The sequence below is a fragment of the Cololabis saira genome, chromosome 5 (assembly GCF_033807715.1).
Source record: "Cololabis saira isolate AMF1-May2022 chromosome 5, fColSai1.1, whole genome shotgun sequence".
In the NCBI taxonomy this organism is placed as follows: domain Eukaryota; kingdom Metazoa; phylum Chordata; class Actinopteri; order Beloniformes; family Belonidae; genus Cololabis; species Cololabis saira.
In genome coordinates this window covers 36,762,107-36,906,285 of record NC_084591.1, presented here as the reverse complement: position 1 = coordinate 36,906,285, position 144,179 = coordinate 36,762,107, and the positions used below count along the sequence as shown (strand labels likewise).

Below are 144,179 nucleotides of genomic sequence, written 5' to 3'. Positions count from 1 at the left end.
GTATTGTTACAGTCTCGGGTTGCACAGGGATCTTCACAGGAAACTGTCCCCAGAATGCGGTGGTTTAAACTATCTGGCCCGGTGAAGCCCACACAAATCTCCCAGTTGTGGAATATTTGTTCTCACAATTTCAAAGCAGCCCCTTGAGCCCTATACTGCTGCACTATAATCATAACGAACAGGACAAATACAGGCCCTAAAAAGGTGCTGCCGATAAAACTTATTAAGCTCCCTTTTCATGTCCCCAAGGAAAGATCAATTGCACTGAGAGGCTTTCAATGTAAATATATTATCTCCCAATAGTGATATGAAATGTCACTCTGAAAAATGCTGCTCCGACACTTTATCAGTGGAAATGCGATCGGAGGCAATCCAACCCTGCGGCACTTTCTAAATGCTGCAGCAGCAGTCTGAATATCAATGTTTCAGTCTTGATGGGGGCAAAAGAAATGTGAGTCCTTCTCCGGCTTTAAATATTTTCATCCTTTCTTCATATATTGCTGCCCACACGTTTTATTCCGTTTCAAAGGAGTGCTGACAGATGGATTAATTGTTTTGTGTTTTATTGTTTTATGATGCAAAGTTCTTGCAATATTCTCCCTTAGTAATGCAAAGCTTAAAAATATTAGCAAAATGTAGACAGTACTTTTGTGAAGCTATGCTAACCACCTGAAGCAAATCTATCGGCGAATGCCCCTTGTTAGATAAAATCGCCTTTCCACACTTTAAACTTACCTAAAACCAAACAAGTATAACCCTCAACAAACAGCTGGTAAACTCCAGCTGTGAAGTGAAAAAAAATCTGGTCGCAAATTCACGTCATATTCAGATAATAAACTAATTCAAAATTCCTCCGATGTTCCACCACCTCCCATTCATCTTCCATGTGAGAATCTTGTAATTTGCTTTTATGGTGATATGCCAAATATGAATATATTTTGTCTCAGTCATGACATACATTTTAATCCCGTTATTTTCCTGTCCAGTTTAAATTCAAAGCCAGAGGCACATGTGGCATTACAGGAATGTTTATCAACACAGATTTAGATTATTTTTTTTTCAATTTAAAGTGAAATTACTGATAAATTGCTATCATGTCATTAAAAAAAAAAGAAATTACCTAAAAAAAATAGCTTAAAGGCTATCTTCACAGAACTCTGCATGTAAATGCAATGAAAAAATATTTTAAATCAATGGGAAAATAAACATGAATAAGATTAAAGAGCAAAAAAATTGAGCTGCTATAGTGCCATGGTGTTAGTGAATGATTTTTGAGGAATAGAAAAGTTTAATGCGACTTTATACCGGTGTTTGCTCCGTTGTAAAAATAGTGAAATAAAAGTCATGTGCTTCCAGATTCCAGAGTCCAAACCACTTCCAAACTACTGTAAATGGTTCTTTTTACAAGCCAGATCTTCGTTGTCGTCCCGTCCATGCAGCTGAATACGTGGAGCCGCCACCGGTCTACGTGGCGTGTAGAGATGCCGCTTCTGGAGATTTAAATGCAAGCACTGTTTAAAACAGTTTTATATAAACCTAATCTCGTTATAAATGAATACTATTGCCCTGTTTGCTCATGAAGGGTGGGCACCGGGATGATCTGTGAACGATTTAATTGGCTATCGTTAGCTGTGCTGCTACAATATGATTGGCTGATCCTTTGAAGGATAAAAAGTGGAAAATTCTGAAGAACCAATAGTTGAGGAACCCACAATTCACTCAAAAAAAAAAAGGAAACCGAGTTAGCGGATTTTGTTGCTGCTGCAGAGCGGATTGATAGATAGATAGATAGATTTATTTATTGTACCCTTGGGTAAATTTGGTTTACAGTGAGTGCTTCCTCATACAATCCAAAACCATACACTCAACAACACAGGACAAGATAAAGTGACGACAGTGCTTTGGCTAAAAGAACAAAGAACATAAAGGACGGCCCCAAGTTAAGAAGCAAGATAAGTTAAAACATCAGTAGATAAAAACACTAAAATATTCAAACCAAGCCAAAGGATTAAAAATGTGCCTTTTCATAAAAGCAAGATAAAGGAAAAAAATACAAGGCATTAATACAAGGTTATGTTGCAGTTTCTCTCACTTGTTAATAGCACTGATGGCTGCTGGTACAAAGCTGTTTTTGTAGCGTTTGGTTTTGCAAGCGGGTACCATGAATCTTTTAAAAGGAAGTGTGAAGACCTGGAAAATTGTGACGAAGCAAAAGCGGACCAGAAGAGGCGCAGGGTCTTGAGTGAAGTTGGCAGGAGGACGATCGACTAGATGTGCTCTTCACAAAAAATCTCAGCCAAATGGCACGGATTGTCTTTGCGTATTTGGTGATTGTCAGTGGTTAGCTGACACATTCAGGCAACTTCATTGCAATCTTCCAATCAGTTTAATCAATTTAAAATGCCACTTTGAAACTGACTACACTTAATTTCTGCTATAGTGTTTTTTTTAAAACTCTAACAGAAATGAAATGTAACTGAAAGCAACGAGTAAACAACAGCTAGTATAAGTCTAACACTCATAGGATATTTGAGTGAGGCGGGGTCTATCGGTCTGATGAGGACAGGTTGAATTACATCTATAGTTTGGGGGCAATTCAATAGGAAGCGGATCAATCTGAGGATTAATTGTTGCACCACATCCTGGGCAGCAGACACTTGATACAGCCGGAGGGAGACCGCTACAACTGACGGCTATTGTAGCCTAACCCCTCACATCCAGTCGAATACGTTTCATGTCTCATGATCATACAGACAGCGGAAACAGCCACGGTGAATATTATACAGACCATTAATGTCCTGCATTCTAGTGATTCAATGGAAAAACACAGAAGGCCACCTTTTATTGCCTTTGGTTGTGTAGCTTTTTTATGCCCTCATTGTGGTGAAGCAATCGGAAGCATATCAGGAAGGTGCAGCTCTGTACTTGTTTTACTGCGGGCAGGTTATTTGTTTATTTTAACTCTTTTTGAAAGACTTGCACTAGATATTGAATGCAAACAAGGTTAATGAGACGTTGTTGCCTCGGGAGGTTATTTCATCATAATAATCGTAACCCTGTGTCGCTCGCTTCACATCACACACGTTTCGAGAGCAGAAAATCAAGGTGACTCGCTACACAAATGAATATCATGAATCCCATAACAGTAATGTAAAGTTAATGGACAGAGGCAGTGATTTTCTTGGCCAACAATATTGAGGTTTTTTGGTTTATAGATGGCATTTTATGTGATGTGACTGGTTTCCTGAGATCGGCCTTTAAAGAACCCGAGGCAGAGTTCATGCACAGGAAAAAAAAAAGGCCAACTTGGCACTGTTTAGTCTTTTACTGAAAATCTGTTAGTGATATTATCGCCTGTATATTTTACTGAGAGACAGCGTCTTACATCTGTTTTTACACCTGCTTTCCTCTTCCTCATAAGATTGATGTGCTCTCAACTGGCATCTTTGCAGAAAATGTTAACTTGTTGCACATTTTTGTCACAGCTGAGATTCAGCATGCCCCCCCCCGACTTTCCTTACTCCCACCGGTACTCCCCCCCCATGGTCAAGTCTGTTTATGCATTTGCAACCGCAAGTCATTATTGCTGGTATGATCCAGGACGGAGCGGGACAGACTAGCAACGAGAACGATGTTGTGCCTAATCTCGCAGGTGTTCATTCTGCCGGTCAAAATTTCTGAAGTTTCTCTCTGCCAGTACTGTAAATACTCCACTTACATTAGTTTTACTTTGGATATTCGACAGATGACCATAATCTAATTTAGTGACCGTCAACAGGCTACCGACTGCTGAAACATTGCAGATTTTTCTTTTCTTATTAGCCTCCATTAAATCCAAACAAGTCACCAAGCTGAACTGCTGTAGTAATATAAATCACTAATAAATAAAATCAAATAAAAATGTAATATAAAAAATATCTTTATCTGCAGAAATATTTATTTGTAAATCCCACACCCAAGCCTTTGGATTTGTGAAAGGTTTAAAGCATCAAACTGCTGTAGAAACAAAGGGCAGACAGACAGAAACTCAGATCTGCAGGTAAGTCATATCAAAAGTAAGAAGTTTGCTTAAGAAGTAAAAACGTAATTAAAATATAAAGTTGAATTAATGGAAAAATCGGCCTATTCTAACAATGTTTCAAACATGGTTTATGGCTCCTGCTTTCCTTCAACATCGATGCTTTTGTGTTTTCCCTAATGTCAATGACAGATGAGCAGGCGCTGAGTCTAAACACAGAGTCTCAGACAAGAAGCAGAATGACAATGTTACGTTAACATTTTATGCACAACATTATATAAATAAAAGGAAAAAAACGACCCAAGAGTGGAACTAATACATTATTTCAAAACTGATAACACAAAAATGCAATTAAATGGCGAAGATTTCTAACTTCATACCATTATTCTCTCAAATCTTGGTTGACTGTCCTTCCATTTGATAATACAGACAAGACATAGGACAGTTTTTATCATAAATATTTTAAAATATGTCCAGCTTAATTATTTTGCGTCACTATGGTCCCAATGTATGCAGAACTCTCCATCGTGTCCTTTGACTTGCTGCAGTCCTCCAAACATACAGTGGGAAATGTGCCGTGCACTGCTCGGATAACTATGGAGGCAGTAAAGATGAAGACATACGAAGCGAATGTGGAAACTTGTTTCCAGTTTCCTGTGAAACTGAATGATGGATCACAGAGTTTCCTCTGAGTCCAGCTGGTCATAGTTCCATCTCAGCAGGAAATTCATGGTGCCGACCGCGCTACATTAAAGTTTCCGAAAATTTTGAGGCTCATGGTGGGAAAAGAATTGCATGAAAATGCTCGGCTGTGATATGACAGTGTTGTTGATGTATGCTACAATGCACTAGGGTGACCATAAACTAGTTTTCAAGCAGCTCCAGCTCCATTTGGCAGAACTGACTACAGCTGTACTTGTGTTTGTGTGTTTGTTTAGTTTGTTTTTCTTCCTCAGCTATAGGAAAAGATGTGTGGTAGTGGTTCAGTGAGCAGCGCCGGGGGAGATGAATTATCACAGCTGTGATAATATTCATATGTTGACTGCATGTATACAACCTTACTGTATATTGGTATACTTACTGTAAATAAGTTCGAGCAGTTAAAGATACTTGTATGTAAATATTTTTTTACTTGTATATAATATTGTATATAATATATAACATACATACTTGTATGTATATTATTCATATGTCATTTTTATGTGATTTATATATATATATGTATCAATACTGCCAGTAGCACAATAATCGTTCATGAGTTTGTGAGTTAGGATGTCTTCTTGTCTAAAGTTCTATTTAAAAACCAAAACAATCTAAGGTATAAAAAAAAAAAAAATGATTTTAGTTTATGTGAATCAAGTGGAGCTTTGCACTGGGATATGATTTATGATGGTAAAACATCAAAGTAAGACTGAATTTTGACTTGTAGAAAGTTGTTTTGGTGTTTCAGAGAGATGTGGTGAGTGGTCACCCTTACACCATTACGTTATCTTTGGAGTCTCAGCTTTCACATGGTGGCAGGATTTTTATTGCATGTGGCCGCTGGTCGCTATGGAGGACAAAACCAACATAATTAAAAATAAAAGCAGAAATATATATTTTTTGTTTTTCCTTTTCCTTATACATGCTATTCCTTGTTTTTACATTCCCTCGTCTCCTCCTTTTGCTTAACTTGTGCATTTCTCATCATGCAAATGAGGAAAGCTGCCCTTCTTGGTCCAGCTACACTACTATTGGTTTATAAACAGGAAGAAACAGGTTTGGGTCAAAATTAAGATTGTTGCACAACCAGCATTTGCATAATGAGGCAGAAATGCATAGGGTAAAATAAAAAGAAGAGACGAGGAAATGTAAAAAAAAAAAAAAAAAAAAAATCCATAGTTCTGCTTTTATTGTTAATTATGTCAATTTTGGTCATCCATAGGTTACTAGTTCTAGTTTTCCGTCACACCCTGCATTCTCCTCTTTTGTCGATGTGAATATTGACCTGCTCTTTTTTGTAATTGTGTTTTGTTTAGGTGGAAGTGGTCTTTATGGGATAAAGGCCAAGCTTTTTCCTGTCCGTCTGGTGTGTTGCGTGTCTATACTCTATCATGGTTTATCTCTGCATCATCTGTCCACGAGGCACTTGTTAGGGTCGGGTTAAAGGACCTGCACACAAATGCCGTGATAACATTGTTATAAAAACAAAAATAAGATGCTTAATCTCAATTCAACGTGAGGTAATGTCTTATATTTATTGTATTTTTACATCAATACATACAAGTTCGAAAATTATATTTTAGTAAAATTCACGTAACTTAATATGTGAGGCGATAGTGATGAAAAAATCTGAAATCTCATTCAATTATACTGTGTTTTCAAGGCGTAGGTGGATCCATCCATTATCCACCCATAACAAAGGGATTGCCTTCACTAATACAGCAGTCTTATCTAGAAGCGTTTGAGATTAAGATAAATGGGTCAATTCAAAAAGTAATTAGCTAACCTAAAGCCAGTGTGTTCCTTGAATATCTGTTCTTTATCACACTGTGCACCAAAGCTGAAACCGGTTCCCTTTTCCTTTGTTCCCTCTAAAATGATTCAGTTAAGAGAGAATAGATATGATTGATTTGCAATACTGACTCTTCTTTGTTCCCGACGTGGCTAAAACATCCATTCTGTGTAATAGCCGAACACAACAATGGGGGGAAATAAGAAATACAAGACACTCATTTGTAGCTATCTCAGTTACTTTATCACACAAAGGGTGGGGGACAAATAAAAGATGGTGAGTCAGTGAGTCCGACGGGAGCTTGGTGACTGTTCTGAAGCATCACGTTTATGTTCAACAGATAGCGTATTGTCTCTTTGAAGACTGGAGACAGATTTATTGCACAGGCGTATCAAAGCAGGCAGCCCCTCAGAGATAAATACCACCATGGGTTTTTCTTTTTCCTCTCTCAGAGATAAGCAGCCAGGCTGATGATCTTGCCTTCTATTTTAGATGGCTTGTTTTCTGCCCTGGAACGGACCTTGAATATTTCCAGTGCTTATCCCATCTAGAGATACTTCTACGTCCCTATTTCCTTTCAATCATGTAAATTGAGTTTGCTTCAGTGGGCACCATTAAGAAAAAAACTTATTCAGTTTATGCTAAAGGAATGCAAATTAAAGGTTAAGCTGAGATGCAGATAAATGTTAATAATGGGACCTAACAAGAGGAGACACTTACGGACAAAGGTTTGCATTCAGGAAATTACATTATCCTTTTGGGATTTTCCATCCTCTTCAGTATGTTTTATAACATTTGTGTGCAAGTCATTTCTGCTCAATTGCATGAAATATCAATACATTTTATTTAGTTGGCCCCTTTTCAAGCAAGAGCCGGTCCTTGTGCCAGTTGGGAATTCAACTTTAGAGCCATCAAGGAAAACATACCATCATGCAGGCGTCTGCTCCAGCGTTGTTTTGACCGTCTTCTTGTGTATTCAGAATTTCTGCAATACTGATTCATAAATGCTTATACAAAAGGAGTTTACAGACAGCAGCTGTTGATATTAAAACATCAAATGATTGTGCAAACATATTTGCCCGTCCTGTTTATAAAACACAGCTGTGATACTAAAACAGTGAATGATGGGAAAATGAGAGCAACAATGACCCCATGCGCTGACACCAACGCTTTGACTTCACGTGAATGATGAAGCTCAGGTCATTGCTCCTTGTTCTTCTCTCAGTCACAAAGTATTAATCAATCAGGTTAATGATTATCATCACCCATCTTAACCAAGCTATTGCAAGATACTATGTTTCTCAGCTTTGCTGTCAGTGGCACAGAGAGGCTATTTTTAAAATATGTAATAATAGTAATGTAGAATATTGTTACACGGGAAAAAAAGAAAAAAGAAACCTGTTACACTGAACATAATCACACTGGCAGCAAAGAAAACTGATTGGGCTACCGGAGGCCGTGAGCTGTTAGGGAGCCTTCTCCACTGAATCCAGAGCAAACCTAGAGCAAACCCAGAGCAGCTCCACGTGCTCTGGTTAGTCCAATCAAAGACAAGAGCGCCATATTATCTTTAAACTAAGAGTGATTGTGCCAACTTAACCATCATTTCTCAGCTCAGATGTCAAATTTACCAAAAGACGCGATGCACTAAGTATCTACACTGGTGATAGCTAACCAATAACAGCTTAGACTGTGATGCAACTGTTACTCAAAAAGCCAGACCCCTAATTATGCGTAAATTTGTAGCTTTAGATAATCTTACCTGATGCGGAACATAATCGCTAGCACAGGAGTCAATAGAAATTGACTCGCTTTTGGAACCAACCCCTTGTGGTCATTTGAAGAACTGTGAGTTTTGTATTCCTTTGTTGATGTCAGAGGGGAAGTGTAGCGTCCCGGCTAAGTGATGGTAGAACTGTATGAGCTACAAAGAAAAGAAAAATACAGTTACTATTTTTTGCTTAAATTGAATTATTATTAACTGATTTTAACAGAGTAACATTATTAAAACAACCAAGGCATTAGTTTAGCTCCGTTTTACTAAATTGCAGGCCAACACGACAAAACAAAAGCACCAAAGATAACGTCCGTTCAATATTTAGAAAACAACGATCCGACCTTAACATATGTTCAGAAACCAAACCAATAAACACAAAAACAACAATGAAATCACGTGTCAAATATTAAAGGTCATTTACAAGAAGAGAAGACATTGCCTCTAAACCAGCACTGGACACGGCAGCTATAATGTAAGGGTGTGTTGTACATATAGTGTAACTGATTGCAGAGCATTATTTATGTATTATCCTATAATGAAATGAGTCTGTGGTGTTTGTTCCTGGCTCTCAACACTCCAGTACAGTTTAATATGATGCCAGCCAACATTCTGTCTCATGCCACAGACTGTCATTCCCAGATTTCTGTTCCACTGTTGCAAGAAAATAGGGCCATGCTTTGGTTCACACCATTACACTTTCCCAGGGTTGCAGAAGGATGTTAGCAAGTAATTTGCATTTTAAAAAGCTTTATCTAGAGTAAACGCGAGTCTGTAAGGAGTCCTCAGTAGAATAATAAAACTTCTGTATCATTAGGGTTCACAGGGAAAGTCACAGATGAAAGCATGCAGTCTCAAGCTAACTCATGAGCCATATATATATATTTTTTTTTATGTCTGTCATCATTATTGGCCTTTGGGCTCATGAAGGCATTTCAATTTCACAATAGCAGTCTACCTTTGTGGCTATTTTCCCCTTTGAAAATGAAACGACTCTCCACTGAGTCTGAGTTTTGGGAATCAGAACACGTAGTAAATCTACAATACAACCCTTTGAAGCAAGTTATTATCTTTTTGCTGCAATGGATTGAAATTACCTGCATGTGCACTTCAAAGAACAATATTAACAGAATGATTTTGATTGTATCTGCTATTCATTGCTATATCCAGTGTCGCAGAGTTGCACTATGGTGTTGACCACCAGTTTCCTTCAAAAGCATGTGTTTTTTCACCAATGAAAAGTAATGCCTGCAGATGGAAGTCTGCACCTGCTTCAAGTGGCAGGAAAACAAACTGTTTTCCATCAGTTTGCTTTGCACCTTGTCTCACATATGCAGGGAATTTGAAACGAGAGCCGTACAGTTTCAAACATACATGGGTCTCGAGCTCTGCCTACATCTCGCTCTGCCTGCTGGAGCGCAGCTCCGCTGCAGCAGGCTGCGCTTCTGACTGCAGGACAAGCTCTTAAAAGTCCAGCATGGATCGCTGGGCACTTCAGAATAGATTAGATAAGGCTGCCTTTTTTGTTTATGCCGGCAGAGAAAACAGCGCTGATAAAACATGCTGCTGATGTTTTCGGTTCAGGCTGCTCACACCCAACAAACAGACAAACATAATTTGATCGCTCACCGAGATCCACTTGATACTACAGAGGGAAAGGTTATCTGATCTCTCAGGAAACCTGTGAGGGATTTTGCATATTTACACTTCACGCTCTCTGACAAATGACTCTCAGTGAGGCACAACAGTTCTTGTGTTAAAAAGGAAAACAAAAAAAAGCAGCAAATGTTTCTGGCTTGATTCATTTTCATTGATAGATTCAAAATTGACATTCATGACCACCACAGTGGAACTGAGACAAAATAACCAAGATGCTAGCTACGTGTAAACTTTCAGCTTTTATGTAAGATTTAAATATATGGCAATTGCAATCATTTTAATCAAAGTAGCTCCATATTGAGGGGCTCAAAAATATTTGGATGAAGTGACATATTAGTAAATGTAACCATATTTCTCCCTGGACATCCTGTATCGGGCCTTCAGTGCCACCAACAGCGTCTTCATAGGTCTGCCTAAAAAGTCAGTAAGAAAACTACAGGTGATCCAGAATGTTGCTGCCCGGGTTCTCACCAGGAGTCAGGAAGTGGACCACATGGCTCCAGTTCTGAGGTCCTTACACCGACTTTAAAATACTTCTGTTAGCTGATAAATCACAGAACGGTTTAGGACCAAAATACACTTGAGACTTGTTGTTGCCATGTCAACCATCCAGATCTTTCAGGTCTTCTGATTCAGATCTGCTCTGTGTCCCCGGAATCAGAACCAAACATGGAGAAGCAGCATTCAGCTTCTATGCTCCACAGATCTGGAAGAAACCTCCAGAAAACTGCAGGAATGATGAAACCCTCACTTTCTTCAAATCAAGTTTAAAAACTCATCAGTTTACAGCTGCCTTACACTGAATTATTTAAACCCCTCTGAATTTAAATTTAAACAATGTTACTTTCAGTACTAAACTCTAATTCTAGCTTAAGTCTAACTTTTCTTTACTATACGACTGCACTGTAACTCATAATTATTCTTTCTTGTTAATTTGAATGTTCTCATTATGTACAGCAGTGGTTCTCAAATGGGGGTACGCGTACCCCTGGGGGTACGTGAAAGCACTCCAGGGGGTATGTGAGATTTTAAAATATACATATATTTAAAAAGTAGCATCCATGCAAAAATTCTTTAAAAATAAATATTTCATAAATAACTGAGGAAAATATAAGTCTAAATTCATAAAATTAATTAAAATTCAGGAGTAAGCTATTCAACGTATTATCCTAAAACCCCAGAGTATCCCCCACACCAGGATGGTTCCACCTAACCTGTCAAATGCCACCTGGCTTCACCTGTCAATCACTTAGACCAACGATGGAGTCGTGGTTGAAGCGTAGCAGCAATATTTTTATGTTTAATAAATCAGTTACTGATGGCACAGTGCTCTGTTTTAGGTCTTTTTTTTACAACCAAAAGTGCTTTGCGCTGGTTAGGGGGTACTTGGCTGAAAAAATATTTCACAGGGGGTACATCACTGAAAAAAGGACCACTGATGTACAGCATTGAACTGCCTTGCTGCTGACTTGTGCTTCAACTGCTGTTTGTTTATGGACCTTTTTGCCCTCCGTTTTGTCTTCAGCAAGTGTGCGCTGCTCTGTTGGGTTGAGTCCAGGTGACTGATTTGGCCAAAAAGGCTGAATATGAGCAGAAAGTATAGTCACCTCAAATGAAACCCGCTACTTCTGTCAGCAACCACATCATCAATAACCACCTATGAGCCCATTCCGTTGGCAGTCATATACGATCATACCACAACGCTGCCTCCCCCATGTTTGGCACATGATCATGAGTTGGTTTTTTCCTTCTCCAAACTCTTTCTTCCCATAATTCTTATACAAATTAATATTGATTTCATCTGTCCATATGATTCCAAAGTATGAAAGGCTATGTATATATATATATATATATATATATATATATATATATATATGGTTAACAGCGGTTTTTCACCATGGTGTAAAACTCTTACCTTCTCCATTTTTTCTTCACTTAAGAAATAATTCTGTGATCATCCACCTTGATTATTTTCCGTGGTCTTCCAGGCCTTTTGATGTTCACCAATGATTTCTTTCTTTTTAAGAACTTGCCAAACTGCTGATTTGACGTCACCTAAGAGTGTTACTATCTCTCTTATGCACTTTTGCCAGTTGATGGACTCCTCCTCTGGTTTTGAGGTCTCATATTGGTAGCTCCATTCAAACAGCCATGTTACTAAACGTAGCAAGTAGGTTTTATAACCTAAATCTAACCAGGGAATCATGTTGCCTAAACCTAACCAGGCAGTTGCCAGTTTTGACGTCTAAACCTGAGCAGCAGTTTTGGAACCTGAATCCAACAAGCGAATGATGGTGTCTAAACTTAAGCAACTAGTAGTGTTGATATCTAAATCTAAATCTACTGTAAATCTAAATGAAATTTAGTCAGGAAACCATGTTGTCCCAAACCAAACCAATCATCTGACAACATAATTTAAAGCCTAAATCTAAATTGAAAATTATGTTTAGCTTTACAAATTGTATTACTTTACATCGTAAAAGGTTAAGCTGTTTCAGCCTGCTGCGCATTCAGATATTTCCTCCTTTAATTGCCTTATGAACTAAAATCAAGCCTGCAAGGCAACAGGGAAGCGACCTTGTGTGCGGATCAAGAGGTTAAACACATTATCACGGTTAAGCATTTCAAATGCTCTTTGGTATTAATAGGTCACAGCCAAATGGGCAAGAGTTACTGAAAATCTCTCTCTTTTTTCTCTCACAGTGAAGATATGAGGGTGGATGAGTGACATCTCACACTTGGACTTTGCACATAATCCTTCATATTATGCTCAGCCGGTCCCAGTTGGTCACTGGTCACAGCCGAGCACGAGTGGAGCTTATTAGCTTTCAATTAATTCAAATCCTATCAATTTGTCGGTTCATTTATGGATGCTCAATTAGTCCTCACTGTGAACATCGGCCACCAGGTTGCCATAGAAAGTCACTGGTTGCCATGGTGATTGCCGTTGAATTGTCAACGTCTTTGCAGGTGGAAGCATCTATAAACTGTGTTTATGTCAACGTGGCACAGGAAAAACATATTTTTATGTTAAATTACAAATTAAAAATTGAACACAGCACAGCTTATAACTTCTGGAACGCATTAAATACTCCACGCAATCATGCTTTGATGCAACACTGACAGAAAAACATCTAACGCTCTAACCATGCAGTGGGTGTGCTGAAATATGCACCCAAAGCCCATGAAGTATTCATGGAGCCCGTTTGCCTCTGTTAAATGTCTCACCAGACACACAGTATCACCCTCGATGCCTTTTCTGGGCCCCATCAATAATCTGAAATTTATACCGCCTAAAGTATCTTTAGGGCAATCTTTCTTTTTCAGAGGCAATGAGATTACACGTATCTCTATTGACTTGGTGTTATACAGTATGTAAGCGATCCACTTTAACAGGATTAGGGCATGTTGTACTGCATGACTCCAAATGTTTTAGCAGGTCTGTGTCCACAAAGTTTTAACATCTGAAACTTAAATCGCACACTAATTCTGCCCTCTCATGATTACCGGGGGCGTAACATACAGACAGAGCCAATCGAGTCATGCGGTTCATAATAATAATAATAATGAAGTCTTGGTGGAGTCATTTTATTACAACGCTGGCTCACTATCTCTGTTATCCTGTATTGCAGAAGAAAAATGCTAATCTGACTGTAAGAAGTAAGATATCACAGAGGGAAAAATAACAATGCATGCTGCTGTGTGGCGGCTCTTAAACCTATTTCATTTGGATGAAAGATAGCGCTGTTAAAACTAAACCAACAGTCTTATCGGTTTTCTATGAAATTCAGCAATGTGATGAAATATATTTACATGTGTGACTGGCTTTGCTGATTTGGAATTTGATTATGGTGGATGCCTGATTCATGAAATAATACACAGAGATTAAACTATTTCTATTTGAGGTTGTTATTATATATTAAAATAAAAACACCTCCAAATGTGTCTCTAACAGTTACTTTATAATAATTTGTGTTATCATTGTTAATTCATAAAAAAATAAAAATAAAAAAAATTATTTCTTGATTATCGAGTATAAAGGGTTAAATAGCTAATGATTCATGCAGAAATCATGAACTGTGACCCCTCTGGACAAATCAAAAATTAATTAAATAAAATGTAATTCAAATTCAAATTCAAATGCTCTTATTCCTCTCGTCATGCTCCCTGCACCCCCACCGTTGAAAGGCTCAACACCCCCAAGTTTAACTACTTGTGGGTTCAAAACTGAGTATCGCAGTCTTACAGACATCCATAGATTGTGAAGTATTTGCTGCATGTGCACTTAAAGTGCTGCATTGGAGTTGTCGCTCGCTCACAAAAAATTTAGAAAGAAACATGTCTGATAAACAACCAACGAGCTTGAATCTGCAGACGTCTTGTGCTGCAGCTCAGTTCGGTCTGACGGCGAAGTTGTGTGTGCGTGGTCTTATCTGGTAGCACGGAGACTCAAAGGAAAGCCGCGTTGCGCACGTCACGCAGCTGGTGTGAAGTCAGCCCTGAAAAGTCAGGCAAGGTGATATGATGTGTGCTCAAGTGCAGGGTGCAGATTGTCACGATGAAAGACTGCATGACACTGAACGACGTGCACTCAGAGGATGGAGGCTTTAGTGTGGAATTGGAAATCAGTGTCACCTCCTGGTTATTATAGTTGTTTTTAATAGTCAGTCTTTTCACAGTCTTGTCACTGCGTGACAGTTTGGTTTGCTTAACAAAACAAAAAAAAAAGCCTAAAACAGACGCTTTGAAAGTATTAATCAAGGAACAGAAAGCCTTTCTGCAGGACACCCTGAAGCAAAACCTTTTTTTTCTACCCTTCCACTATTTGAAGGCTTATTTTCCAAAATGTTTTTCCTGGGGAGCAACCCTCGCTTTCTCGGGATCAGCAATTTTCTGCTTCAAACACCAGTCACCACTGGTGGGTGGGCGCACAGCGAGTCAGACTCTTTCATCCAGATGCCCACTTTTTAAGTTCTCTCACAGACATGATTAATGTTGGCCTGTTATTAAATAAAAAGATGATCCTTTCCTGAACCATGACGTTGCTGCTGAATAAGAAACATAATGAAATTATTTTCCTCCTTTCACACTAATTTGTACAATTTCTTCTTGGCTGTTCAATCAAATGCCTTTTTGAACAATAAGCCGTGATACGATACTAAAATGCGATCCTTAAAATGTAATATATTGTCTCTGTGAGGATGTAAAAGGTGTAAAGTGGAGGTCCTGAACACATCTGAGGAAGCAGAGCTGTAGATTTTCCTCCTCTGGATTGATCATGTTCTTCGGTTTAGAAAAATCAGGGTTCCTATTGATTTTTCTTTTTTCCTTCATTTTTCTTTTTAGATAACCCCTAGAGAGACATATGAGCTGTGTGAAGAGCTCCACTTCCTCCTTTGGTTTTATTTCCTTTTATTTAGTACTGAGATGCTCTTCTGTGACTCCCCAGTCGTGTATCAAACCTTTCTAATTAACTTCAGTGGAGACCTGAAAGTGATCTAAAACTGTAGTTAAACAATGTGGTGACAGACTAAATGGAGGTAAAACTGAGGGCCCAGGCAGCGTAGCAGGATTTATCACGAAAAAGCCACACTAAGAAAGAAGAAATTATTTATAACAGCTGCTTTAAATGAGTCGTTGCCATGGTCATGCCATTGTCTGATGGTGGATGTGAAGTGTTGTTTAAAATGCATGATGGTCGTCAGAAGAGGCTGGCTTTGTGTCCTGTCTGAGCTGCAGGACGGCGTGGCTGATCTTCCTGACCGCTGGTCAATTAGCTCCGTCTGATGACTTAATTGAGGTCACAGGTTGGAAGACACAGTTGGCCCCGTCCTCTGTCTCATTAGCATTCCTCTTTGTTCAAAATCTACATGTGAAGCAGTCTATGTTTTTTGGGTTGTTTTTTTTTTTTTTTTTCTTAACATTTGCTTTCACAACATCATACATCTCTCTCACTGTGTGAATTCAGGTTGCCCCCGCTGTACTTCTACCTGTAAGAAGAGGAGTGAGGTTCAGGGATCATTTACCGGCATTGGCGTCTCCAGTTTTGAAGATCAGAGGGTAAATCCTGAGGGGGTGTTGATGCAGACTTGCCCTCTGGTTTGAGGATCTGTATTACGTTGCTCCATCCGGCCGCTCTTCCATCAATTCCAGGGAAACGGAGCTCGTTGTTACCCAAAAGCCCATTTGTCATTGAATATTTATCATGTATCTGATTTGACAGGGAGAGATTCCTGAGATGTGGCAGCCCCCCCGGGGCCTGCAACTCAACACCCTGTAATAGAAGCCTTAAAATGTGGCTGTCATTTTCTGCCTGTGGGACATGGTTAATTAATTACATGTTGGCTGTAGCTCTGTGAGCAACCCTCTGCACGTTGGTTAATCCCAAGCCCGTTCCACCAGTGCCGTACAGTAACGTATACTGTTAGTTATTCATCTGAGAGCATAAGAGATGCAGCTAAAACACAGAACTTACGTCTTTAAGTGTTAGCCAAATATAGCATCCGTCTCTGCAGCAGTGTTTATACAAATCAGAGAGGTGATGGGGAATTCATAACGTAAACACCTTCGGTGCGAAGAGGACTATGAAGAGGGAAAAGAACAGATCAAGGAAGCGACGGCTAATTCACACTAAATCATTCAATGCGGTACCTTCTCGTGGGCTTGCATGGAGGTGTGGGTGGTATTATTTGTGCTGCAGAGTGTAATGATCACCAAGTCACATTTCATTTATCTGATTTAATTCTTCATTTGTTGTGGTTTGGTAAACCTTTAAATCACCAAGAAAAACACGTTTAACTTGTTGGCAGCTCAGGCGGTGCAGCGCTTGTGGTTTTATCCCCTGTCCCCGGCCTCTGTGCGTGGCAGAGCAGCGTTAACCCTTTACAGGGCAAGTGACTATATTTGGTAACCAGTAGAACTACAGTCTAAAAAAAAGTTACAATGTTTACAGAGGTCCTTTGATATTCTCCAATAACTCTGGAGAGTTGAAATCTTGAAATTTCAAGTATTTTATTGACTACCCTGCAAAAGGTTAACATGCAGCAATGACTACAGATCAGATTTAGTCCTGAAGGGATCATCTCTTTGGATTTAAATGATTTAATCTGCAAGCAAATTCAAGGTAGTGGTTGGGGAAAGTATGTTACACACACACACACAGAAGAGCTGTGAAGAAACACTTGGCGTTTTTCTTTCACTAGACTAGACCAACTTCTGACTTCACAGTGAAAATCATCTCACGATAACTGACACAGAAAACAAGTTCAATATAGTCCAATTAAAGAAAACCCAACTCAAAGTTTATATAAAGCCAATTCATAAAACATTTTATTTTAAAACCTTGTGTCCTTGTGTTTCAGTTATGTATTGCCTTGTTCCCATCAGCCCTGATTTGTTTGCACCTGTGTCTCATCAAGCCTTCTGTGTATAAAGGCCTGAGCACTGACAGTGCGAAGGCCCTATTGTATCTGTAGGAATTGTTCTCGTTCTCGTTTTTATTCTCGTTCTCGTTCTCGCTTTTATTTTTATTTTTCCAACGAAATGAGGGCCAGGCCTGGCGAAAAATGTGATATTTAAAGGAGCTGTATGTAAGAGCAATAATAGAACGAATCATAAAATGACCCCGATATGTCAACAGACATTTCAAAATCATGTTATTTCAAATACTTATGTCACTGACAACAGCACTCAAGCCAGGATATTCCAGTTTAAAAAGAGGAGTTGCAGCCCTCAACTGATGTTTATGTTGTCATTTTTTGTTTTGGCCTGAAGCTCCACCCTCCACCTATCTCCCAATCACCAAGTCAGTATTGTTTCTGAAGCTCCACCCTCCACCTATCTCCCAATCACCAAGTCAGTATTGTTTCTGAAGCTCCACCCTCCACCTATCTCCCAATCACCAAGTCAGTATTGTTTCTGAAGCTCCACCCTCCACCTATCTCCCAATCACCAAGTCAGTATTGTTTCGGCATCCGGGTTGCCAGCTCGGCTCTAATTATCGCAGCAGCCGCTACGAACGTATTGGATGAAAAACCTGGCAACCTCTGGACCTTTAATGGTTTGCATTAATGGGCGTGGCCTAATGGCTCAACAGCGCCCCCTAGAAAAAAATCGGTACACACCTGTATCATATCGCAACTTAAAGAAAAGTCTCTTGGCGCCATGGCCGAAACCGAACAGGATGTCGGCCATTTTCAATTAATCGTGTATTTTTGGCGCAATTTATGCCATTTCTTCGGCCGTTTCTTCGCCCGAACCGTAACGTGCACCCAGGTGTGTTATACATCAAAATGTGCGTCGCCATCCTGCGACGATGGGCATTACTTTTCTCAGTCAAAAGTGTTACCGTGGCAACGATAGACGCCAAAAAGCGCACCCCCCCTTCATCTGATTGGTCCATATTTGACAGTTCCTACCTTCTGCCATAACTTTTGAATGGCTTGACATAAAGAGTCGTGGGTGGTGTCATCGGACTCGGTTTTGAGTCCTTGGCCATAATTGGTGCAAATTAGCCCCGCCCCTTCTTCTGATTGGTCGATATTTGATAGTTCCTATTTTCTGCCATAACTTTTGTATGGTTTGTCATAAAGAGTCATGGGTGGTGTCATTGGACTTAGTTTTGAGTCCTTGACTTTTATTGGTGGTAATTGCACATGCGAGGGGCCGTTCATCGCTGCTTGCAGCTTTAATTTGTCTTGTCTATCCCTGTTTTTGTTGACCCTGCTCGTTTTTGGTTTGTTTTTTAGTAATAAAGCACATTTTTTGGAACTCCTGCCTCCTTGGTTTCCTGCATTTGGGTCCTACATCCACCACCCTGTGACACAATCAACTTTTTAATCATTAGCGTGATGGTTCTCATGGATTCTTTTTGTTTTTGTACATACCTGAAAACTAGTTGCTTTTGACCAATCACAGCCAAGGTAAGGCTATTGCTTCATTCCCATTGCAAGATAGAATGAAGGCAATTTTTCACGTAACGTTATTTCAAACGGCCTTCAACAAACCCCCATGGTTTGGAGGTAAGTTTCCAACTATATAACCTAACATGCTCTCTATAATATGTACGGAGCCCTTCTGGTGACATTTGAAAAAAATAAAATAATGCGTGGCCACGCATTAATAACTCGTGGCCACGAGATAATCAATGCATGGCCACGCATTATGTATCTCGTACCCACGCATTATTTTACTTGAGGATGGAATTATAACCTACTGTCTGGACTTCGTGGATGCAACTTCCTTGGTGGGATGGTTATTCATCATTAATAATCGTCTATTTATATTAAAGAGCAAGAGTATTGTCATGGCGAGTGTAGTAATAACATGTGACATTTGAAAAAAATAAAATAATTCGTGGCCACGCATTAATTATCTCGTGGCCACAAGATATTAACTCGTGGCCACGAGTTATTAATTTGTGGCCACGCATTATTTTATTTTTTTCAAATGTCACCAGAGGGGCTCCGTAAATATGCTATCTAACTCCACGTTAAGTAGCTAATAAGTTGCTAAACAGTTTGGGACCTTCTCATTTGCGTATTTGTGTTGCTTTCCACCAAAGATGTGCTATTGTGAAGAGGCTCTACAGATCTACATGATTCACCTGAATAATATTTTTATTCCAACAGTAAGTGTTGCTGAAAAGCAAAGCTAGTTTCCTGGTATGTTTTGTCATTACTACTTTTATTTTGAAAATCCTAACATTCCGTTTACCACCATTGGCTCCTTTCCTGGCTCTACAGACGTTAGTCAGATGTTAGTCAGCTCAATTGAATACTTCCCTGGTCTTAGTTACCAGATTGTTCTGCTTCTTGTGACCACGTTTCCAGCTTTGCAACCCCCCCTGCTTTCTTGTAAGTTTCTGACCTTTTCACTACTTGTGGTTTTGTTGCCTTGCCGATGACACTTTTGACTCTTCACGTCAGGAGTTTTCAGCCCTCCTTTTTTTCCTGTATTCTACTTTTCTTGAGCCATGTCGTTTGCCGCGGTGACATTCTTAGTTTTTATTGATCTCCTAAAAATGTGGCTGTTTTACTTCATGGCTTCTCTGATCCATGTGTTTGAGACCTTCTCTGGTCTGGTTTACCAAAAGCTTCACATTATGCTCGAAAAAACCTCTCTATCATCATAAATTATATTATTATATATATTATTATTTTCCATTTGGCAAAACAAATTGAAGACACACTTATGATGGCTAGACATTACACCACAGACCACAAGTCTTTCTCTGGAACAACGCATGACATATTTATACCAACTGCATTGTCCACTCGTGAGTCACATCTGCACGTGTGCATTGATACCGTCAAGCTTTCTGTTGCAACGCAGCTACTGTCTGAACTATTTACAAAGTATTTCCTTTCACAATAAGGGCGTAACATGTGCCAAAAAAAAAGATGACCTCAATCTGAGATAACAAGTCTACTCTATGCTTAAAAAAAAGTGGTTTGCTCTCTTGCAAATCTCTGGTAAAGCTCAACTCCGTCTCCACACTCCATCAACGCGGTAAGATGTTATGAACGCTCCAAAACAAAACAGTTGCTGGAGTCGTCGATCACTGTCCAGAATTACCGCCAGGCCAATCACAGTACTACATCTGAAAATGTCCAACGATCTGGAGGAGCACTGCAAAAACTCAAAATCTTTACAAGAATATTTGTCTTATTTCTAGTTAAAATGACTCATTTTTAGTCAAAAAAAATCTCATTACACTTAAAACAAGACTCATCACTGGAAAAAAAACAACAATTTTCACCTGTTTCAAGTAGATTTTCACTTAAAATAAGTAGAAAAATCTGCCAGTGGAACAAGATTTTTTTTTTTTGTAATGAGAAGATAAATCTTGTCCCACTGGCAGATTTTTCTACTTATTTCAAGTGAAAATTTACTTGAAACAGGTGAAAATTGTCAAATAACAAGTTATTTTTCAGGTAATGACTCTTGTTTTAAGTGTAATGAGATTTTTTGACTAAAAAATAGACATTTTAACTAGAAATAAGACAAATATTCCTGGTAAGATTTTGAGTTTTTGCAGTGAGATGGTTGAAAAGAAGTAATCTCTGTTTCTGGGTACCAGGGCCGGTTCTAGGCATGCATATATGAGGGGGCAGTCAGAAATGTGAAGGGAGCATCATGTGTACACATCATGCTCCACCACTTTTTTTTCTGTGCTTATAGTAACAATGCTTTCTTCATTGAAATGGGTCTTTTGCTATGTGTCCAACCCCAACCTGGAGAAGCGGATTGCACTTTGTCAGGCCTCTACCTTCAGACCTGTCCAACTTGGGTGTCCCACCTGAAGACTAAGTTCCTGCTGGTATAGCTCTTAAGGTCACTGAGGCACGCAAACCCCCTGACCACAATAAGGTGGCAATCCCTCAGGGGGGGAAACTGAAAAATTAAAATAAAATAAAGGAATAAGATAAAATAAAATAAAACATCTTTCATCCAGATTTTATCAACCAACATTTATCTTAACTGGATGGCCTAATTCTCAAATATATGTTAACCTAAAGTAGGACTTCACAGACTATAGTCAATATTTACAAAACTGAAAGGTAGTCTTATGAATAATAATAAAAAATCTTCTCAAACTAATTTATAAAACACAACAGATATATAGCAGAACATTTTTTTGTTTTTGTTTTTTTTGTTTTTTTGTTTTCTCAACTTCTAAAATTTTGATTTGAGGGGGCAACATATTTATTTAAGGGGGCTCTGCCCCCTCTTGCCCCTGCGTAGAGCCGGCCTCGCTGGGTACACCCGGTACCAAAGAGGATGGCTTGGGAAAGTGACTGAGGTTGATCGACGTAACGATCAATTTGTTGACACACTCGTAACATTATTCATTCATTATTCCCCTACTCGGGGAGGGTAATAAATTGCTTAAACATGAAAAAAGTTGCTTTAAAATGGTAACCGGGACAGTGTACCTCACAGATACAAAGTTCCTTGTTCACATCCCGGCAGGGCACCTTTCTCCAGGTACTACAGATTCCTCAGGTTACCGCTGTCTAACACCACGTATCTCAGGCTAATTGGTGAGTCTAAACTTTCCGTGGATAAGAGAGGGTGTGATGTGGTGACCCTGAATCAGAAGAAGCAGGTAGAGATAATGGACATACCTTTTATTTAGTGTTTTCTTTTCTTTTTTTAAACCCTGTTTGGGTTTCTTTTTATTATGTGTCTGCTGTAAATATAGCATGCAGAACTGAGCTGCCACCCAAACGTGTGGCTCAGTGTCTTACCAACAGAGATTTTGACAGGCGGTAAAGCTGGGGACCAAACCAAAAACCTTCCAGTGGAGGACCACGTGATGCTCCACAGTTACCCTACAAAATAAATCATCATACAGACAAGAATCAGTAATAACTAATTAAACCAAATAACCAACTTGAAACACACCAACTGGCATTGCAATAGTGCAGAATTTGTGATGTGCTTTCACTCCTTTTCACTGCTCTTTAGTCGGAGTCGCACCAGTTTGAAGGTGATCGATTTTCTGCAACAAGAACATTAGTGATTCTCGAGCCAAGGGTATTAAACTTAAATCATTGTGTTCTATTGTTTGGCATGTCGTATTGATTATCTCCAGGGTTTCACCGGCGAGAGTGAAGGATTGTAGCCTCAACAGTCTTGCACACAAAGAGCTGGATTCATTTGAAAACAAATAACTTGTGAAAAGTGATACGAACCATCTGCCTGAATGAAATCAGCTTGTCTGTGCTGCCTGGTGTGGATTAATAGACCAGTTGTAATTTGGGGAGGGGGGGGTTGTGAGGACATGAAACAGCAGTTTTAAAAGTGAAGAAATTTCACTGTCGACGGCATTAAATGGAAATACAATCCCATTCCCATTAGTTGTGACACAAATAAAACTGTTCAATTATTGGTGCGCTGGCTGGAATCTCTTATTATTTCATGGCACCTGTTAGAGTGCAGTCCCTGAAGACACAACTGCTCTGTCGCTCTGTGTTTCCAGACATCTGTCGCTCATGGTAACAATGATGAGGCCCGTTCAGCAAAAATCAATATTCTGAACCACGAGTCACCGCTGCTCTTCCATCCCTTGAATCATACTAAGCAGGTATACCGAGAGAAAAATAGCCTTTTTTTGCGATGCAATCAGCTTCGGTGAGAACAAAGGTTCACCCAGAACTCCAGGTCATTGCATCATGGAGGAGGATCTGATGAAAGTGACCTTTTTCTTAGATGGAAATTTTTTAGGGGGAGGTAAAAAAAAAAAAAAAAAAAAACCTTGCTTAACCCCTTTTTAAACTCCATTTCGCTATGAAATGTAGTAATTTATCTAGTTATCGTTCCATCTAATTAGGCAAATGTCACTGCAGTTCCCGTTTTTGTTTTAGACTCATTACTGATTCATGACTTCCAATGAATATTAAATGTGAGCCTGCCAATACAAATTCTAGGGTTCTATTATACCACAAACAAAAGAAAAGACTCATTAAACATGGGACTGTGGCTGTGAAAGATGCATTTCCAGTCACATCAAAGCATGAATTCTTCATCCAGAGTGCTTTCACTCGTCACCGACTACTCATACGTTTTATCAAGAACTAATCTACGTGGGTTTGACTTGAACGAGGAAGGCATTGTGCAGAAAATACGCTTATTTGCCCCGACTACAAAGGCGTCTCTAATATTTGTTTTGTTCGTGCCCACCGAGGTCTGCATCGGGGAGTGAAATCCGGCACTATCCTCTGTTCCCTGGTTGAGTTATTCATCTAGGTCTCCTGTCGTGTTGCCTGAATAAAGAGCTCGCAGCACCTCTCCAGACTCCCGCTCTGTGAACACCGCAGGGTCTCTCACAGAGCTAATGGTCACACTGGGGCTGTCAGCCCTTTCTGAAGATCATCCTTTGTAAGCCTCACCCCTGCTGCCCTGCATCTTATTGCAAATGTCAGAGAACATTGATTTGTCTCAGAGTGACTAAGTCTTTGCTGAGATGGCTCCCTTAGTCGTATTGCAGTTCAGCAATATGGAGAATTCCTGGAAATGTTCAGTTTTCCTTCTCCAAAGGTTGGCTGAAACACCAGCAGCGTTGCAGAGATAGCACGAGGTTGCGGGTGAGCCTTGTATGTTTTTCCCTCCACTCACGAACGTGCCCTGACTTCAGGAAGCAAGCTTCAGAGATGGCAGAAATATTTCCACGAGCCTTTTAGCGTCACAGCTCGGCTGATACAAACAGCAGGGGAGTCAGGAGACGTCTGCGTTTCTGACTGATGTGAGCTTAAAACGAGCATGGGCGGAGCACTGCAGAAGACCAAGACAGAAACAACCGACAAAACAGGAGGACGGCGAGGGGATGTGGCTCCAACTTTCACCGTCGCACCATGATCAGAGCATCCGAATGTCAAATCGGCCTTATAGCTGATGCCTGATAGCTGACCACCCTAACCTGTGTCCGCGTGACGGACATAAAAATGCCGTACTTTAAAGCGGCTCGTAATCCAGGAGCATTAAAACAAAAGACAGGCACGCATGAGAAAGACTACGCCTCGTTGCACCAAATCAAATTTGCATGATGCCCAGTTTCTTACGTCTCGCCTGGCTGGTGTCTAATTGTTTCTGCAGAGAACTCATTAGGAGTCAGCTGGCTGGAAATCCTCGCAGGAGTATCGCTGCAGTCATCTGATAACCTCCACGTTCCCTTTCAGAGGAGTTCATTTGAAACCCTCTTACAGAGACTGCGTGAACAAAACACCTCTGATTTCCCCGAGGTGGAAACCAGCCTCCGTCCTGTATCATCCACTCATTTACGTCATAAAGTATATTTATGCGTGTCTGTTTTGGATATACTCTGTAAATTAGGTGATTCGGACTTCTTGGCTCTGATGTCTTTGTACAATCTCTGCTGAATGAACACGTCCCCCTGCAGTCATCGGCTCAGTTTGCCCTCTGACTGTACTTGCATATGTCCTGCTCGCTCTCCTCTCGCCCCACTTGCTCAGGGGAGCACTTCTCTGTAACGCTAGATGCATCCTTTGCATCCTCATCCCTCATTATTTCACCCCCGAAAGATCTCTGCTGGAAACAGGAGATGCAGCAATCTGAGAGAGAGGTTTAACTCTTTGTTGTGTCCGGCTGTGAGTGAGTCTGATGCGCTGTCACGATAGTGGCTTTGATAAACTCGCCTGGTTCCCAACAAGGTCCTCAGATATTTTGAACAGCAGAAGTCAGATGTTTGCTGTGAAGCTCCGTGCAAATCAAGTACCCACAGAGGACCGAGAGGATGCAGTGATTGGGAGATTTTGAGTGGCTGTATTCAGCATGTTGTGTCTGTGTGAAAGTGGCCAGGTGGTAATGGGAATAAACAAAAGCTGCAGCTGCTACAACAGAAGCTTTTAGCACCATGAAACTAAAAGGACATTGTTTACCTGCTGTCTCTGTAGATCCTTTGACGTTATTGATCATTTTGTGCTCTTTTTAGGACCAGTTTTCTTACTTTTAAATCAGTCTGTTATTACGTTATATTTTTCTTTGCTAAACTAATAGCGGTAGTTGGCGTGCTCTGTTCCACACGGCGTATTTTTGTGAGTGCATTCAAACACAGTGCACCGTGTTTGAACGAGAGCTGTCCCATCTAGGCTGTGTAAAAAGAACTGGACAAAGCCCCTGTGACATCACCAAGAGATTTTCTGAAAAAATCAGTTTGAAGCGTTTGAACGGCAGCCAGGTACTCACCCACCTGAGGTCAGTTAAGTTCTGATCAAAACTGTTCATCCATCCTCATTTCATATGTTGCTACTGAAACAACATTCGAAACAAGACCTGCCTAGTGGGAATGAGAATCCAGAACCGGTTCTGAAAAAGAACCACTTCCCAGTGTTTTGAATCCTTTGAATTGTTGCGAATCCCCTTGTCGATCCAGTGGGCAAGAATGACGTCATCACGCTGGTGGCGTAGCTACACAGGATATGTACGTGCGTAAGCCAGCAGTCAATAGTAAACATGGCGCCCCAGAGATACAAACGCTCGAAAGTCTCATTACATTTCAGTAAAAAAGATGACAACAGGGCAACTTGCAATACTTCCCAAGTGGATATTTTGTCAAAGGGTTATGGTTGCAGATTTGCAAAATACCTAGATTGATTGTATTTGTGACTGTCTGACAGTTTTCTTTTGAGTGCTCATTTCACATAAAAAGCAGAATTTTTTATTTTTATTAGAAAAATGTTGAACATTCTTGTAGAATTGCCACAGAATAATTAATTATTTTGTTAATTTCTACAGAAGAATATTACATTTATTATTATTAAAAATGTATATTGGTGATGCTAATCAACCTTTTATTGTAATTTTTTTCTAAATGAGAATCGATTAGGGAATTGACAAAGAACCAAATCATTAAACAGAATCGAAAATGTAATTGAAATCATTAAAATCTTATCAATTCCCATCCCTACTGCCTCTGACTTCATCATAGCTCATTCCTGTCAGGTTTCTAGGTAAAATGAGTCACCCATATCTTTAAAACAATGCTGATGTGCTCTTGCTGGAAATGGTGGAAGGGAACTTTTTCCTTGACTGTCATTTGCAGGTCTAAGAAAAGCAACAATGTCAGGTTCAGTCTGAATCCATCTCCAGTGAGCATCTGTCTGAAGTTTACCACATTACAAGTGCTGTCAGCGTTACATTCGCAGCTGTTTTTAAGTTTCCCATAAACAGAGAAAAAAGGAGAATGAAAAATGGCTGTAAATCTGGCTCTGCGAGTGAACCAAGACTTGTTCAAACCCTTTAGGGTACGAAGAATTATTTTGTTTTTGTTAGGGCACGAAAGCAACTTAGTTTGTTTTTGGTTTGGATTAAAGTAAATACTTATAAGATCAGAGGGCATTTGTCATGACTGTAACGATACACATATGGTTACGGTTATGCCGTTGCTCATGCTAAAAAACGACTAAGGCTTTAATTCGTCTTTGCAGTCTGGAGATTTAACGTTTGTTAAACCAACACGGTGGTCCAGGAGGCACAAATATCAGCACATCAAGATAAAATGCTATATTTTCTGTCCGCTTTGCTATCTGAATCATCACCTCTGGCCTGGATGAACGCAGTCTTTGGCTTCCGCTCATTATCGTTCATGTTAGCTGTAAACAAATTAAAACCAAGACCTTAAAACTGGTCATTTAAAATCCCTTTCACAGCCTGAAGAAAAATCGATTGCAGATGCAACAGAATTGGCCGTGTTTACATGTGATTGAATAACTCTGCATAATAGCGCCACTGACAATCAGAACCTGATTGTTGTCTGATGGTTCCTGTGTGTGCTGCACTGATCGACCTTTTCCTCTTCGCAGAGACCGGGCCTGTCCGTCCCCGGAGGCTTGAACACGCCACGTCGTGATTGATTGCCATTTCTGTTTCATTTGGGAGTCAGGCAACAGAACAGTGAAAGGAATTGTGGGTGGATGCGTCTCTTCTCAATACTCGGTGTACATTATCAGGGCTTGACATTTAACACTGTTACATTATTTTAACTGACAGACAAGGTTTATTACCGTGGTGAATGACAACCTCCCATTGCACGACCAAACGATTAACTCCGCGGTGCCACATAGGGAAACAAAGCGATTAAGATGCAAGAGATATTGTTTAACTGCGGTAAGAGGGTTAATCTTATCGAGATGTTTAAGAGACACTGAAGGATTATTTACCTCTGCGGGATTCAGCTGTGGTGATTTCAGGTCGGTCCAGGTGGAACCCCCCAAAGAAATCCATCAAGTGATTATCTTGTGAAGTAAAATCAATAACGGCGCTAAATAAATTATGTTGTTGAGTCAAAGGTGCATTCAACACGGCATTCAGATTGACATTTGGAATAGGACAAATTGTCTCTGATGAGGTTGTACTGTTGCTCACCCGAGCCTTTTAGGTTAAATTCAGGAAAACACGGACGGAAAATTGGCAGCGGTTCACTGATTTTTAAGTTTGAGGTTTATTTGCAATTCCAATTACTTTCAAACAGCACAAACTATGTACAAAGCAAAAAACAACATGCTTCCTGGAAATATTCAAAAATTGTTATTTAACAGAGATGGGGATTATAATTTGAGAGGGGAGAACAATTTAAAACATCTTTGTGTCCGCACAACACTAAAGACATTTACCATTTCCATGTGTGGAGTGAAGTTGTGGAACAGTTTGGGTGCGGAGCTCAAGCAATGTCCAAGCATGAGCCAGTTCAAACAGCGGTACAAAAAGATGGTTTTCACAGGAAACAGGGAGGATGAAGGGCTTTGACAATCAGAGATCATTTAGTCACTTGTTCACTTACATTATTTATTTTCTTTGATTGTAAATATGTACATATGTAATGTACATATGTAACTATGTATATTCATGAGGTGTTGGTACACAATATATGAGAAGGGAGAAGGGGTAGATTAAATAAACACATGCTTCTTTCTACTCCTTTTCGGTCATTGGTAACATTGTTTTATTTTTTTGTTGTTTTGACTATTTTGACTTGTGTGTTGTTTTTATGTCTTCTAATGTTCGGAATAAAGCTTACATTCATTCATTCATTCATTCATTCATTCATTCATTCATTCATTCCATTTAAAAGGAATTACACTTTAAAGAGGCAATAATGTTGTTGTTATAATCCATCATGCGATAATAAAAAAAAACAGCTGTGAAGCTGCAGCTATGGGTCGCTCTTGTGTATAAAAACAAGTCAGCAGGAAGAAATAAAAGGTGCTGTCTTTATTGTTAGTTTGCTTTTCCTCAGACGGAGGAGGTTCAGTGGAGGAGAATGACGGAGTTGGCCATGTGACCGTTGAACTCATGACATATGTATATATGTGTATGTATATGATGTCTGACTTGTTACAACTCATTTTGAGTTCTGTACTACTACTGCTACTACTACTGCAAGCACATGCCAGCTCTATCTGTAATCATTCTGTTATTGACATCATGAAGAGACCACGAAATACTTCATGTCAGTGAGTAAAGCCATGTCATTTTATGTTTCTTAAAACCATGAACACCTTAATGTTCTCTGCGTTTGAAGGTTAAGAGGCGGAGGATAACGTAGTGGAACTGTGTACAATGACGCCGGTGATTTCTGATATTGGTCGCTGTCAGCATCATAAAAAAATAAAATCCTGTTTTCCTTCTATTCCACTTACAATTGAAATTCTCAGCCAAAATCTGCGGTTCCTTGGGTGATTAACTCGTTTATAAAAACAGATTTGGTCTCTGTGGATTTCACATCTTTGACCGCTGGACCAAGCTGAAGCCCTGGTTTGTGGAACGGAATAGGTGGGTTTGTTAGACCCAGTTTTGGAGGCCGCTCCTGCCAAAATGACGTCCTCAATGAAAAATGGGCTTCAAAGCCACTCCTCAGAAAGTCTGTCCACTTCTGTCATACGGCGTATTTGTGTGACAAGTTCTGTTGGCCTCAGAAACGTTGAGATTACGTTAACTTGACTGAAACACAATGATATAATACATAATTTTGGTTTCTGGAAAGGTTAAATGGCAACACTTTCCCACCAAGTCCCACCAAGATCGTGGTCACTAGTGGGGAGGGAAAAGAAACTTCATGAACAAGAAATATCCCAGCACTATAAGCACTACGGACCTTTTAGCACCTCCAAAAGGATTTGTTTGTGTTAGGTTTGTTGCAGTCGCAGGTATACAGGTGTAGCACTGTTACGGGGCATTTTAAGTGGGACCGACAAAGAATACGTGTTTTATGGTAATAACGAAACCTTTCAAGCAGTGCAACTGTGACTCAATGTGTTTTTAATTGTTCTCGGATAACAATTGAGCTCTGTGGTGCAGATGGGTAACATAAATCATGGTTTGCCTGCATAAGCGATAATTGTTAAGTTATTTCCTTTATTGTTAGCATGTTTTTTTGTTTTATTTTCATGGAATTTGTTTTCTGTAAGAACAATTTATCACCGGCCTGTTACAGTACTTTTTGTAATGACACAAAGCCTGTTTGAACCCTTGACTCCTGTTAAATTACAATCTGCGTATCGCTTGAAATCAGTTTAAACCCCTCAATCCAGTGGTGCAACGCAACTCTTTTCTTCAGTTTCAGAGTCCTTCATTGCCTCAGCCTTCAGGGCTAAAAACAACAAAGCTTTGAAGCTGCTTTCCATTTATAACGCAAACAACCCTAATAAGTCATCATTACGGAAAATAAAGAGTTTTGCCATTGGTGAGCAGTACAAAGTTCACCAAGGTTGAGCTCTGCTCCAAAACTGTAAAGCGAGCGAAATCACTGGTCGCAGCACTGTCAGCAAAATAAATTGGTTCTGTCCTGATAATTCAGAGGAAACGCTGATATGACCGAGTCCTGGGGCTTTAGCTCAGAAGTAGCTCATGAATCGGCGTAAAAATGGCCATTGATAGAAGAGACAATTACACCAATGAGTTCATGTAAAGCAACATGTAGCACTGGGTCACTGGGTGGATATTATGGGACTAAAGCAGCAAAAGCTGCAGGAAACACTTGGTCCTCCTTTCCTGATCTAATGCGGTTACTTTGGTTGTCTTCCCTGGACTGGGAAGGTCTCTGGTTTGGATGGCTGTGGTTGGAGCCGCGGCCCGGTTCCGCTCTCTGGTACGCAGGGGTCAACGTAGCAGAGAGCTGTAATTACATTTGGCTCCCATTCCCACAACAGGATTAGGTTATTGGTGGCCAAGAGGCCCTTATAATTGCCCCTGATTACCAATCGCCAGTTCGCTGTAGAGAAAGGTCAGTCAGTCTGCCATCCAGACACCCTTTTGGCCTCTAATCCCTCAACAGCCTGTGTTAATGTCATTCCCTTCCCCCCTCCACACCTCTGACTATGCGGGCCAGAGTGACACATCACTCCTTTCTGTAATTGTCTCAATCCTAATTGTTACTACATGCGGCAGACAGAAAAAACAAAGAAACATTGCAGCTGATGCTGGAGCTTCATACCTCCATGTATGTGGTCTATGTTTTCCCTCTCCCAGACAACACAACCATAAATGGCTCATTATTTTTGGCTGAAGATATGTGACCTTGTTTGGCACCGCAGAAAATAGACTCTGCAATGGCGCATTGTCTGAAAACAATTGCATCCTCCCTGTTTCCTTTTTTTTTTCTTTCATTCTTGCCTCTCGTTAGGCTTTTAAAGGGCTTGGAGAAACTCCCCGAAGCCTTCTCCATGCCTTCCCCCTCTTGCATAGGTTTTATCTCATTTATTTAGCACATGGTGAAATAATTGGCTGTATAATGTATAGACAAAGAGCTGAAAACTCTTCTGTACACCTTACATCATGAAAGTCCAATGCATTTTTGGACTACGGGTCTCTTTTCTAGCCTGTTTTCAATATCTTACATATTATTATTTCTGAAGCTATTCAGTACAGTTTCAAATGGACTTATTCATGCGACCGTGTACGTCAATCCCCTTTTGATAAACTCTAAAGGTGTTGGTTTGAAATTAGCATACTTACAATAAATATCGACTCCATCAAGACATAAATAGATGGGACATGCCTCCGTTTTATGACAGGAGACGGTTTTTAATTTAAAACTCGGTGTGGAGAATAGGAGCGTTCAACACAGAAAACAAAAAGGTAATAGTTAAAATCATCAGCTTCAACAGTGCCAGACAGCCGTATCTCTTGTGTACAGCGGCTGGAGGTAGAACACAAACATCAAAAATTTCCTGGAAGACTGTCTCCTCTTTCATTGTGTCTGCCTAATAAATATGTGAAAGGGCTCATTTTGCTTATATTAGCATATTTACTTGGAACATCTGCAATCATGAAAATCCTTTAACTTTTCTTGAACCGTTTTATCCCTCGCGGACCTGCTAAGCTGCCAGACATTTCCCTGTAAAAGGATTTTAACTAGAGATCCCTCTTCAGTGCATCGTTCATTACTGAGTGTTGCAGCCAGCCTCCTGATGGTAATGTGAATAACCTAAAGGGACTATTTGTTTCCCAATTTGTTCCGCAGTTTGTCGGGACCCCCGTGAGGTGCCTTTGGTTTGAAAGTTGCTGAGTGAACTGTTAAACTGAGAAATATAGATTTATTTACATATCTGTGAGCGTTTTTTTTTATTACAGCATAGTCAAAGCTACACCAACAGAGAACGTCATTTACTCATTGTAGATTTAGTCACATATAAAGCGAAATTAGACAAAGTTTTCCCATCTTATTTTCAAGACTTTGTTTGTTGGGAGTAAAGCCCCGAGCTGCCACTCCACCTTCATTTCCTGTCAGGCCCCAACTCCAGCTCTCCCTCATCTGACCTTTCACACAGTGAACCCCGTGAATGGACAATAGTGCCCTTCAGTCGGGCCCCCTGACCGCAGCAAAGCCTGCAGCTGGAGCGCACAGCGAGGCGTCCCCGGCCCGAAGGCGCTCCAACAGCTGAGAAAGATCACTGAACGGCCGAGGGGATTTTTTTTTTTTTTTTTCCGGTTATTTCCAACAATGAGCGGGGATCAAGAAGTGAAGCTGTTTATGAGATGCGGAGGAGAAGTGGCCTTTAACAGGTGCTCAGGGGCCGGCTAGTGGATCTGCTGGACTTCGGGAGGATGAACTCTTGGAACGCCCCAGGCTTGTTTTTCCATCGACTAAAGGAAGAGGGGATTGTGGTAGTTAATATGAAAGCCACTGGACTTTCTTGCTGGATAGAAGAAAAATAAAACCAAAATGGAAAAACTGAGAAAAAATGTGTATGAATATATTGATATTAAAAAAGAAAAAAAAACTCTGTTTTCGGATGGTTTATGTAGTCAGATTTTACAATTTGCTTAATTTTATTATACCATCTTACAACGGTTCATTAAACAAACGCCCTAAATATTTGTGTGTATGCTCATATATTTTAAATGCACTGTGTGTTGGGTGTTTTTTGTATATTTGTATATTTAACAAGTGTCGCTATGGACAGCCATAGCTATTAAATTTGTCTTACAGCAAGAACTAAATATGAATTTTTCATTACTATTATCATTTTTATTTTGCATTATTTAACCAGAATGTTCCATGAACAGGTGGCGTACTGTAAAACCTATTTGCATAGCAGTTTGTATTAGTTAATAACATAAACCATCAATACTGAGAAACAGGTGAATGTAGTCAAAAAGATATGCAGCTGTTTGTTCAATGTTGACAGAGGTCCAGAATGGACTTTTGTCTCAGCTCACTTTGCTTTTAAAAAACAGGAATTATTTGCATAACAGTGAAAAGTACAACGTTTTCAGCTAATTGGATTTGTTGTGCCGCCAGCTTGGCTAACTGTCTCTTTTCAGCGGTTACAACAATTTTCCAGGAGATGTTCTTATTTATGATAAACTGCTTATTAAGTGCAATTAGAAACTTTTAAATAACATCTAATCAAAATAAACATTTGCTCACAGGAAGAAAACAGGGGTTTGTGGTGCAGTAATTATGGTAAACCAAGAACTGATTGAAACTCGCTCTCATATTCATCCAATTTGTTCTGGATTTTCAAAATGTTCCTCTGGGTTCTGACTAAAATTACAGGTGTTGGATATAACCAGGGGGTAATACTTCAAGTTTAGTGCTAAAAAACAAAGTTGCTCTCAGTCTGAAGCATGGTTCAGTTCATTTCTGGTGTGAAAGATGAAATGAAGAACTGTGGGGACGAGTAGACCAGGGTTAGTAGTGGGGTCCATTTCTACTCGGAGGTGGACATTTCTGAGGTTTTTAACTGAAATACCCACAGAAATCTGCCAATCCCCGTCTGGATGCTACCTGCATCAACAAAGTAAACACTCAACTGACCGTTTCTAACAGTTGTATTCTAGTCACATGAAGTTTGTGCTAAATACCACATACAGCCTGCTAACATCTGCTCTGACGTTTGAAGAGGTTCTTGGTATTTCAAAGTTTGCAAGTGTAACACGGTCAACTCGGATGTGACCTCCTCACCTCTCACCTCCTTTTCTGACTGACTTTAAAATATAATTCAGAGAATGAGAGTATTATTGAGGATTTCTCTCAACCAAAATGGAATTCCTCCTAAAGTTTTTTTGGTTAGTTTATATAAAATCCAGCGTGTAACCAGATTAAATGTACACAATGTAATGAAAACATTAATCTGGCTCACATGTGGATGTCACGTATGAAAACACCCTAAAACACAAGATAACTACTTCTGGGAAAGATATTACCAACTCCTCTTTAAAAAATGGCCATAAAAGCAGTGTTGGGGTGAGTTTTTACTGCTAAATGAACCTCCTGTTTGATCCTAACAGCTTGCCAGTCACTCCCATCCCAGTCCCTTAACTCCCACCCCTCAGAGTCAGAGCGGTAGGAGTCAACCCAGGTAATGACGTCCTCATGGGAACTTTTACTGACCTACTATTTCATAACAAAGCAGGAAACTGAATCAGAGATGTTTGGCAGCCAGACCTCAGTCAGTGACGCTGCACTTTGGGACTTTGATTCCCATCCACGAGAATCACGTACCAGTCAAGCATTTTATTTTTTTGCCCATGTTTTCATGCTGATGGAGTAAAGGTCATAATTGATCTTGATTGCTCATATAATCAAACCTGTGTTTCTGCAGCACAGTGTCTTCTTACAGCATTGCAATGAAACTTGGGTTTTAGAGTTTCTAATTAAATGAGAAAATCAATTTTGGTTAAATTGCATCAAACATCTCTTATCTTCACCAGCCGGGGAGATATTTGGCAGTCTGTGCCACCAGGCAAGTGCAGACAAGATATATATATATATGCTAATGAGAAGCTGGGGGGGGGGGGGTCCAATGTTAGAATACGTCTATGTGAGTTGACAAGATACACTTGATTAAAATTCTGTCATCATTATCATCGCCATCATTATCACAATTCATCCTTTTCCTTCAGCCCAATAATAACATGCTGTCCAAGAAGCCGTTTGCTCCTGCCTGGCTGCATGACAAAGTTGTCCAGGTTCTTGGCCGTGCCCCCGTCTGCTTCTCCAAATGAGATTTCATTAGCATAATGGTGCGTGCTGCTGCTCGGTGAGCTCTTTTAATCAACCCTGGAGTCACTGGTAATTAGTAACAGACAACTAATGAATTCTGATGAACACCCTTGGCATCCTCTGACTCACTGTTGGCGCGGTCGATGGTTAAATGCATATCATTGGCAGCTGCAGATGACAATACTTTCGATATCATGGGATCGGGACTTGAAATGTCGCCCATATTCTTCCTCATGCCTCAGTCATTGTGAACAGCAGCTGTCTCCAGCATATGTCAGCTCATTGGCTCTCAGCTCCGACACCAACCCGATTCTTCCCCGCGGGAGAGAATCGTTCTCCGAGTCGATTGAGGGGAAATTGACATTCCCTGCACCCCGTTTCCATTTTTGACCGCATTTCACAGCTTTGTTTCGTCTTGTCTTGATTGGCGCTCTGAAATGTAACGGGGGAGAATGATATCCAGCAGTGCAGGGACATGGAGTCAAAGACTTTAGATTCTGTAGCGAGGATGGGGAAAAAAAAGGTTGTTAAAATTCATGAACCAAAAAAAAAAAGAAGGAATCACCCGCAGAATATATTACACAGCATCGTCAGTTGCAGGGATGGGGGAAAGGTCACACAGCTCATCTGGATCATGCTTGCAACAAAACATATGAATGTGTGTGTGTGTGTGAGAGAGAGAGAGATGCAGGTGCTGGGCTTTAACATTTGTAGCACAAGACAAGTGATCCCATCCACAGCAGCCGCTGACCCATTTCTCCTTTGAAAATTACAAGTCACCCAACGTCCTCATACTCCTCCTCACTTGGCCGCCCTGACCTTTCGCGGAGGGGACTTACAGATCGTATGTCCTGCAGACAGAGAGCCTTTCTCCTTCTTAATCTGGCCCGAGGTTGAGGCTGCTGCTGTCCAGGGCTCAGAGAAGCCTGATTCATGCTCTTTCTTTCAACAGAACTTCCCCAGGATGTGTTGCAGCAGGATTGCAAGTTACCGAAGATGTTTAATCATGGATTGATAAGAACAATAGTTTCCCAGGAAACCAGACTACCACGCATTTTACCTCCCAGACAAGCAACCTCCAAAACATGACTCTTTGTCAGTCTGTTTGCTTTGGGTCCTACTGTTTCTTAAACACACACAGATCAATCACACCTACACACACAGGGAGAGAGAGAGAGCCCACACTTGACTGAAAAATTTAAAAAAGCTTTGATTTTCAGTCAATCAATCTCTGACCCCGAGCTCCAAACATAGATTCTTTCTTTCTTCACACTTTCTTTCTTTAACTAAATTTTTAAAAAAGTTATGGCAGCTCAAGATTGAGTTTGCACAGGAACCGCACCCAGCCCGCCTCTCCCTCCTTCCAGGGGACTCAGTATTTCAACACAAGCCGGGAGGCTGGGTGTCCATACATATATGTGAGTGAGAGCCACACCCCGCAGCTGTGCACCTGGAATTGCTCCCATTCCAGTATGGCAGTGAACCCACACACCTGTTCACACCTGAGGCCCTCGCGCCTCTGCCATCTCCTCACCTGCTTTTGTTACATCCATCAACTACTGAGGTGAACACAAGCTGAAAAAGCAGACGGTTGAAAGGGAAAAAAAAGTGTGAGGACTCTCCACGCCTCATTGGAGTAACTTCAGATATGTCACATTAACCAAACATAATGCAAACGTTTCAATTTACCTTTTGATTGAACTTTTTTTTCTTTTTCTAACATAACTGCTTCCCTCATCCAGCCAGTTAAACCAGTACCTAACAGGACATGCTGTCGTGACGGAGCTCGGACGAATGGTGACGTTTTGCAACGACTTCAACAGAAGCACAGATTTGAACAGATAAAATAATTTCTGCTGAAACCATTTAAAGCAAAAGCAGCAGCTTATCGTTAAAGAATTACTGATCTGCATTCACATCCATGTTCAGGTTGGAAAAAAAGAATAATATGAGAACTGGTTGTTGGCTCTGTCAGCTTCAGGAAATAGATAAATGAACTTGAGAATCCCTGATTGCATGAAGACAGAGACGGAAATGGAGAAATTTGATACTGGGGATTTATTTCAAAACTTTGAATAAACTTTGAATAAATTCAACTATTGCCAGCTTAAGTTTTAATGGGACATTTGATTGTGTTCTTGTAGCTCTTTTCAGAAAGTGTCCCTGGCCCGGGTGTCATCGCATGATCATGAGCACAATGAAAATTTAACCCAGTGTCAGTTGAATTTTGGATATTTTATCACAAATGTTGTGATTGAAAAGAAAAGAAGAAATCACTTGAAATAAAAGCTACAACTAAAGAAACCTCAGCGGTTTGAGTCGATGTCGGCATGAGTGCATGACCTAGATTCCCATATTGTTGTGACTAAAATACTCTCCATCTCCGCCCTGTAAAATTCCTCCGGCCACCTGTTGGTGCCACACACACACGTGTCATTCGGCCAGATCTGCACCAGCACTCCTCACCAACGACTTGACCACCCCAAACTAGTGTGGGAGGTCTGAGCATGCTCAGTAGGCCTGCTGACAGGTATTCTTTGTAAACCATCTGTTGTGCTCCCTCATTGGTGTTTTACCTCCACAGGGTGGCCATATCTGACTAAGGGATCATCAGACTATACCGGGGGTCAGCAACCCGCGGCTCTAGAGCCGCATGCAGCTCTTTAGCGCCGCCCTAGTGGCTCCTGGAGCTTTTTCAAAAATGTTTGACCTTTTTTTTCCTTTTTTTTTCTTCCTTTTTTTCTCTTTTATTTTTGTTTCCTTTTTTCTTCTTCTTTTTCCTTTCCTTTTTAATCTCGACATTGACTTTTTTCTCAAAATTTTGCCTTTTTTCTCTCGACATTTCAACTTTTTTCTCAACATTTTGACTTTTTTCTCAACATTTCGACTTTTCTCACGAAATTGACTATTTCCTCGACATTTCTACTTTTCTCAACATTGACTTTTTTCTCAACATTTCGACTTTTTTCTTGACATTGACTTTTTTCTCGAAATCTTGACTTTTTTCTCGACATTTCAACTTTTTTCTCGACATTTCAACTTTTTTCTCAACATTTTGACTCGACATTTCGACTTTTCTCAACATTGATTTTTTTCGACATTTCGACTTTTTTCTCAACATTGACTTTTTTCGACATTTCGACTTTTTTCTCAACATTGACTTTTTTCTCAACATTTCGACTATTTCCTCGACATTGACTTTTTTCTCAACATTTCGACTATTTCCTCAACATTGACTTTTTTCTCAACATTTCGACTTTTTTCTCGAAATTTGGACTTTTTTCTCGGCATTGACTTTTTTCTCGAAGTGTATAATGAAAAAAGAATCTTCCCCCAGTTATAACTAATATAGATATATGCAGCATGTGTCGCCTTCATTCTAAGGCTTATAAAAAACTTTTCATTTTTTGCGGCTCCAGACATACCGGTATTTGTTTTGTGTTTTTGGTCCAATATGGCTCTTTCAACATTTTTGGTTGCCGACACCTGGACTATACAAACACCCCCAAGGCCCATACGGCACTCCCCACCCCCACCATACATAGTTTGAAAATGCAAGACATTACATATATGCAACTAAAGATAATCTTGGATTTAACAGTATATATGTGTAAATATATAAACATCTTTATATATATATATATATATATATATATATATATATATATATATATATATATATATATATATATATATATATATATATATATACACACACACCAACGGTTCAGTCTTGGAGACATGTAGCTGAAGGTGGTGTTCCTTCATCTGTGCAGGGATATTTTACCGACTCGTGAAGATTTCTGATCGAAAATATTCAACATGCTTGATAGTTATGGTTCCAGTTTGGCTCAAATGTCCTTCCGACCAAATTTGACACACCTCGCACGTCAGAAAAATTGGATATGATTATTTGCAGACCTTATGGCTTTACCTAAGATTGTTGGAAGCGGAGAACCGGGACCAAATCGGCTCCATTTATTTTCGTTTGACCTGTTGTACTTGGAAGAATCTCATATTTTGATGTGCTTTGAACTGTGTTCCTCGATGATAAACGTCTCGATAAACATTGCGCAGTACAAAAAAAAGAAAAAAACATCATTCATGCTACTGCAGGGACTATTAGGTTCATATTATATGACAGAAGTAAAGTTTTTTAGATCTTGACTTCACTCCAATGTTACTTTTGATGGGAAAAAAAAAATAGCCTCCTATAACAGTGATTGAAGAACCTCCCAACATGTCTTGTATTCATTCCGGACATATTGGTTAAATTAAGGCCCAGTGATGAACCGGTGACCTGTCCAGGGTGCAGCCAGCTCCTCGCCTGATTACAGCTGATCAGGTCCAGCTCACCTCAACCCTGGACATAATGGGGGAGGCATAGGAGATGGATGGAGAGATGGATGGTGCAATTACCATCTTGATGTATGAGTCAGAGAAAATGATAAAGGCAGCAGCTCTGGAACAGGAAAACACCTAGATGTGTTGCAATTTGAACATCAGTCTCAGACCTCAGCTGTGACCATATGTACCTTTCCGGGTTTGGTACAAATCCCAGTAAGATACCTGCTAATTTGAATTTCTCGAGTCTGAGAGGACAATAAATGTTCTCTGTGCCCCCGTAGCTAAAAAGAAATCAATATTAGCCACTGGAGACACTGAGAGCCTAATTACAGATCTGAAATGATGCAGAGAGCTATTTTCCTGCCTCATTTGTGTTTTCAGGTATTTGTTGCCAAGCGCACCGCCATGTGCTCAAAAATCATTAGCAACTCTCTGGCATATGACACTTGAATTCTCTGCAGTTTTCTCACAAAAGCTTCATTGATTGTCCATGAATGACCCAATTTGTCTATTCAAGCAATAATCCAATGTGCTAATATTTACTGTTTATGTCACATGAAAAGCTCAGCTAAATGATCAAAAAAAGATCCTTTCATTAAACCTTTTTATTTATTTACAATTGCATTGCTTTCTATAAAATTTGCACTTATTGAGAATTCTAACAAAAATTGCAGAATTTTAATGCATTCGAAGTTCAGTGACCACATTGCCAGCATGGTTTTACATCATCGGGCAAAAAGAGACGGCAAAGTGTAACTTCAGTTGCATCGTAAATCGATGTTCTTGCAGAAACTAAATACTGTAAATCAGTGGCCGAAGACAGCTCAACGGTTCAAGACTTGCAGTTCTCTCTGATGCCAGACCTCATAGTCGGCACAAAAGCACATTTAGATCATTTCAAAGTAAAAATTTGCACATTTAGATCATTTCAAAGTGAAAATTTGAACAACATCTTCTGAAGCAGCCTGGGCTGCTGTCAGTGTTTGCAACACGCCTCGCCTTGGATTTATCATTTCATTTTTTTTTTCTTTTTGGTGTTTAATCAACAAGAACCATAAACTTACGCTGAGAGTGACACAACTGTTGATAAGGGAAGATGTTGGTTAAAATATAAATACAGAGCTAAGAAGACCCTGAGGAAGGCGCAAGCCGACACGCGTTGGTGGTGTTTTCTAGATGTAACCCAGTCAAAATAAAGGTTTTTTAACATTTTTCAATCCACCAGAGTGCCTGCATTTTTTCTTTTGAGTTCACAGAGCTAAGAATGTTCGGTTTGTACATTTTTCACATAATAAGTAGATAAATTATAATACTGATGACATCTACAAGCATTTCAAATGGGAGTCATGGTGTAGCGGTAAACACCACAGCCCATCACACTGTCGGCAACATCTGTGATGTGATGAAAAAAAGAAACGTCTTAACCCCCAAAGGGAAATTAATTCAAATTCAGGTGCAAAATTCAGTCAATCTTTTTTCTAATAACCAATCAAAGTGGATTATTTCTATCATTTCTATCTATCATATTATTATTTTCTTTGCATTAACTCCCCACTTCAACTCCCATCTCATATTTGAAAAAATACTTTTTCCATTTGATATTTTCATTGAATTTCCAGTGACTGAGGTACGAAAGAGTGAGAGGTCTTCAGAGTGAATGCAGAGCAGAGACAATGCCGTCCTGAATAGAAAAAAAAAACTTTCCAACAAGTTTTTTTTTTTTTCATATAAAATAAAATACTGAGGCTTACTGAGGCCAATTCTTTGCTTTCTGGGATATTTCCATGATTTCAGCTCATAAATATGACTCTCATATGGTGGTGCAAAGTCAAAGTGTCTCAAACAGGTTTTTTTTAGATGCACATTTTGAAATATTACAATTTTAAAAAACGGGTATCGGTTAAAGTGAAATTGAGCAGAAGTTTCACAAATAGAATTTATGCTGATTGAATCCACCAGTCATCCTTTATTAGCTCCTTGCCAATGTTTTTGTTCGTCTGAAGAGCGGTAAACCTTTATATAATACTAAATGTGGGCCTGTAATGAATTTTGGAACCATTTTTCAGTTGGTAATAATGTCATCGTTTTAGTTAGGTTGGCTGCAGCTCGAGAGGTTGTCTGCCAATAGGAAGGTCGGCTGCAAGTTGGTGGTTCGGTCCCAAACTTCTGCAGTCCACATGTCAAAGTCTCAGTGAGCGAGACACTGAATCCCACATTTTATCAATGTTTTCATCAGTTTTTGACTGTGTGTGTGCCAGATGAAAACCCTTTCATCGGCTGAAAAGCTTTATAGGCCAATAAATGGAATAAGAATGTGGGTGAATGTGACGTGTAGTGTGACAAGCTCCAAGTCGCTCACCCCAGTCGGCTCCTGAGACAGCTGTTTATCACTTTATGGTACATGTACACCAACAACAATGGCCAGCAATGGATATCAGTTAAAGCCAGCTCAAAGCCCAAAAACACGAACGCTAGGAGAAGCAATAAAAAGGAAACGAGAGCGTGACAGCAACGTGTCGTGAACGCCACTTAACCTCCACATCTGTACGGGGTTCTGCTGAGCTAAAAAAAGTTCCTTTCTGTCACTTTAAAGAAACGTTAAGGAGACATCTTGAGACCACTTTTAGAAACATCTGCATCCGTCTGATGCCGTACATCAGCTCCCTTTCCAGCCGGGTCTTTCCAGCACTGTTCATAGCAACCTGTGCTAGAGGGTGGAGTCGGCCAATCAACTGCCTCCCTGTCTCCTTGTCCAGGGGTCTGCCTCTTTTCAAGCTGGCATTTAAGTTTTGGGCTACACACATCCAAGGTGCAGAAAATGCAGCAGGATGTGAAGCTGGACGATCAAAGGAGCTGGATAAATCCTCCCTGATCTGGGTTTGTGATGTCATAGTTTTCTGCAAATTTTAACAGCTCGCCCACTGAGAAATGCTCAGACCGACCTTGCTCCAAACAAATAAGATTAAGGGTTTTGTTATGGTAAACATTTATAGTTTTATGTGACTTCAAACACCCAAGTAAATCCTCAAAAACAAACATATTACATATATTATATTACATATATTACATTTTTTTTTTTCACATCAGAATTTACAGTTCGCATTAGATATCCTACTCTGTTTTCACTGTTTTGTTGCCTCCATCAGCAGCAGTACTGACTAATAGATGAAGACATGTTTTTTTTTTTTTTTTTGTGCACAGAGTTGGATTTAAAACACATAAATATGTGTATTAATAGTATATGGGGAGCTCCCCATACAGCCTGAGCAACACAACTGCACGCTTTGAGAGAAGGGGGGGAGGCGTAAGGAAAAATCCTGACCTTTGGCTCCCTGCAAAGCCGTCCCCAGACTATGGACCCGTTGAACTGAGGGTCCTCAGAGCTTTTATATAAAGAGCATTGCTAATGTGACTGACACGCACAATACTAACATCACCCGGGAAACTAATTCTCTGTGGAGCTGCCAATATGCTGTCATTACTCTTCAGCTGGTCTGCAGGATGAGTCCGCTGCATTCACAGGCTTGTTGTTAAGGTGCTTTGTTCATATGTAAAACATGTTTTTCATCTCTTTCACACATGCACACACACACACACACAGACACACACAGAGTCCAAAAGCCATGTGCCGATCGAAGCAGCTTGTAAATCCAGTTGATATTCTTGGATTTTCTCCACTGAGGGTATCCGTCTCCAATTCAACATCTGTTTAACAGTCTATTCAGCTGGAACAGGGAATAATCTCTAATTTTACCAAATGCTGCACAAGTTGCGCCTAATCCTGGCCTTAAATCAGGGAGTGCAAGACATTGAGCAACTGCAAAAAGCTCTTATTTTTGCTATCCCTATTTTAATTTTACTGTGTCGTGTGCTTTCAGTATTCAGAGGCATGCAGGGGAACGCATTAACGGATATTTTGCAGAAATGGCTGCGAGAAACACTCCACACATTCAAACATTTTCATTTGTTCTTGGTGTTTGAGTAACCTGTACACCCCTTGCGGGGAGATGGTCTGTGTCTTCGTGATGCTTATCGGGTGTGACAGCTCTGTGTTGTGGCGATCTTCATTCTTCACATTGTCCTAAATATCATCTACCGCAGACCAAAAAGAGATCAAAGGGAAGATATCTGCAAAATGAGTGGGAACACAGAGAGATATGTCATCTATACCGCTCGTGAATGGCTCGATTATGATCTGGCAACAGCACATTTCCGCGCCTTCAGCCGGGACCGATGTTGTTATTCCTTCGCTCCACTGAGAAGGTAGAGGAGGGCTTGGTATAAACACCTACAGAGGCTTTCACTCTCTCTCTCTGTTCAGGTGATGAACCGCGGCAGGCTCTCTCCACAATGCACTTCTGCACCCCGAGCCTGCGGACAGCAGCTATCTTTTCACCAGGTTCGGGGGGTCACTCTTTTCCCACATTGAAACTCTTTTTGTGTTTTTTTTTTGTGTTTTTTTTCTTACAGCTCATATACGACGGATGGGCCGTATGAGCATCACGGCCCCTGAATGGGAACTGTTGCTTTCAGCCTGCATTCCTCTGCGTTTCTGCTCTTACAGAGGACGAGTGAATACAAAATCAGCATCTAAATACAACTCTCTCTCTCTTTTTTGGCACACACTGGCCCTTCCCTCCTCCACAAACCCCCCCTGCCATTCAGTGAACTCAGGAATCCATAGGAGGTTTTGTTGAGATGCAAGCACAAGTGTGAGAACAGTGGGCTTTTTTTTGGAGGGAGGGGGGGGGGGTATTTTCCCTCAGCCTCAATGGGGGCTTTTTTTTTAAAAACAGACTTTTTTAGCCGAATAAAAAACTGCAGCCGTTCAAGAAAAGTAAAAGTTGATTTGAAGCTAATTTGATCTAGCGTCACTGTGATGAAAGATGGTCTTATCTAAAGAGTCTGTCGTTTCAGATAGAGTAGATGGGGATAATTTAACATGCATATGGAGTGATGCAGAGCTGGAGGGCACAGATCAGATGTTTCATCCATGGATGAGGCTCCGCTTAGCTACTGGTGTTCAGAAATGAAAGGAGAAGTCAGTCACACAGTGATGCCCAGTCGCCTCATTCAGCTCTGCTCCCATTTACGCTTCCTTCAAGACATCAAAGTCGCTGTCAGAGGTGAATCGCATGAAAAACAGATACAGAGAGAATGAGAAACAAATGCAAAACCCCCTTTAAACTCAACATCAATTCAGCTTTTGAGACTGGTTAAACTCTCAAGGGCAGGACGACTGCTTAGCATTCAGGGTTTTAATCTGAAGATACAGTCATTTACTGGGCTGGATTCTGTTCCTGCAAACATATTTCATCTCACTTATCTTCTGTGTAATCTCATAATCATTGTAGATGTAGACATATACACCTTGTCCGTCTCTCCCTTCTCAGAAATATTTCATTTCAGAACGAAAAATCTCCACCGGCGCCCCAGTGGTGTTTCCAGAGAGGAATTAGCACGACGAAGTGGATCAAAGAGTGATATTTGCACCAGCACTGCCGGCTGCGCATAATGAAGTGAATCCAATAACACTGTTGTAAACCCCATCTTCGTGCTAGACTAATACACGGACAGGAACAAAGTGGGCGGCTTGCTTTGAATACTAATTTTATTTTGGCTCACCAGTTTCTTTGTTCTGTTTTTGGATGCTGCTGGTTTTTTCTCACGTTTAGCTTTTTCATTAAATTCCAAAGACTTATGATAACACCGTTAAGGCTTTTTGTGTGTGTGTGATTCTGGTTTCTGTAAGCTCATGGAATGACCTACAACACATCCCTGTCTGTCTGCTATTGAGAAGAATCAAAGCAGCCGTTTTAATTCCTCACAAACATATGATCTGAGAAATATTTAGTTTTTTTTCTATGAATAGGATGAGCCGTCGGGTAGCAAATGACTGAAACAAATCTAATTTGAAATGAAGGCCTTGTCCTTGGACAGCTCAGATTAATATTGCAATTGCTGTTGGTCTCACGGGATGAATATTTTTTGCATTCTAAGGAACTAATGTTGCTGAGGATGAAGTTGACACAAATCCAGTGGCGCGCGGCTGTTTCACATTTGTGGCTCAATCAGCCTGCTCCGGCTGATTTACGTCAACGTGACCGGAGCGCCGAGCGCGTTGAAGGGACGTCCTGCTCACCACCAGGTCAGAGCTCCATTATCGCCTCCGCCTAATATGCCTTTGCTGCTGCTGGCGTCAACGCGGACTCTGGCAGGGAGGACGCAGGTCTAAAACACCTCTCCTTCTCTACGAATGGGGCGACGTCTTCTTGCATAAACTCAACCGCAGGTCTGTTGATTCTCTTTCCCAGCTTGGCATAATTTTTCAAGCCACATTGCCAGCTACACTTTAACTTTATAACTGAGAACACGCATAGACTTTATAAAAAAGACCCCCGTGATGTCACCCATAGGTTTACTGAAGAGCGCAGCACCATGCTGGCAGGAACTGATGCCACCCAGCACCAGTTAATACAAAAAATGTCCATGTAGCCTGAAACATGCTGGCCTGAAGCATATTAGCACAGTTACCGCAAGTTAGCTATTTTATTTTCGCTGGCTTACATTATGCTGACCTATAAATGTTGTCACCATTAATTCTGGTCAAATCTGTCCAAACTTCACTTCTGCAGCCAGTTATGCCAGCTGCTTTAGCTTGTTTGGCCAAGCTTCACCCCGTGAACCCGTCCAGGCCGACCCAGAACCGGTTAACAGCACAACAGGCAATACTATCTTTAAGATGATAATGACTTTGCTCCATTCAGTCTCTATTTAAGTCCATCTTTACCCAAGACAGTGCTAAGTGCTAAAAAGTGTTGCAAACTAACCATTAGCTATAACCAGCTGTCAATCAAACAATAAGGCCCCTATTTATACTTGTAGCTTTATATTAGTTTACTTAAAGGAGCATGAGGCTCCTTTTAAGAAATGAGACTCTCTAGCGCCACCCTTCACCACGACGGCCGTTGGGGGTACTGCAGCCAACAGTGAAGCCGGCACGGGAGAACGGGGAGAACGCACATGCAGCGTCATGTGACGTCACATCCGCAGCCCAGCGCGGGAAATTCGGGACCGAATTGCAGCACATTTTGCAGCACACAGCCTGTTCAAGGCAAAGGAGAGATACACTAGAGGGCTCATTCTTTTGGGTTTGGAACGCTTCATCTGACATTATTACTAGAAAACTTAAAATGTATACGGATTTTTTTCATAAATCTTGCCACAATCCGGCCTCAAGCTCCTTTAAATGTCTGTAAATGTCTTTATTTCTGCTACAAAGCTGGACATTTTAAGAAAAGAAATTGCATCTGGATGCCACTGGGTAGCCGTGCAACCAAGCAGAAGAAGATTGAATGTGACAAAGGCAGAGCGAGGTCCAGACTAATATTTACAACCTGCGGTGGAGTAGAAACCCCGGCGAGGGGCGGTTGTTGACGGCTGTCAGTTTTGCAGTTGTGTTAAACAAAGTTCCCTCTCTCCGTACCCCCTAAATAAAATAGGAAAAATGATTATTAATTTATTCAAGTGATTCAAACGTATTAATTGCCTTAAAAAGAAAAAGAAGAGGATCTTAGTTTATTTTTTTTTCCTTTTTTATTGAAATATTTTCTAAATCAATTTCCACTGAGCTTATCAAAACCTTCCACGGGAAAGCCAGTAAAGTCTAAAATGAATCCAGGGCTTGTTTATCGTTCCATATATTTCATATTGAGGGTTATCTCATGTGGCGTCCATGCAGGGATGTGTTTGGCTGCAAACGCCAGGCTGGAGGAAACAAACAGCGTTTAGGAGGGTCTGTCACTTTAATTAACAGCGAGGGCGAGCCTGACAGCTGGGATGGCAACAGGCGAGCCCGTCACAGGTGCCGTGTGTGGCACGAGGAGGAATGTCGGTGATTGCCTGGCAGCGTGGGCCATGTGCAGAACCCAGATGACAGGTGGTACGATCCAATGTCTGGCTGCCAAAATGAGTTTGCAGTTGGGAGCTTTGCAGAAACATGACGGTGTTAATGAAACTGCCAGCGATGAAACGTGTCTCGCACCTCAAAAGCAAATCGGCAGGGCTGTGAAGTAAACCTGAAATGGTGGTTCATGAAATCCATGAATAGAAATTGAGTTTTTAGTTTCAGTTTCCTTCAGCTGTGAATATGATGTCAGATGCTGTTACTCCAGGGAAACCGTATGTCAAATAAAGTTTGCATGTTGAGTCTCTGCTGACTCCCCCCCCCCTCTCTCTGTTTTTAAATGAAACATAAAGACTGACCCTGTGGACGGGAGTTGAGCACTGCAACTGCTTTCAACAGGCTGATGTTCTTTGTATGTGTTTGGGTCTCAGTGGGAGCTGCTCTAAATACCTCGTAGCCTCCAGGAAGTGCAGGCAGACAACCCCAGGTGCAACAACACAACTGACTGACAAGCATGAAAACATGCAAAGAATTCCTTTTCTTTCAGGACGGGCTTTGGCTGCCTCAGAGTCATATGTCACTCGATATATTTCATTGTCTTTTACACTCGCATGAAGGCGTTAACCAACAAATGCATCCAGCAAATGCTCAAGGCCCCTGAAGTACAACGGTGAAATTGTTTAAGCAAAAGAGGAAACACAGTGTCAGAGCGGATAACCTGGAATATGAAAACACAACAAAAGAAGCTGAAGGGAGTGAAGCTCGTTCATGAACCCTGAGATGGGAAATTTAAGAGTTTCTGGTTTCAAATGAGGGTTTTAGAGTTGGTTTAGTCAACTCTTGAGCATTTGAGTAAAGCTATCATCAGAGGAGAAAGAGGAGATCATCCTACTTTTCTTCATCAGATTTAGAGCTAATGAAGAAATATGTATAATGACTGTTATAATGTCACCTGAGGGAAAAATGGCGGAATGGAGGGGTACTACCTTTGCAATCCTGCTGGTGAATGAAAAACATTGACAGTCGTCAAAAATGATGCATTAAAACACAATTCAGACATTAAGGATGCAGGGTTGTCACTTGATTTTAAGTAAGCAAAGGAGAAACCACTCAAGAAGCTTTAGTGGGTGCATGAGCGCCATCTAAACACCCAATCACATATTTAAAAAGTAATGAAACTGAGTAAATCATGAATGATACTGATGCATAAATCAAAATCGTTCATGATATATTCTATTTAACTGGCTCAAACATGCTATTGGGGTTATTGGAGAATATTAAACCTCTACTAACATTGTTATCATAGTATGTCGTTCTACTGAAGTCACTGAATATGGTCACTTGTCCTGTAAAGGGTTTGAAAACAACTGAATGAGCTTGAGAACCACAGAGCACTTCTCACAGCTCTGAGCATCGTTCACTTGCTGATCTGTTTGGTACGACGGAGTATTAAGGCCAAACTAAGACAAAAAAATATACATAGGAAATTACGAGAATAAAGTCATGTATAATGAGAATAAAGTCGTAATAGAATAAAGTCGTAATATTATGAGAATAATGTCGTAATATTACGAGAATAAAGTCGTAATTTATGAGAATAAAGTCGTAATTTATGAGACCTCTAACAGGAAGAGCAGTCTTCTCCCTATGTTAAAATGAGGAATATTGAGCATCTTGTGAAGTTATATTTATATATTTAGAATATATTTAATATTACGACTTTATTCTCGTAATGTTACGACTTTATTCTCAAAATATTACGACTTTATTCTCAAAATATTACGACTTTATTCTCAAAATATTGTGTCTTTATTCTCGTAATTTTACGACTTTATTCTCATATTATTATGACTTTATTCTCGTAATTTCCTTTTCTTTTTTTTTTTTAGTTTGGCCCTAATACTCCGTCGTAGTTTGGCATTCCTGATTTGAGAAGAAAATTCCCGTTAAGAAAAGAAAAAAGAAATGTTAGCAGAACAAAACTGAATCCGTAATGTCCCCCAGTCTCCTAGCCTAAGCCATATCCTTGTGATTTCATGTGGGAAAGAAGATTTCAACTGGCTGCATCAACGTAAGGATCAATATTTCTCTCCATCTCTTCTCCGTGTTCAGTGTTTTCAGTGGTCACCGGTCAAACCGAGGTTGCAAAATATTTTTAAAAAAACAGGAGGAGACAAAAAAGAAATTCTCCCAGAGAGGTAGGGAGATGGTGTGTTTGTCTTATGGGTGTGTTTTCATCCCTGCCAACATTATTCGTCCATTTCAGCGTGGATGTTCTCAGTGTCAGCTAAGTTTCCACAGGGGTGCAGCTGTGTGAGCGGCGCTGCATGCCAGGGCCTGTTTCCTAAGCCTGCTGTTCTGACACACATAAAGGTGCTGCACATCCAGGGTTTGTGTCAAGGATTAGGAGAGCAGTTACACTGCAGCCGCAGAGAGGCACGCTGAAAATTGCTGCTTCCGTTTTCCCACATATCCCCGCAGCTGAAACCACCACTAAATTCCTAATAATATGACACTGGATTGTCGCACAGGCAGGGAAAGTATTGGCAGCACCTGATGGTGTCTGAAAGTGAAATCTAAAAAACGGTACGAAAAAAAAAAAATGCAAAATGGTTTAGGAGATAATCCGGGGTGTCAGGAAACAATTTAACTTCCCTGACGAGTTAAGAGTTTTATCACGGCGCAGCACAAAAGAAGTCCACTTGTTTCTAACTGGGTTTTGACTAAAGAACAGCGCGAGCCATCAAGTCCAATTAGTGCTGCACAATTACGGCACAGCCCAGAGGCTCAGGTCGCCACACTGACACGACCACGGGAGTCTGAAACGAGGCGGTGAGAAAAACTCTGCAGGAATGGGTTAAATATTTGGAGTAAACTGTCTTTATTCAGGATCCACTCATTGTTTGGCAAAGATTGGTGTTCCTGTCTCACTCTTTGCTCTCTCGAAGCTTTTATTTGCTCACTAAATAAACAGTTTTATGGAAAATGCTTTATTCTCTGCTTGATCTTACATCAACCTCTGATGTGTGTTTGCAAGGGAAGCTCACGAAAAAAACTAAAAAGAAAAAAAAAAGTCTTAAAACATGGCATGAAAGTACAGATTAACTAAGAACAAAGACTGTTGTTGTGATGGCTTGCATGACTGTCAATATAATGGATGATTTTTAATGTGTACGGCAAATAAACCTTTCTCCCTGATGTGTTTGCTTTGCTTATAGTTGTGCTAATAAAAGCAGGAGCTGAACTTCATGGATGTCAGCGGCGACGTGCACGGCTGTGAGGCCTGCCTGTGCTCATCTCTGGATTCTCCAGCCGCCTTTATATATACACCCTTTATGCCTTTTATGCGTCTGTCCTGGTTTTATTGAAATCGTTTGTCTACTCTGTTCCGATTCAACGCCTATGAAATGTATTTTTTTTTAATGCCCATCATTGTTTGGGAGGAAAAAGAGGTTGACAGTTGCCTTCGTGGGACTGGAGCCACTTCTTTGTCAGGCGGCTGCATTGTGACAGGAGACTCTCAGGTGCAGAAAGTGTTACGGAGTTAATGAATAGAAAAATATTGCGTGGAAGGTTACTGAGTGCACATGCAAACGAAAGAAAAAAGAAAGATCCAGAACAAAGAAAAATATCAGGCTTTTTTATAAAAATAGCAGTAATAAGCCCTTTGGTGTTTTGGCATGTGAGGGTCACAGGTGAAGCAAAATAAATGACAAAAAGAAAAGAAACTGACTTTGTCCACAGTCCTCTCACTACAGCCGCTGTAAATCTGCTTGGAGATGCTTTCAATAACAGCTGTTAAAATGCATCAATGGACAAGTTTGGGCAAAATCTGCATAGTGAGGAACAGGATTATTGGCTCAGAGATCTGGCAGAAATATCGTTTCTTATCTAAAAGCAACACTAGGCAACATTTCCACCTTGAAATCATAGTTAAAAAATACTTCTGACATATAATTAATCTATATTTGTGGAGATGGGGCCACCCCCCCACGGACAAAGTTTGCCCAGCTGGCCAAGAATCGCACGATATAACCATGGTCTATGGAAAACTCTCGCTTGACCACGTAGCAGGTCACGGAAAGCACCTGCGCCTCTTCAGAAGAAGCTACCCGGCTCACTATCACCCGTACGTGCACACAGACGAAGCAAAGATGAGAAAAAGAGAGAGTGAAGGACCAGACAAGGGTCTTTTTGCTGGACTAGTAAGTCGTCTTATCTAGTAACTGTCCTGTGTGTTGTTGCAGAAATGTTAATGTCTCAGATAAGTAATCCCATGTAATGTTTTTATTTGGCCGGTTGATCAACCATTAGACATCTGGCACACTTCCTACATCAAATTCCAATAAAACACGCCACACTCGGACATGTTATACTGAATGTTATCCCCATGTTCCCGCGTTCTTCGACGCTGATTGGTCGACAGTGTTTTACTCTGAAGGCTGCTGTTTCGCGGAAGGATTCGGGTTAGGATTTCAGGTCAGGATTAAAGTCAGGCTTCTCTCTCTTCAAGAAAGTTTCATGTTATGTTGGGTGATTCAAAGTTTTGTTTTATCAATTTTATGTAAGACGTAATGGGTCGCCACAGACCTACCAGGACAACATAGCAATCTTTTAACGAAATCCGATTTTTTTGTGCGGCCATTGACGTTATCATTTTAATGCGCCCCTTCATCCCACTGAAGTGTGAACAGTACGTGGCCCTGAAGTGAAACTCGAGACGAAAACATGATGTTGCGCGGTATTTATGTTAAGGAAATACAGAACGGACACAAAAGCAGACATTTATATATATAATATATATATATATATTCCAACAGGAGGATTTATTCAATAGTAGTCAGGGATCTGGGAAATGACCGACGAGGAGAGAACGGCAGCGCTGACGCAGAGGGTAGATGGGATGGCTAAAGGCAAGAGGTGTGGGCTGGCTGGAGATGTGGTCCTGAACACGAGGAAAGAAGTTGGGGACAGAGAGCCAAACTCGCAAAATAACAGCTCAAAAGATTGATCTGTGATCGTAACTACCACGGTAGCTGAAACAACGATCTGGGGAAGACTGGATGGAGAGCCCGGGTAGATGTACCAGTTTAGCTGAAGAGTGGATTGGTTGCAGGTGCGTAGGGTTGGTAGGGGGGCGGGGGGCGCAGGAGCAAGGCATCACTAGACTATGACAGTTTACAGAAAATATGGATGCTTCACGTGTTTGTACCTGCACGTAAGTAAGTGGCCTGGGTCTGATTTGAAAAAAATTGGATTTGCGACTCTAATTAAAAAATCCGATACGAGTAAAATATGGGCCAAAAAATCAGTTATGCTGCAGTGCGAACGTAGCCATGGTGTAACACAGATGTGCAGAACGGGAGGAAAACCCAGAAGGAGACATGTTGCAAGAAAGCAGTTTATTTTTTCCTTAAATTAAAAGTGGAGAGGAGCTGGACGGTGTACGACGTGCATGACGAGGCAAACCGAGGCGTTCTATTTAATGTCCCGTCGGCACGCTTCGCAATCCAAGCAAACAGCTTTATCTTTGGGACAGAAATGAAATGAAATAAAATTGGAAGGAATTAAAGACCACGAGTTACCAAGTATTACGTGCATGTGAAGAAAATCGCCCAGGGAGAGTCAGCATCTGAGAAAACAGTGGCCATGCAGGTAGTCAGGAGTGTGAAGACAACGCAGATTGAAAGGCAGGGATTTACTGCTGTTACTCTGGAATTTGCTGCAAAGATACAGCTGGGATCACAAGTGCAGATCACCTTACTCCAAAGGAGAGTGATAGGAGCTGGAAAGTAGGGAAACATATGTCAGCCATCTGGAAAAATCACCTAGAACGCTATGTATCCTCAGAACACCATGTGTCCTCAGACAAAGGAATTGTTTGACTTTGCAAAAAGGATAGTTTATCCTTTACTGCTGCAGATGAAACAGAACGTTTTAATATAACTGTAATCTGTTTAGCAATGTCAATGGATCTTCGTAAGCTTAAATCCTTGTGACCCACACATGGCGTGCTGCACAGAAACTGGTGCTGCTGTTCAAAAGGTGTGGGGTCATAAGATCTCACTAAAGAGCACAGAATCTGTCCGATGGAGCAGTAACCCACAAACTTTCGTATAATGACAGGAGTTTTTTTTCCCTGCTGATAATCTCCCAACAAAAACATTCATAGTAACGCTCTTGGCTCGGCACAGATTGTTGCAGATGAAATAAGAGCTTACAAGAGAGGTTCAAACACTGTTATTTTCCCATCCCTGCACACCGCATCAGTTTCTCATCTAAGTTTCAGACTGTTAAGGAGGTTCCAGATGGTGTCCAACCATACATCAAGGACATTGGTTTATGCACATGGACTGCATAACAGTCGGAAACTGCGAGTTGGAAGACTCACAGCCCCAAAACCTGGCAGGTTACAAGAGCGAGCCCAAAGCAATCGAGGCTTTACTCCCATAATGTAGAGATTTTTAATGTATCCATATTTTTTATGATGTTTTTTGTACATTTTTATGTTCTGTCATTTTCTTATGTTGATGGTCTACACTGTAAATCTGTTTATTTTTTCCATTTTTTTCTAGCCTGTTGCTCCTTTTCCTTCTTGTTAAGGCACATTTGACCCTGGAAAGACTGCAGCCCAGGAAGTAAATCAGTCATCTGCCAATCAAAAAAAAAAAAAAAAAAGTGTGACCATCTTAAACACTGATACTCTCTCTGATAATTTAGAGGACATATGGCGTTATCACAAACATAAATGTACTCCTTTTCATCAAGGACAATTTAGAGAAAACGGTACACAGTGAGAAAAATATGCTGTTTTTGAAAAGCCATTTCTTAACCGTGCCGTCTTCCCAGCCGAGGTGTTTCGGTGCCAAAACTTATACACAGAAAAAGAGAAAGTTTAGGAATTAGAATGAGTGCTACACATTTCCTCACAGAACTTGAACTACGTCCAGTATCTAGTGTTTACTCCCAGAGGGACAACCCTACAAGTTACTATAAACAGAGTCTATGATGTCGTGCTGCAGCATGAAGGCAGTTGGACCACAATCCCAGCAGATTTTTGACGCTGCAGTTATTTCATGTGAATTGAATGCTGAGTAAATGTCTTCCCTTTATGGAATAAAGTCTTCTTTTTTTTCAAATGTAGACCTTCCAGATGGTTCTGAGATATTTAAAAATATATATTAGAAATATTTAAAGGGGACCTATTATGGCATCTAATACCTATTTTAAACAGCCCTTGAATGTCTTAAAAACAAGCTTTTGATTGTTTCTGCTAAATAAATTAGAAATTCAGCCTCTGTGCCATGTCTTGAGCATCCCATTCTCTAACCTCATTATCTATGCAGGATTCTGAGTGGGCGGGGCTATAATAATGAGGCACTGTGCTGATTGGCTGCGTGAATGACGTGATACACCGCTACGAAAAAATGGCGGAAGCTCCAGTTAGTTGTGGGCGTGGTTTCACGCATCGGAGGCCAACCTATGTAAATCACATTTTGGTTAGGTAACGAAAGGGAGCAGAATCTGAACGGCTCGTAGAAGCCACATCACACTGGATGGCTCATCCGGGCAGCTGTACAGACACTGCAGAATTTGGTTGCTTTCCTCCTTCTCTGAGTTGGCAGGCTGAGGGGAGACCACTTTATATATGTTAAAGCAAGAGAAAACATGTTTTTCATAATAGGTCCCCTTTAAGTGGTTCAGAGTACGTTGATTACGGAGTACGGAGAAGGTTTGACTTCACGACTTTATTTTTTTTTTAGTTTTTTTTTCTTAATAGTTTTTTTTCTCTTTTAATCAGAGCTGACCTAAAAATACAAAACCCAAATGGTCGGAGAATTAAATAAGGAGTATTTTGAATTTGATTTTATGATGAACTTCAAATCTACATGTGGGTGTTAGAACCCCTGGTTGCATTTTGGATACGTGGAAGTCGTCCCACTTCGTGTTCAGATGAACTTGAGACCAGTGTTACAGTAGTCTAATCTGCTCGATATCATTTTAATGGACCTGTTTATCACAGTCGGTCTGAAATAATAATTGTCTTCCTTTGGGTATTTTCTTTAATTGGTTCTGGTATTAGTAAAGTGATTGTCAAAGCAAAGGTTGATGCCCAGAATAATCCCAAGGTTCATGACTTGCTGATTTAGAAACAGCGATGACAAGTAAGAACATATTTTCTGTCTCTGATTGTTTGGCCTAAAAGGATCTCTGTCTTGCGTTGGCTCTAAAAGGCTTCTAGACAGCCAACACAAAGTACAACTGGCATGTGAGTAATAATATGATGTATTACTAACTATTATTGTTACGATATTACCAAGAGGAAGCATTTAAAGATTAAAAAGCAGTGGGCCAAGAACTGACCTTGTGGAACTCCAGATAAAACTCTTCTTTCTGACAATCTAAGACACAAAAGCTTCTGTCAATTAAATCTGATGAAAACTGACTGATAACCTGACCTGTAAAACTCATTACATCTTTAAGGTTTTTTTAAAATAAAACATTATGATCAACTATATCCAAAGCAGCAGTGAGATCTACTAGAACTAACACTGAAGTTCTCCTTTAAGGTTAATAAGTACAGCTATTTCTGGGCTGTAACTGGATCCGAGACTAGACTGATACATGTCACAAATACAGTTACAAGACAGATATTCATCCAGTTGTTTACAGACGGTTGATGCAACAGTCTTCTGACTAAATTTCAGTTTGTCTCGACCTTGGAGGAGAAGACGTTTCATGCAACTGTCTGCAACTCCTCCATTATTAATCAAATCCAAGTTTCAGCTCCCTCCAGAATATTTCAACTGGTTTGTTTTAGGATAATTTATCGGATTAGATTTTAATTTTTTTAAACATCCTCTCTATTACTTGAGTGTTTTATTTTCCATGGGTTCTGATATTTATAATTGCCATTGTTTGACATTGTCTGTGCTGTTTTTTTGACAGAAGGAGGTTTGTACTAAAGTAATGAGAGCTTCTTGGCTAAATAATGGGGATGGGGGGGGGCTCCTTTTCGTTACAGCTCTTGCTCTTGCATTTTTAAGATCCTTGGTATTCACCTAGTACCGCTGGAATGATTATATTTGTTTCTAAGAGCATGTAATGCCCTCAGCTCTCTTGTCTTTGCAAAACATGCAAAAGAAACTGAAAAAACAGCCTCTTTTTAAACTCACATCCATTGGTTAAAATATTCTGATTATACAAAAGTGATTTATTTGCATACATTTGCATTGCAATGCAATTCAAGGACAGTAGCAGCTACATGCACACAAAAGAACTTAATTGCTTGTCTAGAGGTACAAGGAGGGATTTTTAGTCTTTCTCTGGCTCCTCACGCCTCTGACGGCGCTGAAGTGGCAGCTTCATGACCTTTCAAGGTCCTGAATATACTAGCAGTGTGCTAAATGGATGGCTAGGTGCTTGTAGCTGAATAACAAGACGCAGCACCAGCCTTGGGCTTTCCTGCTGGCAAAGACCCCCCAGCTGCTGCTGCAAGGAACTGTTACTTCTCCGGTCAGACTTTGAAATCCATGCACTTGATGTTTAAAGAAGCTGTTTGATCGAAAAAAAACGCTCTTTCGTGTTGAACGCGACATTCCTCGCGGCCGTGCGGCCTCGTTCCCCCTTTTCAGATTTTTAAAGGAGCTTGAGGCTCCTTTTAAGAAATGAGACTCTCTAGCGCCACCCTTCACCACGACGGCAATTGGGGGTACTGCAGCCAACAGTGAAGCCGGCACGGGAGAACGCGCATGCAGCGTCATGTGACGTCACATCCGCAGGACAGCGCGGGAAATTTGGGCCCGAATTGCAGCACATTTTGCAGCACACAGCCTGTTCAAGGCAAAGGAGAGATACACTAGAGGGCTCGTTCTTTTGGGTTTGGAACGCTTCACCTGACATTATTACTAGAAAACTTAAAACGTATACGAATTTTTTTCATAAATTCTGCCTCAATCCGGCCTCAAGCTCCTTTAAATGTTTTTGCAAAGCTGGCCTTATCACATTTTGTATTTTGATATATCTGCATGCGTTTTTACCATTTTTTTTAAATTTGACTGCTGTTTAGGAGCTGTTTATCGTTCTTTGGTTCCTTATGTTATGTTATGTTATGTTATGTTATGTTATGTTATGTTATGTTATGTTATGTTATGTTATGTTATGTTATGTTATGAATCTTTATTTCGGCTTGTACACACTTTTTTACAAAACAAGATGAAAAGGTACAAAAAAAAAACATTTCCTTTGCCAAAAAGGTGTAGGCTGAAGCCGTAGCTTATAGTGCCTACCCTTTTTTTCTTATGATCAGCTTAAATATGAGACATTAGCATTACTCCGTGGAAACAAACAATACATAAAAAGACAAAAATAAGTAAGACAAAATATAAAATTGACGTTTCACATTCTAGAATGTTTTTGATAGTATACTTTATATTTATAGTGTTTTATATTTATTTACAGTATTTTCTTTAAACATTTCCTTAAACTTGAAGATAGAACTACACATTTTTAGGTTGTTATTACAACTATTCCAAATTTCTCTAGCCTTAATTAATGTATATCTCTTTTTAATATTAGTTCTTGCTGTCGTCATCTCAAACATGAGTTTCCCCCTCAGGTCATAGCAGGTTTCTTTTATCTGGAACAGGTCCTGAATGTAGTTTGGTAGCAGTTTCTGCTGGGCTTTAAAGGCAATTAAAACAGTTTTCTGCTCTATATCATGGAATTTTAAAGTATTATATTTAATAAAGAGATTATTTGTTGGTTTATAATAGTCAGATCTATTAATTATCCTTAACGCTCTTTTCTTATATATATTCTTAGATTTTGATTGGATCACTGGAGATCTCTATAGGACAACACAGGACAGGCAGGAAAAATGTAAGATTTAAATCATTTGATTCCTCTGCACTCTCGTCTTTGTAGCTGAAGTTGTACATGTCCCGACAGTTACAGCGTTCATCTGTGAGGACACAGGAGTGCTATGAACCAGGTAATATGTTTTACTTTATGTATCATTTGTCTCTTGATTAAAATTTTACTAGCCCAGGGTATGTTTCCTGCTCGGTTTGAGCTGATTGGCACAAATGAGAGGAAATGTAGACAATTCAGGGGCAAGTAGAGGCATACAGACTGAGACCGTTCTTTCATATATTAGTCATGAAAAACCACACTCACTTTCCCTCTTTTCTCTCCAGAACGTTTAATATTGACTACCTGCAGCTCCAAGCTGACAGGCTGCACACACCTTGCTAAAAGATGCAGACCACCAGGGAGCATTTTAAACAACTACAGAGACGTCCTGACTAGTATAATTCAGTGAACACTGAAGAGGAAGATGGTATAATCCTCCTTTTTTTAAACGAAATTGTACAATTCTATTTGGATTGCCCAGAGTTATTAGGACGGGGTTAAATAAGTGGTGACTCTTGCTTGAGTTTTAATTAAAGTTGCTGGTAAGAGGACCGGCGTGCAAGTTGAGACAGAGAAGATAAAGTCAACGTGGCCCGAAGGCAACTATGAGTCACGGATGTTATTTTGGCTCTGGTATTAGGATTTTTTTCTTACTAAGGGGGGTTTGAGCCTCCTCCTGTTTCACTTCTGCTCATGAGTCCGATAGTGTGTGTGTGTGTGTGTGTGTGTGTGTGTGTGTGTGTGTGGTGGTGGTGTGGGGGGGGGTGTAGCCAAAAACAGCTATCAGTAAAACATTCAGAGGCTTCATCATCACAACAGCTGACCAAAGAGCAGATGTCTCCACCTGTGACTCTCTGCAGCTCTGCCCCCATTACTGTTAACTCACGATCCAAGAAATCAAACATAACCTTTTCTTTCTATCTTTTAGGGTCCAATCCAATTAACCTGCTTCCACTGCAACAGCACCAGACTATCATTTTACATAATCCCACCCCAATCAATAACAACATCATACAGCCTGGAGGTGAGGTGTTCTGTCGCAGAAAAAAGATATTTATCACCAAGTCTTTTTCCTGTAATTAGACGTCCACGAGCTCTTCAATTACTCAGAACCCAGAGCGCTGACATTTCCACATCTCATTAAAGAGCCACACTTTACGAAGATGAAGTGGACAAGGCTGCGCAGGAATTTGAAAAACGGGTGGACATTCTGTCTCACAGTCCCGCCGTCTCCTCCAACAATAGGGGCATTTCTGGAGGAGCTAATAAGAAACGGTTCCTTTCTTGGCCCGCAGAGGAGATGGCATACATCTTAATGAGCTTCAAATTAACCCATTCATTCAGCCACCATTGAATTCCACTCTTGTATAGTTTTAAAGCGACTATAAATATTTCAGTATGGAAATTATCTTTTTCTGGGCATGGAATTCAAATTCTTTCCCAGTCAACCAGCTCGGGATACAAAAATATGCTCTTTGTTGGACCGTCCTGACATTTTTATTGACCCAAGATAATGGTTTGTATGTGCCATTTTATGTTAAAATCTATTTTAGTGCACTATAGAAACTGGTAGAAAAAAAAAAGGGTATTTATTTAAACTTAACATACAGTATCGCAGTGGGAACAGCTCAAAACCTCTCCAATTATTGATGATCATATTTTCTTTAATAATGAAAAGGAACTGAAGTATTAAAAAGTGAAACGGAGTAAGATGTGGGATTAGTGGGAGCTGCTCTCTTGGCACGGAAACTGTGAAGTCAGTGTGTGTGGTCAGACTAATAATGAGAGGGAGCTCAGGAGCAGCTGGGACTAAAGGTGATCTGCGAAAAGCTGGTGAGCTCGTGCAGCCGTAATGATGAAGATTTTCTGGCTGAACTAGTTCAAAATTAATTGTCGAAACTTATTATTTGACATATCTTGAGAGGTGCCGCGTATATAACTGTATAAAAGATTTACGAGCAGCTGAATTAAGACGTCATATGATGGAAATTTTACGAGCTCTGGGTATGTTTCCTCTTCGGTTTGCTGTGATTGGCACAAATGAGAGGGATAACGGCTGAGGCGTGCTTTTTAAAGCTCAAAATGAATTGTTGCAATGTTTCCCATGTTAAAGATTTTGTTTCTGTCCTTTCAAAGGCAACCAAAAAGAACACATTTTATGGCTATGGTTGAAACTGTTCCTTTCAAGAACCTGTTTTCTAAATGGAGACTGCAAAGTGGTCTTGGGCTGCCAATAATCTGCTTCCACCTGCAGCTTTTTGCTGCAGTCCTAACAAGACGGGACAAAAGCGAGCCCTGGCAGTGTGGAGCTACTGCAGCTGTGCACACATGACAACCCTGCAGGACACTAGTAAAGTTCAACAACCAAGCTCAAGAAGCCAAGACATAAAAGAGCTGTGAGGAACACAAGCCTGGCTGCTACTTTTTTTGCAAAAACTGAATCCCCCGAAAGTATCAGTAACATTAATTTACGACTCCCAGTTCGGACAGCACGCAGGACTCACACTGATGCAAAGTCGTCATCTTTGCACGTATTTCTGTTAGCATTAACACGACTCTGTATTAACATCCATCAGAATTAGCAAAGCTACGTTGAAATAAGGTGGAAACACGGACCGTGTAATAAGAACTGGACAAACACTGTGTAACGCCAGCCAGACATTTCTAGAGAAGGGCTCTGAAACCCATTTGTCACACATCTTTACAGAAAATGACTCAGCATGACCCTGTTTAATCCAAAAACGGGTCAATGAACAAGTTCGGAGAAACCCACCTCACTTATTCTTTGTGAGGGCTCAGTAGCTAAAGTGACGACTGCTAGCCTGACTCACACCATATACTGCAAAATACCTGTCACTAAAAAAAAGAGAAAGTCCTCTAACGTATGTTTGTCATAAATAAAAAGTTTAGCTATGGAGATCAAAAACATTTTTTTATGTTAATTTCTGCTGCAAAGTTGGACATTGACCCACTCCCTTTGGTTGTGAGCCCCTAGTGGTCATTTAAAGAACTGCATCCATTGCCACTTTCATATTGGCCTCTGTTTAACGAGAAAAACTTCTCGGTTGGAAATATTGTTTCTGACAGGAAGCTATTGAAGAGCACACAGTTGTTTTGTTTGTCTGCAGACGAAGGGGAATAAACACTCCTGCAAATACAGCCATGGGCAGGAAAGAAGATGGTTGTGAAAAAAAATTAATCCAAGTACATTGATGAATTAATGCATTTCAAACCCTCTTTATCGTTTTAATCCCGGTTAATTGAGGGCAAAAATGATGCAACTGTATGTAAAATGCAAAAGAAAACACGCTGGTAACTGTTGTAATCACACAGAGGACAAATGTAGGCATAAAGCTGTTTTTGGGGGTTTTTTATATGATTTCCACAGTGAAAAGTTAAACCTCATTGAATTACGCATTCATAAACTGAATATTTTTTTTTTTTTTTTTTTTTTTTTTTTTTTTTTTTTTTTTTTTTTTTTTTTTTTTTTTTTTTTTTTTTTTTTTTTTAATTATTATTAATTTATGTTATTTGTGAAAGGGGCAGATCAGATAAGATTCTTCTTCTTTCTGCTCCTTTTCATTCATAAGTTAGGAACATTTGTATTTGTGTTTGTATTAAATTGTTTTGTTTTTTTGAATGAAATAAAGAATAAAATGAAAATGAAATGAAATATATACAGATAGTCACTTTTTGTGCATAATCTCAGAACAGGAAATTAAAAAGGCGGCTGTTTTACTGAGATAAGCCTTCGTTTTCAAGCGCGCATTCATGGCATGTCGCATGCAAATGGAGCCGAGGCTGCTCACCAACGCGTTTTTTTATTTCTTTTTTTTTAAATGCTGTCAGATCCTTAATTGTGATGATCGTTCTCAGTCTGAACCAGTTACCCACTGACTGATGTTTCTCCCTAAATTCTGGCCTAATGTGATGCTTCTTTTATCGAGAGCCCCTCTGTTGAGAAGCACAGCTAATTACTTGTCTAGTAGTCAGTGCACACTTCGTCCAGTTTGGTCCATGGATTACCACGGTGCGCATGAATCTGTCTGGACTGCATCCTGGCTCGGACAAATGGAAAAGAAAGAAAAAAAGAAAAAGAGCGAGGGAGAAAAAAAGAGCTCACCTTATTTTCAAATGAGAAAGGAGAGTCTGTAATGAGGTTTTACACATTCAAGTCCCTTCTTCAGTGTGCACCAATAGGCCAATTTGCAAGTTTCCTGCATTGGTCTCGTTACAAACCGTGGCAATAATTCTACACACTACCCGAGCTGCACATATCACCCCTTAATAGGATTTTTTGAATTCATGCTCACACCTTATTACCAAAGAGAGCGATGCTGGCTCACCAGCCTCTCTTTTTAAATGCCAATCATGTACATGAAAACACAGGCTTCCTTCTAATTGCATTTTCATTGCCAATATAGCTCAAAAATATTTTGATTGGGCTTTAACGATAATAGTGATTCCAATCTAATAATAAAAGCTGCCATTCAGGAATATTTGATAGATATATTTAAAAAAAATGTGATTTGTTTGAGAATAAAGGCCAATATGCACGTCGTTTTAAACGTATTATTCTAACATAAATGGGTATTACTCCTTATTGAAGTCTGCAAGACGGCAGTAAACAACTTGTCTGAACTATCACTTCAAAGCTAATAACTGCCTTCCTTTTATTTCTAGGCCACGCGAAGTTTGCGGGTCGTTCATTTTAAATAACGTTAGCGATTATGGCAGTCTTTCATTAGCCTCCCCTTAATTAAATTTTTAACTATGCACTGTTTTACACTCTAATTGTTTTTCAGAGCACTACGTGAAGTTAATTGATTAGTTAAATAATTATTGTAGTGGATTAAGAAACAAATTATCCTGACTCTGTTGCAGGGTTTAAGGCTGCTATAGCGGATAATCAGCGTCACATAGGAAATGCAATTCAGAGAAAGTTCTTTCAGGTGACATGATGATCCCGGGAGGAGCCGTGCAAGTCCACAACGGGGTTGTCAAATCTTTCAGCGCTGTGCAAGCGCAATGCGGTGGCGCCTCTGACAAGTGGCGCTCAGGGTTTTGTGATAGGCTAATTATTATGCCACAGAGGCTCAAAAGGCCTCTGAAAGGTCAGCGAGAGCATCTGATGTTTACTAAAGCGTGTCTGCCGAAGAAATTGTGCCGCTGATGACTAGATTCCCAGATGTTTAAACCACACCCAACATGCAGCCATGTTGCTTTTGTCTTGTATTTAAGCGAGAGGGGGGGGGGTGTCCAAAGGGCTCCTCTGCAGAAATGACACTATACGGTTCATGATTAAGGCCATTGCAGAAAGCTTGTAGAAATGTGGTATCGTTCTGTGCAGTAAATCAATTAGTCTTTGCATATGCAGCGTATTTTTGCTGCATAATAGACTTGAAATAGTGTTCTGCTTAATCAAAAACACTGTCATCTTTGTTGCACTCATCTCAAAGTTTTGGGGGATTTTTTTTTGCTTTTATAAGAGAAAAATTCAGGCAAGTAGAAGGAGATCGCAAAGGGTCCCATGGGTATATTGTTGCTATAATTGTTACAGCACATGAATGATTGTCACTGCAGAGACCAAACGGCACTGCTCTTAAAATCAAAGTGTGTTATTAATAGAGTGAGATGTGAAGCATCTCTGTTGTGTTAACCTGCCACGGTACTCCAACAATGCAGCTTGTACACCAGCTGTGTTTGAGATGGGGCCCGTGTCCGGCACCTCTCTTCACATTGGGGTGTCACTCTTTCATGTCCCTCTGTCACATCGCTGTAGCTGGCTCTCAGCGGGCATGTGGGGGGGGTCGGGGCTGATGGTAAACGAGTGGATTAAGGGGGTCACTTTCCCGCTGGATGCACAAAAGGTCTATGAAATGTGGCTGTTGTGGTCCTTTGGCCGTGTGCAAATAACAGACCACTGGGCCGGGGCTGACAGCGGGTAAAAAAGGGCAATCTTGTCAGGTGATGCTGGGTTTCCGAGAACATTTGGGCCTCGAAGTCGTTGTAGATCCTGATCGCTCTTCTGCTTCTGCCAGCTACAGAAAGTCGGGGGAAGTGTGTTGTGTTGTAGAGGCAGGAGGGCGGTGGTTGAGGGTGGTTGAGGGGGGTTGGGGTTGCGGTGGTGGTATTTTCCTGCATGCAGCCTGATTTTAAAACACAGGTGCAGGCTCCCAGCTGCCCTCTCTGCCTTTGAGCACAGTCCACCACCACCACCACCCCCCCAGCTGTAAAGTGTTTGTCCATCTGATCCGCCATTAAATCCTGATTATTATGGATTTGTCTTTTGCAAACCTGTGATTTGGAAAGATGGGGGGCACAGATAGAGGTTATCTGGTGACAGATCTTGACAGTGAGGGTATTTCTTGGCAATCAGTGAGACAAATTGAGATGACAGTTCAGTTTTGAACTATATGTCAAAGGTGCATAATCCTGCCACATCCTGGTTGAAAGTCGAGTTTATGCACGCCAAAAGATTTGACATTTGATGTAAGTGAAAGCAGTGACGGCAGTCCATGGGGTTTGGCTTCAGTTTGCATTTTAAGGAAAAGACAAATAACATTTCGAGAGATTTCTGGCTGCTTCTGCAGAGCAGCTGAACTGTGAGCCCATCTCTCTGCAAAGCGTCGGGGAGTAAAACTACTTGAACAAGGGAGGGGGGGCTGTGAGATTTGGGGCTTCGCAGGCGTCATGCAGAGTCGATCATTGTCTCTCTCACACTTTCTAACAAGCCATTTCACAACATCCAGACAGCGGATCAGCAGCAGCAGCAGCAGCAGCTTCGCCCTCGGGGCTCTGTTCTCTCCCCGTCGTCGACCATAACTAACAATTAGGATACGGCACGCGCACCGAGACCAATTACTGGACTTAATCTATCATAATGCCTCCTTTTCGATCGGCTGATAGTGAAATGAGTTAGGCAATGGCTGCAGAGATCCGTGCGCGGCGGGTGCGAGAAGTGGCCGTTTAAATAAGTAAGAGAAAGAAGGAAAAAAGCACTTTGATTTGCCTGCAGAGCTGACTTTGGAGAGAGCGATCATGTCCGGGCTGCTGCTGGATGTTACACTCAGACAGAAGCTGAGTGCGTTTCATTTCGGATTACTGTGATACCGGGGGCTTTTTTTGTTTTTTAAGGAGTAGATTTTTTTGATTTTCCCCAGGAGTGTGAATCCTCCGGCTCCTGTTCGCTGTCCTCCGCGTTCCTGCAGGACTCCAGAGTCGCGGAGAGCCCATGCAGCCGCTAAGGTTGGTCGATCATTTTGATCCCCGGCTCATTTTACATGTGTGCATTGTTATGAGTTTATTTTAAACGCCAATGTTGTCAGTTTTGTGCTTTTTCTAAGCACTCGCCAGCCTCTCCGTCCTGCTCTCTCCCCCCCCACTATAGTCTTCCGTACATGTCCGGGGAGCTGCAATCTCCGTAGTATACTGATTCTCCAGTTTCACTCACCCACAGAGAGAAAAATCATAAAAAAATAATTTTACTGGACATGTCCCTGTTAAATAGACTGCAATGTCAGGATTCATTACTGTAACTCCAAAAGAAAGACCAGAAACATCGCTGAGGACACTTGAATCCAATAACGTGCAGTAAAAGGGGGATCTTCAGCGGCGCGCAACGGCACAAATACGCACAGGCCTCGCCACCTTTACCTGTCTGACAGCTCCAATTTGACCAATAACCGAGCTGTCAGTAAAGCTCAAATTTAATGACAGGTTTTGGTTGTCCTCGTAAAGCCATGCGCATTTGTGTCACGATTTGAGGGTTGGTGTTGGAGCTCTCAAAATGCGCCATCTGTTGGGCGCAGAGAATCCAGACCTGTGCGCGCAGTTCAGCTCCGCTCCGGTCACACGCAAGGACACCAGCATAGTAGGTGGCCTAAATCTGAATGTCAGCCCTGTGCTTGCTGTAAAGACTTCAACAGCATGGGTTCCCAAGTGATTTCAGGGGTTTAAGGCAGTTTTATTATGACTACTATTGCTCACACTGGATCCACTTGCTTTTCGGAGGCCTTATGCCACACGGTTACATATTTTACAGCTATAGAGATTCGACAGTTTAAAACCACCATAGTGATTCTTTTTTTTTCTTTGTTAAAAAGGCTGATTTTTTTATTGGTTTAATTAAATCCGCTTTGCTAATTGAATTAACTGTATAAAGAAATATATTTGGCTTCAAATTTGGCAAATTCATTATTTTCTCCTGCACACACAGAATCACTCAGCTCAATACCTTCTGTAGGTCTCTAAAAATAGTTTTCTTCCTGACTCTTTACAGGCCAAATCATCATGGTAGACGTATATACCATGAAAATGAAAAAATAAGAAGTTACAAAATGAAAAAAGGTCCTTTAATACCCCCCGGCCCCCTCCTCCAGACTAGAAATTTTAAAATGTTATGCATTTAGAGCCCTCTAAAGGGTTGAATGCGTAAAGGAAAAAAATGAATCTTAAGATGTGCACATCACTTTAGTGATTGTCATCTATTTGCTTGACTTCCTTAAATCAAAATAGCATTTACAGCAGTCATTAATCATCTTTTTATGTGAGTGGCAGCAGACTGTGCAGGAAGTGCAAAGCATGACATACTGGGACAAAAACACGACGACAGGTGACTACATCTGGTCTACAGGCACCAGCTATTCCTCAGATGTGCAGATACAATGACTCTGGGCTTTTTTTTTTTTCCACCCAGCGTGCCACACACACACACTTCATGAAAATGTATATACCAAAGCTGTCAGGGTGTTAAAGGACAATTTCATTCCTGGGTATGTTGAGCCCAGAGTCCCAAAAAATATTCCACAATTCATCAAAACATTTCAGAGAGCAGCTTATACCTTTCAGCTGCTTTCATTCATTTCAGATGTGAAAAGCTTGGCATATTGCTGTTGGAAGGGAGTCTGCACAGGGCCACCCTTGTTGAAAACATGTGTAGGCTCAGACCTCATTGTACGTGAACATATCCATCACCGGTGAGAGGGACAGCAACCACAAAGACATTCACCACCCTGTGGAAAAGTACAGCAGCGCCAGCCACGACCTGAGTCAGGTAGCGTTTGTGGTTAAACAGCAATGAAAGCAATGCTTATGTAGCATTTGTGATACCGAAAAATAAATCAAAAAAGAGGAAGAGCTGTGTCTTTTAGAGGACGGGAACAGCTGCTAATCCAGTGCCCCTTTTGGCCATTTCAGGAAATGCGGTCAAATCTATAAACGAACTTCCAAATAACACTCATATTACAAGTAAAGACTCTTTCAGGTAAACAAACAAGGAAAATAAAGAACATTATCAGTCAAGATAACATATTTTGTCATTCTAGACTATTGCTTTCTGGGTAAATAGATCACAGGACAGTGTTTCTCAGCCATGTCGATCTCAGTGGTCTTCCAATGCGAGACACCAAACATTTGACACACATTCCTTACTTTTTTCGGACTCCTTCCTATTTTCTTCTTCACTCTAACATGGCAAGGGTTAGGAGTTAACAACTTGGTTATAGTAGGAACAAATGGTTTAGAGACAGCTGAAATAGCTCCCCTGCAACCCAAAACAGGCTGAAACGAGGATGGATGGATGGATGGATGGATGGATGGATGGATGGATGGATGGATGGATGGATGGATGGATGGATGGATGGATGGATGGATGGATGGATGGATGGATGGATGGATGGATGGATGGATGGATGGATGGATGGATGGATGGATGGATGGATGGAACGGCTCAGGAGCAATTGCCACCTCACACCTTTTTAACCACTTACTGTGACACTGCTACGTTTTGGAGACGTGGACAGATGTACCTATTACATGTATTCTGGTGAAAATGGGCACAGTTAACCATCAGTTCCTCATCTAAGTGCCTTAAGTTACAGCCTTCGTGAGGAAAACTGGCCAGTGAATGGGACATATTTCACTCGAGCGCTAGACGAGTCATTAAAATCACATCGCTGGTACTTAACAACCAGAAGATGAGTTTACTTCAGGCATATCATTTACAATTGGTACTTAATAGGTACTTAAATATTTATTCTGATATCAACTCTTTGAAGCATGATTAAATTTACGTGTAACATGGTTTTTTTGTGTCTACTTAACATATAGCAGCGGTGCTCTTGGATGACTCTAGATTTGAGAGCACTGTTTTGAACATGATGGCTGCTATTGTTTAAACTGTTAGTGGAAGAGGAGCGTTTGTCCTCAGAATTTGAAAAAATAAACTATTAGCAAATCATAAATTGAAAGTTGAGTCGATGGGCTAGCTTTTTTGCAGTATTTAGTTATCAAATGCCCTAATTCCTTTTAATTATATACTTATCCCACTCTTAACGCAGCACATTTCCTAGCTGAAGCGTTATTAGCTAACTGAACTTTTGTGTGCCAACAGACACAACCAGTTACGATTAACTGTGAAGCCAAACGTTGGCTTCTCCCACCATGGTGAACGTAAACATTTGGTGCTTCCTTTTCTTAAGTTTGTAGACCAACTAAATAGCCTGTGGCAGTCTGGGAGCCTGGAAATCTGAGGTTTTCAATAATTTCTATCATCTCATCGATGGCACGATTAAAAATGATTACTGAACTGAGTGAAGTTTGGTCTGAAATCGTACATGTGATTTCCAAAATCGAAGAATGAGTTCAGAATAAAATTGCATGACACACAGTTTAATCACCGCTTTCAATTATCCATTTGAAAATACACAACAATAAAGAGTCAAAATAGACAATTTGGCAACACATTTTGGAAGAGAAGCTCCAAAATAGCTGAACTGTCTTTTTTATCTATTTATTTAATTCTTTATTTTGCACTCTGACTGAACAATCCCTAAACCCAACCATCTGTTTTACATTAGCGCTTTCTTGTGATTGGCTAAAGAAAAAATGATGCAATTGGAGCTGAAAACAGTGTAATTTGGGAATAACTGCATCAGACTGCATGATCGACAATCATTTCAGAATTCATGTCATAAATGGGGATAATACCTAGCAAATGATGTAATTATTGAAACATTTAAACCCAAGCTGTCTAAAGGTTGCATTTTCTTAATATTAAATTTGAGGTTTTGTTCATTTATTTTTAGGGATGTGCAGAATTTACCAGACAGAAAAATTATCAGTTTATATAGGAGAAAAATTGTTTTTTTAGCGGCCCGATAAAAAGCTTTGATAAATGAATTAAAATTAACAAAATTCCTTACTGGCGGATAACACATTTTTAAAAAGGCCATGCCCCACTCATTTTAACACAACCAGTCGTAATTCTCAGCTGAGAAGACTTCACGACAACAAAAATTTATTAAAAGAATATGAAGTTAGCGGCTAGCAGCAATACGGCTAAACACAACACAGAGCAAACTAAAAGTTTAATATATTTATTTCTTTGTTACTCCTAAAATGCATGACTATGAATTTTGTTATCCGCAAACCAGTCATAGTTATGATAAATGCTTTTCATGAAGGATGTATGTTTATGTGTGCAGAGTAGGCTACATTGTTGATTCCTTGTTTGATATGAACCGACTCGGGTTCATCCCAAAGTTGTTTGAAGTTTACATAGTATTGTTTTCGCACAAAAATAAATGATCAAGTCTGTTGTTTGCTCTTAAGGTATGTTAGCACATCAGCGTTGCCTTAACACTCAATGGGCGTCCCGTAGTCACACACTGTATAAAAACAAGCTGACGCTCTGTGTGTTCTTGTAACACTGTATAAAACATTTGATGGAGCATTAAGTCACGTGACCCATTAGTTTTTGAAGACCGGTTTCTGAAGACCGGTTTTGAAGCCTGTTTTATCTTTGCATGTTTCTGCGGAAGCCGGGCGAACGCATGCCCAACTTATGTCGGTCAAAGTTAGCGTTGCTCCTGGCTCCTTCAGCTGAAATATCTGTTAGACGTTTACAGTGAGATATGCCATCGAACATGACTCATCAAACATGACTGTCGCATTTAGTCAAGCAATAAATTATTCCTGATATGATTGATTCACAGCTCAGCTCAGCCACTGGCCAGCCATTATCACTTCCTCAAAGTAATCGTTATTGTACCGCGCTAAGCAAAGCAACCACCCGTTTCTTAAAACGTCATTTTTGTTTTTGCTGTGGAGTCAGCATGTTAAATGGTGTATGTCACCGTAAACCTCTGACGGCAGCTCTCCAGATATTTCGGGTTCGGCTGAAAGAGCTGGGAGCAAGGCCAACTTTGATTGACATGTGATGGACGTGTTTCCGCTGGCTTCCGAAGAAACATGGCTGCGCCCTGCACGAAGAAAAAACGCTGATGTGACCTTATGCTTCGTCCATTGTGTTATACAGTCTATGTTATAAACAATCAAATTTCGGTATTTTCGCTACTTAAATAAGCCATGTATTCTGAAACGTACGATTTAATTGGTTAGCATTAGCTGCGTAGCTTCAACTTGATTGTCTTACGCTCGTGTCAAAAGTCTAAAACTCCCAAACTTTTCACATAAGCGAGGAATGCAATCCACAATCTTGTTGTCAGGAAACGGCTGGATTGTGCCACCTTCTCTGTATTTATTGACAACAGTGACATAGTGTATGAAAATCTCCTGCGCCAGCTCTTTACACATAAATTATTCAGTTCATAATATTCAGTCAACGGATGACGACACTTGAAATGCTTTCATCGTGTACAGCCACTGAAATATTAGTTTTTCATCCCTGCATTTTAAATGTTTTATTCTCCCGGGAACAGAAACTACAGTCTACAGCGAGTTTATAATGATGTAAAAATAGGAACTTACCGGTTATATTGTTAGTATTGGCTGTGCAGAAGCAGTTAGTTATTAGTTTGGGCTGAAATGTCAATTATTGTGCATTCCTTATTATTTTTAATACTTATTGGACCACCAGTGCATCAGATTGAAGACCATTGTAGGTGGAAATACTGGGTTTGAGCAAAATCAATTGAAGAATTAAAGCTGCAAGCAGCGATGAACGGGCCCTCGCACTCACGTCCACCGGCCCCCATAAGCATATCAGAAATTACACCACCCACGACTCTCTACGTCAAACCATTCAAAAGTTATAGCAGAAAAAAGGAACAACCAATCAGAAGAAGGGGCAGGGCTAATTCAGGCCAATGAAAGTCAAGGACTCCATACAGAGTCTGATGACACCACCCACGACTCTCTATGTCAAACCATTCAAAAGTTATGGCAGAAAATCGGGACAACCAATCAGAAGAAGGGGCGGGGCTAATTCAGGCCAATGAAGGTCAAGGACTCAATACCGAGTCCCATGACACCACCCACGACTCTTTATGTCAAACCATTCAAAAGTTATGGCAGAGAAAAGTATTCTAGGGGGCGCTGTTGAGCCGTTAGGCCACACCCATTAATGCAAACCATGAAATATCAAATGTATCGCCAGGCCTGGCTTGCATGCAACATTTGGTGACTTTTGGAGAACTATCAAATATGGACCAATCAGATGAAGGGGACGAGCGCTTTTTCGCGTCTAGCGTCGCCACGGTAACACTTTTGAGAAAAGTAATGTGCGTCGTAACAGTACAGAGACGAACATTTTGATGTAAAAAAAACACAAAAATTGCTGACAAAAATTTCAGCTATTGGCCAGTCTTGAACTCTCGACCGCTGGCTCCAAAGACCACAATTATCTGGCTGAGCTAAGTCTCAGCTGTTCCTTTCATTTGACCTACTGGCTTAGTAGAGACCAACATAGCGATAAAATGTCTGGAACTTTTTTTTCCTAATTTTTTAAATATTTGTAAGTTATAAATATTAGTAAAACCCTACTATTTTAATTATTACTTTTTCTGTAACCATTCTGCCAAGGTTGTAACCGGGCTGAGCCGGGAATATTTCTGAGGTCACCACATTACAGGGAGCTGATTGGTCGGGGGGCGGGGCCGTCATCACCCTACTCGCCACTGATTGGTCGGGGGGCGGGCCGTCATCACCCTACTCGCCACTGATTGGTCAGGGGGCGGGGCCGGCAGACGTTTGAATCAGGAAGCGGGAGTCAGCGCGAGAGCGACTGGCGGCTCGCGGCGATTTTATTATAAAAAAAGGACAACCAATCAGAAGAAGGGGCGGGGCTAATTCAGGCCAATGAAGGTCAAGGACTCCATAAAGAATCTGATGACCCCACCCACGACTCTCTATGTCAAACCATAAAAAAGTTATAGCAGAAAATCGGGACAACCAATCAGAAGAAGGGGCGGGGCTAATTAAGGCCAACGAAGCTTAAGGACTCATTACAGAGTCCCATGACACCACCCACGACTTCCTATGTCAAACCATTCAAAAGTTATAGCAGAAAAAAGGGACAACCAATCAGAAGAAGGGACGGGGCTAATTAAGGCCAACGAAGCTTGAGGACTCATTACAGAGTCCCATGACACCACCCACGACTCTCTATGTCAAACCATTCAAAAGTTATGGCAGATAAAAGTATTCTAGGGGGCGCTGTTGAGCCGTTAGGCCACGCCCATTAATGCAAACCATGAAATATCAAATATCAAGTCTGGCTTGCATGCAAAATTTGGTGACTTTTGGAGAACTATCAAATATGGACAAATCAGATGAAGGGGGGGCGCACCTTTTGGCGTCTAGCATCGCCACGGTAATACTTTTGAAAGAGAAAAGTAATGCGCATAGTTGCAGGATGGAGATGCACATTTTGATGTATAACACACTTGGGGACACGTTACGGTTTGGGCTGAATTAACTGCCGAAGGAATGGCATAAATTTCGCCAAAATGACACGATTAATTCAAAATGGCCGACATCCTGTTCGGTTTCGGGCATGACCCCAAGAGACTTTTCTTTAAGTTGTGCCATGATACAGGTGTGTAGCGATTTTCGTGCATGTACGTCAAACCGTATTGTGGGGCTTGAGGCACAAAGTTTTCCGGGGGGCGCTGTTGAGCCATTTTGCCACGCCCATTAATGCAAACAATGAAATATCAAATTTATCGCCAGGCCTGGCCTGCATGCCAAATTTGGTGCCTTTTGGGGAACTATCAAATATGGACCAATCAGATGAAGGGGGGGTTTGTTGTTGGCGTCTAGCGTCGCCACGGTAACACTCTTGAAAGAGAAAAGTAATGCGTGTAGTCGCAGGATGGAGACGCACATTTTGATGTATAACACATCTGGGTTCACGATACGGTTCGGGCTGAATTAACTCTCGAAGGAATGGCATATATTGCTCCAAAATTACGCAATTAATTCAGAATGTTCAAAATGGCCGACTTCCTGTTCGGTTTCGGCCATGGCGCCAAGAGACTTTTCTTTTAGTTGCGACATGATACAGGAGTGTACCAATTTTCGTTCATGTACGTCAAACCGTATTATGGGGCTTGAGGCGCAAAGTTTTTTCTGTCTGAACCAACCAGATGAAGGGTGGCCGCGCTTTTTGGCGTCTAGCATCGCCACGGTAAAGCTTTTGAAAGAGAAAAGTAATGCGTGTAGTCGCAGGATGGAGACGCACATTTTGATGTATAACACACTTGGGTGCACGTTACGGTTCAGGCTGAATTAACTTTCGAAGGAATGGCATAAATTTTCGCCAAAATGACACAACTAATTCAAAATGGCCGACTTCCTGTTCGGTTTCGGGCATGACGCCAAGAGACTTTTCTTTCAGTTGCGCCATGATACAGGTGTGTACCGATTTTCGTGCGTGTACGACATACCGCATTCTGGGGCTTGAGGCACAAAGTTTTCAAGGGGGCGCTGTTGAGCCATTTTGCCACGCCCATTAATGCAAACCATTAAATATCAAATTTTTCGCCAGGCCTGACTTGCATGCAAAATTTGGTGACTTTTTGGGCACGTTTAGGGGGGCAAAAAGGCCCTCCTTTCGTCAGAAGAAAAAGAAAGAAAGAAAGAAAGAAAGAAAAAATTCCTACAGATACAATAGGGCCTTCGCACTGAAGGTGCTCGGGCCCTAATAACAAATGTGTTGTTTGATTGTTGCGTTATCACTATTTAAGGGTAATTTCTAACACTGAGGTTATTGTAGTAGCGAGACCCCCGTGTGGTTCCCCAGGGTGACCACACTTGAAGTGCCCCCCTCCTCCCACATTTTACGGTAAAAAAGGGAAATTTACTATGGTAATAAAGACCGTAGATTTACATGAACGTGTTGCTGAAGTACATGCTCAACACGCATACTACAAATAAATGTAAGACAAGTAACCAACTAAGAGTAACACCACAGATAGACACGAGTCTACAAACGCCATACCACACTGATGCTCCATTAAAATGAAACTCACATGTCAATTAACACCACATGTTAACTATTATAATTTCCATCATATATGTCCTGTCTGAGGACTACATGCAAAACTATTACAGAATCAGAATCATGTTTATTTGGCCAAGTCAGGTCAAACAAGACAGGGAATTTGACTTGGTTATTTTCGCTCACTGTACACTAAATAGGCAAATGACAGCTCTTATTAACATATACAATTTTGAAAAAAGTAAAAGGTGCAGCAGTATGAGGCAGACATGGTTATTGAAAGGTGCAATGTTACAGCATATGATTGAGGTTATTATTGTCATTATTATTATTGCACAGTGATTGATTACTCTGAGACTCTATGAGTGATGACAGTTCATCAGAGCAACAGCTTGGGGGAAGAAACTGTCTCTGTGTCTGGAGGTTTAGCCGTACAAAGAGGAGCAAACATATGACTAAACAATCAAAACAGGCCTACTGAATGAGCTGATGTGGAGGTAGGGAACAGCACACTCACTCAAATGCAATTATTTTTATTTTATTATCATCATTATTATTATTTCCAAGCATTTTTATTATATCATTGCTTACTGCTGTACCTGTTTGCTCCTCTTCCAGCAAAGAAAATAACAAAATATGACATATATACAGGGGTGGAAAGTAACAAATTACATTTACTCACGTTACTGTAATTGAGTACTTTTTATGAGTAATTTGTAATTTTCTAAGTAGTTTTTGAAATATGTAATTTTTTTACTTTTACTCGAGTACATTTTGACCCAAGTATTTTACTTTGCTACATTTGAACCCCTTCACGTTACTGAGTACAAAATTTATGGTGAAAATCTTGTGGGCATTTTATTTTGGTTTATTGTGAATAGCAGGATCCTGCGGGCATTGGGCACTTTATTTTGTGTTTGAATACTTGAATACTACTAAAAGGGTCATGTTACTGAGCTCAGCTGAGCTTTTACAAGTGTGGATGTGTACTTTAATATTAATATATTTTTTGCATTAAATAACTGAAAGTAACTTTTACTCAAATTACATTTTAATTGAAGTACTTTTGTACTTTTACTCGAGTAAATGTTTAGATGAGTACTTTTACTTTTACTTTGAGTAGGATTTAAGCAAAGTAAAGATACTTTTACTCAATTACAATTTTTCAGTACTTTTTCCACCTCTGCATATATAATGGTCCAGTTAGTCATTTGATTTGGTGCCCCCTCATTGGCTGGTGCCGGTTCAGTACATGGATAATCCGGACTAGGTTGTAGCGTCAAAACTGGAGTGGAGTTTAAAGGTTGATTTATGGTCCTGCGTTACACCGACGCAGAGCCTACGGCGTAGTGTACCGCGGCGAAGCACACCGTAGGCTGCACGTCGCCGCGTACCTTACGCCGTAGGCTCTGCGTCGATTCAACGCGGAACCATAATTCAGGCTTTTTACGCTTCGTGGCTCGTTAAAAGTGGAGCAAGGCTGCACATTGAGGTGTAATGTGAGCCCGGCGGGAGGAGGGGGTTTCAGGGGGGAACCAGGCCGCCGTGATTGGTGGGAGCGTGTCCGCCGGTGCTGCTGCAGACACTCCCCGCTGCAGAGCAGCGGAGCAGCGGAGCCGCGCTCCACCTTCACCGCCCAGCTCTCTCTCGGAGAAAAACCCTCCACACCAGCCCGCCAGGCAGGGATGAGAGGCCGGGCTCCGGCTTGTGTCTCCCCAGCGAGGACTGTGACTGACCCGTCCCCGCCGGTGTTGTGTTCTTGACCCCGTGTGTGCAGGGAGAGGAGCGCAGTGCGACCCCGAGCTGGATGGATGGTTATGGGGGAGAGAGGGAGACCCTCGGCGCTTGAAGTGTGCGGATTCCTCGCCGTGTTTGTGGCACTTTTCCCCTCCGGTAAGACACTCAACGCTACTTTTTTAAATCAGTTTTTTAAGCCAGTGCATGCATGTCTCACACGAATAGGGTTTAAGAATTTTATTTGAATAGAAATTAGACTTTTAATGTTAAGTGCAGCGCGAGCCAACTCGCAGAAAGTTGCCTTCAAAGGTTGCTCGGTTTGCCCGCAATCCAGTCACCCCTAGTATTTTAATAAAAAGAAAAACAGACAAACAAACATAAAAAAAAGTGGCTAAGCGTTTTTATGGGATACAAAAGTCACTCAATATGAGAAATTATTCACAATACATGATCAAAATCTGGTTATTACCGACATTAGGATCATTTAGACCAAAGCTTTCATCTGTATGACTACAAGTTTTAAGAAAATTATTGTGTGGTATTTACTGGTTATGTATGTATGGATATTACCGCAATTTATACAATTTAACGGGTGTTTATAGTCTGGTCAGTGTCTTGAAATTATTTTACCAGAAAAAAATGACTTCTTGAAGCTGCTGCAAAATATTGTTTTGTTTGGGGGATGGGGCGTCCGTGAACGTCTCATGTGCTTCTTTGTAAGTTACTGATTTCAACTTTTACTTCTTTTAATGGAGGTAAAGAGTTTTTTTTCCTGTTCAACATGCACATATCTGTATACTGAGATGAGGGTATGTTTGTCACAGTCAGAAGACTGCAGTTTCCCTCTGAGTGTGGGCCAGTGTTGGGTCAGATTACACAGAAATGCAGTCAGTAACTGAATACAAATTACTTGGCAGGGCTTTTTGTGTCGCATAGTCTCAATACCTCTGGATAAACGTCGGATTGGTTCAGAGTCAAATAACCTGATTGAAAATCTTTGCGCCCTGCTACAAAATAATTGGGCACTGCCACAAAATACATTTTGAATAAACCATCTTGGAACATTTTCAGTGAAAGTTAGATGTTTTTTTTTTTATTTATCTGTACCTGCAATCTCAATTTTCCCTAACAAAGACAGTTTCTGTCAGATACAGGTGTTCTGAGTATATAACAAAATGTGTCATTCTTTTGTGTCAGCCTCAGCACAATTCATCCGTTATTGTCCTATTTTAAAGATGTTATTGAAATATAATCAAGTTATCCGTGACAATCTTGCTATCAGATTACATAGCTTCTATTTAATCTGTTACTACCCAGCACTGGCCGGATCACTTTACACATCGGTCTACTCCCTTATCAGTTTCCCTGTTAAATCACTTACCGCCAAACAACAAAGTGATAACGTGCTGCGAGCTGAGATGAGAATCGGTCTGTGGGTAAGAGCTGGCCAGTGTTGGGGTTGGAAAGAGCTGCAGCGAAGCTTTTTAAAAGAAAAAAATGCCTTCAAACTGTTGTCATAACCCCCGCTTTACATTTGGGTGAAATGGCTTATTCAAATAATGGCTTCATTAGTCAAAGGTGATACTAGTCAAACATGCGGTTGCAACGAGGCATCCTGAGAAATGTTGGGGGGATATTTGTGCAAGGAGTTAACCGGATGTGGCTTAACAGCTGGAGGAAAGAAATCTGCAGATCAGAAGAGTTAATTATCGGTAAAATTGTAGATTAGGATCCATAATAGCATTTTTACATAAAATAGAAGCCCCTGGGTGTGAAAGGGAATTAAGGTGCTCTACATTTCTTGGTGATTTGATCTGTCAAATAAGTACTTAGTTTGAAATCGAGGATGTTAGTTATTTTCAGTGCACAGTGATCATTTAAAAAAAAAAAAGAAATTCATTGCCTATGGTCTATTTTTTTGCCAGTTTGAAGGCCACCTACTGTAGTTCAGAATTTACTAACCCCTATTTGAAGCCTGTGTATTTCTTTCTGTGTGTGAAAATATGATAAAAAAAGTAATTGACAGCGGTGGGTCACAGAACCAGTGAAGTACAACCTCAGATGAACAACAAATAGTTATTTTCCCTGTTTATGTTTTTGCAATTTGCTGATCTTCAGCAATCAGGTGTGTTCTAACACAATGCCAAGAGGGAAGGATATGAGCAGTGGTCTTAGAGAAGCTGCACATCGTGGATACGTGGACAAGTGGGTGTGTGTGTGTGCGCGCACGTGTGTGCGTGTGTGCAGCACGCTGATGTGTGGAGAAGGTGACTGGGAGGGTTTGAACAGTGTGAACAGATTCAGCTGCATGTACTAGACCCTCCAGAAAAACGCGGGCTAAAATCCTTGATTTTGCGATTAAATGTGCGGGTTTTTTATGTGCTTTTATGCGGTGAAATTGCGGAATATGCTGGAAGTTGTGGAATATGCGGGAAGTCGTGGAATATGCGAAATATGCAGGAAGTTGCGGATTCGGCGCTGAGCTCTTCCCTCTTCGCTCGCTGCTACTGAGGGAATCCTTGTTAGTTTCTTTTCCTCCGCTTAGTAATATGCTTAAATTCAGCGGGCTGTCTCGTCTGATCTGAGGTCGTAGGCGAAAAAAAAAAGGAGAGCGCGGGTGGAGAGGAGAGGGGCGGTGGCGGCCCCGAGGCCGGCCGTCTCTCTCCCTCCAGCCCGCGGCTCAGTGCTCGGGTGATTGCGCGGGACGAGCCGGAGCTTCGTCACCCCACGCGTCCGCCGCCATGATCCCCCAAGTGGATGGGAGCGTGCGTCCGCCTCCGCCGGCCTTCGCGGGCGCAGTGGTGCGCGGGCAGCGCGGATCCTGAGTCCACCGGCAGCCGCGCCCCCCGCACAAGCGGGGGGCTGGACGGAGACGGCACTCCCTGTACCTCTCACCCCCGCGGGTGAGAGCTGCTGTTTTGCTGGTGGCGGTTTCTGCGAGGGGTGCGGAGGTACCCGGGCGGGTCCCGCATGTCTCAACCGGACGTCCCGACATGTCACTCACAACACTTCCCCCTTTTTCGAAACTTTATGCGAAAATGTGCGGCTATTGTGAAATCAAGCGAGCCCCGCATAATTCGCATATTCAGTGCGGACATATGTGATCATGGCGGGAAATATGCGCCCTTTTAGGAATAAATGTATCCCCGCGTAATCTGCGCCATTTGGCTGATTATGCAATGAATTATGCGATCGCGTAATCGCGTTTTTCTGGAGGGCCTAATGTACAGTATCAGTACAGTAAATAGAAATGCTGCCACGTGTCCGGGTCTTCCTCACCAGCTAGAGGTGTCCGGGTCTTCCTCACCAGCTAGAGGTGTCCGGGTCTTCCTCACCAGCTAGAGGTGTCCGGGTCTTCCTCACCAGCTAGAGGTGTCCGGGTCTTCTTCACCAGCTAGAGGTGTCCGGGTCTTCCTCACCAGCTGGAAGCCTCCTTTTGTTCTACCTCAGGAGGCGGAAAAAAGAGGTGATCATATTGTCCTCCTTTCCAGAAAGCAGCTCTTACTTACAGGCACCACGACCGGCAAAAAGGGGGAAATGTTCCACAGAGAAATGCCGGCATGCAAGCGCCCTGAGGTTTGCAAAACTGCATCTAAACAAATGACAAGACGTCTGGAACGTGATCCTCTGGAGAGATAAGACCCGAGTGGAGTTTTATGGCTTTAATTTCCAGCAACATGTTTGGCAAAAACCAAGCTCAGAATTTCCTATCGTACCCACGGTCAAACACAGTGGCAAAGGGAAGTGCTTTAAGCCACAGAGCCGTCACGTCGTCTTTTGGAGATCCTTTTTCAAAATGATTATAACTGAACAGCCTAAAAATTCTTACCGGTGTATTTGGGTGGCAGGGCTGCAGTATGGATGTGTTCCTGCACAGCTGACTTTATCCGGGCTGCATTCAGGCTGCAAGCTATCCCAGAATGCATTTTTTATCAACAAGCAAAGTTATGGAGAGGAAAGAATAGTGAAGTTATCAGTCGATCTGAATTTATAATTAATGGTGATTGTTTAAAAAAGCAGGCACAGTTTCAGCGTTCACCTGGAAGTGGTTTTTGTTTGGAGCGTCCAACGTCACGCTCACCGTTGTGATGTTTCAGTGGTTTGAGTTCAACGAAGCAGCACGAGTGTGTGGCGCTCACCATAACCTGACGCGCTTCATTCTCCTTTAGTTTATCCACATGCTGCCCCAGACATGATACAGATACAGCTTATTATTATTCTGCTTATTGATATCTACACAAATATGCTTATCATTAATTTTTAGGGGGGAAAAACCCGAGCAAAATTCCTCAACAGTGATGTGAGAGACTGATGACGTCATACTAAATACTAAATACTCTGTATTTAAAGCTGTTAGACCGTGGGGGTATTTTGTACTGCCCACAGATCCTATCTTATGTTTGTTTGTTTGATTGTTTCACTTTTGTTTAATTGATAATGAAAAATATTATATATTGTTTTTCTGAGATTGTACTTGCTTAAACACAACAAGAAAAAGCAAAGCCGATGATTAAGTGGGGGAACTTTTACCGTTGACTGTTTTAGGAGCCTAACGAAAGAAAATAATGAATTCTCTTTTTTATTGTGAGTGAAGATTAGTCTAGTTACAGATTAGTTTGGAGTAGGGCTGGGTGATATGGACCAAAAGTCATATCTCGATATTTTCTAGCTGAATGGCGATACTCGATATAGATATTTTTTCTGTGACATAATTGAGGTTTCCCCCAAAGCATTATAGCATAGCATCTCTGTTAGCTTCATTTTCTTCTGAGGCAAACCCTTAAAAAAACAGTCTTGTTTTAATACAAAGCCTCGTGCCAAATGTCACACAGGTTCCTTTATTAACAGAGGTCTGCACAATATCAAAATGTATAAAACAAATGAAATAAAAATAAACTGCCTGCATATATAGAATAAAAATGCTTCTTGAATAAAATAAAACAAATATCCCTTTCCTGCATAACAATTAAATTAAAATACACTGTGCAATTAATACAATGTAGACAGTAACAGGCAGACTTTTCCACTGAGGTTGACAGTTGTGCAAATAACAAAACGTTTGTGCAAATCTCAAATAAAACATTCAAGTCAATTTGTCACAAAATAAGCTAAAAAAAAAAAATTAAAAAAATTTTAAAAAATTTTTTAATAATCGATATAAACGATATTGTCTCGTACCATATCGCGTTTGAAAATATATCGATATATATTAAAATCTCGATATATCGCCCAGCCCTAGTTTGGAGACGAGGTCTTAACTCTTCTCATCTTGTGCTTTTAGCTCGTTGTGTTTGTTGTTAGTCACGTTTCTAGGCAGCATTGTTACCTGTCCTGCTCCATTCATGTAAATGTTGTCATCTCCCCCCTGACAGCGAGTCTGCAGTGCAAGATCCTCAAGTGTAACTCCGAATTTTGGGCCTCCACCTCGAACTCTGGCCCGGAGGAGGAGTACTGCAAGGCGGTGCGAGCGTACAACAGCTGCGTACGCCGCACGGCGCGCACATGCAGGGGCGACCTGACGTACCACTCCGCCCAGCATGGCATCGAGGACCTGATGAGCCAGCACAACTGCTCCAAGGAGGGGCCCACGTCGGCCACCCGGATCCCGCCGCCGCCCCCTCCGCCTCCGGCCGTGGTGACCGACAGCCAGGAGCTCTTCAACGGCCCGGACGCCTGCCACTATGAGCGCAGCCTCCCGCGCGACACGCCACCGCCCAACTACATCCACTGCGGCTTCTTCGGGGACCCGCATCTCCGGACGTTTGGCGACGACTTTCAGACGTGCAAAGTGGAGGGAGCCTGGCCGCTCATCCACAACAAGTACCTGTCCGTGCAGGTGACCAACTCCCCGGTCGTGCCCGGATCCCTGGCCACCGCCACCAGCAAGGTGAGCACAGCCCGCCGGGCAGTCACCGCTAGGGTTGCCACCTTTCAGAAATAGAAATAAGGGACGCCCCGATTTCAGCAGCGCAGGAGCCAAAAAAAAGCCCCAAAACTTCTAAACTGCATAAAAATGTGTTTATTTTATATGAAAAAACTAAATGCTTTGATTTAAAGTTTAAAGTGCTTTAATAGCATTGAACTTGCATGACTGTACAGACAGACAACCATACTAGCAACTGAAATATCCTCCTATGCTACGTATGTCCACATCAGCCAGGATATATAATATAGATACAGGTGAAGAATATGGTGTAAAAGTTAATTTATTTCAATAATTCAACTAGAATATGGTTTAAAAGTTAATTTATTTCAATAATTCAACTAGAATATGGTGTAAAAGGTAATTTATTTCAACAATTCAACTAGAATATGGTGTAAAAGTTAATTTATTTCAACAATTCAACTAGAATATGGTGTAAAAGGTAATTTATTTCAACAATTCAACTAGAATATGGTGTAAAAGTTAATTTATTTCAATAATTCAACTATGGTGTAAAAGTTAATTTACACAAACAAAGATTTTGCTGGCCTTAATGTTTCCTCTGTTTTATTTTGTTCATTATTGTTAAATTTAGTATTGTGTGTGTAACAGACGTGTGTATGGGGCGTTAATAAAAATACGGGACAAATTGCGTCCCGTATTAGTTCAATACGGGACGCAACATTTTTTTCTCAAATTAAGGACAATTCCGTATTTTACGGGACAGGTGGCAACCCTAGTCACCGCCACACTTTGCTTTCTGTTTGTTTTGGCTAAAAAAATGGCACGTTAGAGCGGCCTGAAGATGCTTCGTCTCTCATGTGGTCTGAACCCACGTCGCTCTCACACATTTGGAGCAAAATCAGGAAATTCTCACTTTTTACAAGCTGGGACTGGGATTTTTATGACATTTCTGCTCTGGAAAAATGTCTCCAACGATCCATTGGTTGTAATTTAATGGATTAAGCAGCTCACTCCTCTTTCTTTTTCCTCTGAAGTTAACAGAAAAATCATTATTGCGCATTTATTATGATGAGGATCTTAAATATGATGCCTCGTACTTCAGTTATATGGATGGATTTGGAGTTTGGGTCCTTCAAGAAGCAATTAAAAGCTCATGAACTTTTATACAATGTAGTTTTACGACCTTTTCTATTAGCAGCCAGATGTTTGTGTTTGTGTGTGCTCTGTCATGCGGTCAGAGCTCCGGTGGGGGTTGCTCGCTGCTCCTCTTCATTGTTAGGACAGAGAAGTCCAAACCTGCACCCTCGCAGAGATCTAGATTAGCCTCATAAATGACACGTGAACTGCGGGCTCGCTGCGTTTTCACTCGGCCCGGCGTCTGTGGAATCTGTCGCTGAATGCAGCAGCGAGCGCGTCTGCAGGAAACTCTGGATATCTCCTCTTAAATCTCCATCGGGCAGATTATTCTTGTCGTTATCTTTAACGGCACGGTGGTTAGTTCTGATGGCCGACCCAGACGTGTCTTCTGGAGGTCATGAGATAGACTTGGTCCAAATTTGGGGGAAAAACCTCGGCAGCCGAGGAATCACGACCGGAGCGCTCAGCCCGAGGTATAAGAGGTCTTTTCCTTAATCACATTCATAGAAACTGCAATTTGCTGTAATCAAGGTTCCTTAATGACACTCTTATTAAGCATTAGTGGGTTCTTTCTTCTTCTTCTTTTTTTTTAAAAAGCTTTTAAAGTAATTACATTTTTCATTTGCTGTTCTTGGAAGCAAATGAGACGGCTTTCTGGAGCGCACGGTTCTGGACAAAGGGGAAACAAAGCAGCAGCCCGCGCCACCTGTGCAAACAAAGCCCTTCTGGTAACGGATCTGAGCGAGCAGAGCTCCATCCGGGTACGCGGGCCGAGGAGACGGGCTTCGTCCTGACGGGGCTGTTGTTTTTTTTATCAAACGTTTGGAGAAAGCAGAAGTTAGCGGGTGAGGCGGGTTCACACCGGACGGTTGCCGCATCGGTGGACCTTTCCGGATCAGACGAGCGCCGGCCTGACGAGGGCCCGCCGGTGTCCCGTGAAAGCCCCGAGCGGTCTCACTTAATTAGCTGCAGAGCGTCCTGGCGCGACGCCACTCCCTGCAGCATAGTTCTGGGGGTTCACAGGCAGGTTCTTCAGCGCCATGAATGGATCGTCTTTGTGTCTGCAAACTTAGGCCTGATTTTTACACGGCCGGGACTCCCGGTCGGTCCTGAAACACGACACTTCAGCGTGGCGAGCGGCACGTTTTAGCACAAACCTGTTCTCCGTGCAGAAGTATAAGCACTTTTTTTTTTTTACTACTGCTGTTGAAGTTTACGGCACTTTTCTAACAGAACGCTGTGTGTTCCTGAGCGTAAACGTGCTGGACCTCCCGGTGGCTGACGGGGTTTGTTTCTCTCTCCCTTTTTCTCTGCAGCTGACCATCATCTTCAAGAACTTCCAGGAGTGCGTGGACCAGAAGATGTACCACGCCGAGACGGACGAGCTGCCGGCCGCGTTCGCCGACGGCTCCAAGAACGGCGGCGACCGGCACGGGGCCAACACGCTGCGCGTGGTGGAGAAGGCCCCCGGGCAGCACGTGGAGATCCAGGCCCGCTACATCGGGACCACCATCGTGGTGCGGCAGGTGGGCCGCTACCTCACCTTCGCCGTGCGCATGCCGGAGGACATTGTGAACTCGGTGGAGGAAGGCGACGACCAGGACTTGTACCTGTGTCTTCACGGCTGCCCGGCCAACCAGCGCATCGACTTCGGGAACTTCCGGGTCCGGGCGGCGGCGGAGGCGCACGGCGGCGCCGGCGGGAGCAGGAGCAGCTTCAGCTACCAGTCCGCCAAGGCCAAGTGCAAAGAGCGGCTGCCCGTGGAGGACCTGTACTTCCAGTCCTGCGTGTTCGACCTGCTCTCCTCGGGGGACATCAACTTCACCATAGCGGCGTACTACGCCTTCGAGGACGTGAAGATGCTGCACTCGCACAGCAACAGATACCACATATTTGAAAAGCCTCTGAGCAGCAGCGCGGCGCGGGGCGGCAGAGACTTACTCCCGTGCCTCTTCCTGAGCCTCCTCGCCGCTTTGCTATGGACCGAGAGCCGAGCGTTTCACCTATAGTCCGTCTACGGCGGGCAGTCTTCGTGTTGTATCCGTCAGTGAGTGTTAGAGTACCATCGTCGTGTCTTACACTGGCTCCTCGCTTCTGCTCTGGCCCCGGCGCGCCGACCGGCGGCTCCGTCTGCGGCCCCGACGTCGGCTCGGCGACGGGGATGAGTTCACCGCTCCTGCAACCTCATCATCACGGGCGCTTAGCCGGTTCATGGGAGCGGCGTTTTGAAGAGAGCAGCAGTGAGAGAGCTCAGGATATCCACCTGGGATTAAATCCCGCATTCTCATCGCGGCTGCATGCCTAACGAGAAGCCAGACAAGATGATCTTTTGCAGAAAGAGGGGTTTGCTGACCCTCCCCCTCCTCCCCACTCCTGCCCCGATCCGATCTGCGCGCTGGTGCCAAGCCAGCGGAGCTCTCCGTGGCTCATGTGGCAAAAGCATGAGGACCTGACAGGGGCTTTTGTTAACCTAAGGCCAGAAGCAGCTCCACGTTTGATTAGTTTCCAGCTCTGGAAAAGCCTGAGCCTCTTGGAAGGAAGCGCCCGGCCAAGAGGATGTCAGAGCAGCGTCTCCAGTTGTCTGCCGCGGAGATTAATGGGTCATATTGTTAGGTTTTGTGTGATTGTGTGCGTGCATGTGTGTGTGTGCAGAATCCAGCATCTGTGGTTAATTTTGTGTGTTTGTGGGTGCAGGAGTTTCCAGAAATGAGGTGGATGAAAAAGGAGAAGAAAAAAAAAAAAAAAAAGCCTCCTGTGAGAGAAATGTTTCCCATGTCTCTTGTGTTGCACCCAAATTTTCAGAAATAGAAAAAGACAAAGCACTCCGGTCCGCTCCAACGGGCTCCGTCAGCCAAAAAAACAAACCAATAAAAATGGACCGTTTGCCTCTGGACGTCATTCCCAGCGACGCTGAGCCTTTTGCCCCCCCTCTCCGCCGCCGCCGGAGCTGACGTGTCCGTCAGCGCCCGCGCTCGGAGACTCTCATGTGAATGTAGCAAACAAGAAAGTTAAAAAGAACAAACTCCCAACGAACGGCGGATCAAAAACACGACGAGCACTTCGAGTCTGGGCCGAGCGGTGCTGAAGACACCGTTCGGCGTTTTTTTGCTCCGCGAGTAAACGATAAGCACATGTCTCCGGACGTGATTTCGCAGCTCAAAGTCGTTGCCAAAGAACATGCTCTGGTGCCAACATTTTACCCCGACAACAACGTTTTCCATCTTTTCGAACTCAAACAGCTCACATTAGGGGGGACTCTTCTGTACATAACTCGTGTTCGTGGAGGGATTTGTCGTTGTTTTTTTTGTTTTGCAGCACACTGATGAAACGTGTAACACATACTGTAAAAGCAACGTTTGTGTTTTCATGCAGCTTCACTTTTTGCTTTTTCTGGTGTTTCAGGTTCTCGGCTGCGGCGTCCGTTTCCCACGTGAACGGTTTTTACGCTCGTTTATTAAGTACACTGAAGTGTGTGTGGCAGACCTTACTACTGCTATTTGGAGTTCCTGTAGTTGCAGTTTAACGACGACGACAACATTAAAAAATAAAGAAAAGTCCTGCAAACAGATGATTGTGATGTTGAATCTTGTGTTTATAGATGTAATTTGTATTACAAGTATACGGTTCTACATGTATTACGTGAGATTGTACATGTTTTGTGCGTCGTTGAGCTCTAATTTGTAAATCGAACTGTTGTGTTTCGGAAATTTCACAGCTCCAGTTTTTTGTACATGAAATGTTTTGGTGAATGTGAACCTTTTTGTTTGTTTTTTTTCTTCAAAAGGGATTATTTTTGATTTTTTTTTCCTCTAAAAGCGTGAACACCACAGAGCCGGAGCAGCCTGGACTACGGCACTCATTTGGTTACTGCAGAAGTCGTGAATCGTTTGTCGTGAATCAAACACCCACCTTCCTCGGAGAATGTAGAAAAGTGTGCTGTGGTGTTTGTGTTTTTGAGTTTGAAGCACTTTATGTTTTAGTTTGTTTGTTTTCTTTCCATTTAGCTCTTCTATTGTTTTGACTTGTGATGGTTTAAAAAGAACAAAACAAAGAAACAAAAAAAATAGCTGAATGGAAAATGCCAGATCGATCAAACTGTGTATGTAAATCTTATATGGTCCCACATGACAGGTGTTTATAATGTAAGTTATTTATTGAATAAAATACAATGTCTTGTTACTGATCTGTTGAAGTGAAACCCTTTTTGAAAGTCTTCCTTTTTTACTCTGCGGCGCTCCACTGCCCCCTGCTGGACACACGCCGTAACTGCGAGCGAGGTGTCTAAGAACAGCTCTGATGACCCTGGAGCTGCAAACTCCTAGTAAACTAGTAACTCAGAGCAGCTTTCTGAAGAAACTGCGGCAAGATAGTTGTCGCTACTTGTCCTCGGTCTCTTGTTCGCTGCCAGGAAATCTGAGAGGAATCCGTAAAGCCTGTGTGAAAACCAGGCGGCAGAGGAGGGACCCGAGTGCAGCATCACAGCTGACTCGTGCGGAGAATGCGCTGAGAATGCGCTGAACCGTCGTCTCAAACAGTCTCCATTTAAATTGAAGCCATAACTTGGTTTCTACGAGAGGAAAACGTTTCCTTCATTTGGGAGCGTCTAGAACAGGGGTCGGCAACCCAAAATGTTGAAAGAGCCATATTGGACCAAAAACACAAAAAACGAATATGTCTGGAGCCGCAAAAAATGAGAAAAAAGTCAAAATTTAGAGAAAAAAGTCAAAATGTTGAGATTAATGTTGAAGTACAATCTCGAGAAAAAAGTTCAAATGTCGAGAAAAAAGTCGAAATGTTGAGAAAAAAGTCGAAATGTCGAGATTAAAAAGGAAAGGACAAAGGAAGAAAAAAAAGTGGAAAAAGGAAAGAAAGAAGAAAAAAGAAAAAAAACAAGAAAAGAAAAGGAAAAAAGAGAAAATAAAGACAAAGAAAGAGAAAAAAGAAAAAAAGAAGAAAAAAGGGAAAAAAAGGAAAAAAAGAAAATAAAGACAAAAGGAAGAAAAAAAGAAGAAAAAAGGAAAAAAAGGAAGAAAAAAGCAAAAAAAAACAAGAAAAGAAAGAAAAAAAGGAAGAAAAAAAGAAGCAAAAAAGAAGAAAAAGGGGAAAAAAAGGAAAAAAAGGTGAAACATTTTTGAAAAAGCTCCAGGAGCCACTAGGGCGGTGCTAAAGAGCCGCATGCGGCTCTAGAGCCGCGGGTTGCCGACCCCTGGTCTAGAAATACCAAGTATTTTGCCTTTTAGAGTTGTTATGAGAAAAGGACAGGATTTTCTCAACTCTGATGGAAACCATCGAGTCAAATGTTTAGTCGTTTGATCCATGTTTTTACTTTTAACGTTGGGGGATTAGTTAAAAAAAAAAAAAAAAAAACAGGATAATAAACCTTTATGGTGGGAATGTGCTTGCTCAGCAATCCCACCAATGAGACTCTTTCGAACAAGTCAGCTGTTTATTTCAACAAGTATGTTACTACAGCCATTCCCCCCGGTACAGAACGTACCGGAGCAATCACAAGAGGCACCCAGCTTTACATAATTGACACAGGAGCATCCAAGAGCAACAAAAGAGGGCTACAAAACATCTGATTACGGCTCAGATTAACAGTTTTCATTCCCCGGCATTCCTACTCCGCTCCACGCCATCTTTCACATCTCCTGGAAATCAAAGTCGCATACAGACATACAAAAGTCGGACTAAAAAAAAAAAAGGAGTCGGATAAGGCAATGAATTTCATTGCGTAACAAAATTTATTACATATGTCCAAACATATGTACACCACATTTCTCATGAGTGGCTTTTGTCACAAATATAAATTATTTAGATTCTTCTTACAGAACATATGATACAGGAACCGTACGTGTAAGTGGAAGAAGAGAAGAGCTTACTATTCACTGTAACAGCTTGAATAAGCGCCCCGGGACAAAAACGCGCAACTCTCATCAGTGTTCGTATCACCTCCCCCTCAAACCATCAGGTCTCCTGGAAATCTCAGACCTGCAACAATCGCCAGGATACGTGGTCCCGTCTCTGGTTTGGAGGTGAAAGTGAGCAACATCCTGCCCACGGCGGCCCTCCGTACTGTCCATGAATCATGATGCAGTTTGATAAATAAGGCACAAAGAAACAGATAAAAAATTAAAAAATATCCTGCAGGGGGGGGGTAGATATGGCACAGGACAAGCGGCCGAGTCTAATAAACATTGTGAAACGTCCATTACTTCTCAGCCACCTTCCAACAACAACATAAACATCTGTGAAAAGACAATTTTAACAACTGATTAGGAGGAAAGAAGAAGAAAAAAATCAAAGTGGGTCCTTATATGAGGTGGAAAATATCATCTTATGCATCATAATACTGAAAAGCAGAGTAAAGAAATGCTCTAATAGTGTTAAGCACTTGATTCTAATAAATACTGCTTCAATGGCATCTATCTTTCATTGGGCCTACAAGGAAAGGGGGTTAAAGATTGCAGTGATTTATAAAGCCACACAGTTACAGGAACAGGCTGTACACATGAGACATGTTACATTTGTTAAAAACCTTGGAGAGGAGAAACATTTCCAGCAGAGCGGATCATCCTATATTTCTGCCCTCCAGGTGAAACTGGCTGCAAATGATGACGTGTGACATTCTGCTGCACCGACATCATTCGCAATACTTGAAGCTAAACACAGAAACAAAATAAAGATGAAAAATAATAATAATGACGTCCAGGTCGTGGTTCTTTTGGGGAGAAATCCCGTACATGTGTCACTCAAAAGGCCAAAACCTTCAGGCACTTTTAGGATTGAGATCAGTTTTCAGTTCGAGTGTCCTCGTTCTTCTAGTCCACGGGACTAAAGCATCCGCCAGCATCCACTCACCGTTACCATCATTTACCCACAAGTCCGTTCATTTAAATAGATTCATGATTCCAGTATTTTTGTTGGCGTGTTTTTTCTCAGCAACCTTCTTCCTGCGAAGCCGCAGTCACTGGGGGAAGAGGTGCCGCTTGGGTTCGGTTCTGCTGGTAAAGAGAGCAAACGTTGATTCCCTTTTCAACGGCGAGCTTATAAATGGCAAAGTCCACACACCTGTCCGTCAGCAGCGGCGTGCGACTTTCACAAAAACACTTAAGATCCGTTCCCGAGTCCGCGCTGGCGGACTTTTATGTTTTCCTATTTATCCAGTTGGGGTCCGCCATGACGTTGGGCTCCACGGGTCGCTCTAGTGGAGAGCGGGAGTCCTGGGGAGACTTCTGAGACTGCGGGGAGCGAGGGTCCAACATCGGGGGGGGTTTGTCGGGGGGGAAGGGCCTGTTGTAGTGGTCCGGCCCCGGTGGACCCGGCGGTCTGTGGTCCGGCATCCTGCGGAAGTCCTGGACGGGGCCTTCACCTCCCTGATGGTAGCTGGGCCGGAACTCGTCGGGACGCCTCCTTTTGGGGTCCGGATGCCTGAAAAAGACCATTCAGTTAGTCAGACGAGGAGTTACGCCCCTGGGAACGAGTCTACGGTGGAGTACCGGACTCTGGTTCTGGTTCTCCTGGCCTCTGCGTCGGCGCAGGAGACGAAGGATGGATTTATTTACTATAAGGCGCACCTAAAAGCCTTTAATTTTCTCAAAAACCGGCAGTGCATCTTCTTCTCCACTGGAAGTCGACTAAGGCTCCTTCTAGTACTCAGTGGCTCAACAATACCATGTTTTTTCTGAAGCTGGAAAAGATTAGATATTCACTGAAGGGTAGTTGTAACAACTTTTATAATAAGTGGCCTCCCTTTCTTACATTCTTCCACTCTCTCCAGTCCTGCCTCCTGATTGACGGATCCCCCCTCCCTCTCTTCTCTCATTCCTCTCTTTCTTCCTCCTTTTTATCTATTTATTTACTTTTCCTTTGTTTTTTTTTGTTTTTTTTTGTTTTGTTTTTTTTGCTTTGGGTTTTTTTTTCTTTTTTTTCTCCCCCTTTTTATTCATCTATTTTTTAATTTAAACTGTGTAGCTTTAGATAGACTTTATTACAGGCTCATGGCCCACATGGTAGGAACAATACAACACATAAGAGAATAAAAAAATAAAAGAATAAAATACAAATGCATATATAGAGAGACAAGTATAAAATACAGTTTACAGTTCAAGAGAGACACTCATTCCACCGTCCTCTAATGGTGGACGTGTACCTGACAGAGCTACGGCTGGGGTCCGTCATCAGCCTAATTAGACCATTCAATGACGAGTCCAGTCGGCACATGAACTTATATGTCAGGTTCCTTAAGAGAGCCTTAAAGGTGGTGAGACCCAAGGAGCAGAGGAGCTCACTAGCTCTGGCGCTCCTAGGTTTATGTAACAGGATTCTTAGACAATCGTTGTAGGCTACTTGTAGTTTTTGTAGGCTCCCCCTTTTATAGTTCACCCACAATGGGGCTGTATATAGGGGGGTGCAGTATGTTCTAAACAGGTTTACTTTTACCTCAGTAGTACAATGATGAAATTTTCTAACCAACATATTTGCTTGTATATAAAGCATTCTCCTCTGTCTTGACATGTCTTCATCATCCTCAAGGGTATCTGTAATGATGTGACCAAGATATTTTGTACTTTTAGCCACACATACTGTTTGCCCAGACAGGCGAAAGTTTGGGAATCTAAGCTCCCCATCTTCCTTAGCTCTACAGATTAAGACCATGCTCTTCTTAGCATTATACTTGATGTTAAAATCTATCCCATAGTTCGAACATATATTTAAAAGCTGTTGGAATCCACTGCTACAGGGGGAAATGATGCTAAGGTCATCTGCATACATGAAGATGATATTTAATACTTAAATATTACTTAAAATAAGTTTCATTTATTTGTCATTATTTTATGTGGATTTTTTGTTCTGTTCTTAATCAAAAAAAAAAAAAAACATCCAAGGAGGTACACTGTATATCTTTTTTTGTTTATTCCTGTTCTACTGTGTCTTACCCCCTAATAAAAATATTAAAACAAAAACCGGCGGTGCGCCTTATATATAATCCTTACAGTAATTTCTGTTACTGTAGTCAGGGGGATTGTGGGTACTGTAGTTGGTGTCGCTGAAGTAACGACGCTAAAACCGGCAGGAATCGTCACAGACGTTCAGGACTGCAGCGACGCTGACACGCGTAATGGCGACTGTGACGAGACATTGGAGGCCGCACTCGCCCAGCTGTTCTATTCCTACACGGATGGAGGAGGGATGAACTGGAAAGGTTCCCCTCCGCGTTTGTTTTGGGAGTGAACAAAGTTTTCAGAAAGCTGGTTTGACTTACAGTACAGTAGTTTTTTTTTGCATTTGCTGTAGCATTTTGTAGCATTTCCTGTAGCGCAGCTCCATCAGGTAGAAACAACTCAACCCCAGACACTATAGTACGGTATCTTACCGTATATTCCGTGCGCCTTATATGAAGAGCAGGGCTGGGGATCGATTCAAATGTCAAGAATCGATTCGATCCCGATATTGATTTGGGTTAGTGTTATTAAAACAGTTTTTTGAGCTGTTGCATGAATTATATGACTGTAGTTATGGAAACTATTACTGCTAGTATTATATTGAGATTAAACAGCAAGTATTGCAGCTAATGATGCTGTAAGGACCAATCAGCTCCTAGAATGCTGATAGAACTGCTTTCAGAAACATCATGTGGGGCAGAATTACCAAACAGATCCAGGGAGGAAACAGAGACGGATGAAATCGGTTTTATTTTTTCCCCACATCCCATTTTTATTTGTTCCTTTTTCGGTCTATTTTGGTTTTTAATTTTTAAGAATTTGGTTTTTAGCATTTTTTGCAAATGTAACCCCAAGACAGTATATAAAGTAATGAAATATAGACAATTTATGCAATTATAACCTAACACTTTAATGTTTTCATACCTTTAAACATATTTAAAGGCAAAAACATGGCACCAGTTATTCTCGTGTCCAACAAAACATTCCTTTTTTGGGGATAAACAAAAAAATAACCAAAAGTTGTAATGTAATGATGAAAAAAAAAAATTGACATATGAATCGATTTTTAGGAATTAATATGAGAATCGATTTAGAATTGGGAAATCGATTTTTCCAACACAGGCCTAATGAAGAGGGTTTTAAAATAGGCCATTTATTGAAGGGGCGCCTTATGGTGTGGAAAACCCGGTCCTTGCTGGTCTACAGTCGGGCCCGGGTTGGCTGGCTCACCTGTCGTAGTACGGCCGGTGGCCCCGGTGGTCCCGGTCGTTGCTGTACTGCTCGTACGGCCTCTTCCGGGGCGAGATGTTGTTGCGATAGCCCCCCGAGCTGCGGTACGACTCTCCGTGCGGACGCCGGTCACCGTAGTGATCCTTGTAGCGATGCGGGTCGTACGGGTGGTGCCGGTCTCCCTGCCACGACTGGTTGCTGTTTCCCGGGTAGTTGTACTTGCGGTCCCTCTGCCAGACTCCTCGCTCTGTAACGAAACAGGAAACAGGTCACATGGACCGGCCAACGTGGGGGGGTCCTCCGAATGAGATGGTTCGGCGCGGCGTTCACGATTCGGACGCACCGTCGTTGCCGAAGTGCCGCTTGTTGGACGCGTTGTACGCTTCCCGGTGGTGTCCGTGCGGCCCGGGCTGGTGAGACGCAGACTTGGAGGACGGCTGGGTTCCCGTGGAGTCTCGACTGGAGCCGGACGCCTCCGGCCGGAAGGACTTGACCCTCCCCGCGACGTCCTCCTTCTTCTTGTGATCCTTCTAGGAGAGTCAGAGCCACTTTTAGCCTCCGTGACACCTGGCGGCTCACGCTCACTCCGCGGCTTTAAAAACAACTTACTTCCTCCTCGTGCGATCGCTTTTTCTGCGCCATCTTGTAAAGTTTATGCAGCTTTCTCGCACCGAACTCCGTAAACTTGGACACAAAAATCCAGAGGTTCCTGCCGCAAGAAAAGGTTGATATTCATATTGATATGTTGAGTCATTCACAGGGTAGGCATCAGAGAAACATCAAACAGATTATTTATTTCGGCAGGCTTGTTGAAAATGGCGGATATAGTTGAACTTCAAACTTTAAAAATAATGTTTAAAGCAAAAAATAGATCGTTACCAGAACAGTTACAAAATGTGTTCAGATTAGAGGATGAGGACAACAGACTTAAACTTGATTTCAAACATACTTTTGCAAGGCTAAACATAAAACAAATGTGTATTTCTGTTACAGGTGTAAAACTATGGCATGGACAAAGCAAGGAACTTAAAAGTTGCACAAGTTTGTATCAGCTTAAGAAAATGTTTAAAAAAGAAAAGATAAGTGCCTACAAAAAAGAAGGAGAAAGAGAAAAAAATAGATAAAGAGTGGTATTTTTGTTTGTTTTCTTGTTATAAATATGTGTATATATAGATTGGTGTTCAGTAAGTCAACGTAATTGTATTAACCGAGATGGGCAGGTATCATAAGTTTTCTTCTTCCTGCTCCTTTTCTTTCATGGTGATAATGTTTTACTTCATGGAATTTTGTACAACATTATTAAGAATATATACCATGAATGGAATAAATGAAATGAAATATTAAGAGGACAAGAAGAAAGAAAAAGTCTTGTGTTGAATTTAACAAACGTAGGATGAAATGTGGCCACCTTCTCCATATTTTGATGTGTTCGGGGTCGCTGTAAGCTTTCAGGCACTCGGTGATGCGGTCTCCGATCTTCAGCAGGCAGGTGCGCGTGTGCTGCAGCTGCTCCTGGTCCGACAGACCCTCGTCGGGCTTGTCCAGCTGCTTCAGGGCCTTTTTCACCGGCCTCATGCGCTCCTTACACTGCACACACACACGCACGCACACAGCTTTTTGAATAAACAAAGACAACACAGGTCCTTTGACATAATGGCTGCACGAGTGTGGAAGAGGAAGCTCACAATACTGAAAGTCTCCTGGTCGAGTTCATCGTCCTCTTTTCCCTCGATGGGAACGGGGTCCGACCCGGCCGTGATGTGAACTGGACCCTGCGTCTTCTTCCCTTTGGCTGCTTTAGTCTGAGAGATTAAGCAGTCGGTTATTGTCGTGTTTTATTCAGCGTTAGCTTCGTCAACAGTACGAAGGAAAGATAAATAACTCTTGACGCACTTTTTCTTTCCGGGGCTTGGAGGCCTTCTTCTCTTTGTCCCCGTCCTTCTCCTTTTTAGGTGTTCCCTGTTTTTCTTTGTTCTCTTTGTTATCCTTTTTCTTCTGCCTCTTCTTCGCGTTGGACTTCTCCGTTCCCTCGTCCTGCTCAACGAAACGGTAGAACATGCAGCGACGTCAGTGATGTCACAGAGGACGTGAGGTGAAACTAGACCCGGTACAAAGTCGACCGTAACCCTGGAGACCGACCTTGACCTCGCCCTCCTCTGACGGGTTATCGGACAGCCGCGGGGAGGAGATGTCGTTCCCCTGCTCGTCTTTGAGAACCTTGCTTTCCTTTTTCACCCGAGGCTTCCTCTTCCTCACTTTTACCTTTGAGGAAAAGACCAGATGAATAAAGTTAGTGCATATGAAAGCAGACGGCAGCTGAGATGTCCGTGGATTGGCGGCGGCGGTGGCGGCGGCGGCGGCGTACCTCCTCTCCGGTTTTAGACAGATCTGAGCTGTCCTGCTCTTTTTTAAGCAGCTTGAGAAGATACTCTGCTCGCGCCTGCAGCTGTTTGCCCTGAGGCTTCTTGCTCGGATCGTCGGGAAGAATCTGTGCACAATGTTCAGGAAGGTTAGAGTGGTACTGACGAGGATGAGCACGAGACATAACGACTCCCCTCCTCAAAATATTCACGTGGAGCACTTGCTTTATCTGCGAGCTTGAGGTCAGGATCTGTCTTGATCAGGTCCCAGTTGCTGAAGCCGTGCTCGTAGATGCCCAGGAGGAGCTGGACGTCGTCCTGCAGCTCCCAGTCCACGTCGAAGTGGGCCACTTTAACCCTGCACGTGAGCTCGAACCTGTGGGATATGCAGAGTACTGCCTGATTAAAACTGCTCTGACCGTCTCGTCTTCAGGACCCATTCCTTCTGTCTGCAGGGTCTTACTTGTTTCTCTCGGCGGGGTCGGACGGCACCACTTTGTGCAGTGGCTCGAACTCCTCCTCGTGCTGGATGATGGACTTGGCGTTGACCTGCACTCCCGAGATCTTGATGTTAATTCCTCGTCGCTTCCCGGGGCCTTTGGCTGGAAGAAACCAATGCGTCATTCGCAGGCCAGAACAACCCTGGCTTCCTTTTCGACGTTTCCTGAGCGGTAGGGGTGTAACGATACACTAATCTCACGATACGGTACGATACACGATATTGAGGTCACGATAACGATACGATATTATAGCAGTATTTTTTTAACAACCTTGAATGAGGAACATATGACTGGAAAAAATTTCTTTTATTTGAGAAACACAAAATACAAAACAATGCTGTGTGTTTGCCCTATTGTTACAGTTTGTAATGCTTTATAACTGTTTAAGTTTTAAAGAGAAAGCCAGGCCAACCATTTTCCACAAACTGAACTAAAAGTAAATGTCAGGTTTGCATTATGCATCTTCAGTTTCATACAAGTACAAATATTTTGCCACAAACAATAGTTTCTCTCATGTATGATTTGACTTTTTTCTTTTCCAGAACTAAAATTAAATAAATAAATAAAAGTAAATAAATACATACAATTTTACATCATAAAAAAGATTGATTCATGCTCACCTTAGAAGTGTAAGAGGAGATTTATTTTTGTTAAGAAGGTTATTTTGGTAATTCAGGGTTCATTATTTTATAAATATATTATTTATATTCTGATGTAAATCAGGGACTATAATGACACTAGTCAGTTTATCTATAGTTAATATGTTTTAGATTGGGCGGAGTGATACAGCACTAGGTGCTGTGTTGATGCTCTAAAATCCTACACTGTTGAGGGACATTAAAGTACACTGGAACTCGGAAGAAGTTGTCGCGTGTTTATCCTACTCACGCCCTGAAAAAGGTTTAATTTAATAAGGTAAGGCTTAACTCTACACCAGACTTAAAAGTTCAGAGCTCAAAACCCTGCAAGAGTCCCGTGATCGGGACCGCAAAACGGTACTAGTTTCTTCTGAGCGTAGTAAGATTTTGGTCCGCGGGTCGAGGCGCGGTCGCCACGCGCGGTCGGATGCGAGTTACTAGTCAACACAATAGATTAATATTAATAACCCAATATCGCGATACAGTTTGTCACCTCCACAACACGTATCGTGACGTTTTTGTATCATGAAATTTCATGGCACGATATATTGTTACACCCCTACTGAGCGGCGACAAGCAACCAACCTTCAACGGGGTTCTCTTTGACCTGCTCCTCGTGTTCCTGCACCGCAGCCACGCAGCTGGTGTGGATCAGCTCGCCGAGCCTCTTCAGGTCCGCGATGGATTTATCCACCAGCTCGGAGTCTCGAGCGATGGCCTCCAACCTGCAGGAGGGGAGCGCCGTTGATCAGGAAACTGAACAATCTCAGCTGCTCAGAGTTTAGCGTCCATCAAATAATAAGCCTACCTTTCCAGGGGAGCGCCAAACTTCTTGTATGCTTTAATGAACCTGTTAAAGATGATAAAACACATTTTTATTGCACTTGTCCAGAAGATGCGAGCCGACGCAGGTTCAGGAGAGGAAGGACACGTCACCTGCGGATCTCTGCGTCGTTGAAACCCTCCACGTTGTTTTTGCGAGCTCGCGGCCTGCCTCTCCTCTTAGGCTTCTTGTCGTCGTCGCTGTCGTCGGTTTCGCTTTCAGAACCCGAGGAGCGGTTTTTCAGCTTGGAGCCCACGTCGCTGTCGCTGTCGTTGGCCCGGGCCTGAAAACCCCAAGAGACGAGGAACGTTCAGGACGCAAAAGAGGCTCCACCCTGAAGCCTGTTCCGGTGTTGAGAGAGTGAAATGTACTGAATTGAGTGGCGTTACCCGCTTGTTGGAGCTCCTGCTTCTGGGCAGGTTGAAGATGTCCTCCATCTCTCGCGCCTTCTCCTCCTCCTCAATTTTGCGGCGCTGCTCCTCGGGAATGATGTCGTCCCACTCCCGCACTTGGTGCCCCTCAAAGTCCGGGGTGGTTTCTTCCATACTGGAGAAGTTGGCCACCTGCAGCATCCGGCGAGAGCAGAGGAGATGAGAAGAAATCCTGACTGGGAGGAAGAGACACCTGCACAAGTGTCTGAAAGACGGCAAAGCGGGAAAACCCCGCCCCGCCAGAATCCAGGTACCTTAAACTGCGATAAAAGTTCATCTGTAGCACTTGAGCCTTGATCGGTTTCTCTGGTTTCTGCCAACCTCAGGATCTCCTCGATATCCATCTCCTACGGAGACAAGGTTGTCTGTTGTTTAAATTCACCAAAGGTACGATGCAACTGTGAGCGGTCGGCGTGCTGCGATACCTGCGGCTCAGACTCCTCCCCTTCGGGCTCCTTGAAAAGATCCTCCGCACCAAACTTGAGGATCGCTGTAAGTTCTTCTTTATTGAAAGGGTTTGAACTGTTAGAAGAAAGAAAGACAGAAACAGTCAGAAATACTGAACAATAAACAAGAGCTGGTGAAGTCTTGGATTCTTTTAAAGTCTCACTTTGTGTTTCCCGAGTTGCTGTCCAGGACCGTTCGGCCGGTGGTGTCCATCCTCTGAATAACCAGATGGTCCAGAACCATCTTCTTCTTGGCCCTCTCGATGATGTCCTCCTCCACCGTTCCTTTCGTCACAAGTCGATATATGTTCACCTGCGAGGAAGCGGCAGAGACTTAGTCCTGTGGTCGGTTGTTCGGCGGCCGGTCAGCTGTGAAGGCGCCGCGCCGTACCTGTTTCTTCTGTCCGATCCTGTGGGCTCTGGCCTGAGCCTGCAGGTCATTCTGGGGGTTCCAGTCCGAGTCGAAGATGACCACGGTGTCTGCAGAGGCCAGGTTGATGCCTAACCCTCCGGCTCTGGTGGACAGCAAGAAGCAGAAGTCCTGGAAAACAAAGGGAAACATTTGCAAAAACACCTTATTTGAACTGTGAAAGCAAAAACCTCTTTTTGCAGCATTTGTCAAACATATTGTGCAACTGCTACTTTTCCTGAAATAAAGTGGAGCAAGCTTAAAAATGTTCAGTAATTCTGGTGCATTTCATAATTATGATGTGGATCATAAACAAACAACAAGACAGATAAATAGTGCAGCTATGTAGTGAATGTGTTTATGCAGCAGCTGCAAAAATATCGACGGCTTCAAGTTGCAGTTTCCCGTCTTAAGTTTCCATCCGTATCAGTTGTATAAGAAGTGGCCGTACCTCTGAACCTTCTGCATTAAAGTGGTCGAGCGCCTGCTTTCGGATTTCTCCCTTTATGGAGCCGTCCAACCGCTGAAGAGGAGAAGAGCAAAAGGAAAAAGATCAGCCTCGAAAGTTTCCCCCGGACAGACATCCGCTACGACTCCGGCGTCGGTCCGCCGTGCGTGTCATCGTCCTCCCGCTTCACGCTCAGACTGATCACAACAGTCAGGGATCAAGTCAGCAAAAACAAGCCCAAGTCGGGTGACTTGCAAAAGTCCAGCTGGTCCCCGGCAGAAAATAACTCGCTGATATAAATAAACACAAGAACTCAGAGCCTGTTCAACAACACCGACACCCTACCCTCGCCTGAGCCTCGGGGGCTTAGCGCGACCTCCAGAAGGCCCTTCAGGGTCGGAGCCTGAGCTGGTTTGGATACGCTGAAGCACGACTATCTAAGATATAGTATATTAATATGCTATTTATCTTAAAATGCTAATTATATGTATTCAAAATGTGTTGTTGGATGGTTCCTTAACTTTATAAGCATGTTGTCAAACTAGAGCCGCGTAGAACAGGGTCACTCAGAAATGTCGAGAGGACATGTGAACGTGAGCTCTCACCTGAAACGGGTATCGCTTCTTGGCCAAGTATTCAGCCAGAATGTCCAACATCCTGACCATCTGGGAGAAGATCAAGACTCTGTTGCCCCGTTCTCGGAGTCTGGTCAGCAGCTTGTCCAGGAGGACCAGCTTCCCGCTGCCTCTCACCAGACTCTACAGATATATAGAAGAAATTAAGTCATTCTGAGGAGACGGCGGGAGCGGAGGAGGTTGCACGAGGATGCACGAGGATGCATGAGGATGCGTACCTGCAGGTGGTCCAGCGGCACTTCCCCGTCTCCGTCGTCCAGCTGCTTGATGAGGAAGCTGTGGTTGCAGCACTTTTTCAGCTCCATCACGATGTTCAGGAAGCCGGAGGAGCTGCCGCGAGTGCCTTTGGCCAGAGCTCTATAATTTCTTGTTAAAATCCACCTGGTCAAAAGAGGGGGAGGGGGGAGGGGTGCCCCTGCTATTAGCATCATTTATATTAGGCCTGTGTTGAAAAAAAATCGATTTTCCGATTCTAAATCGATTCTCATATCAATTCCTAAAAATCGATTCTTATGTCTAAAGATCGATTTTCTTTTTTTCTCATAATTTTCGCCAGGTGAACTTTAATCCCAGTAGTCGGACACAGTTTGTCATGACACTTCTGAAAAATGCCAGGTGCTTCATGTCAATATGTGTGCGTGGTGACAGAATAAATTAGATAAGCTAAAATTACTTGTTTACTGCATGAACTGTTGCAATTTCTTTCTTTTTTGCACTTTAAATGGATATTGAAAGGCCTGTTTGAGTTATTTATTTCTTAGTTATTTCACAATAATTAATAATAATAATAATAATGACTTGGATTTATATAGCGCCCTTCAAGGCACCCAGAGCGCTTTACAGAAATCATTATTCATCCATACACATTCTCTCTGGTGGTGGTAGCTACATTGTAGCCACAGCTGCCCTGGGACAGACTGACGGAAGCGTGGCTGCCATATCGCGCCTAACGGCCCCTCCGACCACCACCAACATTCATACACATTCACACGGGGCAAGGTGGGTAAGGTGTCTTGCCCAAGGACACTACGACAGCAAACTGGGGCAGAGCGGGATTCGAACCGCCGACCTTCGGATCATTGGACGACCCGCTCTACCACCTGAGCTACTGCCGCCCAATTGTTGTGAAATTATTATTTCACTAGTTATTTCTAGTTATTACTAGTTATAGTCATATAATTCAGGCAACAGCTCAAAAAACATTTTAAATAACACTAAGCCAAATCAATATTGAATCGGATCGAATCATGATAATCAATTCTGAATATTAAGAATCGGAATAGAATCGATTCTTGACATTTGAATCGATACCCAGCCCTAAATTATATATAAATATTGTTCTTTTAATTTCCCCAAAAGTCAGGGAGAACATACTTGTAATACTGCTTCTGCTGGGCGGACATGTCCACGCGGAGAATCTGCTCCACCTTGGCGGGGAGAGACTTCTCCACGTCCTTCTTGACTCGGCGGAGCAGGAAAGGCTCCAGCACCTTGTGCAGGCTCTGGTAGCCGTTGTCCCTCCCTTTGCCGTGTTCGTCTTCAAAATCCTCCCAGGAATCAAACCTGCACATCGGGGACAGGCGAACAGACAGAAAAAGGTCAACCTGGGATACAAAGCGGCGCTCTTTTCCCGGGATGAACGGGAGCGGGACGCACTTGTCGGGCATGAGGAAGTGCAGCAGCGACCACAGCTCCTTCAGGGAGTTCTGCAGCGGCGTGCCGGTGATGAGCAGCCGGTGGTTGGACCTGAACTCCATCAGGGTTTTGTAAAGCAGCGAGTCGTCGTTCTTCAGCCTGTGAGCTTCATCCACAGCCAGAAAGGCCCAGTTGATGTTCCCCAGAACGCCCTGGAGTCGGACGAGAGCGCAGGTTGAGGGAGAGATTCTTTAATGCAGTCAAACGGGAACACGAACTAGAACCAGAACCAGAACCGCACCTTGTCTTTGAGCAGGATCTCGTAGGTGGTTATGAGGGCGTTGAAGCGGATCCGCTTGGTCTGATGGTTCACCCACTCGTAGTCGCGGATCTGCGGGAGAACAGGCACAATGCGTTACGACAGCTAGGCCCGTGTTGAAAAAAACGATTTCCCAATTCTAAATCGATTCTCATATTAATTCCTAAAAATCGATTTCCCAATTCTAAATCGATTCTCATATTAATTCCTAAAAATCGATTCATATGTCTAAAGATAGATTTATTTATTTATTTTTTATTTTTTTTTGGGGGGGCGGGGGGGGTTTAATCTTCTTTTATTTATTTATGTATGTATTTTTTTTTTTCATCATTACATTACATTTTTTTGGGGGGGTTTTATTTTTTATTTTTTTATTTTATTTATTTATGTTTTTTTTTTTTTTTCATCATTACATTACAACTTTTGGTTATTTTTTTGTTTATCCCCAAAAAAGGAATGTTTTGTTGGGCACGAGAATAACTGGTGCCATGTTTTTGCCTTTAAATATGTTTAAAGGTATGAAAACATTAAAGTGTTAGGTTATAATTGCATAAATTGTCTATATTTCATTACTTTATATACTGTCTTGGGGTTACATTTGCAAAAAATGCTAAAAACCAAATGCTCAAAAATTAAAAACCAAAATAGACCGAAAATGGAACAAATAAAAACGGAATGTGGGAAAAAATAAAACCGATTTCATCCGTCTCTGTTTCCTCCCTGGATCTGTTTGGTAATTCTGCTCCACACGATGTTTCTGAAAGCAGTTCTATCAGCATTCTGGGAGCTGATTGGTCCTTACAGCATCATTAGCTGCAATACTTGCTGTTGGATCTCAATATAATACTAGTAGTAATATTTTGCAGAACTACAGTCATATAATTCATGCAACAGCTCAAAAAACAGTTTTAATAACACTAACCCAAATCAATATCGGAACTGAATTGGATCGAATCAAATCTGGATAATCGATTCTGAATCTTAAGAATCGGAATCGAATCGATTCTTGACATTTGAATCGATCCCCAGCCCTAACTACGGCGTCGCGAACCTTGAACACACGATGGGGGGGAAAGGCAGTCGGACCCAACCTACTGTTTTCCTGCTCATGACGTCGCCGATGTAGACCACCACGTTCATGATGGGGGCCCACGTCTCAAACTCCCTCTGCCAGGAGGTGAGCGTGGACAGAGGCACCACCACTAAGAAGGGCCCGTAGAGCTGATGCTGGTGGAACAGGTACGACAGGAAGGAGATGGTCTGGATGGTCTTGCCCAGCCCCATCTCGTCGGCGAGGATCACGCTGTTGCACCTGCGGGGGAACATAACGCGCTCTTACGCTCCGTTTCAAGCCGGCCAGGGAAGTCAAGGAGGGGGATTATCAGCGGGAACAGCACCTGCACCAGGAGTGGGCCAGCCAGTTCAAGCCGTCCAGCTGATAATCTCGCAGCTGGAGGTTGTCGTCGCCGATAAACGACGGCTGCTTCTTCAGGGGGACGAACCTCGGCCTTTGCTTCAGTACCTGACACAAGAGAGAAAATTTACGATAAAATAAGATGAAAAAAAACAAGCAAACACAGCGAGGGCGGGTCCGGTTCGGCGCTTGCCTTGCAGTCCTTAGAGGGAACCGATTTGCTGGAGTTCCGGCTGGTGAAGCTGTCGATGCAAGGCTGGAACTTCTTCCTCACCAGCGCCCCGTCCTCCCAGCTGCAGTCCGAGTACGGCAACCCCATCCACTTGCACAGGTACTCCGGCTCATTGGAGGACGACGTCTTGTGGCTGTGAGCTGTTCAGAGGATGCACACTTTGCTTAGACTTATGATTGCAACAGAAATTAACAAAATTTGACAGAAAGGTACAAACTAGGGGTGTAACTATATATCGTGCCACGAAATTTCGCGATACAAAAAGGTCACGAAACGTGTTGTGGAGGTGACAAACTGTATCGCGATATTGGGTTATTAATATTAATATATTGTGTTGACTAGTAACGCGCATCCGACCATGCGTGCCGACCGCGCCTTGACCTGCGGACCAAAATCTGACTCCGCTCAGAAGAAACTAGTTCCGTTTTGGTCCCGATCACGGGGCTCTTGCAGAGTTTTGAGCTCTGAACTTTTACTTATGTAAGGCTGGTGTAGAGTTAAGCCTTACTTTATTAAATTAAACCTTTTTCAGGGCGTGAGTAGGATAAACACACGGGCAACTTCTGCTGAGTTCCAGTGTACTTTAATGTCCCTCAACAGTGTAGGATTTTAGAACATCAACACAGCACCTAGTGCTGTATCACTCCGCCCAATCTAAAACATATTAACAACTACAGATAAACTGACTAGTGTCATTATAGTCCCTGATTTACATCAGAATATAAAGAATATATTTATAAAATAATCAACCCTGAATTACCAAAATAAACTTCTTCTCAAAAATAAATCTCCTCTTACACTTATAAGGTGAGCATGAATCAATCTTTTTTATGATGTAAAATTGTATGTATTTATTTACTTTTATTTATTTATTTAATTTTAGTTGTTAAATTTCTGGAAAAGAAAAAAGTCAAATCATTATGAGAGAAACTATTCAGTTTGTGGCTAAATGTTTGTACTTGTATGAAACTGAAGATGCATAATGCAAACCTGACATTTACTTTTAGTTCAGTTTGTGGAAAATGGTTGGCCTGGCTTTCTCTTTAAAACTTAAACAGTTATAAAGCATTACAGACAATAGGGCAAACGCACAGTATTGTTTTGTATTTTGTGTCTTTCAAATAAAAGACATTTTTTTCTAGTCATATGTTCCTCATGCAAGGTTGTTAAAAAAATACTGCTATAATATCGTATCGTTATCGTGACCTCAATATCGTGTATCGTACCGTACCGTGAGATTAGTGTATCGTTACACCCCTAGTACAAACGCAGGGAGGGAAGAGCCGAGACTTACAGGGGAAGTCGACAGATCCTGGCGTCTTCCCCGTTTTTGTTGCTGCTCGTAATAAAAGCCATCGTTAGTAAGGTTGGGACAAGAGAAATAAAAAATAAGATATGAAGCAGCTGCGTGATGACTTCTTACAGATGATTCGCTCCACGATCTGAAACTGCTTGTTCAAGTCAAAGACCAGCTCCTGCTGGCAGTTGTGAAACTCGATGTCCTCGGGAGACGCCCTCCTCAGCCTGCAAACAACGCCACGATTACCCAACGAGGCAACTCGCAAGAAACAAGACCTTCCTGCGCCGGCAAAGCGTTCCTCACCATGAGTTCAGCTCGTCATTTTTCCTCTTGAAGTTGTCCATCTTCTTCAGTCCCTTGACCTTCTGCTGCGTCAGCGAGTCCATACTCTCCCAGGTGTTGTGGATGTAGGACCAGCCCTTCCACTTGATCAGATACTGTTCCTCCCCTTCCTCGTTCTCGGGGTCGAAGCCTTCGCACGGGTCCCCGTTCTCCTCCAGGGAATAGCCGGTGGTGGACGCCCCCGTGGCTGCAGGAGGCCAAACAAAGACTTTACAGACTCTGCGTGTGACGGTTTGGTGAGCAACGTCTGCCAATCAAAGGGAGCTGATCACCTCCTTTTTTGGCGACCCTGGCTTCCACGACCTTCTCGATGGTCTCGCTGTCGTCGTCCTGCTGCTCCTCGCACGCGTCCCCCGTCATTTCAATCAGGTCGTCGGAATCCGTTTCAATGTCATGTTGGTCCTCTTTGTAGCTGCAGCGGAGCAGAAGAGCAGGACTGAAACATGAACGTGTCTACGCGCCGTTGGGACACGTGGGTGCAGTTTAAAGACTAAACTAAGGAGGGATGATGCTAACATGATGATGATGCTACATTTGTCCCTAGACAGTCTTCTGTGATCAGAAGCAACAAAAATTCAACAGTGGTGCACTGCAGCGCTACTTTTATTTAATTAAATAAACACCACCTAAACAAAAAAGAAAAGGATTTAACTGAGCTAATAAATAGATAAATAAGAGCTTGCCACTGGTCAAACTATCGGTCTGCATCAACCGAACAAAATGACTAAAAGTAGATTTAAAAAAAAGAAAACTGTGTATGTATATGGGGAAGAAATAATCAAAAGAAATAATAAAATATAATAATAGTAATAATAATTTTATTTAAATTATTATTATGTAATCTTTTTTTATTAAAATTAATTATAATTTAATCATTAAAGATTCCTTTAATGTATTCAAATGTTTCTCTTTGAATAATAATTTTTCCACAAAAAAAAAATATATATATCTTGTTAAAATCCTCAAAATGACATCTACACCTTCTCCGTCATTAAAAGAAGAAAGAACAAACACCAATAACCACAAAGATCATTATTTTGTCTGATATTACATTTGTGGGAAGTTATTACATTTACAGATTTTCACCTTCCCACATATGTAATAATTTCCTGCAAATGTAATAGTTATTACATTTGCAGGAAATTCAGTATTATGTTTGCAGTAGGCAAATTTTATTACGTTTGTGGGAAATGTATTACATTTGTGGGATTATTACATTCAAAGCTGCAGATTTTTATTACGTTTGTGGGCTGTTATTACGTTTGCGGGTGTAACAAACCCTGAAACTAAAATCACCTCTTGACTTTGGTGGCACCCCTTCCTCGAGTCTGTCTCTTTGGAGTGTCATCGTCATCGTCATCATCTTCATCATCGTCGTCTTCTTCAGCCGATGACTCCTGTTTCCTGGATTTCTTTCCTTTCTGAGACTGTTTTTTGGCTGCTGAAGATTTGGTCTGAGGTCTGGAAAGATGAAGCACAAAAACACAAAAGCCACTTACAGCTTTTGAGAAATTAAGATAAAAAAAAAACAAAAAACAAAAAAAAACACACACAATTATAAATTTGAAATATTTTGATTACGTGTCATTAGGGCTGGGCGATATGGACAAAAAGTCATATCTTGATATTTTCTAGCTGAATGGCGATAATCGATATATGTCGATATTTTTTCTGTGCCATAATTGGGGTTTCCCCCAAAGCATTATGGCATAGCATCCCTTAAAAAAACAGTCAGTTTTAATACAAAGCCTCGTGCCAAATGTCACACAGGTACATTTATTAACAGATGTCTGTACAATATAAAAATGTATAAAACAAATGATATAAAAATAAACTGCCTGCATTTATAGAATAAAAATGCTTCTTGAATAAAATAAAACAAATATCCCTTTCCTGCATAACAATTAAATTAAAATACACAGTGCAATTAATACAATGTAGACAGTAACAGGCAGACTTTTCCACTGAGGTTGACAGTTGTGCAAATAACAAAACATTTGTGCAAATCTCAAATAAAACATTCAAGTCAATTTGTCACAAAATAAGCTATATCAAAATCATAAAAAAAATCATTAAAAAAAATAGATATTATAAACGATATATAAACGATATTGTCTCGTACCATATCGCGTTTGAAAATATATCGATATATATTAAAATCTCGATATATCGCCCAGCCCTACGTGTCATCAAGCTGCTCCATTCATGTTGTTATTCAAACCACAAACGGGAACAAAGTATAATGAAACAACTGATCACATCAACATGGATTGATTTGGAGATGACAAGCTGTCTGGTGGCCCGGCTTCACTACTCTCTTACCTTCTAGCAGGAAGTCGTCTCGATCTAACTTTTTTCTCTTCCTGCTCACTGTCTGTACTGTCGGAAGCCGCCTCATCCGCCTCCTCTTCATCATTTGAGTCATCATCTTTCCAGATATTTCTTACAACAAAGAAATGCCACAAGTTCACCCTCAAGGCCCATTTTTTTCCCCCTCCCAAATCTTCATTTCATTCAAATACTGGCCACGGGGTGTCCAGCACCACCAGTGAGGCCCTGACTGGCTGAGACCATCTGAGCTCGCTGCCATTTAACTTAAGTAAAGACTATTTTCTGGATCAAATGTTATAAATAAATGGATGAATGATCAAATAAATCCACACACGTGTTCACCATGATCATACTTACTCCTTTTTCTTAGATCGCGACGATTTTCTTTTGGGGCTCTCGCTCTCGGACTCGCTGCTGCCCTGTAAACACAGCGGACGACAGTTAGAGCATCGCCACACAACCTCCACCAGGTGGCGCTAGCGGCTTGATTTCGACACAGGTCCCTGGGACGAGCAAAGCCAGTCTTTTTAAACATTTCACTCCTCTTTTTCCAGTATCCTCTGCATTTGCTCACCTCGGCTCCGATGTTGAGGCGGGCCGGCTCCTGCCTGCTGCGGTTCGACCTCCTGACACCGTACACATCTGGATGTTCTTCCCACATCTGTAAACGGAGATCAAACGCTAGGTGGGACTGATAGGCTTGGTGGATATGGCTTGAAACCTCTGATGTAACGCTTCTGGAGGTGGTGCGAGTCTATAAAAGGGACGACCTTGTAACCAGTCCAAAAAGGACCAACTATATTAAATGCTCGGACTCAGCAAGGATGAAGGAAACCTTGCATAACTAAAGGGTTTAAAATCAACTGCCCTACATGTCACACCTCCTGAATCCCTTCTCGTGTTCATGATCTGAGGGCAGGACCTCTAAATCTGGTTTTGAAACAGTAAGCCTCGGCTCTGAGCCTTAATCCATTGACCTTTACCTTCTTCACATCTGCCAGGCGCTCCTTCTTCCTAACTGGCTTGTCTTTGGCCCCCGATGCGGTTTGCTGTGATTTGGACTCTGCAGACTCGCTCCCCGACTCGGAGCGACTCTCCGACTCCGAGGAGCTGTTTGACTCCGAGTTGTGTGATCTCCTCCTCTCGCTGCCATGTTCACTTCCATGTTCACTTCCATGTTCACTTCCATGTTCGCTTCCATGTTCACTTCCATGTTCGCTGCCACGCTCGCTTTCTGACTGACTCCCCGACTCTGATGCGGAGCGATTGGATTCTTCTGAAGCTGAATTGCTGCAGGAAAGATAATCTGTTAGTTTGGATTTTGCTGCTAGAAGACGAGCCCCTGCCTTCATCATTGAGGTGGATGGTGGAAACAAGAAACTGGAATAAAGTTAAAAAACAAGGGCATGAAGGAACAAGTATAATTAATGACTCAGCTCAGAGGAAACGGAAAGCTCTTCACATAATGTGCCATGTCCTTTCCCTTTAGCCAGCTAACATTGGAATGTCCTCAATATTATATATTTATATTATATAATAATATATATCATAATCAGAAACTGTCTAACTACTAAGGCTGCAACATTATGTTTCAATGCCATGATCATGTCACATCTGTCATATTGTCTGACTAGTTGGGCACAAGCGTCCTGTACAACACTTAAATCTGTACAGTCAGCATACCACCAAGCTATTAAAGTGCTTGATAAGAAGCCAAACAGCTATCATCACTGTAACTGCCTCAGAAATAACAAATTACTGAGTTGGGATAATCTTACCAAATTCACTGATGCTTGTCTTGTCTATAAGATACTGCACAACTTAGCTTCTCCCCTCTTAGTGCTTTTGTTAAGCAGAAAACAACTGACAATAGTCGTACTAGGTCTGCAGCAAGAGGGGACTGCATGATACCTAGGAGGAGGATTATATTATATTATGTAGTAGTATAATATAATTATAATATGCTTTTGGACAGTCATTTTTTTCAGTAAGATGTTTAAGATATTTGTTTAATGTTTGATGCATTTATTGTTTTTATTATTAAGTGTTTTATGTGCTCTGCTGTGTTCTTATGTGCCCTTATGAAGTGCACAGTGTAGTTGCCATCACACCTGCCCAGGGACTGCGGTTGAAAATTAGCCAGGATGGCTAAACTGGCACATTTACAAAAATGTTTATTAATGTGCATTGTCCCTGCAATCTTAAACTGAATAAATAAATAAATAAATATATTTTTAAGGCATGGAAATCTGTACAGTCATGCTAAAATGTTAAAACTGATCCAACGTAAAGCTAGCGGTTATTCATCTCTCCCCATTGAACAACTTTTTTCAAATTAAATAAATGGGACTGTAATGCTCCAATAATCACAAGTCAAATAAGAAATGAGAAAACTCCAGACTGAGGGCACATGACCAACAGGATGACGTTGGTACCATGAAATTCCACTTTAAGTAGTTGAGAGACATTTCTTTTAGATGCAGATGCAGATACTAAGATTAATAAATGACTCCCTGAACCTAAGCACGTCTGACCCCTCGTCACATGGCTTTAGCTGGATGTTAACTGAGTTTAACTTCGTCTCTCTTAGGTTCAAGGATTTGGTCAGTCCTTAATCAGTTTAGGGATTAGAAATGTCAGAGTTAAATACTGAGCATGACAAAAATTCAGGGGAAAAAAAAAAAAAAAATACACATTTTGAATTGTTTTTTGTTTTGTTTTTTTATAGAGAGAATGGCCTCCATTTGATAAACGTTGAGGAACTTTAACTCACAAGGAGCACTTCTCAGCTTCAATCACATTTAATTTTGACATAACTTTTATAAACAAGCACATTTTGGACCTTAATTGAAATCTGGAGTAAATACATAGGAGCGGTCGGTTAATGAGCCACTGAACAAAATGTATGCAGTATGGCAGGGGTAGGGAACCCTGGTACTCGAGAGCCGCAGTCCTGCATGTTTCAGATGTTTCCCTCCTTCAACACACCATAATACCAATAACTGTGTCCTTATCAGACTTGTGAAGACCTGAATGATGAAGTAATGATGACCTTTAATTAGAATCAGGTGTGTGGATGCAGGGCAACATCTAAAACGTGCAGGACTGCGGCTCTCGAGGACCAGGGTTCCCTACGCCCAGAGGTGTCAAAAGTATTCACATTCATTACTCAGGTAGAAGTAAAGATACTAGAGTTTAAAAATACTCCTGTAGAAGTTGAAGTATCAACTCAAGCTTTTTACTCAAGTATAAAAGTACTGGTTTCAAAACTACTTAAAGTATAAAAGTAAAAGTAATGTAAGGGGGGAAAAAGCCATTAAGGACAAACGCCATTGAAAATGAATGCATCTTAGTATAATGCAAATATATTAAAGAACCATATATGTGTACTATTGAGCATTAACATGTGTTTCAGAGAGCAGAAGATATGATGATTAGTTGCCTATAAGTATTGTAATGGTGCAAAAAGTCAAACTTCAGAGGCATGTTATCATTTATCCTAACCTTTATTGGAATGTACATCCAAGTTTAGTTGCAGGAATCTGAGGGAACGGATGTAAGAACAAAACTGGACAAGAACATCTGAAACAACCACAACCAAATTCACTCTATCCGGATGGTGCAATTTAACTGGATAGTTTTTTTTAAAGGCCGAAATGAAATAGAGTAACAAGGCTGTTTTTAAAATGTAAGGAGTACAAATTACAGATAATTGCGTGAAAATGTAAGGAGTAAAAGTAAAAAGTCATCTGAAAAATAATGACTCCAGTGAAGTATAGATAACCAAAATTTCTACTTAAGTACGTAAGTATTTGTACTTCGTTACTTGACACCTCCTGCCATACTGCATACATTTTGTTCAGTGGCTCATTAACCGACCGCTCCCATGTATTTACTCCAGATTTCAGTTAAGGTCCAAAATGTGCTTGTTTATGAAAGTTATGTCAAAATTAAATGTGATTGCAGCTGAGAAGTGCTCCTTGTGAGTGACCTTTCCTGAGAACCTCTGCGTGCAGTACACATTAACGGCCACACGGGGTCACCAGAAACCACACTCACGGAGGGATCTGGAGAAAACGACACAATTGCTGTTTTAACACCAGCTTGCGCCTTTAAAAAATAAAAAATAAAAATCAGTAAAACCTTACTAATAATTTCATCTGATAAAGAGCATTACTCCTTTTGAAAATGATAAAATGTACATACACCACCTTTATTTACAACCCTATTTTTACTTTTCGATGTTTAAATAAGTGATATAGTGAGATAATACAGAAGAGAAATCGAAAACAACTGATAGAAACTGCAGTATTATGTTAAAGCTCGTGTTGAAATAATTCAAAGCTAAGATTCCTGTCCGAGAGTCACTTCTTTCCTCTTTCACACAAGGCGGAAGTACAAGGACTTCTTCCGCTTTCAGCAGGGTCAAAGATGGGCGGGGCCTCTCAACTCGAATTCCCATTGGCTGGTGTGTTGCTAGGTGACAGTGTGGCCTATCAGGGCGCTGTGTGCAGGCTCTTTAAGGCCCGGGCTCTTCCTGGTCCTTCTCTGTGTAGTTCTGAGCTGTGTTTTAATACAGATAAGTGAGCTAGCTGGCCAAACAAAAGCAAGGGCCATTTTGTGACACAGGAGTGCATGTAAATGTTATTCCACTGACATAACAGGAAATTATTTGATTTTTTTCCCCTTCCTTAGGTTCCTTCTACTGCTCCAAATGCCCAGAGTCCTTGTGTATGAATGAGAAGAGTAATGCTGCCATCATTGCAGAGGAATTATGTTTTTCCTCTCAGATCATAATACTAAAATGGCTGCCACAAAATCAGAAGAGAAAAAAAAAAGCAGCAGAAAACTACAAATGTGATGCAACCTGCATTTCTGCACATTTAGTGAAATGTTGAGTGCAGTTGTTTTCATTAGGTCTCCAAACATCCTGTCTTGACCTTTAAAAACACCAGTCTACTGGAAAGGATTGTGTTATTAGCTTTAAAATCATGTCAGAAAGTCTTCAAACTGAAAACATCCCTTGGAAACAGCTTCTGTGCAACAAACATCTCTTTGAGTACCTGGTTAACACTTCTAGTCCAGCATTCCTATATTGTTCTGGCAAGAAATGGCATGATGTGACATCTTTATTAGTCCATTTTGGGTTTACACTAATTTTAATGAGAATTTAGACATTTAAAGACGACACATACTTGCAAACTTTACAAAAAGAAAGGCAGACAATCTTGTTAAAGTCATCTGGTTTCCAGGCATGTACTCACTTGAAATGTCAGATTTAAAAATATATCAGTGCATTAAATCTTCTGCAAATGCATTCATGAGCATTAAATGTGTCAAAACAATAATTTAATACATCTCACTATATCCAAAGGCCATCACAAGATTGGATTGTACAATATATTTTAATAAGGACTACTCTTGAACATATTGACAAGTGAGAGTTCAATAATGAAATAAGTACTGCATGAAGAAAGAGGCTTAAATTCAATTCTTCTTTCATAAATGCTCCATAAATTCAAAGAAGGAAAAAAAAAATCTCTGGACATAAATTTAAGCTGAAATACAAACTTTTATTGCATGTGAACATGTTAAAAGCAATATGACTAAGTTTGATGGATGTTTTACTCCCTTAAAACAATACAAAAGTATTTTCAATCATCCAGTTATTTAAAGGTTTAAGTTTGACTCTTCAATGTCTTTGACAATGGTTTGAAAAAAAGAAAAAAAAGCATAAATAAACTTGATCATAAGACTTTGTAACTTGGTCAAAAACAGGTATAAATAATAATAATAAAAGACAACAATGCAGTAATTTGAATTCAAATTTCACAAAATACCCTGAGTAGGTTACACAGAACATATGCAAAACACTAAATATATGGGTCCAAACATTACAATAAAGCAATGCCATGTTTAAGAAATGAATGAAACCAAAACGTTGATAAAATGCTGCAATGCAGTCTCATTTCCAGAGGCAGGGTCGTGTAACATTGAAGCGAAGTGTAATCTTGCATTTGCATCAGATAATTTGCAACATGCAATAGTACAAAATAGGGTCCCTTGCGGTTCAACAACATCTATGTTTGGGGTTAGAGGATATCTCAGCACAGGCCTGAAACCTCAGCACCGAGCATCAGAAATGGTAGGAAAATCGGGGTGTGGCTATTAAACAATAGCAAGGTCATTGATGACACTGGTAAACTCCTTGAAAGCGACGGTGCAAATGTAACACAGGTGATCAAACAAAACCATCAAAACACGTATGAAGGAGGTGAAAAGTAAAGGGATCATACCTTGATGCATTGCTCTGAGTCGATCCTTCATCCTCTTGTTTTTTACTTTTACTCTTCATCATTGTAGATCCTTGTAAAACCGGCTATGATGATGTTTTGTCCTGGTATTTGCTGTCAAAAAGTTGGAGAAAGCCTGAACTATCATTTAAGTCCCACAGGGATCAACCTCTGCTTCAGGTGGAAGATAAACCCAGGCGGTGCGGAACGAGGAAAGAAAACGACATACAATCGATAGGTTTCGGAATCATTATTTAAATAAAGCTTGGGGAAAAAAATGACAGGTGTCGTTAGAATAAATCAAATATCCATCGTTGTGTCTCTCAATATTGTCCTCGGATCAAGGCGAATGCAGTCAATTTTAACTGCGTCATCACACGAAGCATTAGGGAAAAAATAACATTTACGCGTGAGAAAAATATGTAATTATTCAGCACGCAATGTAAACATGTCAATCCAATGTGAGGGGAAAAAGGTGCGTGTCAATAATAAACTTTTTAGCTTCTTCTTCTTCCGTCGCAATTTAAATATATCTATTCAAATCGGATTAAAAAAAATAAGGCTTAAAATAGTAAATTTAGTCAAAAAGAGAAAAGCGGATAGTTATAAAGGCCTTTCCAGAGCAGATCTGCTGACATGAAGCGACAGAGAAGCAGCAGCAGCAGCTCTAAAAATGGAGGCGCGCCATGGCTGGAAAACAACGACGAGCTCAGACCAGCTCCCTCCAGCCCGCACCAAACCGAGCAAAAAACACCCTAAACGCACATAATCCCGTTAAAAAGCGATCGGACAACTATAATATTTACTTTTACACGAGTATCAAGCGATAACGACCCCCCAAAAAAGAGCCAGGCGAGACGGTGTGACGGGAAAGTATGGCAGCCTTCCCAAGGCTCAGCCGCCATCTAGAGCTCCTTCCCTGCTCTGAAGCTTTGCTTTTGATTGACGTTATTTCCATTTACCCCACACTCAGGTGATAGTCTAAGTCCCACCCCTTTTATTATGCTACAAAAATTTACTTTTATATTAACTTGCACATTTTTTCATCCCAAAGCACAGAAGCTTAAAACATGGGCACATTTACTCTGCAATTTATGAAAGTAAAAATAGTGAAAGCATGCAAAAGTATATAGTTTGCACCAATTACATCACTTCCTATTCAGACAGGAAGAAGGACGAGCAGTAGCCATTTTATAAAAACCATCCAGGCTATTCTTTGGAAGCCATTTGAGTTCAGACCAAAACCTAATCTACATGAATGTATTCTTCCAGATATGAATTAATAAATTTTGCATTTGATTAGAGCCAAGGGAAGATATTTTCAACAACCATTTTCACCTTTATCTTCTCAAGATGATAATTTACTTCTTCATAACACCACCAAAAATAAAAAATAAATGGCATTAGTCCTCAAAGTTAGTTGACCCAGAACAAAGTTGGCAAATTTTTCTCAAATGAATAATACACCTCGACCGCTGTTCACGCAAAATCCATTCAAAGCTAGCCACATTTTTTTTGCACATATTGCTTAAAATGGTTTTTCCAAGTACTTCCAAGCTTTAGCGCTACAATAAAACCAAAATACAACATGGAAAACGCTTGTGATTTTTTTTCAGAGGGTAAGCTAATGAAACAAAGCCAGGGGGGAAAGTACAAGGTCATACACTTTATTTAAAAACAACTTAAAAATCAAACATACAAACACTGATTGTGCTGCGGAAAAACAGCAAATTTTCAACAAGTCCAATAGATGGCTATACAGCCACCATCGGTGCTCCAGAGTCCATGTTGTGGTTAGAACAAGAAAAAAAAAGGGAAAAAAAAATCCTTATGTCAAAATCCAGTCAGGAAAAATAAAACGTAATCTTCGTAAATCAAAAAATTTGGCTAACTGCCAAATCGCCTGCCATCTTCATTTAAAAAACGTTGTCTCCACCTCAGCAATATCCAGTTGAATGGGGTCTTGATAGGATAAACAAAAAAGAAAAGAATCATAAGCCCACGTTGATACTGAAATTAGCAATGATTCATTGACCAGCCCATAAAAAGAAAACATGCTTTATGAGACACCAATTACGACAATATAGCTACATACTTAGCTAGGTTTCAGTTGTAATAGCGAGCATTACGCAATGGCATGTTATATTCTGAAATATGAGCATTCATATGAACACATCATTGTAAGAGAATAAATACAGCAAAACCACTATTCAACGAGACTAATTTAATAGTATAATAATTCAAACAACTTTTGTTGGGCGTGAAATCCATAACTGTTGTCCAGCACTAGCTCAATGTAATAACTTCTGCACTACAATATAACAAGGTGTTTTTGACGCAAGTTATCACAGAATAGTTAAATGCTTGTACAAAACATTTGTGAGTGTCAAATTATTTAGTTCCCTAAGCTAATGTTCGCCGCTAGTTCTATTATTTTTTTCCTCTTTAGTGCAGGCTGTAAAAAGATTTTGTGTAACAATCCTTAAGTAAGACAATAAGTGCTGTTAAACACATTAAACGAAAGTTCAAAATAAAATAAAATCTTTAACTGACCACCAGGGGCATTAGAGTACACACAGCCTAACCAACGGCGCATACGCTCAAGTAAAAACAGGGGATGCAACAATAGTGATTTTAAAACACGTGACAGTAAAACATCCCAAAACTGGTGGGTCAGCAAAACAATGACGTAACCAAAATGATATCAATTGTCTGCATAGATTAAGTGACTAAGTACCACACAATATGATGTGAAACATCCTTGCACAACTTAACTATTTAAAAAGTACTATTGTGAGCCACCAGGAGGCAACACAATCTACAAAACTAATCCAAAATTTTCTCAATAATGAAAGCTGCCACACAGAGACGGTATTATTAGTTTTCATTTTAAAAGAAGCCAGTTTGTCATCGTATCAGATTTATCCCCACTGTCAAGTTACTGGAGAGCTACTCCAAATAACTGAGGGAATAACTAGTTAGCCTGTTGTTCACGATGTCAGCAGCCTACAATAATATGGATATGTTCTCCCTTGGTATTCAAGATGAGTATGAATTGTCATCAAAAAAAAGAAAAAGAAAAAAAGAAATGAAAAGCTTTTGTAAGAATTTCAATTCATGACTACATAAAAATAAACCTGGGTCAATTAAAGTGCACAAGGTGCACTGCTAATGTATGTAAATTGTCGTAAAGGGAGTCAAACTTTCAAACTTATATTTAGGAAATTTAGTCAATCATCAAATTATGCAATCAGCATGAAAATTGAAAAAAAAAAAAAAAAAAAAAATTTAAACTGGGTGGACATACCATTTGGAAAGAATGCATACTCATTGTGCTTCATATGTGATTAAGTGCTGGCAACTGATGCCTGGCTTATGCCAGCACTGTTAAACAGTGTACCTGGGAGCAGCAGTTTTGTTTTACTCCATCATACATTTTACCCTAGTGGTCTGTTGTCGCCCCCAGGCACCTGAGTGCAAATACAGTTTGTGGTCTACTGTATTTAAAATTGTACAACCAGCCAAATTCTACTTAGAAATGCATCCTTGTCCATGCCCTCCACCTACAGTATGTTTTTTTTTTTGACAGTCTTTAAAACTAAAACTCTGGCAGAAACAACATTGTGGTGTTTCCCAAAAGATAACACATGCCATCCTCAAACTATTTAAGTCAGTTAAAAGAAAAACATCATCTCTACAAATGTTTTTTATGATCATTACATTTGGTGAACATCTAATAAACAACTAAAAATATACTTACAAAGCTGTCTTCTTTTTCTTCAGAATTTTTAAAACCTTGGTCACCAGTCTTGAGTCACCACTGTGGGGGGAAAAATAGAGAACAGTGTATAAGATCTCTCAGTTCCCCACAGAAAGGAGAAAATGCAACAATCTTCAAAGTAATAACCATGTATTTAAAGTTGAAGTTCTATAAAGAAAATGCCTTTAAAATTAATTAAGGCCAAGCCAATGTACATCGAAAATATTGACATTAAACATTTCTAATTTATTACTGTAATACAGTTCTTGTAAATGTATATTAAAACACGTTTTCTTATGGTTTTTGCAACAAATTAGGCTTTCTTTTTTTTTTTTTTTTAAACCACCTTTGGTCCACCAAAGGACTAAAACTAAATCATAAAACTATAAATAACTGTATTTCAAACTTTATTGTATCCTTTCAGCATTTTCCCTTAGTAGGAGCCACAGTGGATCACCATGTTCTGCATATTGATTTGTTATAGGTGAACATGTGTTTTATGTCCTGCCACAAACCTCCCTTTTTATCCAGGCCTGAGAATAGCACAATTAATTGTTGGGTATGTGGGGATCAAATCCCTCGGGATAACAGGGTTGGGGATTGCTCTGGCAACCTTTCGTTTGGAGTGAAACCAACTCTACCGTTACACCAAAACCACCCCAACAGTATTTTAGAATCTACTGAGCTCATTTTGTCAGTTACAATTACACATGCATCAATTACAATTTTTCCAGACAAACCAGATTTTCTTTGAAGTCTGACTCTGCCAATATCATTTTGTCAAATTCTATAGTAACTCAAATCAAAAACGAACGATAGAGGCAGTGTGGTTGACTGTTCTTCCACAAGTTATTTTATCCTCACTTGTTGTAAAAAAAAAAAAAAAAAAAAAAAAAAAAAAAAACTGCTTTGTTCGGTTCTCACATTGAAAAAAAATATCAATCAATGTCTGCTTCAATATCAGTTGCTACTAACCAGAGGTAAACATTTTATACATGGGCTTACAGTTTTTTTCTCAAGCTACTTCTGATACTTTGGAAAAACAATATTGGGGCAATCGAATTGGATCGTTTACAGTCCAATCTAGATTTATGTGCCTGATGCGTTTTGTTGTTTGTTTTTTTAAATGAAAAATACCCAACTTAACGATTTGTAGTTTCTTCTAATCATTAGTAATTTCATTTGTGGGAATAGTCTGGTGATGACAATGAAAAACAACATGATGCCTACAGCCACAGATGTTTCAGATCGGTGCTTTCTAGATAGCAAAGAACTATTCATTATGCATTTATGTGCTTGAAAGATGGATGAAAACACTGCATTACTTAAGTTTCGGACTTTGGCTTTGGGCATCTTGTTTGTTTGGGTTTTTTTCAAACTGTTACAAGTACGAGGTATTCCCGATTGAGAACCAGTGCACAATATCCACACCCATACAGCAAAGGCTTGGCAATTGGTAAAGAAGTTTAGAAGCCCTTTCACTCTAGATGAGACATTGACAATCAAAATAGAGAATAGAAACCGTACGCAATGAATTATTTTTAGGCGGGCTTTCATTAGAGGTCTGGGGTAAAACCCAAAAGGAGGTAGGAACTGTAATTGGGCCAATCTCCTTGGTCCTTTTAGCCCTTGCATCTACATCACAATGCTGATCCCTGATAGGATCCATGGGCCTTTGGTAAGGACGTAATCATTCTTTAGATTAGCAAACTCCAAGCAGACACGAAAGTCCAAGCAGACACAAAAAGCAAACTAGAAGTAGAAGATTGACGTTTAAGAAGATAAGATGATGGACAGTATCGCAGTTTCCTGTGTTTTCCCACGTCACTAACGGAGAAGAACCGAACTCAAAAGGTAAAACTGAGAAGCCTAACGCTAGTCCCTGCCTACTGCATATCCAATACACGTTGCGTCAACATCGCACTCAACTCAGGAGATTTTCAGGGCCACGCTGAAGTGTAAGGCCGGGACTTATCTTGGCCCGATGCAAGTGCCCAGCAATTCTTGTTGCAGAGGGTTCATAGGAATGAAGCTGCACCAATGGTTGAGGCCCCATAAAGATAACCCGAAAACACACCTTACGTAAATAGAAGGAAGAACTCCTCACAGACCTGAATAGATTGGACTTTTGTCCACAATCTGGGCAAAGAAAATGTGTAGGTGTATGCCTATATGGAAGTCATTTCCTATATGTGGTCTTACTGTCATGTGCTTGACTCGGTCAGTTTGTCGAGATCGCATAATTATGTAATTTATGGTAGAAGGAGTTTGTCGTCTCTTTTCTATTTCATCAATTAAAAGTTCCAGTAATTACTGCCACGACCAAGTTCTCCCCTCATTGTGTAGTTGAGACATAAGTAAAGGGACAATGATTCAACCGGGCCATAGTTAATTATTATGCTGTCTTCAGTAAAATGTTACGCAAGTGTTAATTGTTGTATAAACTGATAGCGAAAAAAAAAAATGCCAAGTGTGTGATGGATTAAAAACAAAGGGTAGGCAAAGGCCACAAGAATAACCAAAAACTAAGCGCACTGATTAACAATGTTTTCATTTTTTAAAACTAATATAACATGGTTATTGTGAGAAAACGGCTACTGTTATATGCAACATAACTGTGGAACACGGGCAAACTTTGCGATGGCTTGACACCCCCTGCTGGTGGATTCTCAACACTGCATCGCACAATAATTTCACGATATGATGGCTAGGTGCAATAATACGCGTTTGAAAAGGCTTTTGTCATAAAAAACGTGTAGTGCCACTTGCGTTCCTACATAAAACCATAACCGAAAATAATATTTTGTAAAGATAATAGGTGCTTTATAAGTTAGCTAGCAATTAGAAAAGACCATAAAGCATATCATAATGCACTTTTTTGACCATTACATACAAGTTTATTAAGTGTATACATTTTAAATCTACTTGATTATACGTCAAGTTAATAAGTTAACATTTATGACCCTTCCAGTGCTTCGCTATTATTTTTCGTCAGACGCTAACTTATTTTTAAATTGAATTACGTTTTAACACGCCAGACCCCTTAGGACTAATGTAACCATGTACATTCAAGATATGTAAAGTGAATCTGAAAGCGAGTACTATAAATTAGTTTTGGTCAAGGGAAATTTTAAACTAGCTAACCAACGTGCCCACTAGTATCAGGTTCCGGATAGTTAAAAACAAACAAAAAAAACATTAAAAGTTACGAATACTTCCTTTAAACAGTAGAGGGCAGTATAATCCATCTTTTTGACAGTAGGCAAGACAATGAGACAACTTTATTCAAAAGCATTTAACAGATAAAATGCAAGAAATCACGCAAAGACGACATATTTGAAAATTATACTTACACATCTCCAGTGCGAAACACTTGAGTTCTTCTGTTCCTGGTGGCTAAATGTCAACCCTTTAAAAATAAAAAATAATCAATCAGAAATGAAGTGAGACAACAGCACAACCTATTGGCTACAGGTACATTGCAGCTAACAACAAGAAGCTGATACAATACTGATAGCGAATACAAAATACAACTTGGGCTGACTAAAATGAAAAACATTTTTCAAACAACATACCATTTAGATTCGGTGAAACCGTCTTCTTTCTTCTTTGCTGCAATTAGTCACAATGGAATTTCTGCAAAATACAAATCATAATTATGTCAGCATTTGGGGTCACAAATAGAGTTCTAATCTTTACTGGAATAAACACCAGTCGTAAATGTGCAGTTAGGTTTGAATACTCCTCAAAAGATTATTTTAACTGCTTAAAAGGCTAATTTGCATGAAAAGGAGGTAATACATACGTATTTGGACCTTAATCATGTAAGTAGTTTATGTTTGCTTATCTAAGTGGTTCAAAATGTACAAAATTTGTCTTAAATAGCGACATCCATTTTGAGAATAGCCCACAGTGGACATTTTGTTATGAGCAGGGTGGTACTAATCCTTTGGATTTTAAAAATGTAGTCTGAGATTCAAATATCTAATATAAAAGATTATATAGGATGTGATATTATTACACATTGTAGTTGTCTCAAATGTGGAGCTCTCAACCACTTTGTCCATGACACCGATAAATCATGGTGATTTTAGTTCAATTATTTCTTCTTTTTTTTTTTTTTAAACAGCACTCAATAATGTCTTCAAATTCATATGTGCAATGTAGATTTTCCAAGTGAAAATCTATCTTAACATGTCTTACAGGAGCAAAGAAACTTGAAATAAGGGAATTTATGTTAACATTTTTAATACTTCTTTGCTCATTGCCTTAAAGGGTTAAAGCCAACACCCTATTTTTTATTTCGAAGAAGATGTAAGCTTTTAAAACATATAGACTCTGTGACAGACATTCAAGTTAAATGTGGTAATGTGTAGTGTCAACAATCAAAGATTTACTGAAAATGGGTCATATTTGAGCATTCTGACAATTTCACACATTATTTTAATAATATTTATAAATCATAAGTATTAAGTACATAACACATCCTTAAATCCTGATAGAAATCATATCTGCACACCCTGCTGGTTGATAATGTATAAAAAGGGCGATTTTTTTTAGTTTATTCTTATTTTAAATTCGATGAAAAATGTAAAAAAGACAAAAAACATATACATAAACTGAAACAAAACTAAAATGTGGCTAAAACATGTGTTGATGTCCACCATTCCTCGTTACAACGTTTAAAATACGAACGAATTTTGTTGTTTTTATCGAGTAAATTCACACAAGGGCACTTGCCCTTTTCAAGGACAAAGCACATTTTAAATGCGTAGGTTGAAATATCTCCAAATACTTCGACCATAAAGATGTTTGTCCACACGCAAAGTTACTCAAGTCAAAACAGGGACACCAAACATGCAAAAATCTATCAAGTACAGCAGAAATAAAACCCATTTTTCGTCGTGAAAAGCCTTTTCTCTCTCCTTCTCCTGCAACACACGATGGCCATTTTCACAGCGCTGCCCGACGCTCGTCCTTTCCACCATATTGCCGAGCGCGCCTTTCTTCTCCACACTTTTCCAGGCTCATAATGCAACAATTTCTCGCAGGTTCTTACCCATTTTTCCGCGGCCAGGTCTACCCCCAGTCATCTGCCGTGCTCGGCGTGTCGTTTTCGGGCGACTTGGGTGGTGTTGGTGGGTGTTTGAGGCGCATGTCGGCGGCTCTCTGCCCTCGTCTCTGCGGGCTCGCAGCTCCGCAGCTTGTGTCGTCCTCTCCGCCTGTGACGGCGCTCATATCCTGCACCGGCTCTGCCCACCTTCGGCCTCATTTATGCTCCCGCGTTACATCGACGGCGTAGGGGCACACGTAGGGGCGCGTAACCTACGCCGTAGACTCTGCGTTGTTGTAACGCGGAACCATAAATCAGCCTTTCCTCTCAACGTAATACAAACTCCACTTCCTCTAACCAGCCACCAAGCTCAACTTGTGCCGCGTTCCATTTGTCCTCGGAAGTGGGGATTTCCCCGTTCCCAGTCGGAATTTTCAACTGGAACGCCCTTCGAAGTGGGATTTCCCACTGGGAAAGTGGGAGAGTCTTCACCACCCCCGAGTTCACATTCCAAGATGGCTGCCCCGGTTGTAAACAGTAGAAGAGAGCTTTGTAAAAATCCGTAGCACTTCATTCTAGTTTTGGTCACACTAAATCACTCGTATACAAGTATTGTTCGGCATATATATGCTGCTATAGTGTAATTTACATTTTTCATGTGGTATATGAGAACTACAAACTTGTTTTCCGACTTTGTAACTGGAACGCTGATAACTCGGCTATGACGTCATTCCCAGTTCCTAGTTCCGACTTCCGAGGTAAATGGAACGCAGCATAACTTTTCACTATAACCAGCTTCTAAAAGCACTCAAATGTTTTTTTTATAAGCAAGTGAAATAAGGTAAACAAAAAAAACCTAATAAGTTTCACGTTGTGTGTTTTTGTTTTTGTTTTTTATTTTGGATCCCCATTAGCGGACGCAAAACGCCAGCTAGTCTTCCTGGGGTCCATGAAGATTAAAAGTGCATTCATATAAAAGCAAAATTTTATTTATATACTTCATAGTACTTTACATTTTAAATGTTTGAATACATACATTTATTGTCAATGGAAAAGGCAACCTCAATCCTTAAAGACAATGAAAATGACCAATTTGCCCCATGGACTGTCCAACACTTGAGAATAATGGAATAAGAACATGACCTGTTGTGTTGGTCACATGCTTCTTATTTTATTTTACTTATTTTTCTTTTAGAGCTGGACCTGAACTGACGCTAGAGGCTCCATCATTCCTAAAGTTTATCTGTACCAACCCTTCCCCCCACCCCCTTGTCTTTTTTTGTTGTGTGTCAATGTAATGTCTCTCTTTTTGATTATGTGAAATGTGGTGTTGTTAACCTTTTTTTTTATTATTGTTACTGTCTTAATTGTGAAAAATAAAAATTATAAATAATAAAAACAAATGTATGAATACATAAGTAAATACAATTACATCACTCCATTAACCCCCCCACAACCCCACCCACATCATTACACTAGCAACATCACTGTAGTGGTAACCATCACAACCTGCAACTACATTGAGCTGTATATCCCATACTCCATACAATAAATCACAAAATGTATATCAAACATATATATTAACCATTGTTTTTGTCTGTACCCAAAAGTAACCTTTTTAGTTGCTTTTTAAAACTGTCTCTGCTTGTTGCTTTAGTAATGGCATATGGTAACCTGTTCACTGTGAGATGGCCCTGTACATACAAGTTCTTTTCATTGAATTTGATCTTGGTAATGGAATGGAAACATGACCCCTGCTAACTTGTCTTGTCCTGTGCTCATGTCTGTTTTGGGAAAAGGTTATTTTTGAGTACAGTTCTGTAAAAGTGACACATTAGGGAGCTATTGAATGAATACTTTTATTACAGACTCAAAAGGTTCCATAGAAAATACATAAAAATACATAAAAATTACAGGTCACACATTAAAATAGATACAAACATCTGTTCCAATGTTTCCATAGTCCAGATGTGTACCTTGTATCACTCCGTTTGATGTTAGTGAGTACAGTGAGTGCAGAAGGTGGGGACATAACAATGAACAAATAAAGTGCTTGCACTTGTCCATCTTTGAAGCTTAAGGAGGATCCTGAACGCATCATTATCTGCTACCTGCAACTTCTTTAGCTTGGCGGTGGTATAATCACACCAAAGGTGAGCTGTGTAAAGAGGTGTACAATAGGCTCTGAATAGATTTACTTCAGCTGTGCACATATGGAATCTACGGGCAAGCATATTGGCCTGAGCATAGAGCTATTATAGATAATTATCTATTTATGTAAAATATATTGATTCATATGTCCTGCCAATTGGTACTTGTTGTTTATCTTTTAAATAAGATATAGAAACACAGTGTCTGTTGCTAATCATCCTTTGTATGTATTTACAGACTATCCCTAGATGAGATGTTGGTGTTTATGAAGAAATGCTGGTCTTATTTCAATTCTCTTTCAATTGATTTTTATTTATTTTTTTACATATATACATATATATATATATATATATATATATATATATATATATATATATATATATATATATATATATATATATATATATATATATATATATATATATATATATATAACTTTATTACAGGCTTCAGACCCAACAGCAAGACATACAACATAAAAAATAAAAATAAAAAACAAATACATAAACACATACAAACATACTCTTATTCATGAGAGTCTTAAAAGGCACCCATACCAATGTTTCCATAGATATGATTGATATCTGACCGAACTGCACCTGGGGCTTGTGAGCTTCATTAAAATACAGTTTTGTGACTCATCAAGTCGAGACATAAACGTAAACATCAGGTTCCTCAAGAGAGCCTGTAAAGTGCTTAGCCCTGAGTCACAAAAGAGTTTACTAGCTCTGCTACTCCAGGGCTTTTTCAGCAGTATCCTCAGACAGTCATTATATGCTACCTGAAGTTTGCGCAGGGTCTCCTTTTTGTAGCTGAGCCATAATGGGGCTGCATACATATGGGTGCAGTAAGCACGAAACAAGCTCACTTTCACATCATCACAACAGTAATGGAATTTCCTGACTAACATGTTTGCTTGGACATACAAATTGTTGGATTGTTTTTATTCATACAATGTTCACACAATTTAAATTCATACAATCCAAATTAATTTATAAAAGTTTTTGTTTTGTTTAAGCCTAAGTGACCCTTTCTTTCCACAGGGCTTTGTAAAGTATTTTAGGCTATACTGTTTGTCAATACTGTCACTGTATAATACTGGTTGTATTTTTATGGACTTACTAAATATAATCATGAATGCATTTTCACTGTTATAAATATTCCAGTTATGAGTCTTGACTTATATTTACAGAAGCCTGATTATTCAATACTTGAATATGCCTCCATGTTTATCTATTATCCAAGTGTCTGATAATATGTGTGCACTTTTTGGTGTTTTTTCCTCACAATCTTAGGCTGCATGACCTTTACGAGATGGAAATGTCAGAGGGACGAGGAACAGCATTCATATGCTGGTACTTGAGTGGTCCAGGTAGCATCCAGGCTTCTCAACATCGATGCAAATCCTTATCCAGGTTGTTGCAGTGTTGAAATGTGCAGCACACAACCTGGATAATCAAAAAAGTCCCACTATAGTCGAGAATCTGTTGCTGAACATATGCACCCAGTGAGAGCATGTGTTGTAAGGTGAACCTAGTTAAACCATGCAACCTTTAAAGGGAAGATGTACCAAGACACTGTGCTTTTTTGTGTTTTAGATTTTCAATTAAAAGCTCAGATTAACAAATGTGATCTGTGACATTTGGAAATATGGCGTTGGATCTGCCTTATTTGATGCAGAACGACCAATCAAATGCATCAATGTCAGATGCACGACAGAAGCCCACTGCCCCTGTCAACATGACAAACTGCACAAATGTCAGCTTTTAACCAACAAAAGTAGCTCAATGAGGGATAACCATAGAAGGTTAAGTCTGGCTGATCAGTCAGTGCAGTCTTTGTTAAGACAGTCTGTGGAGACCGGGGTATGTACTCCACCCCCATCTCTGGCCAATGGGATCCTTTCACACCCCTGCGCTTGCGCCTTGAGTTGGAAGATTTCTTTAAATAGATCCTCAGCCTAGCAACAGCAGCTTATGGAAAACATTACAAAACCAGGCACCAAAACGCCTTGCATTACACTGGTTGGAAGGAGGGGTCTCACGGCTTCAACATTAAGACTATCCTAAAAATACTGAGCGATTGAGAGTGGCAAACATTTATGAAGAATGTATTTATGATTCATTGTTAAGTGTCATGAGCTGAACTAGTAGTCATCATGGGGGACTTTATTATGTATACTCTAAAACCCACAGGACTCTGCAGCAAATGTTAACCATTCTTGTTAAGAGGGGCTTTATTCAAATGCTTTAGTTTCTTTTCCAAAGCACTGTTGCATAATCCACATTCACATGTGATGAGTTTCACGCGGAAGCATTTCTAGGTAATGTGAAACTTACTGCGCAGATGGTTTCTTGAGGTGTCATGAGAACTGGTTGGATGTGAACTTATGTTTGACTTCAATTAGCAGGAAAGAAAAAGAAAACATTTTTGTGCTGATGTAGTTGTGTTCAATAAATAACTTTTATGAGGCAAAATGAGATTTGAAATGAGAAGTGAAATTCTTTATAAAAAGAGGAAAACTAATGACAAGAGTGGCATGTTTTAAAATCCTAAGGCCTAACTTTAAACAACATGATCAATGACTGCCGGCATTAAAATGAAGGCCGCTCTATCAGAATGTGCTGATTGACGACCCTTTAAAAAACAAATTCTGATTTACATATTGCAAACCAACTCAACGAGAAAACAAAACAAAACAAAGAAAAACAAAACATGGCAATTCACTGCACAGTGTTCTTCACTTAGCAACTCATGTGAGATCTGAGCATTTTTACTATAACATAGCTATCCTGGGGGAAAAAAACAAACCAGTTTTCTTTACTGGATAGTTACAGATCTTGAAAAGCAAGTCAAACGGCTGGTGTTGAAACGTTTCAACTCCTCTGGAGGAAGATGCATCATTATTTTGTGCTGCCATCTGGTGGGCCTGGATCAGATCTAAAGCAAGTAAACGGATCAGAACTCCCATTAGCAGCTGTACAGCGAGTAAAAGAGACCCCTGAAGCCAACAAACTCAAGAATGGATTTAGTTTTCATAGAATAAGAGTCTCCCGTCTGGTTTGCACACAAAGAAGTTCTGCGTTAATCAGATATACAAATAGATATACATTACTATATACATTCAGATATACAAATCTGTGGGTTCCTCACCCACCAGCAATCACACATATCACATGTAGAGATAAATCAAAATGTAAGCTTTTTATAAAATCATAAGGTTTCCAGCAGCTCAACCAGATTAATTTCCCTCATATTATCAGTTGTCACTGTTACTGATGCATGGGCTGCTCATCATTGTCTTGTCTTGTCTGTTTCCTGGACAACGCGGTCGTGACCTGGGAAGTCGCCACTACTGGAAAGCTGTGTTGTCTGCTATGGCCCATGGGTAGACAGGAAGATGCTGCCTTTAGACACTGTCAGAAATTTGTAAACTGTCAGCCGACCTAATGTGTACTTGAACAGTGTTTCATTTTATAGCATATATACATATATATGTACACACAGTTAACATTTGCCGATACGCTGATGTTACAAAACTACAGGGCCAGCAGAGTTGCCAACCTATGTTTAACGTCTATAATTTAATATAAACAAAAATTTTAAATTATCAGCAGTAAACAGTAAAATACTGGGCCACCCTCCTTGGAGTCCTCACATTGGTTTGGTCCTCACTATCTAGTAGTCAACAGACTGTATCGCTATGGTTACATGACCTGAGCTACATCCAAGATCATTATAAACTGCTGCATTTTCTTTTGACTGATTTTCAAGCAGTTTGGTTTGTTAGAAACGTCAGACTTATATCGGTGATGCTGGGATAATATAATTAATATTTTGTTTTCTGTGTATTACAAGATTTCTCATACGTAATCTTTACAATAAATGAGCTAAAATAATCATGTTGTAAGCACACTATTTTTTTTCTTACTGCATTATCACTCAATTAAATTGGAATTACCCTTTAACTATGGGAACCATAAATAGATTGGTCTTGATGAGTTAAGTAAGAGCAATTCTGTACTTTTATCTCTTTAAATTAAAAAGGAGGTAAAGTACCTTTCTTGGGGGTTTCATAGTGTTGTGTATTTTTACATTTTGGCCGTTAAAACCTTAGAGTTTAGCTGCATTAGGAAAACTAAACCTAATTTATTTACTCTAGCTTAGTGTTTGGGTGTGTGCCTGTTAGCTAACAAGGTCAGCTGAATTAGCGGGGAAAAGAAAAACAGACATCCAGTCTTACTGAGATCTGCAAAAGATATTTCAGGCTCACTCTAAACTGGCTTGTTGACAACTAATGTGGCACTGAAATGACGTGTTATAGGGGATAGATGGAGTTTACTCCCCCTTTTGTTCCTGGTGGCTAAACACAATTTAATGTGGAAATTTGGACCCTGAACAAAAATAAAGTAAGGACTTTAGTCTTCTCACTGATGAAGTAATGGGGTTGGGGAGGGGTTGGATTGCTGTAGAAGAACCAACAAAAATATACATGACATGACCTAAAACAGTTAAAGTACCTAAACATAGAAATTTCTGTGAAAATCAGCACACATCTACACAAATTCAGCTGTCAATCAAAAAAAAGTTAAGAGCTGTCTCCCAACACCAAGTATTGTAGGTTTGGACTTGCTGTAGCCTACTTGGCTCAACGTGGCTGCTACTCTCATCAACAAAATAAACAGTTAGTTACTGTTTATAATAGTTGTCTTATTTTATCCACATTAAGTCAGATATATGATTATTGTCTGCTTTTTTAAACAGTGGATGTGTTCCTATCAAGTTTGAGTGTGTTAATTAGCACATAGCCTACATCATTGTTATTAAAAAAAGTTTAGCTAACAATAATTAAGCAGCAACAGCAGCCAAAGCTAGTCTGATGAAAAGACTCATGGCAACTTTTTAGTTTTTCTATTTAAACCCAGAAGTCAGAATTATAACTGGATCACCTGAAGTTGGCATTCCCAATAATAAAAGAAAAGCGTAGAAGACGTATTGGTAGCCGTTGTAAACTTGCTGTAGGTGTAGCTACCATCTTTTTGGAGCTCACGAACTGAGGTCATTGAGAGACCCAATTAAATCAGTCTACCCTTGTAGAGAGACTCTGGGTGGGCAACGATGACAACAGAGAGGCGACGTAATTTGGATGTAAACAGTGCACATAGCTTTCTTCGAAAATTGAACAGAAGACAGCATTCAATTAATTCCTTTGCAAGGTAGATGCTTGCAGGCTACACCAGAAGTTTAATTTACACAACTTGCTCTCCGTTGACTCGTTACCCTGAATAAGTCACCTTTTCCCTTGCTCTGATTGGTCGTAGCCTAACCAACTGTGTGCAAAGGCAGTTTGATGAGCAACTGTTGGATGGGGATGCCCCATGGCTTGTTTTCAGGCCCCACTTCTTTGTAAATGTGGGTCTGATATATCAGCCTAGAAACCTGACCTAGTGTGACTTCAGAATCCAACATGGCTACACGCGTCAACAAAATTAACATTTACCTAATTTAACTGTTTATAACACTTGCATCTTATTTAATTTACACAAAGTCAGGTGCATAAAGAGTTGTGTTCAACTTTTATTAGCGGTATGATGTGCTAAATACAGTGTCAAGTCTCCCATTTTGGCCCTGAAACTACCGTATTTTACCCCCCTTTCCTGTCGTCCTCTCGTATTAGTATTTTCCCGTAAATTTCCCGTTTTATAATATAATAATTTTGAAACAGCAAACTTAATTGCCACTAACCTTACGAGAACTGCCCCCTGCTGTAGCCTGGTTGGCAGTTCTCGTGAGGTTAGTGGCAACAACAGGAGCAAACTCTGAGCAACAAATCAGATGGATGGAGGTAATACGAGAGAAGAGGCATTTCAATGTGTATATAAACTGAAAATATTTAAAATAAATAAGTGTGCTTTAATTCCCATTTGTGTTTTCATTTAGCCTCTTTTATAGAAATCACACACACAGTAATGGCCACAGCATTTCAGTGTCAACAAAGGTCGGACTGTCAGATTGTGAGCACATAATTGTAGTTTTTAAGAGGTTGACAGGTAGATATTTTAGATTTCTCATAAATCTGTCTTAAAATGTAAGATACTGGACCTCAGTTGGGCTGGTGGGACCCTTATATTTAAATCCATAACTTGACAGGTATGGCTAAATACAGAACATAACATTGGTATGGCTAAATAGAGAATAGAGAACATAACATTGCTATTAATTAATTTTGTTGGCTCATGATGTAGACATTTAATCGCAAAGCTAATTGTGGCTTTACATTTGTTTGTGTTTTTTTCCTGATTTAAAAAAAAACTTTATTAGCAAATCTTGTTATACAAACACCAACAAGGTATACAAATCTATGGAACAGCACAAACAATGATGGAGTAAATTATAAAAATATCTAGTATGAATAAGAAGTCATAATATAGATAATGAAGGTAACAGTCATAATAATAATAATAATAATAATAATAATAATAATAATAATAATAATAATAATAATAATAATAATAATAATAATAATAATAACAATAACAATAATAATAAAGATGAGTAAGTAGATAAATAGAGAATAAAATAAATACATGAATAAATAAAACAGGAGAATAAAACAGGTATGAGGAATAGAATAAGATGCATAGAAAACAATAAAGAAAGGTCAAGATAGTTATAAATAAAAGGTTAGTCAGAGGATACAGGGAAAAACTTTTCCTAGTTGATTAAAAATATATTGCTTTTTTTTGTTGTTTATCAAATAAAGAGATTTAATGAGAGAATTTAATTCTAGTAGAAAAGGGGCACATTTAGGAGTAGCACCAGCAAAGTTTTGTTTGTGAATAAAGAATTTGGCGTAAATAATGATAAAATTCAATAGGTGTTCAAGAGCATGATCTTTAGGATAATCAAAGTAACAAATAATATCTTTAATTTTAAGTAAATAAACAGATTTAGCAGCATTAAAAAAATTAAACTCAAGATCACTCCAAATTTTTTTTTGGATATGTCACAATGAAAAAATAAATGCAGAGATGTTTATATTTCGTTGTTTCAAAAAGTACAGGAGTCATTAACATCTGTAAATTTATGTTGTGTTTTTTTCCTGATCTGAAAGCGGTTGGCTCGGGTGTGACGTCAGTCCAAGCGTTCCTTCTGGCAGCAGTTTAGGGATTTACGTGTGTGACGTGAAGGCAGCACCAGCCCACATAATTCCTGCTGATGAGCAGGAGCCGCGAAGCAGCCTTCACATCCCTTCCGGAGGAGGATTATCCTCATGTCTGCACGCAGTCACACTCAGGAAGGGATTGCAATAACTCACCTCCGGGAGAACACGTCGTGGAAGCTAATGCAAGTTACGAGTAAGAAAGAGGTCCACCTTTGAGAGAGAAATGGATGTTTGCGTCTCAGCTTGCTGTTATCGTGTTAATAGCAGAATTTGACACTGACAAGCTGTTCTGTATAATGTGACAGCTGCCGGCGTTTTTCATCTAAAATAAGAAGAAGACTCTGTCTTGTATATATATATTTGGAGAAACAATACTGATCATTTTATCATCATGGTGTGGACATACAGCCTGGCTGTAACTTTTATTGCCGCGGCTGTCTGGCGGGTCAGCAGCGCTTCACTATCTTTATCTGCGACGCACTTAAATTCAACAGCATCATCATCCACCTTCAGCCGAGATGAGCTGGAGTATAATACCACAGATGTCACCGTGGGATCCCGGATTTCACCCCTGATGACGCATCTTCCAACTCTGAAAAGCATTGTTATTTTCATCTGCGTGTTAACAGCTGCTCTCATCACATGTCTGGTCGTCAAAGTGATCAGGTAGGTGTCATCAGATCCTGTCCCTAATGTGGAGAGACCAGGGGCGTCAATTGGGTATGGCAAGGTATGGCAGCCGCCACACTTTGGCTTCAGGGGGAAATGTAAATGTTTGTTTTTTTAAATACATTTATGGAATTACTCTGTGTCCATTTGTATTGATTATTCTATTACTTAAATACATATAGAATAACTACAAATGCAAATCAGAACAACATGATCGATTTCTCTAGTTATTATACACTGCAAAAACTCAAAATCTTAACAAGAATATTTGTCTTAGGTTTCTAGTTAAAATGTCTAATTTTTAGTAAAAAAAAAATCTCATTACATTTAAGACAAGACTCAAAAAACAACCATTTTCACTTAAAATAAGTGGAAAAATCTGCCAGTGGAACAAGATTGTTTTGCTTGTAATGAGAAGATAAATCTTGTCCCACTGGCAGATTTTTCTACTTATTTCAAGTGAAAATTTACTTGAATCAGGTGAAAATGGTCAAATAACAAGTTATTTTTCTGGTGATGACTCTTGTTTTAAGTGTAATGAGATTTTTTGACTAAAAATGAGACATTTTAACTAGAAAGAAGACAAATATTCCTGGTAAGATTTTGAGTTTTTGCAGTGAGCGAGACTGCATTTGAAAAAATTCCAATTTTCTTGACCACACAGATAAGCTACATAGCAGACTTCTGTGATGAATATTTGCTGGCCGTGTTGATTGATACTCTAGTTAATGTGACTCGTAACCTTGCCATACCTTAGCTTCGACTGAATTGACGCCACTGGGAGAGAGATCCTCCTGTTAAAGCCTAACATCATGAAGACCATCTCATGTCGGTTAGAAATTAGAAAATGGCTTTATTATCACAATCTAGACATTAGAGTAATGTTTCACCCACACTGTAGTCAGATTTAATCTTCAGCAGCTAGTGGTTATGAATTCAAAAAGCCTTCCTGCTTTCATAAATTGAGTATATATGTGAATTCTCAGACTCCAAATGACTAGATTCATGTTCTCCTTCCACAGCTAGTAAAGTCAGATTAAAGCTGAGGTTATCACTTGTGTTTTCTGTTCCACAGATCTGGCAGACGGATCAGAAAAACACGAAAATACGACATTATAACTACACCTGCGGAGCGTGTTGAGATGGCCCCTCTTAACGAGGAGAATGATGAGGAAGATGATTCAACCCTCTTCGATGTCAAATACAGGTTGGTTTGTTTGTCTGTTTCTTTGGCACAACGTTCAAATGCCAAAAGAAACATTTTTAATTTCTGGTGGTCAAAAAAAAGCAGGAATGTGAAGCCATGTGCATCAAGAAAGTTCTGCAGGAGAGGTACAGCTGCCTTTCCTCTCTATATTGAGATATTTACCAGGAGAAACATCGAAGTTTCTCCAACAAAGATATATTGTGCACAGCGGTGTTAAATTTCTCATTTCCTCAACACGGCTTGGAAACTTCACAGTGATAAAATGTGGTTTTTGTCATATGTAAAACAGCTCACGAGTCTCTTTTGACTATGACACTTTGCAGATAATTTCTTGTCCTACTGAAGCAGCTTTAGCCCTTCATTCTTTCACCAGTAGAAATACTCAACTTTATTTCAAGATCTGTAGTATGTAAATGTTGTGCAAATTCATTGGGACAGTTTAATATTAATTATACATTCAAGGTTTCAGATCCGGCTGTTGGTCTTAAAGAAACATTTTGTTTTAAACTAACGCAGTTATACTTTAAGCCAATGTTGACTTTAGGTTCAACCCTTCCGCGCCTTCAATTGTTCTTTGACACACAAACACTTCCTCAGAGGAAGATATGACGTCCTGTTTACCTGACATTCCTGACTTGAGGGAATGCACTTCCTCCTCGCTGTGCCGTCGCTTTCGGCAGGTCAGACTTTGGAGAGTAACTCTGAGCTTCTCCTTCCTTTTGCAGGTGAATCCCACCACGGACTTCGTCACCATCCTGCTCTGCCCGCCAACTCAAGTGATTTTCTGTATTTCTTTATTTTGCCTAATCATGCCAGCGACTGATGCTGCTCGTGCATGGCTTTCGTCTCTGTTAAAGTGAACGGTGCCTTTTGGATACCACTGTCCTCTGTTTGGCGGAGGCTTTTTCTCATGTGATACAAATAACCTCCTCAGTTATGTCTAATGTAAGAGACGACGAGGCTTGGTGTTATTTAATAAAAAAAAGACCAAACGGCATGGAGGAAACCCTCTCCATAAGAGACCAATTCAACGTCATTGTTTGGGTCTATCTGAGCTGCAGTCAGCTGGGCCAGGAGTTGTTAGAAGGAGCCAAAGTTGTAAATTGTAAAGATGGATTAATGTAACGAACGCATAAATCAGCTAATATTTTGCAGAACTCAACTGCAAGAATCTAGGAAGATATAATAACTGATTTTGTAAGAATTTTTTGTAACTTAATACATGTTATCTCTCCTTACTAACCACTTTATTGTGCATGTATACTGTTAAACACTTTCTGTCCTCTATACATACTATGGGGATAGTGTTTTTTTTTTTTTTATTGTGTGTTGTTACAGAGTCTTATTTTGCTGTTATTACAGCGGAGGTTTTTATTTTTTAAGTTAGACTAGAAGTTAAAGACAAATATCAGGATGTGTTTGTAAGATGTATTCGCAACAGTCTGTTGTAAGTGTGTTGAATTGTGACAGGTTCGTTTCATCAGCTAACCTACTACTGAGCCATAACAGCAACAGTTTAAAGGGGACAACTTTTGATCCCTTTTCAAAACTAGAAATGATTTCTAGAGGTTTTATTAAAATGCCCATGACATGTCTTGGTCACATTACCCCATTATTACAGAGGAAAAGCTCCCGTTTCAACCATGTCTGCATAGCTTGTTCATAGTGGCCCTTTTTTAGTGGGTGGAGTCACTACGCTTGGCTCCGCCCCCCTTTTATATGGGCTGTGCCTCGATTGAAATAGGTCTTACAGTTTTGCGAAACCCACTTCCAAATGCAGCATGCTTAGAAGTCGGGTGGTGATAACGATGGAGAGACCCGGGTCTGTGAGGTCACAGCACTCTGGAGATCTAACCCAATCATAGAACGAGAAACGCTCAGCCCAAGGACAATCCAAACGAAGTGACAGGGTTGGGTTACAGTATGTTGTGTTTGTCAGGACTTCAAACGTCCAAATAAATGTCCTCAAGTGATTTTTGCATATCATGTCCCTATACCTTTTAAAGGGACATATCTTTAGTGGTCAACACATACAATATGCACACAGTGTGAAGAGGATCCCTGTACAGTATTTGGTATCCCTTGTGAAAAATAGAAAAATGAATGGCTGGTTGTTGTAAGTCTCCTTAGTTAATGTCTGCTGATGGCCTCAAATGTAATTTTCCTAGAATCCAAAGTATTAAATGTGCTATAAGAGGAACATTCCTGAGTTAAAGCAACTCGAGGGTTTTCTGCTGGATGGCGAGGAGTTGAGAGTTTTGAGTTAGAACAGAATATATTTGCAGCAACATGCCATTCAATGCCAGCATCTTGCATTAAAATAAATAGCTATTTTAAAACTCTGACGAGACCCAAACATGTCAGTCCACTTAAGTGATAGGTCCTTGCATAAAAAAAAGTGAAAGTGTGTAAAGAGGACTGATCCAGTTCTGTGTTAGCGGCGGCAACAAACTCTCCTCCTGTATTTACTGAGTTTGAAGGACATTCAGTAGTTGACTTGTATGGACTTTAAAGAAAGAGGCAGCGGGTAGAAAGAGATCTACCTGTACAAACAGTCCCCTTTTTTACACTTGACACAGTTCAAAGGGGACCTTAACCACAGCATCACTCAAAGCGAGTGACATTTTTAAGTCTGAGGCTTAAAAATAGCAGTTTATTTTGACAGAGCTCTACTGCCCCGGGTGCTAACGTTAAATGCCATCCTCTGTTCCTTCTCAAAACTGCTTTTTTCATGTCATTCTGCTCCCAAACTAAAGTTTACAGTCATCGCCATCTAATGATGGACCTAGGCTTCGGTTTAACTCGGGATTATTCTTTTAACCGCGCAGCTGGAGCTTACAGAAAACACAAAGCAGCAGCAGCTGCCAGCTAAGTGTCTCACAGGCGACCTTTAGACAACACCGACTCGCCGATGAAGGAAATGTTTTGGACAAGAACCCAAACAATATTTTTTTCCTTTAGAAATGATTAAATCTGTGTCAACAGAAGAAGAGCCCTTTGTCAAGTTTGTTGTTTCTTTGACGCAAACGTGCAGCAGCTGGCTACGTGTTCGCTAGACGCCTAGTACTGACTGCACAGTAACGGTCAGAATAAACTGTGGGTCCAGCAGGTGACCTTCTGTTTTCATTCAAACTGTTACCTGATAGCGCACCGAGCTCTGCTGGTTCAAGCTGATGACCTTCGTTCTTTGTTCCATGGGAACGGACGAGCGCGTGCAGCTGGAACTGCTATTCTGCTTTTTTCAGTCCGTTGTAGGTTTTTCCTTTGTCCCCACATTTTCAGAGGCCTTTAACGCCACTGTTTGATACGCAGAACTATACAGGAGCGTCTGTGAATGTCTGACAAACCCCACGATGTGTAAATCAAATATATTTTGATATGATCTTTTGAATAACTGGCAGATTTCCATCCATGTACAGTGTGTGAGCCCATTCCTCATGTTGCTGCTGTTGAATGTTTGATTTTTGGTCTTTTTGCGTGACGTTCAGGAAGCTGCAGGAGCTTTTTTTTTGTGAGTTTGTTCCAGCCAGCCGACCACCCTTGGTAACGTTGTCTATTTCGTTTTAATTGTGTGGAAAATTGTGGAAACATCCTGCTCATGTAAAAATGCTAATTGTAGACTTTTATTGGAGTTGAATTGTTGACTACAGAAAGTTAGTCTTGTAAAATAAATCATTTAACCACCCCCACCCAAAAGAAGTGACATGTTTTATCTGTTTTGGAAGTTAAAGGAAAATAAGTCTGGCAGACGCTACGTGTACCCACGTCTGTGCACCCGGTTTCCTTTTCTTTACAACACTGCTGGAATAAAACTGCATCCTTTGAAGTGTTTAAGCTTTAAAGGCTTGAAATGTTTCCCGATTTTGGTCTTTTGTGTGTTGTGTTCTTTTCCCCCCAACAGAAAAAGTACATTCACACTGTCAGTACAGTTCAAGAGTCAATGAGTGACAACTGAAAATTGTACAAACAAAGATTTAAATACGCTCCAGTTGTTTCCGTCGTGATGAGGGAAGCATGCAAATGCTGGTATTTACAAGGCAGAAAAGTATAAAACACAATCTCCCACATCATTACGGCAGAAACTGGGTACCAGAAAGCTTCTGCGCTGCTGCAAACTCCAGATTCTGGGTTAATTTAACTTAACGGTATTGGCTGCAGAATGTTGCTATTTTTGCAAAGCTCAGACAAACTTTCACAAACAAACCCTTCATTGCTTCAGACTGCTGACGTCTCTCGTACAACTTTCATGTCTCCTCTTAATTGGCAGCAAGTCAACCGGGGCATCCTGTCAAAACAACACTTTTATAAATGCATCACATGGACGGGAGCGCGAGACTCTACTTTTTTAGCCACAGCGCTCTCCGAATATTTCAGATGCTTCTGGTAATTTTCAGACACAGAGACAGTTTGTGCCAGAAAAATACTAAAAAAAAAAAAAGAAAAAACGCAAAAAAACAAACATCAAGAGAAAAAATAACCTAAAGCCACAATATATTTTGTCCTGAAAGTAGAAATACCATGACTTAAAAACAATTCTGCAGCCCTAAAGGTGTCAGAAGTAAAGGTTATGTAAGAAGTAATCTTTCTAGTCCTATTAAGAAAAAAATTAGGCAAACCCTGAACGCTTTTTTTTTTTCCTTCAAATTACCGAACATGTGAGATCCACTTGTAAACTGTGGCATTTTTTTTGATTACAGGCACTAAATAGCGACTAAATTAAATCTACAAATATCACAATCTCTCCTACGTTGTTTCAACACTAATCCAGGCGTGTTGCACAAGTAGAAGTCATACATCCGTAAATCCTTATCTACTGGGATACTGTATCAAATGTTCATAAAGATATGATAATGGATTTGAAAATGTTATAAACACATGTTTTATGCACAATGGAACGTAGAAAACATCAATAGTTTCACCTGAGGACATGTTCCACCTTAAGAAATAAATGTCTGGGAAACCCGGAGACCAGGGGCCGGATTCACCAAAATGTTCTTAAGAACGATCTTAAGAAATGTCTAAAATTAAGAAGTTCATAAGAAAGTTCTTAAGTGCAATTCCTCAATATTTTCTTAAGAACCGTCTTAAGAACTGTCATTTCTTACGAATTTCGTATTTTTCCTACTTAAGAACTTCTTAAAATATGTAATTGCATTGAAGGCGCCAACAAACAACATTTATACAGGTAGTTTGCATCTTAACCGTCAGTCACTCACTGAACATGGAGAAGGAGAAAAAGAGATGCAGGAACTTTTCAAGGTTATGGTGGATGAGATTAATGTGTGAAAAAAAATACTATTGGGGAAAATTAATAATGATTAACTACCACGCTAACTAACATGCTAACAAACAGTTAACAAGTATATCCTCAAACTATGACCTACTAGTCTAAACTTGTCTAAAATGTGTTGAAAAAGGTGATATTAGACGCTTACGTTTTCACAGAAGAAATTTTAAGACAGGTCAAGGTTGTCTTAAAGTTAAGAAAAAAGTCAAGAACAAATTTGAGAACTTTTATTTCAAGAATACCATTTATTCTTAAGTATTTTCTTAAGAAACTTAAGAAGAAAGTTGAGAAAATACTTAAGAACTTTTTTGGAGAATATGACTTATTCTCTTTTTTCTTCTTAAGACTGAACTTAAGAAAAAAATGACACTTAAGAAGATTTTTTTTCTTAAGAATGTTTTGTGAATCCGGCCCCAGACTGATTCAGCAAGAGTTTAGGATTGTGTTGCTGAAAGGTGCAAAGCCTTCCCTGAAAAAGGCATTATTCCCATAGTCCCTAATGTGCCTGACGGCACAAAGGTCACATGTATCCAATTCTGATACAGGTGTTTGATGCACACAAAGATTTCTTCATATTTGCAGTTTTTTGGTGAAACTATGTGGCCTATCTCAAAACGATGGAATATTGTTCTTCACATACCGGTGACCCGATGGCCAGCGCTACCTCTACCCACTTTCCAACCCCACTGTTGCCTTCAGGTGAAATTGTTGCCCACGTCCCAACTGTACTTGAGATGACTCACTAGCATCATTCGACAGGTTTCTGCATTCTGTTATGAGTAAAATTTAAAGTTTTCTGAGATTTGCAAATGATCGCCATCTGTCTTTATTTACATTTGACACAGCATCCCAGCTTTTTGTACGTTTCAAACTTCCTACACTTATTGCAGTAAACTGTTGCCACTATGAAGCATATTAGGGGGGTAATTTACAACAGCTTTTGTAAGAAAATCATCAATACATTCGTGTAAAAATGCAAAGCTCTTTCCTAACACAGAGAGACAGCGCTCTTTGAGAGACCCCTCGTGGTGCTTTCACTGTCGGCTGAGTAAACATTCACATGTGAACAGCTGGTACACTCCTTTATCTTCACGGGAGTTACAATCAATGATCCCGTCCCTTTTGTTTGGTTTTCAAGGCAACCTAAGAAACACATAGGCTTCGCTTCACTAGAAATCTTTTTTTTTTTTTTAAATCATATAAATGGTTTTAACACTGCTTTATGTACTTTTAAGGAGCCATAAAAACACCAAAAATGCTCTCCGCAAAAGGAAGATCCTAAGAAAAAACATTCATCATTTTGAAAAGATACAGATTTGATAGGAGGTGCTCAGCCTTTAGTTGTTTTAAGTACATGTCACCCTCCCTGATTATTCAGTGCCTCCCCCTGGTGGTCCACACGGCGACTCACAGGAGGCGTTGATCCAAGAAACAAGTGGGAAAACACACATCCATCTTTCCGTCATCCGGGGGGTCTGCTGGGGTCCATCCCAGTTAACCCCAGGACTGGTCGCCAACAGAACCAGCACGACCGCCGTGATGTCACCCTGTCACATCATTAAGGGCAAAAAGCAGACCCGTTGCTAATTATAAAAAAGGCCTGCTATCATCGTACCGCTCTGGGGTCTCAGTCACTGCTCTCATTTGCTGGGTCTCTTGTTTTATAAGAAGTGGTATGAATTCAGCACTTTTCCAACACAGCCCGTTGAAATATGTGTGTTGCTTGAAAATCATTAACTGGAAAACATAACTGCACTTTGTTACATTCAATATCATTTTTTTTTTGACACCTCCAAATACCAAATAACGTTCTTGTGTTTTCCCCAAACCCAGAACCTTTAATGAAAAGTGTTCCTTCCTACCGCTGAACGTGGTTTTTTAACAAAACCGTTGCACCCCCCCAAAAAAAACAAACCTGTTTGGTCACATTTTGCTCAGTCATGAGCATGGTTCCCATGGTTTCAATGGTTTCCATCCAGCTATTGGATCTGGACGTCCCTCTGGAGTCTACGTGCCGCATCACAGGTCCCCGTGTGGAGCCGGAGCGCCCCCTGTCTGTGCAAAGTGCTCAAGGTCCTGAACTCCAGGGGCATGGTGTGCGGACTGGACCTGGAGGTGTACTCGTACTTGAGCGTGTCGTAGTAGTGGTATTTCACCGGCTTGCCCTGCAGGTCCAGAGGGAACGGCCAGAAGCCGTAGAGGTGGATCTCCTCGCAGAAGCGGGTGGCCATCGTGTACATGAGGAGGCCGGTGGTCGGACGCTTGATGTGGACGTTATTGGTCAGCCAGTAACTGTTGACAGGAACACAGTATCAGATGCATTCAACGAGGAAACACAAAACACAAAAACCTCCAGTGGAAGTCACTATGCAACACATAATAATGTAGATATACAGCATTTTGGAGCATACGGAGGAGCTGAAGGCCCATTTACGCAGACAAACCAACCCTTCTGGAACTTGTATTAACTATAAAATCTTCTGGATTTGCAGCACTGGGTGATCTTGTTTATTAATGCATGCTCATTTATCAAAGAAAAAAACATCACTTTCTGTGGTTGCAGCCTCTCTGCTGAATAGCTTTATAAACTGAACATCTCTGGGCTCCCCATCGGTGCTCGGATCTTCAAAATCAATGCCAAGATGCAAGATTAGACAGCTGGAAACAGCGTATTGACTATTTTCTGTTGTAAAGACGAGCAGTCTGCGTGTTCTCAAAACAGAGAAACTCCTGAAAAAATAAAACCCTGAGATAGAGGAACTAAAAATATTTTCTTTTTATTATTGCAGAAGCAGGTCGATGGCTGAATCAGGCTGGCAGCCTTTCATTAAATAAAGAAAAACCCATCACAATAATAATATAAGACTGACAAAAGTAATAACAAATAATAAACACAGAACAGATTTTGAATTATGGTTAAATAGAATCATTTAAAAAAAAACAAAAAACAACTAATTGGACTAACTGAAGAAATAACTTGGTACTCCTAGGAGAAGCTGAAAAATAATTTGACCACAAGCACTTGATGTTGAATGAAAGTGTATCCTGTCCTGTTGGAATTGGCACAGAAGCACGTACGAGAACGAGAAGAGAACGAAGCAGAGGAGGATTGGTTGTGTTCTGCAGCCGCTGAGCTGCGTCTGATATAGGGGGTCGCGAATCAGTGCAAGGCCCGAGGAAATCTGAAGACTTTCAAGGCATGCTGGGACAAAATGTGCCACCCAGTGCCAGAAAGCTTGGTCTCAGGTCGTGGGTCCTCCAACAAGATAACAAACACCTATAAAGTGTCCGTCTACGGGTCCTGATCTAAAATCCTACGGGTGGAAAGAGAAACATGCAGTCTAGAGCAGGGGTTCCCAACCTTTTTTGTGCCGAGGACCAGCAGAAGTATAAACAAAAAGCTCAGGGACCGGTTGACAATTTATGTCAATTTTAATAAACATTTTAGAAAAAAACAATGCATTTTAAAATGCAGGCTATCATTGTTTTACTAACTTTACAATGGTTTCAGGTGCATATATTTATCCACCAACAGGTGGCGACTCATTTTACGAAAATAACAGCCTATTTCAATTGCCAGACCGCTGCGACACTTTGCCAGCTGCTTTTTCCCCCAAAAGTTCGAGGCAGATGTCTTTTGCAGCGGGCAGTATTAGCTCCTCTCCAATTGTAAAGGGCTTTTTAGCTTTTGCAATCCGGTGAGCAACGAGATATGAAGCCCTCGTTGCAGCGACGTTAGCTGATGTTGTGGCCTTTAAAACTTGCTTCTGCAAATCTAACTCACGTTTTTTCCTTTCGAAAAAATCCACTGGTTTGTCTTTGAGAGAAGGATGTTTTGTATTTAAGTGTCTTTGAAGCTTGGATGGGTTCATTGCTTCGTTGCCGAGCGTTTCTCCACATAAAATACATAGTGGGTTTGGCGCCTCCAAATCACCAATTGCAACAAATCCATATTTTATATACATAATGTCGTACTTGCGATTAAAGCTTTTGCTTTTCTTTTTGGTAGGATTTTCCACTTGTTCATCACCATTTCTTTTACTCGAACAACCAGTAAAGAAACGGCTCATGGAGGTTTGCTGAGCTCATCTCTGCAGCTGACTGTACCTAACCTGCATACAGCACCTGTGCATGGCGCTGTTCAGTCCAGTCGGGTACCAGAACTTATTGTCCGCCAAGCCATGACAGGGCTGCCACTCAAAGAAACACATTTAGATTTAAACAAGTTTTGGCTGAAATTATATGACAAAAAAATGCTTCAGGTGAAGAATATGGTGTAAAAGTTAACTTATTTCAATAATTCAACTAGAATATGGTGTAAAAGTTAACTTATTTCAATAATTCAACTAGAATATGGTGTAAAAGTTAACTTATTTCAATAATTCAACTAGAATATGGTGTAAAAGTTAACTTATTTCAATAATTCAACTAGAATATGGTGTAAAAGTTAACTTATTTCAATAATTCAACTAGAATATGGTGTAAAAGTTAACTTATTTCAATAATTCAACTAGAATATGGTGTAAAAGTTAATCTATTTCAATAATTCAACTAGAATTTGGTGTAAAAGTTAATTTATTTCAATAATTCAACTTAAAAGGTGAAACTAATATATTACCTAGTCTTATTACATGCAAAGCATGATATTTTGAACCTGTTATAATTTTGATGATGGAGTTGTTTATTGATTTCATAAAATATTCTCTAATTATTTTTTTATTTGGGGCTTTCATAAACTGTGAGCCCTAATCAGAGCAGCGTCTTGCTGCTGCAGGTAACTGCTGCACGCAGTGACGGACACTGGCTGATTTATGGTTCCGCGTTGCACCGACGCAGAGTTTACGGGGTAGGATACGCGGAGACGCGAACGTACGGTGCGCGTCGCACGCGTACCCATCGCCGTAGCCATGCCGTCGATTTAACGCGGAACCATAAATCAGTCTTAACGATTTTTTCTTTTCTTTTTTCAATTCAATTCAATTTTATTTATATAGCGTCTAATACAACAGAGTTGTCTCTAGACGCTTTACAGAGACCCATACCCAGAACATGACCCCCGAGCAGATATTA

General features: G+C 40.8%; 4 protein-coding genes across 5 annotated transcripts in view; 2 read left to right on the top strand and 2 right to left on the bottom strand.

Annotated features, from left to right (window-relative positions):
• The first annotated feature begins 64,799 nt into the window (after positions 1–64,799).
• Positions 64,800–87,265, top strand: rgma (repulsive guidance molecule BMP co-receptor a). 2 transcript variants are annotated; one of them, XM_061721894.1, is made up of 5 exons: positions 64,800–65,059; positions 65,246–65,330; positions 76,103–76,218; positions 81,435–81,949; positions 84,403–87,265. In XM_061721894.1, exons 2-5 carry the CDS (start codon positions 65,317–65,319, stop codon positions 85,093–85,095), a joined length of 1,338 nt encoding a protein of 445 aa, XP_061577878.1. In that variant the 5' UTR covers positions 64,800–65,059; positions 65,246–65,316; the 3' UTR covers positions 85,096–87,265. The 2 variants fall into 2 exon arrangements, with proteins under 2 accessions (XP_061577878.1, XP_061577877.1); XM_061721893.1 differs by having other exon boundaries at positions 64,800–65,330.
• Positions 87,266–88,513: 1,248 nt separating this feature from the next.
• chd2 (chromodomain helicase DNA binding protein 2) lies at positions 88,514–122,851 on the bottom strand. Its single transcript, XM_061721890.1, has 42 exons — positions 122,637–122,851; positions 121,153–121,213; positions 120,931–120,986; positions 117,578–117,637; positions 113,821–115,779; positions 108,508–108,814; positions 108,099–108,185; positions 107,882–107,943; positions 107,516–107,635; positions 106,490–106,654; positions 105,466–105,605; positions 105,155–105,380; positions 104,975–105,075; positions 104,846–104,887; positions 103,513–103,691; positions 103,303–103,427; positions 103,001–103,217; positions 101,888–101,977; positions 101,608–101,798; positions 101,326–101,514; positions 100,170–100,332; positions 99,922–100,074; positions 99,320–99,391; positions 98,851–99,000; positions 98,624–98,772; positions 98,439–98,535; positions 98,268–98,360; positions 97,972–98,145; positions 97,696–97,865; positions 97,568–97,609; positions 97,345–97,484; positions 96,085–96,223; positions 95,847–95,997; positions 95,627–95,749; positions 95,401–95,523; positions 95,155–95,295; positions 94,947–95,063; positions 94,670–94,848; positions 93,871–93,970; positions 93,605–93,791; positions 93,262–93,508; positions 88,514–90,517 (listed from the first exon to the last, which is right to left on the bottom strand). Exons 5-42 carry the CDS (start codon positions 113,880–113,882, stop codon positions 90,232–90,234), a joined length of 5,499 nt encoding a protein of 1,832 aa, XP_061577874.1. The 5' UTR covers positions 113,883–115,779; positions 117,578–117,637; positions 120,931–120,986; positions 121,153–121,213; positions 122,637–122,851; the 3' UTR covers positions 88,514–90,231.
• Positions 122,852–131,982: 9,131 nt separating this feature from the next.
• fam174b (family with sequence similarity 174 member B) lies at positions 131,983–137,681 on the top strand. The gene is made up of 3 exons (XM_061721889.1): positions 131,983–132,612; positions 133,691–133,822; positions 134,548–137,681. Exons 1-3 carry the CDS (start codon positions 132,338–132,340, stop codon positions 134,549–134,551), a joined length of 411 nt encoding a protein of 136 aa, XP_061577873.1. The 5' UTR covers positions 131,983–132,337; the 3' UTR covers positions 134,552–137,681.
• st8sia2 (ST8 alpha-N-acetyl-neuraminide alpha-2,8-sialyltransferase 2) overlaps positions 137,210–144,179 on the bottom strand; it is a 19,452-nt gene continuing 12,482 nt past the window's right edge. The window contains exon 5 of the mRNA XM_061721888.1: positions 137,210–141,401. Within this exon, the coding sequence (XP_061577872.1) occupies positions 141,089–141,401 (313 nt within the window). The 3' untranslated portion in view covers positions 137,210–141,088. The remainder of the gene's footprint in view (positions 141,402–144,179) is intronic.

Excerpts from the sequence above, each read along its gene's own strand:
- rgma (XM_061721894.1), top strand. Across the intron at positions 76,219-81,434 it reads TGTGGCACTTTTCCCCTCCG|CGAGTCTGCAGTGCAAGATC; the intron begins GTAAGACACTCA and ends CCCCCCTGACAG. Across the intron at positions 81,950-84,402 it reads TGGCCACCGCCACCAGCAAG|CTGACCATCATCTTCAAGAA; the intron begins GTGAGCACAGCC and ends TTTTCTCTGCAG.
- chd2 (XM_061721890.1), bottom strand. The coding sequence starts at position 113,882 with ATGATGAAGAGTAAAAGTAAAAAACAAGAGGATGAAGGATCGACTCAG. Across the intron at positions 103,692-104,845 it reads AGGATCTGTCGACTTCCCCT|CTCACAGCCACAAGACGTCG; the intron begins GTAAGTCTCGGC and ends TCCTCTGAACAG. Across the intron at positions 97,866-97,971 it reads GCAGGAGCTCCAACAAGCGG|GCCCGGGCCAACGACAGCGA; the intron begins GTAACGCCACTC and ends TGGGGTTTTCAG.
- fam174b (XM_061721889.1), top strand. The coding sequence starts at position 132,338 with ATGGTGTGGACATACAGCCTGGCTGTAACTTTTATTGCCGCGGCTGTC. Across the intron at positions 132,613-133,690 it reads CTGGTCGTCAAAGTGATCAG|ATCTGGCAGACGGATCAGAA; the intron begins GTAGGTGTCATC and ends TCTGTTCCACAG.